The following is a 121,896-nucleotide window of genomic DNA, read 5'->3' as shown; positions in this document are numbered from 1 at the left end:
GGCACTTTCCCCAATTTCTTTCGCACTCCTTTTAAAGTGTAGACAGGGTGAGCAGGAATTTGGCAAAGAGCCTTGACCAAGACAGAGGTCAGACCCACACAGGTGCGGCAGCTGCGCGGGGAGGGAGGACCTGGCAGGTGTTGCTGCAGGCCTCCCTGTGCCAGACATGTGGGCTCGAAGGCTGCTCCCGGGATTTTCAGCGCGGCATCGGGGCGCGCTGTGATCCGGGAGGAGGCGGATGGAGTGGCCGGTTAGCGGCGGGCCAGCTCTGGGAGCTTCCTGTCCCCCTCCATAGACGGAGCGTCACGGATGCCTGGGAGTTGATGAGAACCGCGGCGGCTGGGAAGCCCCCAGGCGCCGGGGCGGGGCGGCCGCAGCCCGCTGACCAGCCGGAAGGAGGGGCGCTGAGGTCCCCGGTGGCGTGAGGGCGGGGCCGGGGGCTGGGACCCGCGGGAGGGAGCGGCGCGCCCGCCGCGCTGCCATTGGCCACGAAGCCCTGGAGCCGGGGAGGGGGAGGAGGCGGCGCTCCATTGGTCGGGCTCCCCGGCCAATCCCCGGAGGCCTGGGGGGACCAGGCTGGGGGCAGAGCGTGTGGAGCTGCGGAGCGGGCAGCGAGCCGGGCAGCCAGCCCCACTCTAGAGTGACCCTGAGCCTCCGCGGGACCCGAGTCCGACCGAACCCTCGAAGCATCGCCCGCGTGCCCCAGCCGCGCTCCGGAGTCTCTCGCGCCGCGCAGAGGAGCGAGCTCGAGCATCTCCCGCGCGGCCGCCGCTGGGACGAGGAGTAGGGACACCGAGGGCGACAGACCCCCCGAGCCCGAGCGCAGCCGCTTCCCGTCGTCGGAACCGCCATGACCCACTTCAACAAGGGCCCTTCCTACGGGCTCTCCGCCGAGGTCAAGAACAAGGTATGCGCGCGAGAGGTCTGGGGTCGGTCTGCCGCGGGGAGGGAGGGCTGCGAGCCGCCGCGGAGGGACGTCGGGGCTGCCCGAGAGGTGCGCGCACCCCAGCTCACGAAGCCGGCTCGCACGCGCTAGTCCTGGCTTTGTTCCCGCACCGCGGCCCTGGCGGCCGGTGGGTTCCCGGACGCCTGGAGTCCCGCAGCGCCGCGGGGCCCGCTCGAAGGCTGCAGGATGCGCCCCTCGGGGAAGAGGGCGCTCCAGAGTGGTCTTTGGCCCTTAGGCGGGGCCTGGCCTCGCGGCTGGGACTCCGGGAGTTGCCGCCCCCGCCATCCGCCTGGGTCGGGGCTGCCGTGGGACCCTGCGCCTCCTCCCATCCTGGCCCCCTCCTCCCACAAACGAAGTTGGGCGGTTACGTGGCCAAACCGGGCCCCTCATTGTTCCTCTCCTTCTCCAAGGGAGGGGATGCTGAGTGTCCCGCCGACCCCTGGGACCCGCGGGCGGAAAGGGAGCCCGTCGGTGGTGCCTCGGTGCCATTAGCTCTGGTGAGGGAAACCCAGACAAAAGCCTGAACGCGCAGCCTGAGAGCCGGCTCAGCTGTTGATGGGAGACTTAGAAATGCAATTCTGAGAAGTTTGCAGCTCGTTGAATTGTCACGATCTCTCGGCAGCGTCGCTTTTGTTCGGGGGTTTGTTTGCTGTGGCGGGTTGTATTTTTGGAGTGGTCGGAATCTGGCGACCCTGCTTTTCCGAGTACTCATCTCAAGAATGCATCGGGGTTTATCTCTCGGACTTTTGGTCTGGGAAAGAGATGAGAGGCATCCCCCTCCCCAAATCCTCTCTTTCCTTCCTCCCTGCCTGCATTCCAAGTCCATGACATCAGGGGTTTCGGGGGGGGGGGGTTCAGCCAATCCGCGTGGAACTGCGCACAGACCGCTCATTGTCTCCTTTTTGCTGTTCCGGCCAAAGCGCCACAAAGGAGGGCTGCTGTGGTTTAATTCCCATTAACCTCCCGGGAGCCGAAGCATGTCAGGATTGTCACAGCGCTGTCCCATCTCTGGTAGAAAGCATTGGCATTGTCAGGGCTGTTGACACCCCGAAGCTGCGGGTGTCTGCGGTGCGAAGGGAATTGCGTAGAAGTAATGAAACTCACCGTTGTCAGACTGCTAGCAAGAGCGTGGTTTATTCTCTCCCGCTGTTGTAGCTAATGCACCCCTTTGTAGTTCATCTAGAAGATTCTAAACAGTCTTTGGAGCAAGGGGCTAATTTTCGTCTGTATTCCAAAACTGAAATCTTCAGGGGCTTAACCTTCTTAAAAATGTTTTGTCTGTATTAAAGTTTCCCTAAAGAGGCCGAAAAGTTTGTTTGGAGGACAGCACTCACCAATTGAAAGACTCGTTGCAAAATAGCGGTCCTTCCAAGTTTATAGCCTAAGCTTTAGGAAGCCGAGGGCGTTGGCGTGTGAGAGCTGGGTAGCTTGTGCTCCTGCGCGGCTTGGCGGCGCACAATTTTAATTCCCTCTGGGATTCTGGCGCCCACTGAGTCTCTTTACCTTTGCATTGTAAATGAGGTCCTGGTGACGTTGGCAGCCCTTCAAGTGACTTGGCTTTTCCTGGTTCTTAGTATCCAAGCTGGTTTTCTTTTTGCTGACTGGCATAATAGCTTCTTCCCTTGTAGTTCTAACTGAGCCAATAACCCCAGGAAGTGCAGAGACTCAGGCTGGATCGCTATTACTGTAAGTGTTGGAAACAGTAAATCCTCAGGGGTTTTTCTTTTCTTTTCTTTTTTCTTTTTTTAGAACCCTTGGAAATTTATAAAGGCTGTTGGGATTAAACATCAAGCCCATTTGAAAAAAACAACCCCTTTATTTATGCAGGGCTGTCGTACAGGACCCTTTCATATAAATCCTTTTGATCTCAGCAGCAGAGGTGTTGGCTGAGGTGAGGAGGACCACTGGGATTCCAGCATCATTTTCTGATTGGGATGCTGGGCTCAGGAAGGGTGTGATTGGCCCAAGGTCACAGAAGAAACTCAGAGTATTCTAAGAATTCCAAGGATCGGTGTCTTAGTTTAGCTAAGTACTTAGATATGTTCAACCACAGGACACTGCTGTCTGCCCCTGCCCACCCCTATTTTGGTCATCCACCTGTTACTACTTGACATAGTAATTATTCCTGTCATGGTATTCATCATCTCTCCGGGCCTTGCAACGGAGTCTGCATGCCTGAACGAGGTGTTGGTTTTTGACTGGGAGAGTAGGGCTGTTGGATAAAGAGTGGACATATGGAAACCTGAACCTCTCACATAGCATCTTCATTCTCTCCCCCCCCATGTATTGTATAATTTACGTGTTGATTAAATATCAGAATTTTGTTTATTATTTTGTGTGTATGGGTGTTTAATCTGCAGGTCTGCCTTGCACCTTGTACCTCTGGAGGCCAGAGGAGGGTTTTGGATCCCTAAGAACTGGAGTTACAGATGACTGTGAGCTACCAAGTAGATCCTGGTGATTGAACCCAGCTTCTCTGCAAGAGCAACCAGTACTCTTAAGATTTAGCTAGAATTCCAGTTCATTTTCTTTTTTAAACTACCATTTCATGTCTTGGTAGGTAGTGTGGAGTGGAGTTTGAGTCCAGCAGACGTAGATTCTAGGTCCTCCCCCACTTTGGCTAGTTCTTGTTTGGATGATGTGGGCAGGTCCTTTGACATCTGTCTATTGGAGTCCTGGTTTATGACATAGAAGGTTGGGCTATTTTGTTTCTTGCCATTGTCTGTCTTGCTCTTCTAAGAACTCAGATTGTATCAGAAAGCACGGAGCTTATATTTTAGTGGTGAAAGCAGCCCACCAATGAATTGAAGGCATCTTTGATTTTAAATACTTCGAATTGGTAATATTCCAGGGCGGCATCTTTGAAACTAAACCTTTATTTTGTGAGATGCCCACACGTAGCAGAACATGCAAACTTATTTTAAAAAAAATAGGGCAAGAAAATGTGGAAGCCTGAATTTAAAAAAAAAAAATCCCTTTAGTCCACATTGTGGATCACGTGTTTCTTCTTTTTTGAGACAGGGTCTCATGGAGTTGAGGCTGATCTCGAAATCACTGTGTAGCCAAGAACGATCTTGAACCTCTCCCTCCTATTCCTGCCGACACCTCCCAGTTGAGTGCTGGGATTATAGATATGCACCCGGCATTTCTGGCCTGGCTTTAAATAACAATGAAAGAAAGGAACAACAAAAGGACCAGTAACTGTGATCTCCAGAATCCTCACTGGCCCTGGAAGTAGGACTGCTCTTAGGCCCTTGAGGAAAGGAGGGTTGAACAGGCTCTGTGAGACTAAAAGGGAAAAAAGAAAGCGAAAACAGTAAGACCAACAGACCCTCTAAGGAAGGACAACGTTTCCTGACAGTTGGGTCTAAACAAATATTGGAGCCAGTAAAAGCTGGCCCTTGGGGCAGATGTTGCAGGGCCCTTAGAGCTCTCAGGGTAGTGGAGGAAATGGGCAGGAGTGGAAAGGGTTGGTACCCCACCCCTAGTGCCTTACAACAGTGTTTTCTAGGCGGAGCCTGAGTGTTGAGAATGAGATGGGAACGTGTGATTGGAATGGGTGTTCTCACAGCCTCTGTTCCCATTGGAAAGTCTGGCTTGAGCAAACTAGCTTCTTGGAGAGTCTTTTTGGTCACTTAGTGGTAGTCCCAAACAGCTAAAAGCCACTTTGGAAGACATTACTAAAAGTTTAAGGCACTTAAAAGTAGATTAAACAGTCCTATCATAAAATGAGGGCCAGGACCCATGACATCCTGGCGTTCAGCTGTCTGCCCCATGCCCTCTGAGCAAACAGCTGCGTTTCGGAGTGGCCTGAGTCAGGGTATTTCCCAGGTGACTCCAGCGTAAATCACTGAAGCCAGACTTGGTGGTGCACTCTTTAATCCCAGGTCTTGGGAAGTAGAGGCAGGTAGATTTCTAGTGAGTTTGTGGCCAGCTATGGCTACATAGTGAGACCCTGCCTCCAAAATAAGTACATATATAAATAAAAATAATAAAATCACTTAAGGCAGCATACCAGAATCACTGAGGCAGGATTTATCCTTTTTTAAAGTACTGAAGTTGGACAATTTCTCATTAAATACTTGGTGTTGCCTATCTCTGCCCATTAGAGATAAAGATTCCAGGTCTTATTCAGGGATGCATCTCAAGGTCCTTATTAGGTTGTGGTTTGGAACAAAAGAGATGCTGTGTAACTATATACAATCCTTATTATAAGAAATGCAAACTTATCTTGGAAGTTGTAGTAAATATTTATCGATTTAATGAATTTGTCAATCAGGAATAGATTTTGCTATCTCTAACAGCTGAAAATCAATCTGCTATGTAGTCACCCCTGTAAGAGAATTCCGTTGGCGGGTCTGACGTTTTGGAAGGGCTTAGATGGTTTTGTTTAGTTGTGGTTGAGACAGAGTCTGACTATGTAGCCCTGGAACTGGCTGTTGTGTAGATTAGGATGGCCTCGAACTCTCAAAGACCAGTCTCACCTGCTTCTGCCTCTCAAGTGCTGGATCTTTATAAAGAAGTGTGTCCTAACACTGGCCTTGTGTTGTTTCGTAAAATAATTTGCTCTAGCATTAGTAGCACCTTGAAAACTTAACCCTACAATAATTCCATCTTGTTGCTGATTTGGGAAAAAACTCTTTCATGGACTTCCAGTTAGACTGAAATGGTAGCGATCCCCTCTGGAAAGCCTGTTCTGAAGTGAGACAGGGTGGCCCTCTATGCTGCTGGAAGGGACTAATTATTGAGGTTTGTCTGCTAGCTCACTTTTCTTTCCCTTACCCCTTCCCCTCATGTCAACCAAAACCAAGAAGATACACTTTGAAAGGACGAGGGGGCGGTTCCACACCTCTGGATCAAGGTCTTTTCACGCTTACTGTCCTGTGGCCTTTCACAGTCTGAGAGCGTTATATTGTTAGCCTGCAGCTTCAGATATCAGATACAGGTAAGCATTTCTGGAAAGGGGGTGTACGTCAGGTTGTTTGTGGGGACTCACATCTAGTCTTTATAGTAAGCAATATAAACATCTTTGGCAAAGTTTTCTAAACACACAACATTTTTGAACACTGAAAGGCCTCCTGGCAATGTCATCTCCGGTTCCTGGCAGTGAAGAATGGGTACCCTGGGTTTGAATCCAGTGTCTTTGAGATTCACTATGGACTTTGGGCAGGTGATTTAACTTGTTTATGTATCACCTGTGCAGAGAAGATGCAATACTCGGCTTTACAAGATTTCTGGGAGATATCTGACCTCGATCATTCACGTCAAGTGTTCAGAATTAGCCCAAAGCCCACACAGCATAGATGGAGTTGAGTTCACTGACTGGGCAAGTATTTTGTTGGCCGGTTTGGTTCATTTCTGGCTTCTGAGCTGTGTTTGTGGTGCAGATGTTGATACCGTCTCCAGAAGCTGAGCTTTCACTTGTACTCGAGGCTTCGGACAGGACAGGACCAGGTCACCAAGCATCCTTACTCTGTTTCCTTTCTCATAGGGAATGTGCTGGGATGTCTGCATCCTTGTCCAGAACTCCTGTAGCATCCTGGGTGATGCCTCTTTCTCCCCCCCGCCCCGCCCCCTCGAAGTCCTGGGTCCTCTGTGCCTTTCTGGCCTGGTTTCTCTGTATCTATCTGCCTTCTGAGCAGGAATTGGGAAGTGCAGGGAGTGGGTGTGCCCCCTGGGCGGAGCATCCGCTATGGCAAAGCCAGAGAACTGGGATCAAGAATGTGGCAGAAAGAGGCCCCCTTTTTTCCTCTTCCTCTCTGGTCTGTCTGTCTTTTCTCTGTAATCCCAGCTTCCCAGCCTTCCTTGCTACTTACAGGCTCAGCCCGTGGGTAGGGTATGAGCTTCGTCGTTTCGCTTTTCTCCCTCTTTTCTGCTTCATGTGGGAGGAAATCTGAGAAAAAATAATTAGTACCATGTGTAGCGAGTCTCTCTTACTGCTGGTTAATTCAGACATATGATTCTATTTAAAAAGCAGCAGCGAGCCAGAGGCTGCAGCTCAGCTGGTAGGCTGCTCGCGTAGCATCCACAAAGCCCCGGATTCAGTCATAGCACTCTATAAGCCCAGCACGGTCAGTAATCCTGGCACTTGGGAGGTGCAGGCAGGAAGATCAAGAGTTCAAAGCCATCCTTGGCTATATGGTTAGTTTGAAGAGAAGGCACATGAGAAAACTTGTCTTAAAAGGCGGGTAGGGAAATAATTCACTTGGTAAAGTGTTTGCCTTTGCATCTAAGTCTGATTTCCAAGAAGTCACGGGGGACAAAAAGAAACAGCTGGGTATGGTAGCGTGTGGTTGTAATCCCAGCACTGGGGAGGCCGAGACAGGCAGCCTACTCAGCAAGTCCCAGGACAGTAAGGGACCCTGTCTCCGGGGGTAGATGGTACTTGAGGAATGACACCCCTAGATGTCCCCTGTGTCCTACATATATATACACATATATTCACATTCCCCTAAAAGAAAAGCTACAGCGGTCATGTTATACTTTCCATCATTCATAGAAATTGTATGTACACGACCCTCGTCCTGGGAGCTTGCTGAAGTCCATGGCCCTTAGTAGCGAAACTGCATCGTCAGGCTGTTCTGAGCCTGGGCATTTGCTTCAGGTTTCTGCAGAGAACCTGAATGCTGAGTATTAGGAACCCCCATGACCTCACCCTGATCAGATATACCTAGACATTTTATCTTGCCAGTTAGATTTTCATCTCTAGTGTTCTTCCTCTCCTGGCTCCATCTCTTTGCCTTTTTTTCCCCCCTTCTTTTTAGTGACCAGTGATTCACTTTTAGATATTATCCTGGAGTTGATTTTCTAGTACCTTCCCAAACGCCTGTGGCAAGAGGCTACTTTCTGGAGAGGCCAGTAGAGTAGTCTTCTGTCTGAGCTATCTTTGCTGTGTATCTTCTTAGGAACTTTTGAACCGTGCTGGCCCTACTCCCCTGAGACTGCAGAGTCTCCTGGCTGTTGGGAGCAGAGTTCCGAGCTGGCAGCAGGTTCTAGTGTATCCGTGTGATAAGCTGATACAGGGGGACAGGGATAGTGGCTGCCTCCCCCCACCCTCCAGATGGAGGGGCTCTTCCAGTGTTGCCTAGGTTAATCTCTTAACTCCTGGGCCCAAGCAGTCCTCTTGGCTCTGCTCTTCTCAGTGCTCAGGAGTGCAGGCCGTCTCCACCGTCCTCTCTGGCTGCTTTGTGATGAACTAGCCACGAACTGACAGAGAAGATGAATGGAAGTAGAGATGGCTTAGACGCTGGGCAGGCCTGGGTCCAGATTCCTGCTTGACACTCGTCTTTGGATAGGTCATCTCTGCTTTCTTCCTTGCTAAGAGAGCCTCTCCAACTCTTTCATCTTTGTGTGGTGAATGACATAATTGTGAGGAACAGGAACCGTGCCAGAATGTCAGAGCAAAGCCCTGAAAGAACCCTGTATCCTCGCCCTCATCTCCGTGGCTCCAGTCACCCCGACTGTCACTCATACTCCACAAACTGAACTGTGGCCTTTGTATGGATTTCCATGATTTGCTTTCTACTTCCGTACTAGCAGATATTCCTTGAAGACGCTTGTGTGGGAAAGTACAGAGCTCTGGACCCAATATTTAAGTGGATATTACATATTCAGAAGTTGTTCATTCTTAAAATCAGTTTATGGCATGAAACAGGAAGAATGCCACTTTATTTATTTATTTTCATAAACTTGAAAGTCAATACTTGGAAGATAGAGAAGGGAGGATCAGGAATCCATGGCTATTTATAGCTACATAGTAAGTTCTAAGGCCAATCGGAGATTCGGGGCTTCACGAGACCCTGCCTCAAAAACACCAGGCAGCAGGGCCTGGAGAGATGGCTCCTCGGCTAAGAGTGCTTCCTGTACAATCATAAGAATTAGAGTTCAGCTCTTAGTTCCCATGTAACGATCCATTTCTGTAAACCTAGTTCTGGGGAGGGTGGGGACAGGAAGATCTCCAGGGCTTGCTGGCTTCTAGCCTGTTAAGAGAAAACATGAGCCCCGGGTTCAGAGAGAGACCCTGTCCCAGACGGATAGGTGGGGAGTGAGGGAAGAGGGCACATACACTCACCCAGACCCTCCACATCTAGATAAAGAAATCTCAACAGAAACGACAGCCAGACAAGCCCAGGACAACTATGTAAGTGGCCCTGCGGAGGCTTAGGCCACATGCTTTAGCTCTTTACTAGTGTGTGGCGAGTCACCAGCATCCCCACTCCCTGTTTCACTGCTCACCTTACCAGACACGGGGACCGGGCGGCCGGGAGGGGCGAGGACACTTCCAATAGACATTACTTGGTAAGTCATTCTTAAAGTAAGAAGCTTAGGCAGCATCAGAATGAGCCCGTCAAATGGTATCAAGTGCTATCAGCTAATTAATTGTGATGATGTGCAGTCGGCCCTCTGTGGCTGTGAGCCTCACACGTGTGGAGGCAGCCAACCATGGACTGAAACTGTTCATGTCTGTACTGAACCTGTCCACAGACCTTCCCATCCATTCTCTGCACAGTGTAGTATGGGAACTATTTACAGAGCATTTGCATTTCTGTTAGGTAATATCAGTGACCTAGAGATGATTTTAGTATGGAGGGGAGGCGGCTGGAGTTGTAACTTGGTGGTAGAGTGCCTGCTTAGTAGGCAGGAAGCCCCGGGCGCCATCTTCAGTGCTACACACATAAAAAGTCATGGGAGGATGTGCACAGGTTCTTTGCATGGACTACTTAAAATGCCGTTTTCATACAAGGGGCCTGAGTGTTGGGTGTTTTGGTATTTGTGGTGGGGAGGGAATGCCCTGGATCCAGTCCCCGAGGATACCAAGGGACAGGTGCTGAATGTGAACAGTCTTCATTATCAGAGTGGGAGTCGCCAGCAGAGCATAGGAGAAGAAGGGACACATTCAGGGAGTCCCTGCAATGTTTGTGAATGAACTTGGGGTGATTCTCAGCAGCCGTGAGCAGTGAGAGCCAGTAAGGACCTCAGGGTTGCAGTAGAGGAAGCGTTGTGTGTGGGGAGATTCCCCTGCAGTTTCCAGACCGTCTCCATTTCAGTCCCAGGCTGGAGCTCAGAAGAAAACAACATCGTTCAAGGGGCACAGAGGAAAGGTGCTGAGGCTGGTGAGGGCAGGCCAGGGCCAGGAGCCCCAGGATGGGCCTTTGCCAAGATGAAGGGGAGGAGAGTCGGAGGTCCAGGAAGGCTGGTCTCATGCAGGAGGAGGGCTGGAAACAGGCCCTGGATTGTGCTGCTGAGCCCTTAGTGCTAACCTTTTGAGAGACTGTCTTCAGTGGAGCGTTTTTTCCAGGAGGTGGGAGCACCAAGAGAGGAAATGGAGAGATCTGGCCGGACATGAAAGAGAAACAGGTCAGTGCTTGAGGCCAGCATCAGGTTTATTCAAAGGTTTGCTTGTTTCAGTCGAGATGGGAGCCTGTGCCCATTGAAGGGCCAGTGAGGGAAAGGCTGGGGGAAGATAGAGCTGAGGGTTGGCAGAGGTGGGAAGAGAGTGGAGGACCCTAAAAACAGATGATGTGGACATCTCTTGAGCCAGTTGTATTGCTCTTATGTAGAATGGGGTGTCACTTTGGCCCTGGCCTGGCCTGGAGCTCCTGAGCTGGTCGCATAGGCCACAGGGAGTGAAGGTGGCTTGGCCTGTGTGTGTGATGTACTGTGTTCCTCTGCTTGTCTCAGCTGAGTTCCGCTGGACCCTTTGCTGCCAGGGCACTTGTTCCCTCCACCCATTCCCTTGGCCCTTGGCCTGGAGCGGATGGGAAGTTGGGTTTCCGTTTTGGGTTTTGTGCGTGTGTGTCTGTCAGATCACCTCTGGGAGACCTTTGTGCTGCGGCAGAACAATGACCAACATCACAATTCACGAGGACCGACGTTGTTCCTCTTGGTGTATTCAAACTCTGTGACAGTCACCTACAGTGTGAGTTGTTGTTACTGTAATCGCTGTATCCTGGAGCCTCATAACCAGGTCCTAGCTGGAAAGAGGAAGCTGTGTTCAAGTTTTATTTATTTATTTATTTATTTATTTATTTATTTGTGTGTGTGTGTGTGTGTGTGAATGAAGAAACTGAGTCTTGTAACTAATTATCTCCTTTTTTGTCGTGGTGAATGAGAAGCTTGAACTTCAATGTGCGTCTAACCTGTCTTCAGTAACATTTGTGTAGGTTGTGGTGGTATGCAGGTATGTGACCCTAACCCCCAAGTTTATCATTTTTCATAATATCAAATTAAAAGAAAAATGAACTCAAGCTTGTTGAAGGAGAGACCACGTGTTTTGTTCCTGGCTGCTCAGCCCCAAAATAACCACTCAGAAACTGTATTAATTAAATTATTGCTTGGCCCATTAGCTTTAGCTTCTTATTGGCTAACTCTTACATTTTAATTTAACCCATCTCCATTAATCTGTGCATCACCATGAGGTCTTAGCCTACCAGCAAAGTTTCAGCATGACTGTCTCCAGCAGAGGCTCCATGGCTTCTCCCTGACTCTGCCCTTCTTTCTCCCAGCATTCAGTTTAGTTTTTCCCACCTAGCTAAGTTCTGCCCTGCTATAGGTTCAAAGCAGTTCCTTTATTAACCAATTGTATTCACAGCATACAGAGGGGAATCCCACATTACAAGCTTTTAACTTAGGGTCCTACCAAGTCCTTGGGTCTGGGGACTAGGGCAATGAGGGAATGAAGAAAGAATAGACACAAGTACAGGAAAGCTGGGATGGGACCTACTGGGCTCTCTGGAGAAACCACAGCATCCTCCTGGAAGTTCAGTGTGTTCATTATATGCAGTCAAATAGAGGTGGGGTTTTGCATACAGCTAAGCAGGAAAGCGGGGTTATTATATGAAGATTAAAAAGGGAGCCATGATTATTAAATATAGCTGAGCAAAGAGACAGATTTAGCTGATCTTGGTAGGAGTGCCTCTGCGGGGGACCTCCTGTCCTCAGGCTGTAAACGTGGCACAGGGGAGCCGTGGTGGGTATTCTCTGTAAACGCTATCAATATTTGCACTCCAGACCAGAAAAGGGCTTTTGCTCCTGAGCCTCACCTGGCCACGCTCACGTCAACAGCACATGCTCACTCAGGACTTCCCTCCCTCAGGTCACTTTCTATGCCATTTCATGAGGCACAGGGGAGCTTTTTGTTAAGGGGGAAATGGGAAGTTCCGTCCTGTTAGTCAGTGGAAACTTCATGTCCTCTAATTTTCGTGGTGGGAGAAGGCTGTGCTTTTCTGCCCATGTAAGACATTTGTGGGGTTCTGTAGCCAGCCTGCAGCCTGCCTTAATTGCTGATGGTTGCCTCCTACCTGTCCTAAGACATTTGTGGGGTTCCCTAGCCACCTGCAGCCTGCATTTATTGCTGACGGTTGCCTCCTACCTGTGCTGATCGTGCACCTCAGTAGTGGATAGGGAGCCACGTGGCTCATGATAACTCGTGGGTGATGGGATGCTCACCCGGGAGGAGGACTTCCGAGGTCAGTACCAAGGAGCTTTGGGTTGCTCTGCTCTGGGGATTCATGGTGAAGTGGGTTTTGTGTTGCATCCTTTGTGGCAAACTTGAAGTTATCCCGTGCGGAGTGAATATATACACACCCCAGAGCTGCAGAAGGCGCTGTAGCCAACACAGACCACATGGATTTCAGCGCCGCCCGTGTGTGGGCTCAAAGGTTTTGGAGGCAGCCACAGTCCCAAATCTAGGCAGCAGCAAAGAGCTGACTGCAGCGGGTGCTATTGTGGGGATGCATGTGTGCTCCAGTCATGGAAATGCAAACTTGAGAAGTAGGCTGGTTTTCATCCACTGTAGCTTCGGCTGGGACCCTGTGTCAGCAAGATCTCCTTAGGTCTCTCAAATTGACAAGGAAGTCCTTTATCAGAATCTTCTCCAGCTGCCTTTCTTGCAAGTAGGTTTCCTGCTTACATTTCGCTGGTACTAATAAGGTATTTTTCCATTTGGCTTCTAGGTCATTTCCTTGGGATTTCTGTGTATTTATCCTGGGTCTAACCTCCATGTACCTCAGAATAAATTGGCTCTCTCTCCTGTAAAACTTTCATTTAATGTTCAGATCATGGCTGTCCTCTCCCATAAACTTCCAGGCCTCTTCTAGGGTGTGTATAGTCATGTCTGGCTGCCCAGTTTTTCAGAATAGACTGTGTATGATTGATTGAACATTCATTCATTGAGACAGGCTAACTTTCAACCTGTAATCCTGCCTCTGTCTTCTAAATGCTGGGCCACTTGCTTGCCTGTATCTAAATTCTTTAATTTTTCACCACCCAATTTGATCTTTCTAGACCAGTGGTTCTCAGCGTTCCTGATGCTGCGACCCTTTAATTCCTCATGTTGTGACCGCCAACCAGAGAATTATTTTTGTTGCTACTTCATAACTGTGATCTTGCTACTGTTATAAATTGTAATTTAAATATTGGTGTTTTCTGATGGCCTTAGGCAATCCTTATGAAAGGGTCATTCACTCCCCCAAAGGGGTTGTGACCCACAGATTGAGCATCATTGGAGCCTGATGATCCGTTTGTCATATCCCCTTTTAGAATGTATCTGGATTGCAGTGTTGGCACGATGTGGTTTCGCCAAGGTACAGTTAAGTGATTGCCCAGTACCTGGTGACTGCTCCTGCTGACCTTCCAGAACTATGACACACAGCGACTGTGTCCCTAGCAGGCCATCTAAGATTACTAGATCGGCTGATGAAGTGACGCCTGTGGTGACCGCAGCAGCATTCAGATGCAGATGTCCTTCAAAACAAGATAGACCTTTGACTCTGAGCCTTAGGCTGGTGACATGATCCATAGATGAATGTCCACCGATGAAGTACTGGTCTTACCTCATGGAAGGAGACCTGGGCAGCAGTTCTTGCTGTGACTTTGACCCTTGCTGGCTGCTGGTGATGTCTACTCTCCCACCTGCCAAGTGCTTGCATACACTCACCAGAAGTCCCAAGTCCCCTCCAAGACAGCCATCCTCGCCTACCAGTAATAGAGACCCTTGTTAGTGGGGGGTGGAAGTCAGAAGTGGGCAGACCTGGCTCCAGGATTCTATTCACAATTGCTCACCAAGTGAGATGTTCCCATCCTTATTAACTGAAGTTTTTGAGTTTCAGCGTGTTTGGGGAAGCCAGCTTCCATACTTGTACCCCGCCCCCCTTGTGTGTGTGCATGTTCCCCTTCCCATTTAGGATTGTACTTGCAAAGCCTACTTTTACCTATGTATAGTCTACATCTGAGAATCTAATGATTGTTTTTCTAGACAGAGGGACCAAAGTTGACTTTGTTCTTTGCGTTTCCTTCTGTCTGTAGTACTGTTTATTGGATTAGGCACTAGACCTGTTTCTCTTGGTGTTTTTAAAGCTCTAACTTCTTGTCAGTTTCACAGTACCTGCATCATCAAGTCTTAGGGTCTTTGTGTGACTCTGACTGGTAGAATTGGAATCTGGCACGCCTTGTGTGTTGAAAGCTTGGTTGTCTACTTATGGCTGGAGGAATGTGGAGGGAGCAGGAGGTAGGGCTTAGTGAAAGTCAGTGACTTCATTGGGAGGCTTCCCCCTTAACGGTGTCTTAGATCATAGCCCTTTCCTCTGTCTCCTTTTCTTTACAGACACCATCAGCTGAGTACTTCCCTCTGTCTCATGTTTCCCACCATGCTGTTCTGCTCCATCATAGGCCCAAAGGCAACTGGGCCAAGTAGCCACGGACTGAAACTGAGCCAAAGGAAACCTGGCTTCAGACGTTTTGCCTCAACAGTAGGAAACTAGCATGGTCTATATCAGGGGATATAGTCTGTATCATGGTCTAAGGTCTGCCTTTGAGACGCTCTTCGATGCCACTGTGCTAACTTGCTCCAGATGTGATTGTCCTTGACTTTCAGACTTTCCTAGCAAGTTCACAACATAGAATGACTTTCAGATTCTGAACTACTAGAGTAAGATCTCTTGGGGCCAAGCCTGCCTCTGAACTGTGCTTCCTAGCCGTCTGAGAAGAGGACTATGAGAACAGAAGCTGAAAGAAGAATCCAGAAAATGTGACAGATGCTGATTTGGGCACGGTTCTATCTTTGAATAGACCCTGTGACCAAGGCAATTCATGAAAGGAAGCCGTTCACTGGGGGCCTGCTTTCAGCTTTCTAGGGCTGGACCATGATTGTTGTGATGGGAACCAGACAAGCATAGTGCTGGACCAGGACCTGAGAGCTTTACATCCTAATCCACAGGCAGCAGAGACAGGGCCTGGCATAAACTTTGGAATCTACCCCCAGGGATGCACTCCTCCAACAAGGCCACACCTCCTAATCCTTCCCAAACAGTTCCACTAACTGGGGGATAAGCATTCTGACAGAAGCCTTTGGGGGTACTGGCATGGGTGTAGTTTTTTAGGGAGCTAGATTGGGCTGAGTGGCTCAAAAGCAGTGCCAGGAGAATTCAGGCATGACTGAAAATTGGAAGACTGTTGTCAGCACCAGAAACAATAACCTGGAATATTGTTTTAACGGCCCCTGTGATGGTTTATTGTAGAAAGGAAAAGCGCTTGGTTCTCTGCATGCATGGACCAGGCATCTGCAGATTCAGTCAGCATCATCAAAAATACTAGGAGGAAAATTGTGTGTTCGCCGTCATTATGTGTTTTCGTCGTCATTATGCCCCGAACCTTATACCTTATATGCCTGAAATATATATATCATTTAGATTGTATCAGCTCTGGTAAGTCTGCAGTTGATATGCATGGGCTATGCGTATGTACTGTGCTCTTTTATGTAAAGCACTGTAGTAGGTAGGGATTTTGGTGTATGTAGGAGTCTTGAATCAGAGCCCTGTTGTTGATACAGGAATAAAAGCCAAGCGCTCTTCACTCTTCTGGGGACTCTGCAGTGTGCCTGGCAAGTGTGGCCATGGGCAGTTCTTTTCCCATGAGGTGCCCTAGTAGCTTCTTGTTGAATGCTTGCTGCTTACATCAACAACAGCACTACAGAATCACACTGGGTTTGCCTCTGGTCCATTGCTAAGATGCCTTTGAAGCCTTTTGTCTCCCCAGTTACCTTGTCTTCCCATTGAAGACTTGCAGGGAAACGTCTCTCCACAGTGCCAGGTCTTGGCTGCCTCTTACCCGGCTCTGGAAGGCTGTTATCTGATGCAGTGTCTCCTACCATTAGGAAGGACAGGCCCTTGGGGCTTGTGGTTTTGAAGAGAATCCTTCCTGTGTTGTTTTCTGTTTTATTTGACAGAGGATGACACTTTGAAGAAGGGAGTGGGATTGGGAGGGGTGATGGGAAGAGCCGTATACCCTGGTTCATCTGGCATTTCTTTCCCTTGCTGTCTGTCACTGTCTCTTTAACCTCCTGACCTTTTCGCTAGTGTCTCCCTTCTCTGCCAGATTGAGTACAAAGGAACGAAACTGTGTGGAGTGGGCTGGGCTTTGGAGGGTCCCGAGTTTGTCTAGGGTTCTCTTCACTGTCGCCTACAAGACTCTCAGTGTGCGCTCTGCATACTTTCATAATTTCATTTCTGTGAACAAATACTGCTCTGTCCATGCAGGACTGCCCGCGGTTGAGAGAAGGGCGACTCCAAATGGATTCTCTGAGCTACCCAGACTCAGACTGGAGTGTCCAGCAAGGCTGAGCAGATGGATGACTGAGGCTCCACAGAGGAGGAGGACCCAGCTGCGGTAGTTCAACCTAGTGCTCTTAGCGGGGTTAGCACCGAAGGGAAGGGAGAAAGGGAGGAAGGAAGGAGACCGTTGACATTCAAGGGGAGCAAGAGCAGAACAGGCAGTGTTGGCTGGCCGTAGAGGGTGGTCCACTCATTTGCAGAGGTTTGAATAAAAATGGCCCCCATAGGTAGTGGCTCTTAGGAGGTGTGGCCTTGTTGGAGGAAGTATGTTGCTGGGGGTTGGGATTTGAGGTCTCAGATGTTCAAGCCAAGCCTGGTGTAGCCCTCTCTTCCTGCTGCCTGTGGATCCAGATGTAGAACTCTCAAGTACCTCTCCAGAACGAGTCTACCTGCGCGCCACCGTGCTTCCTACCATGACAGTCATGGACTAAACCTGAACTGTGAGCCAGCTCCAATTAAACATTTTTTTTTATAAGAGTTGCTGTGGTCATGGTCTCTTCACAGTGATAGAAACTTCAGCTAAGACTCTGTCCAACAGCCTGGAAGACTTTTCCCTTGGTCTTCATCCCTACTGGTGTTTGCAGGAAGATGCTTGGGAGCCTCAGTGGGGAGTCTTCATCAGCTGTGCCCAGGCTCAGTTCTCAGCTCCATGATCTTCACTTGGATTTTGATATGGAAAGGATGATGGCGAGGGCAGGGGTGTTATTCAATGTCTGTCTGTCTGTCTCTCTCTTCTCTCTCCCTTTCCTTTTCTTTCTTCCTTTCTTTCTTCATTCCTTCCTTCCAGTATCGATTGGATAATTTTTGTCTTGATGTTTCATTATTTGAAATTCTGTATATATCTTTGATATGAATACCCTTATGTGTGATTGGTGCTTTGTTGTTTGGTGGTTGGCTTTTGAGACAGTGTTTCACTAGGTAGTCCCGAGTTCCTGGCCTAGAACTCACCAAGCTGTCCTTGAACTGAAAGGATGCACTGTTTCTGCTTCTCAAGTGCTGGGACTAAAGGCATGTGCCACCACACTTGACTAAGCAGAGCGTTGTTCTTCCTTCCTGTAGGCTGTATCTTTAGTCTAACATTAGGGCTATTGGATTTTGGTTTGGTTTGGTTTGGTTTTTGTTTTGTTACAAGGAAGAATGCTGTTTTAGCCCTAAGTTCAGAAGTTAAAGCTTTTAAGGTGAAAATAATGATTAAATTGTATTTTTAGTTTTAGTTTTGAGAATTCCATAATGCATGTGATGTGTTTTGATCAAACTCCTCACCCATTCTGCCCACCACTTCCCCTCCCGTCTCCGTGTGCTGCGTGTATGGGCACGGGTGCGGGATTCACCTCCTAGACAGAGCATCTGCACCCTCTCCAGGATCACATCCCTGGAGAACACTGTCATTCCACCAGTGTCTATCCTTTGCCAACAGCTCCTTAACTAGGAGTGAGGTGTCAGGAACCCGTCCGTGTTGGAATTTTGGCTGGCTTGATCTTGTGCGAGTCTTGAGCTGTGGTCACAGCTGTGAGTTAGTGTGTGCAACAGCCTTGTCAAGCCAGGCGGCTACTTTTACTGCAGGTGTCCACTGCCTCTGCTTCTGCAGCTTTTCCGCCGCGTCTTTCCACAATGACTCTGAACCTTGTCGCCAGGGCCTGGGATATAGAGGACCCATTTAGATTTGAACACTCCAGAGTCCCTTATTCTGTGCATGTTGACCAGTTGTGGGTCTCTGTATTAATCACCAGCCACTGCAAATCTACAGTTGTTGGGTAAGAACTTCAGATGCAGTTTGTTACTGTGTCCACTTAGCAAAATAAGAGTAGTAGGTTCTTATGGATGACTTAGGCAACCATGGGGTTTTAGTCCAGTTAACAGTGACAAGTCATGAGGAGTGAGCCTTATGTCCAATCAGAAAGCGATTGGTTATTCTTATAATCTCTATTCCTCTGTTTCACCAGTGGCCATATCATGCCAGGACAGTTGTAACTTCAAGGTTCACAACTGTTGTTTACTTTTCAGTCCCAGTAGGGAGACCAACTTCTAGGTCAGTACCGGCTGGATTTCTCTGTGTTCTCTGTGTTTATGGATGTGGTGTCTTTAGGGAGGTTAACAATTCTGGAGGGTAACAAAGAAGACTGGCAATCGTAGCCTATAATGTTTGTGGGGTCCTATACCTCTCAAAAAAGGTATCCTATACCTGGTACTGGGATTTTTAAATAGCTTGTGGTATCTAGTAGACGTGTTGTCCCTGTTATAGAGCAGCTCCATTTGAACTCTATGCTATCCATAGAAACAAGAGAGACCCTGCCTCAAAAACAAGGTGGAAGGAGAGAAGCAGTTCCTGAAAGTTTTTCTCTGATTCCCCTATCTCTCTTTCTCTCTACACACACACACACACACACACGCACACGCACACGCACACACACACACACACACGACTATTTTTAGAAACCATCACCACTGTCCTGCAAAGAAAAAAAAAAACTCTGCCGGGTGGTGGTGGCACACGCCTTTAATCCCAGCACTTGGGAGGCAGAGGCAGGCGGATCTCTGTGAGTTCGAGACCAGCCTGGTCTACAGAGCTAGTTCCAGGACAGGCTCCAAAGCCGCAGAGAAACCCTGTCTCAAAAAAAAAAAACCAAAAAAAAAAAGAAAAAAAAACCCTGTAACAATTTCATCTCTGTATTTGAAAAAGCAAGAGGATATTTTCCACCTACCCCCAAATATGGTCTCAGTATCCCCACTGGCTTTCCACTCCACCCGCCTGTCCTCTTATTTGTATGGGTGTTTTGCCTGCTTTTACGTCGGCACCATGTGTCACAGTTTTTGATGCTTGACCCAGTCTGTAGACAACTAGAAGGCACTTATCCATTGAAGTCAGTTTTGCCGCCGTGGAGACGGGAACTGGATCGGAAGATAGTTGAATTAACAGCGGGCCCTCGTGAAGACCGAAGGGCAGGTCAAGCGACATCAGAGGCTTCTTGTGGGTGCCACTCTTCAGGTGTGTTGAAATGCATCGCGCAGTTGGGCGTCCATCACTTAGAAAAATCAGCTCAGGTCCAATTTGCCTTCCAGAGCCGTGCCTACTGAGGACTGACTTCTGTTTCTGCCCCTTTCCTTCCTCGTCTCTCACCTTCCCTTGTGCATAGTTTATTCCACTTTGTATCCGGGCCGTATATAATGGAACCTGTTTTCTGTGTGGGAAGAGATAAATTACCATGCATGTTTATCTGGGGTAAGAGAGCGGTGGCTGCTTGCTGCTTGTCCCTCCCTCCCTGACAAGGTGGATCCCAGGCAGAATCTTCTACTGTCCATACCTCCTCCCTCAGGTATCCCCCAGTGTTGCCCAAGCTGGCAGGTGATAAAGTAGACCTTCTCAAGGCATGAGGGTACAAGGGAGGGAACCTCGCTGCCCACGAGACTCACTTTACACCATAGAACTGTCTTCTGTAAACTAACTAACAGGTGGGCGGGACTGGATCCGTGAAGCACCGGTGTGCTATATGAAACTTGCAGGATTTCCTTTTCTAATCTTGGTTAAGCAAACACGCAGTTAATGTAAATTATCCATTATCCAGCCCCCGTTTCTCTAATTATGGGTAATGGACTGTGAAGGGGCACAGCAATCCCTGAATCATCTGTTTACTTCAGCGGAGCCTCCCCTTGGTGATGGGGGAGGGGAGGCACCTGCCAGTCGGCTGCTCTCTGATGCTGTTACAAGGCTACCTGAAGCCTAATGAGCCTGCAAGAGGAGGATGTGTGTGACTCTTTCATTTGTTTGAAGTGAGAAATGACATTTTTTCCCCCCACTTTGTCACCTGAAGAGGAACTGCAGTCAAATGCAGTCAGTTGTGGCTGTTTGTTTTTAAGACTCGTTGCTGACTTTCATTGTTGGGTGTTCGCAGTAACCTAACCAGCTTCTTATATGTCCATTCTGACCCGCTGGCCCGTGGTTCTCTCCTGGGCAGGGCCCACAGGCAGCCTAGATAGAGTCCTACATGGTTGTGGTCTGCTCCGGCAGGGTTGGCTGACCTGAACTCTGGGCCTACTTTTGAGCAGTGTGGTGATCCACATCTCTCAGTCCTAAGCCTAATTATGTTTTATGGCCAGCAGACAGCCCTGCTGTTCATTTTCATTTCTGACAAGGCTCTAATTGATGCCCAAGGTCCTATCTCTAGCCGCTGGGCTCTGCCTAAGTGTGGCTAGCTGGCACATTCACTATGCTGAACGAGAGAGAAAGTGTGTGATTTTGCCTTGTCCCCAGCTGCAGCCACTGAAGCTACCACTGCCTCCTCCACCTCCTTTTTCTTTTTTGGGGGGGGGGCAGAGGCTCTTGAGATAGACTTTCTCTGTGTGGCCCTGACTGTCCTGGCACTTGCTCTGTAGACCAGAACCCACAGATCTGCCTGTCTCTCCCTGCTAAGTGCTGGGGTTAAAGGTGAGCACCACCACCACCCTACTTTATGTTTTTCATGGACCAGGCTCTTTAAGGAACTTTTAGGGCAAGGGAACTTGAACAACTTGAAGATTTTTTTTTTTTTTGAGACAGGGTCTCACTTTTTAGACCTGGCTGGCTTGAAACTTAAGCGGTTTGCCTGCCTCTGCCTCCTGAGGGCCGGGATTAAAGGTGTGGTGTGTGTCATTTTTAATACTGAAGTTTCATTTTTAAATAAGTTTCAGGAGCTGGAACAATGGTTCAGCTATTAAGTGCTGTTTGCTCTTCCAGAAGACCCAGGTTAGATTCCTAGCACCCACTCAGTGGCTGATATCTTCTATAACTTCAGTTCTGGGGGACCAATTGATCCCTTCTTCTGGTCTCCATGGACTCTGCATGTTGCATAGACACATGTACAAGCAAATACCCATACATGTAAAATAAAATAGTAATTCTCAAAAAGGAAAAAGTTGCTGCGTGGTAGTGGCGCATGCCTTTAATCCCAGACAGAGGCAGGTGGGTCTCTGTGAGTTTGAGGCCAGCTTGGTCTACCAGGACAGCTAGGACTACACAGAGAAACCCTGTCTCAAAAAACAAAAAAAAAAAAAAGAAAAAAAAAAAAGAAAAGAGAGAAAAAAGAAGGAAAAAAAGGAAGAGGCTTAGGGTTTTGGTCTTTCAAATGTAGTATTTTTCTAAGCCTAGAGAAATGTCTTTCAAATGTATTTTTTTAAGTGTGTTTATTATTGTGTGCGTGCAGTATCATTTGAATTTGATGGAATAGAAGGCAGGTACCAGAGCTTTCTGGACAAACTCCTGGAATGGTATGTCCTAGATGGTTGAAATAACCGTGTGTCACAATGCCACGTGCTGGAATCTCTCTCCATCTTTCTTAGGAACATGGTGACTAACAACTTCATCTTTAAAATTTAAGGTCCAGCTGATTGTGTTGCTCTGTGTTGCAACACCGCTAAATCGCGTTCCTCGTGCCATGCATGGCTCAGGCTTCGCCTTGCTTGTTGGATTCTCTTCTTGGCCCCAGCTTCTCTCTCCATGCTCCTAATGGACACTGTCTTCATGGAGAATTTGTGTGTAGTACTGAGGCTGTGACAGCTGGTTAAGGTCACCTGTGAGCTCTCCTGCCTGTCACTGCTGGGCTTAGTGGGTAATGACCAGAAGCTGAGGACCGTGTGAGGCACGGAGGGTGGAACCCTGTCTCCAAGCCCCTCTAAAGTTAGGGGACTTGTATTTCAGATCGCATCCAAGTATGACCAGCAAGCGGAGGAAGATCTGCGCAACTGGATAGAAGAGGTGACAGGCATGGGCATCGGCACCAACTTCCAGCTGGGCCTGAAGGACGGCATCATTCTCTGCGAGTAAGCTTCGGCCTTCCCGGACCCCGACAGGGGTGGTTTCTGCCCTTCCGTCCTTTCCACAGGCCTTTCCCTCAATAATCCTGGCTCCCCGGCTAGAGTGTCGGCCTTGATAGTCTACCACCGTGTTTAATTCTTTCCTTTACTGACTCCAGGGAATCAGCTTAACATCTAATCCTTGTTTTTGACCCATAAAATGTCCTTGTAATTTTGTTTTTAGACTCATAAACAAGCTACAGCCAGGCTCTGTGAAGAAAGTCAATGAATCCTCACTAAACTGGCCTCAGGTAATTGCCAAGTGAGCAACCTCCAATCCATCCTTGTTCTCCCTCTCCTCCCTCCTCTCCTCCCATTCTCTTTTCCTTCCCTTCCCTCCTATCTTCCCCTCCCACCCTCTCTACCTTTCCTCCTTCACGCCCCTCCCTCCCTCTCTCCCTCTTCTCTCCTCTCCCTCTGTTCTCTCTCATGTTCTTCTTTTCTCCTTTCCTTCTCTTGTTTGAGATAAGGGTTTCACTTCGTAGCCCAGGCTGGACAGAACTCAGAATATTCCTGCCTCGACCTCCCTAGGCCTAGAATTACAAGTGAGCTGTGCTATCCCAGTTGGCTTCTTTTTATTTGGTGAAAAAGGTCAAAATTTTTGTATTGATTGCAGGGCTGTGTGTGTGGGGGCGCATGCACCTAAATGTCCACATGATGCATATGTGTGTACCCCAACACACATTCAAACATGACCAGTTCTGTCCTTAGAGAGCTTTGAAAAGCAGGAAATGGGGGCCAGTCTGTGGAATGCTTGACTAGTATTTGGGAAGTCCTGGCTTGGATCCCCAGCACGGCATAAATAGGGGGTGATACGTCTCACCTCAGATTCCAGCACCAGGTCTGGTTCAGAAATTAAAGATCTTCCATTGTAACCAGTTTGAGGCCAGTTTAAGCTTCTTGAATTTTGTTTTGTTTTTGTTTGTTTGTTTTGTCTCAAAATTAGAACAGGAAAAAGTGTGGTTTTTACTTTGTTGTTGCTAGAGTTTGTTTTGTTTTAAGATCTTAAAGACTGTCCTATAAACCCTTTTCCAGAAAGAGCTGTGTACTAACTGTGTATATGATAGGGAATCTTACCCCAAACCCCTCTGTCTGGAGTCTTGTTACCAGTCTTGGTGTGTCCATAGTTAGCTTCAACCCTGATGTGACTCTTTCTGTTTATACAGTTGGAGAATATCGGCAACTTCATCAAAGCCATTCAGGCTTACGGTATGAAGCCCCATGACATTTTTGAAGCAAATGATCTTTTTGAGAATGGCAACATGACCCAGGTTCAGACTACACTGGTGGCCCTAGCAGGTCTGGTACGTACATGCTCTACAGTTTCCTGCACATAAGTGGCGAATTACATCATTGTTCTCTCAGGGATGCACAAATGGGGTGGGGGGGGGCACTGTGTCTTCCGTAATTGCTAGCTTCGTGAAAAGACTGCTGACCTCAGCTTGTGTCAGATAGGTTAATTAGAACCCTCCCGTTTCAAAGGGTACACTATTATCACTGAGTGGCCCTGAGTAGGTTTTCTCCCTCTGGTATGATATGATCTCACCCTTGAAGCGTGTCGGTGGACATCATTTCTTTGTCGTCTCCTCTTCAAAATGCTGGTGGCAGAATATCTGTGTTCCGACTCAGCTGGTGAATGTGTTTACGTCTAGGCAAAAACAAAAGGCTTCCACACAACCATCGACATCGGAGTCAAGTATGCAGAAAAACAAGCAAGACGTTTTGATGAAGGCAAATTAAAGGCCGGCCAAAGTGTAATTGGCTTACAGGTAAGCGGTGTGATATTATTTTTTTATCCATTAACACGGTGTCATTAATTATCGCTACACAAAATGTTATGCCTCTCATGAGGAAAGTGTTCACGAAAGTTTTGTAATGCAGATTGCTCACATATATGCATGGCTTATACGGTTTCAACCTATTTAAAACCAGTGGTGGGGCCTGGTGGTTTACACCTGTAATCCCAGCACTTAACAGGGTGGAGCAGGAGGGTTGCTCTGAGTTCGAAGTCCTCCTGGGCTACATACGAGTTTCAAGACCAGCCTGATCTCCAGAATGAGATCTTGTTTCAGAAAATGAAAATTAGCTGGGTGGTGGCGGCACAGGCCTTTAATCCCCAGCACTCAGGAGGCAAAAGCAGACAGATCTGAGTTCAAGGCCACACAGAGAAACCTTGTCTCAAGAAACCAGAAAAAGAAAAAGAATTAAATAACACAACAGCTATAAGAAAATGATGGTGGTGTCTGTCCCCCCACCCCCTCCTTCAGACAAGGTTTCTCTGTATGACAGTGCTGGCTGTCCTGGAACTCACTTTGCAGACCAGGTTGGCCTCGAACTCCTGGAGATCCACTTGCCTCTGCCTCCCGAGTGCTGGGATTAAAAATGTGTGCCTCCATGCCTGGCTAAAATGATGGCATTTAAAAAAAAAAAAAAAAACTTCAGGTATTCCGCTCAGCTTGCCCATTGTTTCTCTAGGAGATTGTTTTGTTGTTGTAGTTTTTTCTAATCATACTGTCTTAAAAAGAAAGAAAATGCACTTTATAAATTCTTAGCTGTTACTGACCAAGGGGAGCAATAATACAAAGCCCATAGTGCCAGAATCATCACACACGAGCAGTGTGCAGTATTGCGACCAAGCCTTGCTGATTGGGAAGTGTGTGGTTAGGGTGACTTTTACAGCCTCCCTAAAGAGTGTCACAAAACCACAAACAAGTGGTGTGAAAGCTGAGGACCTCCCTGGTGAACTGCCCCTTTGACTGAGTCTCTGTCAGGTGGCTTTCATTTTCAAATTGTTATAAATGGAGGGCACTTAAAGTGGACGAGCCCGAACACTGATCAGTGAGAGCCCCATGCGGTTGGAGCCTGCAGCCTAACAATTAACGCCAGTGTTTGAAAAGATAAGTTCATGGAAAAAAGTAAGGTTCTGAAATACTGTTAACTTCCAAAGGGATATATGTGTTTTTTTACAATGTGGGTTTCTATATGTGGCTGTAGATATACTCAGATGAACACATATGCAAATAAACCCCAGGGGGTATTCACAGATGTCTGTTGCAAACCCCAGCTGCATCTATACAGATGTTAATATTGCAGTAATTCCCCCTTCCTTTTTTTTGCTTATATGCGCGTGTAAATCTTTGCCCGTGCAGGGGTTTTGCTTTTGGTAATAAGACATTTTCTTTTGTAAGTGTTCTCTGAGCATGGTGGTGTGCACCCATGAAACCAGTACTTGGGAAGTGGACCATCAGGGGTTTAAGGTTATTCTTGCCTACCTAGTGGGTACAGTGCTAGCCTGGGTTTCTGAGAGACTCTCAGAAAAGCAAAGCCCCACCCACAGTCATAGGAACTGGTTTTCTCCTCTCGTGACACTGATGGTGCTGAGAAGTCCTGGGTCTTGTAGTTCTCAGCTGGGCAGAGAAATTAATTATTCCCCTGAAGCTGCCTCAGTTCACACTCCTCTGGCTGTCTCTTTCTGGTTCTGGCCAATATACAAGAATTGTGGGAAGAAAATGTATTTTTCCTGTCTGAAAATGTTGAGGATGGCTAAGAACGGGCCTTTGCTTTGCTGTTTTAACTCTAAGCACACAGGCTTTGCTTGCAGCAAAGATTGCTACGGACTTTAGCCCAGCATGACATTATAAAGTTACTGAAACATTACAAGCTGTTTTTGTAAGTGCCTCCCCCCTTCCTTGTGACTTGATTATGTGACTCTGGAGTGTGAACTTTGTAGATGGCAGCAGAAAGGTCGGGTGCACCTGGACCTGGAGTCAGAGGCTTGTTTTCTTTGTCCTCTGGTCTACACTTGCTGCTGGGTTCCCTGACTGAAGTGGGCGCACTTTGAACTGGTCCCTGTGCTGCATAGAGTATAGAAAAGAGGGGCGGGGATTTCTCCATGAACTGGTCCCTGTGCTGCATAGAGTATAGAAAAGAGGGGCGGGGATTTCTCCATGAACTGGTCCCTGTGCTGCGGAGTATAGAAAAGAGGGGCGGGGATTTCTCCATGAACTGGTCCCTGTGCTGCAGGGTATAGAAAAGAGGGGCGGGGATTTCTCCATGAACTGGTCCCTGTGCTGCAGGGTATAGAAAAGAGGGGCGGGGATTTCTCCATGAACTGGTCCCTGTGCTGCATAGAGTATAGAAAAGAGGGGCAGGGATTTCTCCATGAACTGGTCCCTGTGCTGCAGGGTATAGAAAAGAGGGGCGGGGATTTCTCCATGAACTGGTCCCTGTGCTGCATAGAGTATAGAAAAGAGGGGCGGGGATTTCTCCATGAACTGGTCCCTGTGCTGCAGGGTATAGAAAAGAGGGGCGGGGATTTCTCCATGAACTGGTCCCTGTGCTGCATAGAGTATAGAAAAGAGGGGCGGGGATTTCTCCATGAACTGGTCCCTGTGCTGCATAGAGTATAGAAAAGAGGGGCAGGGATTTCTCCATGAACTGGTCCCTGTGCTGCAGGGTATAGAAAAGAGGGGCGGGGATTTCTCCATGAACTGGTCCCTGTGCTGCAGGGTATAGAAAAGAGGGGCGGGGATTTCTCCATGAACTGGTCCCTGTGCTGCAGGGTATAGAAAAGAGGGGCGGGGATTTCTCCATGAACTGGTCCCTGTGCTGCAGGGTATAGAAAAGAGGGGCGGGGATTTCTCCATGAACTGGTCCCTGTGCTGCAGGGTATAGAAAAGAGGGGCGGGGATTTCTCCGCGGTTCTGCCAGCACAGTAGCTTCTTATTTAACAGTACGCACGCCTCTTTCTGCAAGTCTGTATGCAGCTGATTGTTCTGTGGGGTTCTGTGTATTGAAGAGCGTCTCGAGTTTTTCTTTTAGAGGTAGCCTTCCCATTTTGCTTTCAGAAGCACAGAGGGGAGTCCATACCTTGTTGCCTAGGGCCACCTTAGCCCGGGAACTCATAAGTCCCCTGCCCTAGTTTTTGGTGCTGGGTTCGATATCTTTGTACAGAGCAGATGAGGACTCTACAGTTGTATTGTGTATACGCTGCTGACTTTTGATAACCAATGCCGATCTTTTCACTTGAAAGATGGGAACCAACAAATGTGCCAGCCAGGCGGGTATGACAGCCTACGGGACCAGGCGGCATCTTTATGACCCCAAGATGCAGACCGACAAACCCTTTGACCAGACCACGATTAGTCTGCAGATGGGTACCAACAAAGGAGCCAGCCAGGTGAGCAAAGGGCACGGAGGCCACGCTAAGCGAGCACTGACCCCGTGTGTAGCTCGAGTCGCCGATGGTATTTTTCCTATAGTATTTTTAGTCTTCAGGAAAGTAGGCTTTGCTGGGAGAGCAGAAGAATCAAAGGGCCCTTTCTCCGGGCAGCAGAGTGGAGCGTGACTAATGGTTTTGGTTGGCAGCAAGAACAGTTGGCCTTTCTGCCTCAGCAGTAGAAAAAAGTGATGTTTATGTGTGTTCCTGCTCCTAGATCCAAGTAAAAGATGGTCGGTCCTCCCTTACCCTGGTTTGGTTTTGCTTTTGAAGGGGGCCCCGTGTTTAAATGGGTCTGTAAGATTATCTGGCATTTCTGCTAAGAGCTGTTTAGTCAGCATATTCTCACGGAACAGTGAGTGAATGAGGAAAAAAAAAACGAAGGAAGCACAGGGCTGCTGCTAGGTGAGGTGGAGGAGAAAGTTTACTGTAGACATGCAGAAGGGCACAGCCAAGAGGCAGGACATCTGGGAGCCTGCAGAGTGGCATGACCAGACTGAGCTGGGCCATGTGTGGAGAGGCGAACCAGGTTCAGCAGCCAGGAGGCCAAAGGTGCAAAAGGGGCGGGGAACCAAAATGTCTGGATTATAATAGGGAAGAGCCTCTGGGGGTCAAGTGTGCCAGCCATACCCTGTAGCAAGTAGGGACTGAGGGGTGCTGGGAGAACCTGGAGGCCAGCTCTTCTTTGGTGTGTTAAAATGGCACCTCAGCCATTTGTTCCTGGTTTGAAACTTAACATTGAGTTAGGGGAGAAATGAATTTGTACGAAAGGCTAGTTAAATAGTTCTGTAACTATTAGTGTTCTAACTCTTTCTATGGTGACAATAAAACAGTCTGACCAAAAGTAACTTGGGGAGGAAAGGCTTTGTTTGCCTTACTTTCCAGTCAAGCGAATGCAGGACCCTGGAGGCAGGAGCTGAAACAGACCCCATCCAGGAATGTCACCTCCTGGCTTCCCTGCCACCTTCCTTAGACAGCCGGGCCTCCCTGCCCAGGGGGCCCTCCCGCATTCATTAGCAGTCAGGAAAATACCCCTGAGATACACAGACACAGGCCAATCTGATAAAGGCAATTTCTTCATTAATGGATGAGGGTGTGGGCAAGATGGCCCTGGGCGAAGGCAGCCGTCTGGTGACCTTAGTTTGCTCCCTGGAGCCTCCGTGAAGATGGAAGGGGAGAACTGACTACAGAGCTGGCCTCTGGCCTTCTTGTGTGCACCCTGGCCCCATGTCTTCCTAGTGCTCCCCTGACCCCGCCAACCCCTGGTCCATCTCATTCGTATAATCAGGAACTTGTCAACAGGGAGTCATCTGCCCTCCTTTCTGTTACCCAATGGAAAGTCAGTCTCTCTCTCTCTCTCTCTCTCTCTCTCTCTCTCTCTCTCTCTCTCTCTCACACACACACACACACACACACACCAAAAACAAGGAGGTACCTACCCAATAAGTATTTGAGAGCAGCAGAATTTTACATCTAAAGATAATGGGAGTAAGTTTTGGTAACCTCATTATGTTTACGGTGACATCTGCTGTTTTCTCTTTCTGGACCCTGCCCTGTCACGAACAGCCGGTTCTCGCAGCTGCCACTCACGTTGGCCTTTTCACCCACTCTGTATCTGCGAGTGTGCTGGACAAGAGTGAGAAACTGAGCAAGCGGGGGACTGCGCGTGGCAGCCTCTTGAGAGGACTCAGTCCCTTTGATTGCTTCGGCATGCTTCTAGTTGAATGCTTATTTAATAAGATTGGCCTGAGTGGCCGCCAGTAGACATTCACGTGTAACGTTTAGGTCTGCCAGGGTGGAACTCTTTTAAATATAAAAAGTATTAGTGACTTGGTTTTTGTGTATGGCTATTTTTTGCCTGTATGTATGTGTATATATGTGTACCACGTACATGCCTGGTACCCTTGGAAGTCAGAAATATGCAATAGATGCCCTGAAATTAAGTTACAGATAGTTGTGAGCCACCATGTGGGTGCTGGGAACTGACCCTGGGTCCCCTGCATGACAGACAAGTGCTCTTTCAAGCCCTGGGCTTTGTTTTTATATTCTTTGTGTCTAATTCTTTACTTAGCAGTAGGTAGTATTGCTTCTGTATTACATATGGCGGGGGAGACTCAAAGTAAGCTGTTGGAGGCCACGTGGAGATGCTACAGTGGGCAGAGATGTGAAAGATGATGTGACTCAGTCAAGACTCGGTGACTCCCGTCATAAAGATGAGTAGTTTAAGAATATTTTGGTAAGTTAGGTCCACATCAAACCGATTGAAAGTTGCTCACAGTCACACGACTTTCACAGTGTAGACAGTATTAACAAGTATAGATCTTAGCTCCTGTCTTACCTTGTGCACTGTTATGTTCTCATACCAGGCTGGGATGTCAGCACCGGGTACCAGAAGAGACATCTACGACCAGAAGCTAACATTACAGCCCGTGGACAGCTCGACCATCTCGCTGCAGATGGGAACCAACAAAGTGGCTTCCCAGAAAGGAATGAGCGTGTACGGGCTTGGGCGGCAAGTGTACGACCCCAAGTACTGTGCCGCCCCTACAGAACCCGTCATTCACAACGGAAGCCAGGGCACAGGAACAAATGGGTCAGAAATCAGTGATAGTGATTACCAGGCGGAGTACCCTGACGAGTATCATGGCGAGTACCCCGATGACTACCCCCGAGAATACCAGTATGGCGATGACCAGGGCATTGACTATTAGAATCACACACACGGGAGCGCAGTATTTAGTCCGTTGTTTTTATCCAGTGAGACCCAGGCTAGCCTTGAGTAATTCTTCTCTCGTCTTCCTAAAACACTATTATTCTTATTGTACCTTAAGAAAAAGATGCCTTACATACATTCCTTTTTCCTTTCTCTGCCTCCTCCCCAAATAGTTGCCTTCTAGTGCTGTAACCGTTAAATCCTACAGCATAACCGATAACGCGTGTGAAGTGAAAAGGGATGCCGTGGAAGGGCAGCCAGTTCTTATATTGACGAGCTATGCATTTTTTTTTTTTACAATCTTACACTTAAACTGGTATTTTTCAAACAATAGGAACCTATTTTTCTTTTCTACAGTTTAGTGTGTATCCGGCTTATACATGGAAGACTAAAATGTTGATTTGCTAAATGTGGTCTTTGCCAACTAAATCCTAAGATGCAGCGTGTAGAACCTGACACACGGATGTTTTTTCTGCAGTCCTGCTTGCTGAGTTTTAAATAAAGTCATGATCAGTGTGCATTTGTGATTACACGTGTACTCATTCTCTTCTGACAAGGTCTTTTCCGAGTGGCGCTTCTCGAGGCGCGTCTACAAAGATGGCCGCGGACATGTAGGCTTGGGAGTGTGCCTGCAGACTTCATTTGTGCCAATGTATCGCTGTAGAGTCGCTGTTTCCTCCGACTGTATTTATTGCTGCGTTTCTCAGCATAAACTTATCCCATTGTATTTTTTATAAATAAATATTTTTTTTGAACATTCATATGAACCGTAGGCTGGTTATTTTCTCTGCTTCTGTGTAGGCAGAGTCAGGTCAGAAATCAGAGGCCTCATTCCTTGGACACTGAGAAGGTATTTCAACATTATTTAACTCATACAACGTGGCACGTGTGGAGACTGAGTCTAAACTGGGTGTGACTTAACCCCCCCAGTATTCCCAACACTAGAGAGGCTGAAGCAGGAGGATTTCTGCGAGTTTGAGGTCAGCTTGAGACACAGTGTCTGTTTAAGGCTACAAAAGCAAAACAATAACCAAAAGAAAAATTCCCAGTGCATTAAGTGACAGCCAAGAATGATCTGGTTCTTGTGTTATGACTTGGCTGCCCTGGTTCATCTTAAATTCAAATTGGAATACTCTTAAAAGCATTTCTGTCTGCAAGGGAGAGTTATTATGTGGGCATTGAGGGTATGACATGAATGCTGCCGAGCTGACGTGGGGGGTGCCCAGGAAAATCTAAGCCGTGCTTCTCGCCTAAGGGAAGGCTAAACAACAGCAGGGTGTGGGAAACTACAATGCCTCACCGAGGGAAGTTGGTCGCTCTCACACCTTCCGACCTCGTCTGATGGGGCTGGCGGTTGGGCTTCGGTGGTTTTTGTCAAGACAGATAAAGAGATGCTTGAACCCACAGAAATGACATCATCACTCAGGGATGACTCACTCATGCTTCTGGGAGTGCCCTGGAAATCACTGTTGAGACCTCAGGGCTGAAAGGTACCATTTAAGAAGAAATTTGCATTTAAAGTGGGCCTGAGCTGTCAGATTGTTTCCTGTCAAATGCAGAGGTGGCTAGGGAAGGGAAGGGAAGGGGACCTTGTATTACATTACAGGTGCTGGCCTGCTAAGTCAGGTCGGGCTTCCTCTTAGGATGGGAGTTCCACACAGCATCTCGACTGATGAGGTGCCCGTCCTCATCTTCAAAGTCTTGTTTAGGGCTTTAAGAAGGAAAAGCTATTCTATACGCCATCTACATTTTGGCTGTTGGTCAGGTGTGTTTAAAAAAATAATTAAAAAAGCTCCCAGGCAAGTCTCATTTTGGGCAGAGGTTGAGCATCGCTTTCTCGTAACGTTTGCTGATTTGTGAAAGAGCTGCCTGCTTGCGACCAGCTGAGTCGCATCCTGCTTAACTGCCTGACCTGGGTGTGACTGCTTAAGTAGAGTTCACGCCTGCCTTAAGTCAGTAAGTGTAAGAGCTGATAGCGTGTGCCCAGGGTTGGAAAAATCAGAACATCCTGCCCCGTGTAAAAATAGTATTCTAGAGACTTCTAACAAAATCCTTCGTAAAAAAAAAAAAAAGATAAGCTGATTGTGACCTCACAAATTCAGATAAGTTTTACGTAGTATGTGATTTACTTACATTTTAAATGTATTTGTGTGTGTGTGTGTCTGTGTGTGTGTTTGTGTGTGTCAGCATGTGCCATAGCACTTGTATGGAGGTCTTGAGGCAACTTGTGGGGATTGGTTCTCTCCTTCCACCATGCGGGTCTGGAGGGATCAGTTCCAGGCTTTAAGCTTGGCGGCGGTTGTCTCTATCCAGAGAGCCAATCTTATTTTTTATTTTAATTTATTTATGTTGAGATAAGGTCTCTACATAGCATTCAGGTTGTCTTTAAATGCCTGTGTAGCACAGGCTGGCCTTACACTGGTGGTCTTGGTACTTCAGCTGCCTAATTGCTGGGAATGGATTATAGATGCATGTCGCCGTGCCCAGGCACTTTTAAAGAGATGCAGTATAAACATAGTTTTACCATGCTTTTTCTTGCTCTGGTTCATGTGAAAATAGCTGTAGGCTTTGTGTCGGCATCACCATGAGGTCAGAGTGCGCTCAGGTTCTTCAGGTACAAAAGTCTCTGGGTCCCTATCTCACAATGGGCCTCAGCTCTGTGCCTTCTTCATTTGGTAATGAGTCCTTGTGTTCTTGAGACCTTGCGTTGTTTAAGTTGTTGGTCCGTTTTACAAAACTCTGAAAAACAAAAGAGTGACCAGCACCAGTGATGTGACAGCCCCTCGGGTAGCCATTTACTCCTGGCCCTAGAGTTTTTAGGAAATTGATTGTCAAAGGTCTCCAAGTAGCTGGGCGGTGCTCTCACAGGCCTTTAATCCCAGCACTCAGGAGGCAGAGCCAGGCGGATCTGTGAGTGCATAGTGAGGTAGATTTCAAAGTTGACTTTTAACTGGAAACATACAAGTCATGAAGAGTAGAGCAAATTAAAGTTAGCTTTAATGCAACCATCATAAAAACAGGTAAAAATTGTCTTGTTGCATGTCTGTGAATGGAGGGTGGTTCATATTAATATTCATGGATTCATAGGAGTGCTGAAATCCAGTGACTGTTGAACCGACAGTGCTTTGAATGTTGTTTTAAGGCCAAAGGAGCTTAAACTTTAATTTTTATGGCAACAAAATGAAAGAAAATTGCTAAAATACCATTTGACCCCCAGCAGCCAAATAGGAGACACAGCTGGGTGGTTGAAATGTGTTCTGTCTGAAGAGGATAAGACAAAAGATGAGCAGTTTATTGTGTTGCAAAAAAAAAAAAAAAAGCTGTTGGAAACCATTGCCTGCTAGTTCCAGATACAAGCAGCACGGGGCTTCTGGGAGGGTGTGCCCTGTTAGCAAGGGGCCTGAGGGCGGTGGATCTGTCAGTATTGGCATTAAAGGTGAGCAGTCTGTAGAACAACATGCTCTACCCAAAGTTCATGGGTATGAATAGTGCTTGGAACTGCAAAATGCTTTCCATAAACACCGATTGTTCAAACTCCCAGACTATCCAAGGGGCAAGACCAAGCTGTTAGTGCCGAAGATAACCACTACCGTATCCACTAGAGTCCCACGGAAGAGCCCACATACCCCGTGACATTCTCACTTCTCTTTGGAGAGGGCAGAGGCTTTTCTGTAAGGAAGTAGTTCTGCCTCAGAAAGCTGAGCTTCCGTACCCGTCTGGAACTTTGGGCCTGATGGAGGTAGCAACTCATGGAGCCCTCTGGACCAGAGTTGAGACTGGGTGTGTTGCCCCCCTCCCCCGTGTCAGTCTTCCATGCTTTGGGGAGGACGCGAGGATGGAGATGACAACGGGATGAAGTGTTTGCTTACCAAGAACTCGGGGTACATGAAGTACGGCTTCTCTGATGATCCGTCATTGGTTTCCAGGTCCACAGCGAAGCACAGGAAAAGTATATCGATCACAGTTTCAAACACAGACAAGAAACTGTGAGCCACTAGGTAGGCGAAAAAGGCCACTAGCAGCAGAGGGATAGCCCACACCTGGAGCGCGCGATTGTAGTTAAACGCCATTAGCCCGCCGAAAACAGTGAAGCACACCACCAGCACCTATGGGGGAGAGGGGGCTCATTGGAAACTTTCATGATCAAGGGTCAGTGGCTATTGGTCCCCCCCCACACACACACTACAAGTAACGCTATTGTGTATGTGTGTGTCCCAAAGAGAATTGGGCAGGGTGCAAAAGAAGGAACGGAAAACGGATGGAAGAAACGGAAGCCCGGCGGGTGGGAAGAAAGATACGAACTCTCATTTTCTCCGTATTTGCCTTTGCCTTCATGTAAGTAATGCAGAAAACTTTCAGTCTGCTTTCTCCCCACAGTAAGGCAAAGTCCTCAGGATCCTCACATTAGGATGTGCTTGGGGGGTATGTAATGATGTAGGTGTGTTCGTGTGGGAGGGGGTATGTAATGATGTAGGTGTGTTTGTGTGGGAGGGGGTATGTAATAATGTAGGTGTGTGGGGGGGGTGTAATGATGTAGGTGTGTGGGGGTGTAATGATGTAGGTGTGGGGGGTGTATAATGATGTAGGTGTGTGGGGGTGTGTAATGATGTAGGTGTGTGGGTGTGTGTAATGATGTAGGTGTGTGTGGGGTGTGTAATGATGTAGGTGTGTGGGTGTGTGTAATGATGTAGGTGTGTGGGTGTGTGTAATGATGTAGGTGTGTGTGGGGTGTGTAATGATGTAGGTGTGTGGGGTGTGTAATGATGGTAGGTGTGTGGGGTGTGTAATGATGTAGGTGTGTGGGTGTGTGTAATGATGTAGGTGTGTGTGGGGTGTGTAATGATGTAGGTGTGTGGGGTGTGTAATGATGTAGGTGTGTGGGGTGTGTAATGATGGTAGGTGTGTGGGGTGTGTAATGATGTAGGTGTGTGGGGTGTGTAATGATGTAGGTGTGTGGGGGTGTGTAATGATGGTAGGTGTGTGGGGTGTGTAATGATGTAGGTGTGTGGGGTGTGTAATGATGTAGGTGTGTGCGGGTGTGTAATGATGTAGGTGTGTGCGGGTGTGTAATGATGTAGGTGTGTGTGAGGTGTGTAATGATGTAGGTGTGTGGGTGTGTGTAATGATGCACATCTGTGGAAGCAGAGGTCCATGTCAGATGCCTTCCTTCATTGCTCTCCATCTTATTTCTTGAGTCAGAGTCTCATTGAACCTGGAGCTCATCCTTTCGGCTTCCAGAGATTCTTCCTTCTTTACCCACCCCACCCCCCAGCACTAGGGTTAGACATATAACATCACCCCATCTTTTATGGTGGTCCTCATGCTTATACTCCACAAACTGAACCAGCTGACTCTTGGCCCCTTGAAAGTCTTTTCCTTCCTTCCTTCCTTCCTTCCTTCCTTCCTTCCTTCCTTCCTTCCTTCCTTCCTTTCTTTGAGATGGGATTTCTCTGTTAGCCATGGCTGTCCTTGAACTCATTCTATAGACCAGGCTGGCCTCGAATGCAGAGATCCACCTGCCTCTGCTTCCCCAGTCCTGGGATTGAAGGTGTGTGCCTACATGCCCACTTCTTTTTTCTTTAAACTCCATTTTTTGTTTGTTTTTTGAGACAGGGTTTTTCTGTGTAGCCCTGGCTCTCCTGGAACTCCCTCTGTAGACCAGGCTGGCCTCAGACTCAGAGATCTGCCTGCCTCTGCCTCCTGAGTTCTGGGATAAAAGGCATGCACCTCCTGGCTTTAATCCCATTTTTCTATTACAAGCAATTGAGTAGGTGAATTATTAATTTCCTAAGTGATTGGCTTCGCCCTCCAGGCACCAAATTGGATAGACTTTCCAGTGCTAGTGTGCAGGATAATTGGATTCTCCCAGGCTTTTGTGACATGTAATTATGATTTCCAGGAACACACTCACAGGCCATGGTATACCCAGATTCTTAAAATAAGTGAGAGTCCACCAGGAAGCCCCATTACCCCTAGATGCCTGCAAAGACAAATATGCAATTCAGAATGCTATTTCCTTCAGAAGCCTCAAGTCACTAATTATCCCATATCTTTTGAATGCTCATTAGGCATGGTATGCTTCTTACAAGAAATCTTAAGAAAATGAATTTATATTTTATATTTAAAGTAAAAAAACCTAAATGCATTAAGAATTATGGAACTGCACCCCCAAAAAATTTTTGGAATTAGAAAATGTATCACCTGCAATCCGACTAAGGAGACAGTATTGCCAAATTGCATGCAGCTATACCTTATTTGGCTGTTTGGAAAGAAATAATTATATTGTGCTTCTGTTACTATTGTCACATGAAACATCTCTGGGGCCCAGGTGAGCCTTAAATGTATGTGTGATTAGCACACACCTGTGAGAGCCAAGCATGTCTTAACATGCTGGAAGCTAACTATGACAGTCATGCACCAAATATTATACCAGAAGCACAGAAGAATAGAGTCTTAAATGGGGCATGGTCCCCGTGTTTGGCATCACCCAGGTCACAGCTGGTGACTAAGATCTTGTCACTTGTGGGAGTTGCCACAACTGGTATTCCTATGAGACAGGGAGGAATAGTCTAAAGACGAGTGTTTGTTTAGCGTTGAATACAGAAGACACGGTGAGAAAGATCATGGTCAAGAATCAACAGCATCTACGAGGAAGTAGGAGAGCCAGAGAGATGGCTCAGCAGTTTAGAGTGCTTGCTTCTTTTGTAGGTTCTGATTCCAGTCCCCAATTAGGTTGCTCACAGCTGCCTATAACTCCAGTTCCTAGGGCTTGATACCTCTGTTCTCAGCTGTATGCACATAAACACAGATACATACATATGGTGGATGGATGGATGGATGGATGGATAGACAGATATGGTGGATGGATAGATAGATAGATAGATAGATAGATAGATAGATAGATAGATAGATAGATAGATAGATAGATAGATAGATAGACAGACAGACAGGTAGATTTGATGCATGGATGGATGGATGGATGGATGGATGGATGGATGGATGGATGGATGGATGGATGGATGGATAAGTGGATGGATAAGTGGATGGATGGATAGACAGACAGATAGGTCCTTAAGTGGAAGTGGGATCAAACAAAGTTATGCAGAATTACGCCTAGAAGATGAAAATTACAAGAAAAGAGTATAGTGTGTGGCATGGCAGAGAGAACTTGCGACATGACCGATTGGGCTGGTGTATCAGGGCTGGCATATCGCATTCATTGGCATTTCAGTTACCATCCCCACAACCTGGGAGATGCTCAGGTTAACATTTGTTCTGATTGCTGCACTGGACTGTGCTCCAAGCACCTCACACATTTGACACCAGTGTTCTGTCCCTGACCTACATCATGCCCAGCCCATTTTTAACTTTTTATCTTGGAGATAAAAATTAGGTCTCACTAATTGCCCAGGATAGCCTTGAGCTCACTCTATAGCCCAGGCTAGCCTTGTCTGTGATTGCTTCCTGCCTTAGCTTCCCGAGTAGCTGGAGGATTACGGACCTATATCACAAGACTCTGAGATTTAAAGTTTCCAAGTTATGGGCTCTGTCCTTTACACCACACCACACTGGAGCTTTACTGGCCCTCTTTACTGCACAAGACATTTTGTTTGGTTGTTTGTTGTTCAAGATAGGGTTTCTCTGTGTAGCTCTGGCTGTCTTGGAACTTGCTTTGTATACCAGGCTGGCCTCAAAGTCACTGAGATCTACCTGCCTCTGCCTCCCAAGTGCTGGGATTAAAGGATTCCACCACCACGTCCGGCCACACAAGACATTTTAAAAGGATAGTCAAGTGACATCAGAATCCAACTGGCTCCACTTTGATTGCTCGGATTCCTTTCTTTAGACAAGATCTCACTGTATGTCCCTGGCTGTCCTGAACCTCACTCTGTAGACCAGGCTGGCCTCAAACTCACAGAGATCCGCCTGCCTCTGCCTCCCGAACGCTGGGGTTAAAGGTGTGCACCACCACCACCACACGTGGCTTTCAGACTTCCTGCCCTTAAATAATGTACAAATTAATCAAATCAATGCTACTTTCTATGCTTTAGGACTGAAAAAAACCAATGCACAAGATATACCCATTTCTGACATTTTCATTTTAGACAAACAGAACCAGGGATCAAAATGGTGGACTTGGTCAGAGGCAAGAAAAGATAGACTAAGATTCAGACAGTAACTGTGGACCCTGGAAAGTGTGGAACAGGGAACCTCACAGGATTGGGGAACAAAGGAGGTAACGAGGCATGGCAGCCGCTCCAGAGCCACAAGCCCGAGTCCCCTCACAAGCTGTTCCCCCACATCATCTAATTTGTTGATTGTCAGGCTCTGTTATTTAATCAAGACATCTCACCTTTCCCAGGAAGATGACAAAGTTTCCAAAGCAGTTAGCAGACGTGAGATGACTTGAGTTCTTGGACAGGATTTTGTGTGCGTCTTTCGCTGATGTGCAGAAATCCGTCCCGTTAATGACAGCTGCGGTGTATGCGTTCTAGAACGACAGATGGCAGTTACGAGGATGGCGATTCCTGCCATTTCAAGACAGCAGAACGACAATACGGAGTCTATGGCTGTAAGTTTAGTGTCTCTACCGCAAATGTGGAAACAATGAGTAAACATAAGTTGTTTTTTAATAGACAACAGAGTTGGCGGGCAGGAAATGGAGTTTGGGTACCAGAAAGAGAGCAGACCCTAGGGACCAGTGAGCGGAACCCAAGGATACAGCTGCTCTGGTATTAGTGAGGGCTTCAGGGACCAGGATCCCTTAGGCCTGAGAGATAGCGTTGGTTCTTGGGTTTCCTGTACAAATTAGGAGTCATAGTTCAAAATCAACCAGCCACTCAGGAAAGGGCCTGGAAGATAACCTCCTATGTGTTCAAGATGGCTGAAATATCTGGAGTCTGAGCCAGAGCAGAGCAAAAGCCTTCCCCCAGGGCATGGTGGAGTCCCACAATTACTCTGACACAAGTGGGCCTCCAGGAACAAGACAGACCCAGGAATCTGTGCAACCAGCAGTACTTTACCCTGCGGATGGAGGAGTGGCAATCAGGAAAGAGGTTTGCTGAAGAAGCCCGGAGGAAATGGAACTCGGGTCAGAGGGAATAGCAGGATGGTGGGAAGAAGGAAGAGGTGGGGCAGAAAAACAATAAAAATCAAGCACATTTTGGAAATTATGTATTTATGTAAGCACTTTATGTTACTTGGCACCTAAAAATTCAATTTTTAGGAACCCCCTCTCTTCTATGGGGATGTGTGTGTGTGTATGTATGTGTGTATAGAGGCCAAGAAATGAGATGGGCCTACCGGCTATTTAAAATATTTTGCTGTTATAAATACAGGGTGAGCGTCTTAATTTCCTAATTTTAGATAATTTCAAAATACACGCGGGTGTGTGTGCATATGCGTGTGTGTTATGCTTATTTGCATGTGTGTGTGTGAGCATGTATGTGTATGTATGTGTGTTTGCGTGTGTGTATGTGCATTGTGTGTGTGTGTGTGTGTGTGTGTGTGTGTGTGTGTGTGTGTGTGTAATGGCAGATTTGTTTTAGTTTGCTTGAGACAAGCACACACGGGCCTCAAATTTACTATATCATCAAAGATGGGCTGAACCTCTGACCCTCTTGCATCTTCTCAAATGCTGAGGAAATTGGGGAATCACTCTCAGTTTGTGTGGTGTTGGGAACTGACTTCAGGCCTTCTTGTATGCTGGGCCAGCGCTCTGCCAGCTGAACTCTATCCCCAGCCCAGACTCTTTCTTTCATAGACTGGGAACCAAGATTGAGGGCATTTTCCAAAAGCCCTCTGATGAGTCAGTAAGACAAATAATGCTTTCTTTAAATTCCAACTATCTGGTTTTTACATTCACCAGTTTTCATTATGCCAAAACTCAATTTAAAAGCATGGTCAGTCCTGTAGAGCCCAGGATCTGGCAGCGACAAGTGGGAGGACTGCCACTCTCCTGTAGCTGGAGGTCTCCAAAGATGACATCATTTACCACCGGGAGCACTGACCAGCTCCTCGAGCCTCTGGGAGGCATAGGAAGGGCCTGTGTTGTCTTCATCCTCAGGTTTCACATCACGAAGATCCAGGAGTGGCCAGTCGTATGTCTCAGGCCATGTCCCAGGGCTCAGTGTGACTACCACGTGTCTCTCCATCTTTGCTTCCTCTCAGGTGCTAGCCCAGTGTGTTCCCTTTCTTAACTGATTCCTAATGGATCTCCCGAGTCATATGGGAAAGGGTAGTTTTGTTTTGTTTTTGAGAAAGGGAGGGTTGTTCCCTCCCCCAGAGACCCACTTTCTCACAGTCAACTTAGTGTTACCCATCACTCATAAGCAACAAAAATAGACTTTATTCCTCAGCTAAGATGATTAAAAGGTTAAACGATACATTTTCATGCATGGGTCAACTCCACAAATTTCGAGGGGAGCTCATAAAACCACTTATCTTTAGCATCTCATGGCCCACTGAAAGAGAACATTAAAACCACATTGACAGGGAAATTACATATGCCTTCCTGAAGAGACTACAGCACCGGCATTTTACCACGAGAGTGAACCCTGAGTGCCACATCAAGACCTAGATTAATGACTGGGTGAGAGCAGAAAAGCAGCGTCGCCCCAGACACGGGAAACGGGGCAGCATCGCCCCAGACACGGGGCACGGACTGAGCATTCTACTGCCTCAGGATTAGTGGGTCCATACTATGCGGAGCAGAAGCTGCTTCCTTGGCAGGCATCAGGAGGACGGGGTGTACCAGGCTGTCCACAGGGTGTGCGTGCGCCTGAGCTGACAGCTTCAGGGTCATGTACTAAGACAGCCACAGTACAGTGGACAGTGTGGCAAGAATGGCTTTTGATGAGGAATAGGAAGTAAGGACATCATGTCGATCATGAATGAGTAAGGGAGGACCCCCTCCCTGCCCCCTTTTGGCAAGGGAAAGAGAGGGTAATGGTTAAATCGCTTTGAGTTGATGACCACGTGCAATTCACAGGACAAGCTGCTTTGATTCCTTTTTGTGAAACTGGGCACGGGCCTGTTCTCAAACTTTGTAACTAGGATGGTTTTGAACTTGTGATTTCCTTTCTCTAGCTCCCGAGTGCTGGGATTGCAGCCTTTTCTGTGTGGGCAAGCACTCTGCCAACTGAGCTCCATCTCTAGTCCAGGTCAAATGATTTGAGGGTTGACCTTCTATGACCTTAAACCTTAGAGGGTTGACCTTCTATGACCTTAGACCTTAGAGGGTTGACCTTCTATGAGCAACCTTAAAAAGAAAAAGGGGGAGCAGGTGAAGTGAGAAGATCCAAGAGAGAGTTCCTTCAAAGGTTTCTAAGTCACGTAGGAAATAACTAAGGCTCGGGAAGGAATAAGCCACACAGTATGGCTGGAAGCCATCATATCACAATTTTGCAAGACGTTCTCACACAAGCCATAAAGCACACAGGGCGCCACGGCACTCAGGGGCACTGTGGTGTGACCACACATCCACCAAGCACACTGGCTCAGTGACAGTGACAAACCAGAGTCTGGCCCAAAGTCAAGAAACTCTCCCCTGGGCACAAATGCCCAGGACTAGGAACTGTAATTCTTCCCAGACGCTCTGACTACTGAACATCCTGAGCCCAGCAGATCTTTGCGTGCTATGTCCCCGAACAGCTGGGCACAAACCTGAAGGGAGTTTCTCGTCTCTTATCTGTGGCCTTTAAGTGTTTTCTTCTCTAAGTATGTGTGCAACTTTTATGTGAAATTAAATACTGTCGCAAATATTCATCCAGTACACAAAGGGTACCACATCCTAGGCTCTCTTTCTGAACATACTGACTCATTTAATCCTCCTAGCCCCAAGACAGCAAGGTAGCAGAGAGTACCCAAGCACAGCAAGGCTAGATGGCATGCCAAGTCACACACATGAGACTGATGTTACATCACTCCCGTGTGGAGAGGACCTCTGGCTCGCCAGGCCCATCTGTAGGAAAACATTTACTTCGAGGTGTGCATTGTTCGTTGCCATAGAAACAGCCGTGTGGTGTTCTCACGAGAGCTTCCACTAGGACATGGCAGGTTAGTCATTCTGTAGAAGGAGGCTGGGTTCTAAAAATGGTTGCCTCCCAAAGCCTGCAGAGGGATCTCCGCAAGGTCCTGCCTCCTCTCAGGAACCCCATTCTGGGCTCTGTAAAAGGATGCCTGCTTGCTTTAAAGTTTTGTATTAAAGACTATCATGCTTGTTTGGAGAGAGATTCAGTGGGTACGAGTGCTTGCTCTGCCAGCATGAGGACCTCAGTTCAAGTTCCCAGAGCCCACACTTAAAGCTGAGTGAAGGGGCTGGAAAGATGGCTCTGTGGTTAAGATCTTGTACTTGCTGCTCTTACGGAGGACCTGGGTTCGGCTCTTGGCACACACATGGCAGCTCCCAACCCTCTGTAACTCCAGTTTCAGGGATCTGATGCTCTCTTCTGGCCTCTGCAGGCACCAGACGTGCAGGCAAACATTCATGCACTTAAACAAAATAGATAAATCTTTTAAGAAAGAAAAGCTGAGGTGGTCACCCACTAGAGTGTGGGAGAGAGGCAAAGACAGGGAGCTCATGGGGCTTGCTGGCCCCCAGACAGCCCCAGATTGAGTAAGAGACCCTGTCCTGCGGGAGCACAGTGGAGAGAGCTAAAACAGGCTGCCTGATGTCCTTCCCAGGCTTCCATGAGTTTATATGTATGCTTGCACCCACACACACAAGCACACACATACACATACAGGCACATATATGTTTCCTAAGTGCTTCACAGTGGACCAGCAACTCTGATCACGTGACTTGGCCATAACTCAGTAAAATGGTCACTGTAGGCACAGTTATCCCCATTTAGTAGAAAATTCTAATCATTGTGCTTTTAGGTAACACAAAGGCTAGATCGCCTCTTTATTTTGAAAGTTCTCCAAGAATATTAACACACAGAAAGGGTCCCCTCCCCCTCCTAAAATCAAAACCGAAGCTTTCTCAGCCTGGCCCTCAGTCCCCCGAGAGCACCCATCTGTCCTCCCCCCAGACTGAAACGGCTCCTTCTTTTAATGTGGTGGAGCTCTGAACTTGAGTTGCTGTTGACTCTTCAAAAAGTAAATAGAATTTTCCTCCATAGAGAAGGGAAGGGGTTTGCCCCGCGGCCCTGCCATGAATAGCTGACTTGATTTCTGGAATGGCTTTTCTAACTAGAGTTCTGATTTTACTCACTTGACATAAAGCAAGAATGCCTAAAAGCAAACCTGAGCGGCTAAAACACCACCACTTCCCTCAGACCTCAGGGAAACACGGGGTAGCTGAGTCCACAGACCTTCAGAAGGCCTTCTGAGGCCCCTAGGAAAACCTGCAGGCACAAGCCCAAGCCAGTTTCAGCTCTGATTTTATCACAAACAAGTGGGGAGGAAGTCAAGGCAGCCGGCAAACACACTCCGGCCTTCCAGGGCCTGGCATTCACTGGCCCCTTCACTGTTACCAGGCTGCAAACCATTACCAAAGAGACTGCAGTGGGGAAGCCTGCCAACCCTGTCCCCTTCAGGGGTCCTGCCAGGAGGGAGGCGCTTAGGGGTGGGGTGGGGAATGGTGACCGGGAAAGCCAGAAGCAGAGCAACACAGTCTCCTTTGCTCTTCTGAACTGTGTTTCATTTAGGCATAAGTTTTAGGATGGTCTTATTCTGTCCAAGCTCATCATTAAAAAAATAAAGCAATACAGAGGCAAGAAGAAAGGAAACCACGGCTCGGTCTCAAGTAGCCCCTGGAAGGACCCTTCCTTCTCCTCCCAACAGTCCTTGGTAATTGCGCACAGTTGAAAAGACAGACAGACAGACCAGCCCAAGGGCACTGGACCTGCATTCTGTCTACAAGGTTTTCAATGAAAGTACACATGTTGTCGAGTAAAGAAAGTGACATTCAGACTACATGCAAGGAATATTTGAATTTGTCATAAATCATACTTCCACATACAAGAATTAGCTTTTTTTTCTCAGTTTTTTGAGACAGGGTTTCTCTGTGGCTTTGGAGCCTATCCTGGAACTAGCCCTTGTAGAACAGGCTGGCCTTGAACTCACAGAGATTCACCTACCTCTGCCTCCCAAGTACTAGGATTAAAGGCGTGTGCCACTACTGCCTGGCAAGAATCAGCTTTCTAAAAATCCTTTTCCATTCATTTTAACTTATTTAAATTTTATTTTATTTGTTCTTATTATTACTTGTGTGTGTGTGCGCGCGCGTGCGTGTGTGTGTGTGTGTGTGTGTGTGTGTGTGTGTGTGTGTGTGTGTACAAGTTTCACAGCACACTATGGGGTCCAAGGACAACACGTAAGTTCTCTGCTGGGAGATCCTGAAACGGAACTCAGGTTACCAGGCTTCTGTAGCATGCAGTCTCACCCACTAAACCATCTCACCAGTCCTAAAACCCTTTTGAAAAACAGTCATGGAAACCCGGGCCTAGAAAGACAGCTGAGCTGGTCAAGTGCTTGTCCTGGAGGCATGAAGAAAGACCTAAGCCAGATCCATAGAACCCATGTTAGACACAATGGGCCAGACCTACCTAGCAGCTCACGCCTTTAATCCTAGCGCTCTAGAGGCAGAGGTAGGCAGATCTCTGTGCGTCCAAAGCATGCCTGGTGTACATGGTGAGTTCAGGGCCAGCCAGGGGTGTATAGTGAGACCTCGTCACATAAAACAAAACAAACCAACAAACAAAAGGTTCATTGACGCTTGCTTGTGATCACAGCACTGGGAGGGCAGAGCCAGGAAGATCCCCTGGGTTCTCTGACCAGCCAGCCTGGCCTACCTGGTGAGTTCTAAGTCAGTGAGAGACCCTGTCTTACACAAGGGTAGACACTGACTGAGGGGATGACATGGGACACATGCTTCTGGCCTCACCTGCTGTGCACACATGTGTGCACACCCCTTCAACACACATGGATTAAACCAGCAAGAAAATGTTGCTTTAAAAATATTTGTAGATTAATTAATTTTAGGAGTTCAGAAGAGGTCATCAGATCCCCTGGACTTGGAATCAGAGACGGTTGTGAGTCGGCATGTGGGCGCTGGTGTTCGAACCTGGGTCCTCTGGGAGAGCAGCCAGTGCTCTTAAGTACTTAGCCATCTGTCCAGCCCCATGAAAACTGTCATGAGGGTTAAAAGACTTCTTTTCCTTAGCATTGTGTTTTAATTTCAGGGAATTCTGACTGTGGGTTCCTTTTCTCTTTGGCCTCTTGATTTCATGATTTTCACTATTACCCTGACTTTGTGAAGGTCACTTAGGACCTCTCTGATAAGACCTCCACTTCTGACCTGAACCAGCACGGCACCAGGCCTGCCACCTCAAACACCTGTTCTGTACCCCCAGCCCCCACTCTTGGAGTCCTTCAGAATCCCATAGTTCCTCTGTTGAGATGCCTTTTTGGAGCCCTATCCTGTATGCAGGGGCATTTATTGAATACATAAATGAAGATGTTTTTGGCAAAGGTTGTCTTCCAAATACTATTCCTTCATACTAAACCTGAATTTGACTGATTGGTATGTTTGTTTCTTTACAAGAATGTTAGCCTTACGACGCCCAGGGCTGGTGGAATGGCTCATTGGGCAAAAGTACTTCCCACCAGGCTTGACAACCTGAGTTTGATTCCTGGGACCCACATATGGAAGGAGAGAACCGGCTTTCACAGGTGAGTCCTCTGACCTCTAAACTTGTGCACCTCCCCAGTAAAGAAAAATAAGTAAACATGTAAATAAATAAATATGCTAAAATAAATGTAAAGGCACCTTTAGATGTCCCCCAGAAAAACCCTTCACCTTCTACTGAGGATAAAGCCTTGTCAATAGGCTGTGGCCAGGGAGAGGGGACCAACATGGAGTGTAATCCAGGAGCAGACAGCACATACACCATGAGAGAGCACTCATCTTCCCTCAGACCCAGGAAAAGCCCAAGCAGACAAGAGCATCTCGTTGAACTTGCCCCTTGACTGATGTAGGAACGCTCTGTGCCTGCAGTGGAGCTGTGTGGCTCTGAACGACTATGCAGGTCCAGGAATCAATGCCATGTAGACTGTTACATTCACCCCGCGACCTCCCCCGTATAGAATGATGGCAGCCCCCCATCTCTTTTGACCTGTAAATAGTCAGCAGAGAAAATGAGCAAGTCAGAAGGGAGGCCTGGCCTTTTGTGAAGACTAGTTAAACTGTGGGTGTGTGAGGCGGGAAGGGCTGGCACGGCTACTGACTTCAGACTTTGCCAGAAACGAAGACTAGATGCTTGCCCCTGGTGCCTGGAAGCTTCAGCTCCCTTCCTCACCCTCATCCCTGAATAGGAACTCAGCCAGTGCCGCCAAGCCGGTGATGCCGTGGCTTGTGGCTGTCTTGGAGATGACCTTCATAGAACCACTGTCATCCTGGTGAAGCTCCTTAGCCTCTGGGCTTCAGTTCCCTCATCTGCACAGGGTGACAGACAGCTACCTGACACTCAGAGTCCTTAAGAGGTTAAATCTTGATAGCATGCACAAAATGTTTAGCTCTGATGCAAATACAATACTCACATATGAAACTTCAAAAATATAAATATGAAAAAAAGCGATGTTTACCCTGGGGCCTGTTCCACTATGGAACCTCCACAAACACCATGGTGCCCACAGGTGTTAGTTGGTGTGCGCTTCGGTTAGCACCAAGCATCTCCAGTTTGGAGCTGAGCACTGGGGAAATGGTGCCAGTGAGATGAGGGTAGCAGTAGGAACGGGGTGTGTTCCCGGACACCACATGTTTAAGGGGAGATAGCTTTAAGTCAGGTGTCTACACATTGCTGATTGACAGGGGGCTGGCAAGGCAACAGCTGGCCTGCTAGGCTGAGGGACAAGGGCCAACAGCAGCCCTGGTTCGGCTCTGGACTGTGGCTTGGTAAACCTTGTATGAAACACTCTGAGAAGAAAAATGGATTGTCTGAAATATATATAATAGCCTATCTTTCCCCTTCTTTTTATTGTAATAAAAACATATGATGTTAAGTTTATCATCCCGAACAGTGTGGGAATATCAGAATAGTGGTACATAGAAATGGTTGTACACAGATCTCTAGAACTGTCTTATTTTATAGCACAGACACTCAATATCCACAAAACATGGATTCTCCCAGTCCTGGGTAACCACTTTTCTGTTTCTGCAAATTTTAACTTCTTTAGGCATTTCATATAGTGGTGTTATGATTAGGGTATCAGTTGCCCTCTCCACTCCCGCCCACCACAAAGACTCATGCATTGAAGGCTTGTATGAGAACATAACCTCATCATGGATTACCCATGGATGGGTCCATGGCTAAATGTTCTACTAGGAAGTGGGGTGTGTCTTTGAAGTGCTTTCCTTGTCTCTAGGCACTTTGTTTTTTTCCTGCCTTCTGCCCATCATAAAGCCAGCCATGTTCATATACTCTCCCCGTGAAAGTCTGCCTCACTGTGCTTGAACCCAGAAGGAACAGAGTCAAGTTAGCATGGACTGAAGACCATGAGCCAAACACAAAACCTTCCTCTTTAAGTTGTTTCTCTCTGGTGTTTTGTCACTGTGAGGAAGGTCTGATGAATACAAAGGAAAAGATAGGACATTTGTTCTTTTAAATAGGATTATTTAATGTTGGGAAATAATCTTTTTGTACACTGTAAAGATGTGTTCTTGCCAAGGCGCCTTTTGATTGGCTTAATAAAGAGCTGAATGGCCAATAGCAAAGGAGGGAGAAGTTTGGTGGACTTAAGGGAGAGAGAGAGAGGAGAGGAAGAGGAGATGAATGAAGGCATGGGAGAAATGTCAGAGGACATGGAGAGAAAGCAGGGCATGCAGAAGGAGAGATAAAAGCCTTGAGCTATGTGGCAGCTCATAGATTAATAGGCATGGGCTACTGTAAGTTATAAGACCTAGTTAGAAACAAGGCTAAGCTAAGGCCGAACTTTCATAATTAATAATAAGTCTCAGTGTTGTTATTTGGGAATTGGCGGTACAGCCAAAGACTTGCTACAAGTTAACTTAGTACAATCTTCTTAAAATTCATCCTGCTGCAGCGTGTGGGTGTTTCTTTTCTTTCAAGGGCTCTATAATATTCCTCTGTAGGTATGTAATCATTCCCTCTATCTGTTCATCCATGTACACATACATTGGTTTCTTTCACCATTGGCTATTATAAGTCATGCTGGGATGTGCTTGGCTGTACATACAACTCTTTGAGATTCTGCTTTGAATTCCTTTGCATGGACCCCAGAAGGTGGAGTGCTGGACAGTATGATAATTCTGTTATTAATGTTTTGGAGGAAACTTCATGTTGTTTTCCATGATTTTATATTCCCACCAATAGTATACACGGGCTCCAACTTCACATCCTTTGTAACACTCATAATTGTCTGATATATTGAAAGTCACCTACCCGAAGGGCATGAGGTGACATCTCATGACCTTGATTTACATTTCCCTAATGATTCGTGATGTTGAATATATTCTCATGCATTTATTGGCCATTTGTATAGATTATTTGGACATACGCCTTTTCAAATCTTTTGCTCATTAAAAAAATAAGTTCTTTGGTCTGTTGTAGTTGAGCTGAAGTTCTTTATCCATTGCTGATATTAACTCTTTATCACATGTGACTTGTCGTCATTTTGTCCCTTTCCAAAGATGGGCCTTTTGCTCTGTGGGTCACTCTGCAAATTGTTGCCTAGGGCGTGCAGTCAGTCCCTGGGTTTAAGGTAGACTTTTCTGTCTATTTTATTATTGCCCTGTGTTTTTGTGTCACATATGAACGACTGGTGCCAAATCCAATACCTTCCACTCGCTTCCTGTGTTTTCTTCCAGGAAGAAAAAAAATACTAAAGTTTTTTTTTTTTTTATTCTAATCTCCTTTAATGCGGTCGGGTGTTTGGCCTACATGTAAGTACTCTACGTGTGTGCACTGTCCCAAGAGGTCAGAAAGGATCTAGACCTGGAATTACTGGAGGTTATGAGCTGTGATGTCGGTGCTGGGAACAAATTCAGATGCCCGGGACGAGCAGCCAGTGCTTAAACACTGAGCCATCTCTCTAGCCCAGGGATTGTGTAGTTTTAGGTCTTTTGGGTTAAAGTTCATTCTGAGTTGGTTTTTGAATGCCACACAGTGAGAGTCTTCTGCTTCTAGATCGCCAGTTTTCTCAAGAACGTTTGTTGGAAAGACCGTCCTCTCCCTGTGATATAATTGGTGTCTCTAGCCATATATGAGACACTATTTTTAGCCTCTGTACTGTTGCCAAAGTCTACACATCTATCGAACATGTTTGTTTATGCCAGTCCTGGTAGCGTCCTAATTATGATGCCTCTTTGTATGACAAATGTCTTTCTGAGCCTCCAAAGCCTGGCTACTGGTCTTTCCATTCAGCACCCCCTCTCCACTGGTATTCTGCTCAGAAAGCCGGTCTCCTGACATGAAGTCCCGGGTAAGAGCAGCTCTTTGAACTAGTACTCCCCTCCCCTGTTTCAGATTCCCAGCTATTCTTTACAAATGAAAGAACTATATGAATTCAGCACGGACCCAGGGCTGGTGTGAAGACCACATGGGCCTCATGGTCGTCCGTTAGGTCGTAGGCATGTGTGGAAGGTCTGCTTTGGTCAAGCTCCCAGATGCAGACTAGAGTTGGGCACTTAATAAGAGCAGCTGTCTCTTGTTCCCTGGGCTTCCCCTGCTTTTCTTTGTTGTCCCTTTCATGGTGACTGGCGCGGCGTGGCAAACACCTCCAGACAACTTCCCCACTCACACCGGGATGCATCCTGATGAAGCCGGTTAGCGCAGCTGTCTCATTCCTCAGATAATGCAGTCTCACTAATGCTCTCTTTACCCCACCCCATGCCAACGGAAGCATCCTGTGGAGTGGGAAGATGAAACCGCAACTGCTGTCAGAGACTGGATCCAACTGCCGACGCTTTTAGACCCGTCCTAGCCACGCCTACTTAAGGAAGCTAATGGAATTCAATTATCGACACGGTTCCCTCGCCTACTTCGCAGAGAACTTGTTTCCTAGTGTCTAGAGAGATGAGCCTCTGAGCAGAAGGGCTGCCCACGGTCTCTGCCAGGCGCATGCGTGCTTCCTGCCCTCTTTCCTGTGAGTTCTTCCTTTCTCCCTGCAGGACTCAGGCTCTACTTCTCCTCCCAACGTGCTAAGTGCAGAGTGAGACCAAAAAGATAATAAACCCATCTACCACTTTTACCGCTTCCCCACCCCTTGCCCCAGCTTTTAACCTTTTGAGCCCTTCCCTGCAAGGGGGAAAAGCAAAGGCAGAGCTCCCCAATCTGATCTGAATGGCTTGCAGGTGTGTGCTCTGGTCTTTCTCCACCTGCAGAAGGGAATCTTACTGGGTGGAAGGGCAAAGGACCAGAGGTTGGTGGGTTCTAACCAGAGGTTTAAGTTGTTTTTGTCTTAGCAGAGCGAGCAAATGTTCCATGACTACCTCTAGGGACTTCATTTGTCTAGGAAAGAGGAAGTTGTAGAGCTGTGTTCTTCTAGATGACCAGGACAGATGGTAACCTCCTGCTCACATATCTGGGTACCTAAGACCATATGTCTTGACTTTCTAAAAGAATCCCATTTCCTAGAGAGGGCCCAAAGAGCCGTGAAGACAAGAAGATGGTTTCCCCAAGAGCATCCTGTGCCAACTGATGCCTGCGGACACCTGAAACCTTGCATAAGAGCCTAAGAATAGCAATTCACTTGTCTGTCCATCCAGTGGAATGGGAGCTCAGTGTAAGAACTTGGGTTATGAGACATGATACAGTGTTTCTCACACATCTGAGTTTTGATCTTTGATTCACAACCATGTGGCAACCGTTCAAATATGAAGCTCAGGTGGTGAGAGCCTTGTGGGATTCCAGTGTGGATTAGTGACTGCCAAATTGAGACTATTTTATTCCTAATCACCCTGACTCACACCTCCTCTCATTTGTTTTTCTTATGAGAGCATTCTCTAGCCTCCGACCAAGCACTTCCTGCTCAATGTCTAGGACAGAGACAACCAGGGAAGGCCAGCTGAGAAACGCACCCATAACTCCTGCCTTGCTTAGCAGGCAGGGAAGGGAGGAGAGGAGTCTCAAGGAGCCCCTGACAGTGGCTTTTTTCCAGAAGACCCAAAGAGAGATAGCACGAAGAAGCCTGCACCCTACCCTAAGGAAGATTAGATTTGTGGTCGGAGCTGCTTAACTGTTTAATTCCATTTCTCATGCTAAACCAGTTTGGGAAGCATCAGCAACAATCTATAGTCTTTACATTTCTTCAGCGCTGGGGGTAGTGTTGACCTGTCAGACATCCTTCTTGCATGCTGAGCATCCTCCTTCCTCCCCACCTTTGAACACAGCGGATGGTCTATCTTCAGATGCGGACAATCAGGGTACCTGCCTCAGACACAAAGCTGCTGAGGGGAAGAAGCACAGGATCTGCTGCTTCTTGGGCTGCTAGATCCTCCACAGTCAAACACTGTCACAGAATGTCCTTATTATGAGGAAAGTGGTTTCTGCTGATTTCAATGGTAGTTTCCATAGATCAAAGCTAAAAACCCAAGTGGTCCCGTCTGCTATTTCTGGCATATCTCAGACTGTCAAAACATTGACAGGAAGGTAAGAGCATAAATTGGTGGCCTTGTGCTTTAAGTGACGCTCAGAATCATACGAGGTGTCTCATAATTAAGAAATGATGCCCCTTGGGTAGGGTGACTTTTTAGACCTCTGTTTCTGGAAACAGTCTTAGTTACCCTTGCTAGACAATGTCACCAATGTTCCTGATGAAAAAAATGGGAATGATAGATAGCCAGGCATAGTTAATTCCAGCACTTAGGAGGCAGAGGCAGGTGGATTGCTATGAGTTTAAGGCCACTCTGGTCTACGTAGCAAGTTCCAGGAGAGCCAGAGCTACTTAGTGAGACCCTGTCTTGGAAATCAGAAAATGAGAGTGACAAGAAGCTGATGCAGTGACAAAGGCTTGATGCAGAAGGGACAGGGCCAGACGAGCCTGCCGCCTAGCACTGGTGGGCTGGGTGGCCTGATTTCTCCATCTCCAGCCACAGTCACAGATCTGTTTCCTGATCTAGGGTTTAGATGTAAGCGTTGGACCCTGGAGTTGGGGGGAACACCAGGCTGCTTCGGAATGTGAGAAGCGAAAGTGGTGCTCTGAACAGCTCTGCTTCCTCACTGAGTGATGAATACAGTTGTGGCGGCTGGGGTCGAGGAAGAGAAGACCATTGTAGGAGAACGGATACTGATTCCCCCCAACAGAGAAGATTCGATGAATAACCCTGTGAACTCTGCAGTCTTCAGAGCGCTACAGGATACAACCAGGCACTCCCACGCCCAGCGATGGGGTGCTGAGGGAATGTTAATGTCTTCGGTTTTATCTCTACATGCCAGCCAGGGAACTAAGAGCTTTGCAAAAGAGCTTTAGTTATCTGTCAAAACCTTGGGAAACAGACACTTTAACCATCAACTTTTTCCAGCACACAGACTTCCAGTATTTGGTGAATTGAGAAGTGAAAGTTACTAAATCTGTCTCCTCCCCTATTGAACAACAAAACCGGGAGAATTCGGGTGACTCCCAACTCCAGGATTCAAACTTAGATTTTTCACTAGTCCTCTGTGGGCCTTCCTTCCACAGACTAGGTTCTCAGAGCCCTAGCCCACTAGATATCAGAAGATACTGTCCCTCCATTATAGCAAATAACATTTAGAGACCACGTAAGGAAAGGCAGAAGGCACACTTAAATATTGGTGTGTTAGCTTCCTTAGTCCTCCCTTGTGTCCATGAGGTAGCCATTGAGACTTCTGCATTATATTTGAGGAAACAGAGGCTAATGGGGTGAAGGGAACCATTCCAGGTCCCACAGTTCTCAGGTCCAGCTCTATCTCCAACCGAATTCTTCTTATTCTAGCCCAGTCCTGGGAAAATGGAAATATGGCACAAGTCCTGAGAGAGGTAAGGAATGAGGAAGAGAGAACACTGGTGGACAGGGCAACTGGTTTTCAGAAGAAGGGAAGAAGGGAGATAGGAGAGGCTTGGAGGAGGAAGCTAAGAGTATGGTCCCATTATTACCAGGAAATTCAGGTCCTCCAAGGACCCAAGCATCCCTTCACCTTCTGCCCTCAGAGCAGAGGTCTATCTTCCATGTTGCCCCTGTGAAGGGTGCAAGCTGCATATAGTTCTTCTTTGACTACAGTGTATAAGAGAATACACTTGCCTGTCCTCAGCCTCTTAGTGGAAGGCAGGAGAAGACACAAGGATGGAGATGAGGGCTGAAAAAACTCTGCTCACCATGGAGCTTTGGATGAGTTAGCAAGTTCTCTGGTTTTGCTGTAATAAAGGGAAGGTTTCTCCTGATGTCTGAAGGGCTGTGGTTCTGAGGACCACACCTGAGAAAGAAGTGCTCCAGGCCAGGTGATAACCCAAGTATGGAGTCAAGGTTACCCAGACTCTCCTGGTTTTGTTGTTTAATGACCAAGAATGTCTTTTGGGAGAACAGAGCTCATTTCTCTGTGGGGAAGAGGCAGACTTCAGGACTAGTGTGTGTGGAATGGGAAGCAGAGCACATGCTTGCTCAACCCCCTCCTGACTCTTGGGGAGGGATTCCTGCTGTCACAGAACTGCACTCTCAACCCCAGTTCCCACCCTGGGTAAGGTCTGCAGGAGGGTGGCTAGGTCCCTTTGACTTAGGGTGAACTATTGACAAGCTGTTCATGAGATGCATTTTCCAGCCAGCTGATTTGGTGCTCAAGGTGATATTTTCAGGCTTGACTCTTGTGTCTTTCAACTGTTTTGAACCTTGATAAGGAAGAAGAGAGGCCTATTGTGTCTTTTGAACCCCAAGAGGCAACTCTCACTTCCCTTCTGTCTTAACGTCTTAGAGTCTAAGTGTTATCGTCTGTTTGAAAGCAAATAATAATGGTGCACCTCTCAAGGGCTGAGGGTGAGGCCAACTCTAGTTAATGCAGGTGAAGCAAGAGAGTCCAGCACAGCACCTGTAAGCACCCAACACACAGCAGGCATCCTCCTTTCTGGAGATAGCACACTGGGGAGGAAGTCAAAGCCATTTGTGCCACATACACTCACCTCCCAGCAGAGGTGCCTGCTTGCCCTAGTACCGGATATCACTCCCCTCCCTTCCTGTTAGTGATGCAATCCTTCATTTAATAACCCCCAATTATTTTACCCTTAAAATAGAATCTCAAATCGGGAAAGACTTCAGAGTCTTGTGGAAGATAGCAGCTGCTCCCTGAGGGTGTACCAAGGTCCACTTAGAGAAGAGCGCCCCAGGGCCTGGCCCTCTTAAGCTCTGACACTTGCAGCCTGCTCAGAGCAGGTGTGAGCTGGGCCTGGGGCAGGCACACAAAGCTCTTCTTACCCAGCAGCAGCTCCTGAGCTGCACACCAGGAAGCACAGGGATTCAGTTAGTTTTCTTCCAGACAGCCTGGGGCCACTGACAAAGAGGAGGCTTAATTCCTCTCTATCTAAAACAGGGGTAATAGCATTTGCTCTGAGACAGCTGGGAGTGGGGGTGGGGGACTGGAGGGGGATTATCACTGTCCATATACAAGCCTGCATACAAATGGTCAATATGGTCACACATGTGCACTTCCCTCTAAAACACACAAGCAGGAGGCACCTCTCTAGAGCTCCCGCAACAGCTGGCTGTCCAGGGATAGCTCCGAGCCAGCAAGCAGGAGAAGGAGGAGGTTGAGACATCTTTGCCATAGAAAGAGAAAGCCTTGATGCTCTAGGACCAGAGTTACTATTAGGGCCACATTGGGGACTAAAAGAACTTTCTCTTAGGCCTCTTTCCATCCTTCTCAGAATCTTGCTAGAGGAATTTCCCATAGTTCATTGCCTCCTCCCCCTGAGATGAACATGCTGCTCTGGGGGAGGGAAAGAAGTGTCATGATCTGTCACTCATGGCTTCTGATGAGCCAAAACCGGACATGGAAAAGTCATCGAGTACTGCTACTGTCCGTGGATGGAGAGACAGACTGGAGGCAGAGCTAACGGCAAGGACCTGGGGACAGGAGGCTTTGAGATCTTACAAAGTCAAGTTGACTACAGAACCTTGGAAGACAGACTGACTTTATGTTCACTAATAAAAATCACTGGTAGCCAGGCGGGTGAGGGTGGTGGTTAGGAGGAGGGAGGGGGAGATGAACCTGTTTTCCAGGAAGCAGAAAAGCTCCTCTCTGCACTCAAATGAGTGAGACCGTCTGAATCTTTCTGATGAATGTGTTTGTTGCTCAGAGAGACAGAGCTGCCTGCTGGTACTTCCATGCAAATGCCAGGAGGCAAACATCTTTGTACTGGCATAGCCTGCACCCAGAAAGATGCTAAAGTAAAGGAGGCTGCATGCACGACAGTCTGCTTCAAGGTAGTATACCCTGCGCCCTCTTCAGGGACACACACGGGTCTTCCCGTGTCATCACCTACAGGGAATGGGGGTAGGAACCATGCTGGGCACCATAATACTCGCCCACTTCTAGGGTTTCCCATGATGACCAGTGTCTGTCCTGAGTCCCACTGTCCGTCATACAAGCTGTTTCCTCCAGCCCAGCAGCACTCCTGACAGAATCTCTCTAGGTGGACCCAGAGAGATGGCTCTGCTTTGTTCTCGAGTATGCTTGAGAGCCATTCCCCAAGATTCCAAATGGCCAACACAATGATCTTTGTTATTCCAGGGTCAGGCCTTGTCATAGATTAAGAAGCATTTGGGACCAATGTGGTGGTGCACGCCTTTAATCCCAATATTCAGGAGTCAGAGGTAGGTGGATCTCTGCACATTCAAGGCCAGTCTGTTCTATGAAGAGAGTTCTAGGACAACCTGGGCTGTTACACAGATAAACCCTGTCTTGAAAAGCCAAAAATAAAAATAGAAAAGAAAAAAGGAAAAGGAAGAGAGAGAGAGAGAGAGAGAGAGAGAGAGAGAGAGAGAGAGAGAGAAAGAGAGAAGAAAAAAGAAGCATTGTTGTGGGGCAGATGGTGAAGATCATGTCAATCTGGAATACAGGAAAAAATTAAATTCTGCTGTAGAATAATCCTCTGTACACTATGTGAATATATGTTGCTATGACTGGTTTAATAAACAAACTGACCGGCCAATAGCTGAATAGGATAAAGTTAGGTGGGGAAGTCAAATTGAAAATGATGGGATGAGGAAGGGCGGAGTCAGAAAGTCACCAGCAGATGCAGCAAGATGAGCACGCATACTGAGAAAAGGTACCAAGCTTTTCTTGGTAAATATAGACAAGAAATAAATATGGGTTAATTTACGTGTAAGAGTTAGCTAGTATTAAGTCTGAGCTATTGGCCGAGTATTTATAATTAAGTCTCTGCTGGTTATTTGAGAGCAAGCAGTCATGACAGGAAAACTCTGACTATAAGATTCTAATCCCAATTCACAGGCACATACAGAGTGGGCAGGCATCTGCATGCCTCTACTCTGAGCTAGATAGTTCTCCAAGGGCAGAAGGCTCTATATGAAAATGGGAGTATTATTATTATTTTTATTTATTTATTTTTAATTTAATTTAATAATTAATATTATTTATTGTTTTTCGAGACAGGGTTTCTCTATGTAGCCTTGGTTGTCCTGGAACTCACTCTGTAGACCAGGCTGGCATAGAACTCACAGAGATCCACCTGCCTCTGTCTCCCAAGTGCTGGGGTTAAAGGTGTGCGCCACCACTGCCCGGTTTCAGGCTGTGGGAGTTATTCAACCCAGCTCTTTCCACCTGTAAAGGTCCTGAGATGGAGAGACCAGCTCGAGTTCCACACAGAAGGAGTAGACAGAGGCAAACAGCTGTGACAGTCAACTAGGAGCTGACATTTTCTGGGAGGTTCTCCCAGAAGACTGGTGGTTTTCAAATGGTATTGGTATCACCCTGTGGCTCACTCAATAGCTATTTCCACTTCTGCTGGAAGGAAAAAAATAGAAGAGGAAGCCAATGCTCAAAATGACAACAAGTAAAATTAAAACATAGGTTAGACCCAAACACTCGACAAAGTGTGCCTGAACAATACTGGTTAATTCGTACCATCCCAACTCGCCAACCTAGGATCTGGTAGTAGTTTTAATGTAATTGCCCCCCATAGTTCCAAAGGGAGTGACACTATTAGGAGGTGTGACTTTGTTGGAGTGGCTATGGCCTTGTTGGGGAATGTCACTAAGGAGGCGGGCTTGGAGGTTTCCTATGCTCAGGAGACCAGCCAGTCTGACAGTTGACTTCCTGTTGCCCGTAAGATGCAGCATTCTCAGCTCCAGCACTACATCGGCCTGGACACTGCCATGCTCCCCACCATGATGGTAATGGACTGAACCTCTGAAACTGTAAGTGAGCCACTCCCATTAAATGTTTTCTTTATAAGAGTTGCTGTGGTCATGGTGTCTTGTCACACCAATAAAAACCTAAGCTAAGACAGGTCCCAAACTCAGATAGTTCCCAGGCATTGCCCGGATAGTTAGATGTCATAACAGACAAGAGAATATGAGTCTAACAATACAGAGTAATGTACTTATTGGAGTTCATAAAACACACATTTCAATAGCTACAGGTTCTACTTTACTTATGGATAAAAAACCCAGTCAGCAAATCTTGTTTGTGTGCAAGAATAAAAACCTATAGGATTTTGTAATTTTCCTCTAAGATTGGAAAAAGGAAAAAAAATCTAGCATGTTTCAGATCAATGCAGATGCATCTGTGAGAGTGTTGGAGGTTCAGCGGTGAATTTTGTACTGAAAAGGGCTCTGCTGTAAAGTCACCAGTAGAGTGGGGACAGACAGATGCCCTGCATGTAGGTAAGAAAGCATTTTCATGAGGAACTGGGTGAGGACAGTAAGCAACACAGAACGCAGGCTTTCTGGTTGAGTGGTTAGCAGCATGGTCCCTTGGGAAGGTTTCAGTTGGGCCCCTCAAAGGTGTTGGTAGGGGGCAGGGAGAGTCCAGGCTTCCTCTCCAGCCAGGCTCATACAAACCAGCCTCCAGGGCCAGAAGCCTGGACTACTGATTCGCCTAGGGAGAGGAGAGATGTCCGACCACCCAGCTAAGGCTTCTCTGTCCTGAAACCACAGGATTTGTGGTCGCGGCTTCTGGTCCTCTCCAAGTCTGTCATTAGCAAACCTTCCCCTGCCAATAAGCTAGCCTGTCTGGATGAGAAATCTGCTGGGAACAGTCCTGGGGAGTGGGGGGTGCTGAGTCTGGGGCTAGAAAAGCTGCAAAAGGCTAAGACTTAATCATGGAGGGCAAATGGGCTTAGCCTGACTCCTCGTTCTGACATTGACTAGCAACCTTCTCCAAGCCTCGGTTTCCTGGCCTGTAAGTTGAAGATACTACTCCACCACAAGAGGATTGATTGGCAGTTGGTGCCAATAGCCTACAGCCAGCATTGTTACTGTTTTATTAGCTGGTGATATCCATAGATACTTCAATTACCAACGTTGTCCTTTGTTGAGTGTCTGCATTTTCTGAGTTTATTCCTGTTGTATACATGTCTCACGCATGTATTTCCTACTGCTACATACACATCCCAAATTCCCTTGGTTCCCTTCCTATTATGCCCAGGGGCAAATGGTTGTACACAGCATAAAATGAATAGATGATTTTTGGGGTAATGAATATGTGTGGTGACACCATTGCTTTACATTTGGTGTCTTTGAAGCAGAGAGAAGTGAAGGAGAAACGATGAGGCTTGGTGTTTTATTACCCCACTCTGCAAAGGAAGTATGCACGGCCTTAGACTGGGTGTCTACCAAGGCAGAAACATCTACCAGCCTGTGTCCTGGGTCTCAGTGAAGATGGACGAGGCTTTTAGGAAGCAGTGATAAACCATAGCAGGGTTTATCCTCTGAGGGTTGGTCCTCTTCCAGCTTCCCATCAAACAGAGTAAAGAAAACAGGGTTTGGCCCTCTCGTATCTGATTTCGAGGCACGGAGATGCCCATACTTTCCCCACCCCCGCAATAGCCTAGTCCAATGGGAAGCTGTTTCCTAGCCTTGTCTAAATCCATTCTTCCCTTTGGACTCCGTTTCCTTTGTTTATTGACAGATGAGATTGACAGCTGTGCTGACTACCCTTTTACCATCGTTATCCCCGCCCCCTTCCTCTCTTCTTTAAGTGTGTAACTCAGACTAACTAGCCTTGAACTTTCTACGTAGCTGAGTTTAGCCTCAAACTCCCGCATCCATCTCCCCGGGACTGGGATTGCCAGTGTACTACATAACTGGTGTGTGTGTGTTGCTGGAGGTGGGACATGCATAACCCCCTATCAGCTCATCTGTGCCCTGTTCCTCTTTTTAATACTTCATGATTTCTGTGTCGTATCTAGGAGCTCTGTGCAAACCCAGGGTTCCTAAGGGCTTCTCTCCTGGAAGTTCCACTGTTTGGATTGACATTTAGGTCTGTGTTCTATTTTGAATTATCACTATCATCATTATCATTATTATTTTGGCTTTCTGAGATAGGGTTTCTCTGAATTATATATATATTTTTAAATTTATGGTGGATTTGTCTTTTCATATAGAGCTCCCCTTTTTTTTCCCTCTGGGTTCCTTTGGCACTGTTTGTAAGAAAGCCTGGCCTTTCTCCATTAACTTCAGCCGTATCCGTGTTGTTCATGCAGTGTGTCAGGATTCTGCTTTCCTCCCCTGTAACTCTGTCCCCCCGACCGCCCCCACCATGATGGTCAATCTTCATTGTCTGTCTTCCTTCTTAAACATATACTTTACTTCAGGAAGTCATTTAGCCCAGACCCTTCCAGACCCTTCCAGAACCTCCTCTTCTTGTCAGCATGCTCGTCGGTCTTTCTTTCCCATGCCTCCCCCTTCAGCTCTTCTTTCCCAGCCTCCTACCCTCTGCAGTTCTCAGGTCAGATGGCATTGCCCAATCCTGTAGGAGTCACCCTAGTGTAACGAGGCCACGGCAGCCAGTGGAGGCCACGGCTTACAGCACAGACCCCCAAGGTCAGAATCTCAGAGAGCCACCCCGGCTTGCCCCACTGACTCATTCTTGGAGCTGGAGCAAGGCCAGCTTACTCTTACTGCCCAAGACAATCACCCAACTGCCTATCTGTTCCATATCTTTATACAGGACACAGCACCTGTATAAAGGTAATTACAGTGTGATTCATATGAACACGGCACCTGACCGCCATGATACTCTCAATTCCCTAGGTCTTAGTTAACATTAGTGGGTGAAATTTTAGACGGCAGAGACTATATGCCCTGGGGGTAACAGAGTGGAGGAAACAAATGTAAAAAAATCAGTGGTTTTCAAATGTGCTGAGTGGCAGAGTCCTGACATCCCCCAGCCTCCCCCACTACACCCCAACTTCCCTCCCACCTCTAACCCCCCCCTCCCCCGGCAAATGGTAGACTCCAAACCCAAGTCCCACCTGAGCGGAGCTGTCTTAGCGGAAGGCAGGGTGGGGTAGAAGGAATGAGCTAGAGCTCCTCCTACCTCTTCCCCACTGTTTTTTCTCCCTACTGATATGTGTCCTAGGTTCCCAGGAGCGCAAGATACCAAGAGTGAAATAGGGAAGGACTCAGAAAGAACCCGAATCCCATGAAGCCCAGAGTGGTTCCAGCCTGGAGCCATGGAGGACCATCTAGGTAATGGGTTTTTATTAGTGCTCCCAGGTTTTTGCCTGTCCAGTCTAGCTATATGGGTTTTTTTTTAGCTTTGAATTGTGACTCAACTATATCTTATCACATATCAAGGGACCAGGGCATCTCCAAACCCTTATACTAGCAGCTGGTGTCCAGACTCAGGTCTGAGAAAAGAAGCATAGCATTTTAGTCTATGAGCGTATCCACAAGGCGTGGCCTGGCTTGGTATCTGCCCCACCTTACCGAAACACGCCACATCGCCTTATTGTGTTTTATATATAGTGGCTTGTGGTATTTAGATCCAAATACATTCTAAAAGGTACACCCAGATTCCGACTTAAAAATAGAGCGGGGCTTAAAAAAAAATGCTACACCTTCCCTGAATAACGCGAGATATTCATCCTAAATACCCTTTATAAGACACCAAACGCGGACGGCCTAATCAGCCCCTTCCCTTGTGGTGGGGCATCTGCTAGGAAGACAGGCCAGAATAAGAACGGCTTTCCTAAGTGAGATCTCCGCGCACACTTAAATTACAAAACAGTTGCTGCCCCCTCTAGAAACACGGCTTGGTCTAATGTGACTAAGAGCTATTACACATTCCTAAACGGGCTACAGAAAACTAAAGCGTTTATTTACGTCTCTGTTGATTTGAAAGATTTTTTAAAAGAATATTTGTAGCTCAAAAGGGAAGGGCTGGTGAAATGCAGGAGAAAAAAATGGGAGAAAATTCTCCTAGGTTAGAATTACCCCTGTTACAGCATTGGCGTTTGCTCACAGTTGACAGCCATTCATTATACTCAGATAAGAAAAGGCTCGTGCCCCTTTTTAGTTTAGAAAGAGAAAAAAAACGAAACTCATTTCTGCAGAATTTGAAGAGCAGTTGTAACAGCCTACAGTTCCAAGGGAAGGTCTACAAACCACAGCCCTGGGGAGGAAGTGTGATCAGTCTGACAGACCCCGCCTTCCTCAGGCTGGAGCGAAGAACGGTGTTTGCATTAAAATGAGTGAGTGGAAAGGCAAAAGAAAATTGTTTCTTAGCATGTGAAATCACACGGAATTCAAATTTCAGAGTCCACCAGTAAAGTTTTATTGACACACAGCCATGTGTGTTTCTTCACATTTTGTCTGTGACTGCTTTCCTGGATTTGATGGTGGAGTTAACCGGACTTGACACATTACGTGGCTGAAAAGCCGACGGAATTACACAACCCGCCCTGAAGAATTTGCTGATCTAAGTGACTGGAAGCCACCCTCAGACTCCTGGGGCTCAGGGAAGGCACATACCTGGTTGAGATGGTGCAGGTGTCTGGTGAGACACGGAAGCCCACAGTAGTAGCTGCATCTGAACGCGCCTCTTGACCACGCGCCATGCTGCTGGGACCAGGTAGGTTCGGGGCACAAAGACAGAGTGGGAGACGACAGAGAAAAGGTAAGTAGCTTGTCTCTGATGGGAGGGCGGTTTCCATCTGCAGATCTACGTACTGGGGGAAACCCTGGAGCGATTCTTACTCATAAGCCAGAAACTCAACTAATTGCTATCCCCGCAGATGAACTAGCCTTCATTCATGGCCTTAGACGGCATGTTCAGTTAACCTCAGCAGAAAGAGAGATGGGTTAAGTGGTATCCAATCAGCAGAGGAAAAGCTGGCCTTCTACTTCTCTTCCCTCTTCATCTGTCTCTAAGTGTGTCAAATGGGATGCACGATTTTTGTTTGTTGTTGTTTAAAAGACAAGGTCTTTTATAGCCCATGCTAGTCTTAAACTTTCTATGTACCTGAGGCTAGCCTCGACCTCCTTCTGATTCTCCTGCTTCTGCCTCCCAAAGGAGGGTATTATAGGTATGAACCACAATGCCTGGCTGAATTATTTTATTCTTATTTTTGAGACAAGGTGTTGATACACAGCGCAGACTAGCCCCAAGCTCAACACCTCTGATTCAACCTCCAGATGCAGAGACAATAGGCAAACGCCACCATGCCTTGCAGATGCAGAGACAATAGGCAAACACCACCATGCCTTGCACACTTTGACTTTTGACTGTGAAGTTTGTGAGGTTTTGTCATCAGTTAGAAATCCAGCCATGTATGGTGGGTACTCGTTATGTGCCCACAGAAAGAATCAAGTTTAACGTTGGGGGAAAGAGATCCTTTCCTGAGGTTTTCAGACTAAGTTTCAAAGATTCGATCTTCTGAAGGAGAACTTGAGTGTGTAACTTGAGAATGAATTATCTGGGGTAAGGGTGGTCACCAAGTTCTACCACCACCTATTGTAAAAATAAAATAAATAAAAATCCCAGGCTAGAGGGCTCAGGAGGTAAAAGTGCTCAACACCATACCCGACCACCTGAGTTGGATTTCCAGCACCCACAGCTCCTTTCCCCAAATAATAAATAAATAAATAAATAAAATTTTAAGAATTTAAAAATGAATCTATTAACTAGCAGGGCAAGAGGTAGCTGTCACATCCTACCTACCTCCCAGAGAAAGCAAAACAAAACCCCCAACCAGCTAACAATTCTCCACTAGCCTACTCTGTGGACCCCGAACAACTCAGCCTTAGATAGGCATTTTCTTGTCCCAGGGTTAATTCAACTGGATGGAACTTGACCTGGACAGGTTTCAGCCTGGTGGTGACGGTGAATGAGACTATTCAGTGCAGGAGAGATCACACGCGGCTATGAGAGCTAGTGGTACTTCAGGCACAGGGCCGAGCCCCCAGGCTGCTGCAGAAGTCCTATGCGAGGTCGTAGTTGACCTCGGTGACCACTAGATGGGTGCTTGGTTTCCTGGCACATTGTGGAGTCTCGGGAGAGAGCAATAACCCCTTGGACCCAGGTCAGAGAGACCTCTGTCTTCCGCCAGTTTCTTTTTGGGTTTATAAAAGCTGTTTTCCCCAAGGGCTTAAGATACCTACTCAGAGGGGGACAGCAAGGTCTCAGCTGCTCCTTGATTTATGATTATCAATAACTAGTTCACACGTTAAATAAATACATGCATTGTTAAGTATATGTCCTAGTGGCCAATATATTAGTACATATACAGGTCTGTAAAATGCATATTAATAAAATCCATATTCAGATATGTGCAGCATATGTACAAGATACTCAACCTGACCTGAGTATATTTAAAGTAAAAAGTGATTCTGTGCTTCAAGAAACCCTGCACTGGGGTTGGAGTGATGGCTCAGTGGTTAAGAATACTGGCTGCTCTTGCAGGGGACCCATGTTTGATTCCCAGCACCTATAGGGCAGCTCACAACTCTCTGTAACTCCAGTTCCAGAGAATCCGATGCCCTCTTCTGGCCTGTATACTCATGCAGGCTCACACACATAAACAGATTAAATAATAATAATAAATGTTAGAAAGGAAGAAAGGAAAAAGGGAAGAAAGGAACCCTTCTTTAAGTTTCCTAAGACTGTAGTAGCTTAGATTTACCCTGGGCCAGGCAAAGCCACCTCTTTAAGTATTCAAAATTCAGCCAGGCAAGGAACCACAGAAAAGCGTTTTATAATCAACTGCTCCACGTGGCAAGATAAAAAAGCCAGATAATTCCACGTGCAGTTCAACTCCACTGATATGCCAAGCTGAAATCTTGATTGTGGATTTTAAAATAGCAACAATTTAGATTTCTGTTTTTAAGAACAAACACAATTAATCATGAACAACGTGAGCCAGGGCATACATCTTCCCCACTTACTAAGGTCATGCAACCATACCCAAAGGGCTGGAATCAGGTAGGTTTGTGAAACCCAGAGCATGCCCCAAACCCCCACGGTGGAAACCGAGGCGGGGAAGGATTAGCATTTTATGAGAACAGCAGAGCTGGGGAAAGTCCAAGCCTCCCTTGTGTGGCAGCTTAGAGACACCATGAGAACAGCTGTTTTCCTGGTGTTCTGGTTTCCACTGGCTTTCATAACTAAATGCGCATGGAAATAAAACCCGAGGAGGAGAAAACGCTCAGCACAAAAGCCCTACAGTTTTCTGTCCTTTGAGCTGAGATGTAGGTCAGCTTGCCCATTACTCACTCTGAAGTGCGTGTGAGCATGTACACAGCCACGTGCACGCGCGCAAGGGCACACACACACACACACACTGACTCTCTCCTCCTGACCCACACCAATCACTTCCCATGGCACCCACAGCAGGCAGGGAGTACATTGGCATCAAAACAAAACAACTATTATCCTTATTTATAATGTATCGTTCCTTACAAAGAGGCACGATAAAGAGGCACCGACACTAGCTGAAACTGCATTATCAGAACTTAAGCATTTGCTTTGCATTTTAATTAGAAGGATTCCAGTTAACATGGAAACTCCTTTCTCAGCTGGACACAAAGCAGAGCTTGGGGAGCCGGGTCTGAGCCCTGGCATGGGGGCCAGCATGGAACCTTAGGTTTCCGGTCCTTAACCTGTCAGCTTTAGGGTGTTGTCTTACCGGATCTTTCAGAGTACTATAAACGTGCGTGAGAATGACTCTTGGGATCCTCGTCACAGTGATTAAAATCGACCCTTTCGCCGCAGTTCCTTGGTGGTAGCAGAAAAGTATGGAGAGAGACGAAAGGATTGGATGGGCAGGAGGGTCGTTTTGATTCCTGGGAACAGGGGGAAAAGAACATTGAAAACTCACTATTAAGAAAGCAACAAGAAACTTCTCTCTGGTTCAGAGCTCACTGGCATTATGCCGTAAGCCCTTGGCAAGATTTTTATCCTCCTTGGTAGCCAAGGTTACCTTACATCTCTTGGGCTAGTTCACATTTTTTGGTGGCATTCATGTGTAAACAAATGCAAAACAGAAAAAAATATCAACGAGCCAAAATACACACCCTTCTTTCTTACCGTCCTCGGCCCTTCCACCCAGCCTTCCAGTTGCCTGTTGATAGTATTTTCGTTTGCAATAGACTGAGTCCTTCACAGTGTTCACCATTTAACTGGCAGGAAGATGTGTGTAATTTTTTTTTTTTGCCAGTATTAACCTGGTGATTAGAGCTCTCCTCAAGTCACATGATCAGGACTGGGGCCAGCAAAGGTAACCCAGAGCTTAGATTGGAAGGGAAGCTGTAACAGCACCGAGCCTTTTAGATTCTGCACAGTTTTGGGCTCCCTAAACCCGCTGATTTCTTCTGTGTTCCCTAAAGGTCACCTCAGCGTGAATCATTTACTGGACTTGTAATGACGCAGCTCCCAAGAATGTGTGTAAGTCAGCTTCACAGAGAGAAAGAGAGACCAGAACAGGAATGGTCCTCCCTCTCCCTCAGTCCTGAAAGCTGAAAGAAAGGAGAGCTGATGTCACCCTTCTAGTGACCTTCTGATTGACCCTGAGTTCTCAAGGATGCCATTCTAGAAAAGGAGGCCGACTTTCCCAGAAATAACTTCACGGGGCTCCAAGCGAGGCTTGCTTTCTTTAGAAAAGATTCCTCTACAACTGGCTTGGCCTGCTAAGTCACTATGAATTAAAGTTTTGACAATGGCCTGGGATCAGAGGGAGGAGAAGGCCCACGGCCAGCAAAGTCTCAAGAGTTGGCAACCGCCGCGTTTTCTTCTTACTTAAATTATCCGGGAAGAGAAAGGGAACATGGAAGCAAGACTGAGACAAAACTACAACCTGGCTGCCTACCCAAGGGGGCTGTGTGTGTCAGTGTGGCCCACCTGTGCTTGTCTAGCACCCGCAATGCCGCGGGTTCAATCCCCAGCGCTGTGTGAGTCCCGAGGGGTGATGCTGTCTGTAATTCCAGCACTCAAGAGGAGGTAGAGGCAAGAGGACTAAAAGTTCATTGTCATTCTTCCCTAGAAGGCGAATTTGAAGCCAGCCGAGGAGATCCTCCAGCAGATCCAGGGGGTGGAGCGTGGTATTGGAGTATGGACCTGGGCTTTCACAGATGGGAATGCATTTTGTCATGTTGATCGATACTGGAAGAGTAGACCAGGCCAGGAAATTCTGACACGTTTTCCTCACCTCCTCCTTTTTTCCCCCCTAAAAGAAGGATGTTTACTTTTCCATTGAGATTTATAAGCCTTAGAACTTACTCGACAGCTTAAGACAGAGATGCAGAGGGAACACCTGCTTCCCATCTGGTTGGGAAAGAAATGACTCACAGGCCATTGTGAAGGGGCCTCGGGATCTGGTCCTCCAGGTACTGAAGTCTGGTTTAGGCATCAGGTTTCTGAGCAGGTTTCACTACCATTTGGGACAGAGGAGTGCCTGCCCTGCCTCCCTCCCAAGTCACAATGCTTGGCTCTGCAGGGCTTGGCTAGAGGAAGGTGTGGAGGCTCCAGAAGCTAGGTTATCACATGATGGGAGAGGGAACTTAAAAAGGCCCTTTTAACCCAAGCCAAGAGTCACTGAATACCTGCTTTCAAACTAGAGACCATCCTGCAAAAGAAGAACCAAGTAGAGAGTGTCATTGAAGTCACCGTCCTTTCCTACGGTCACCAGGGACATCAATCAGCCTGCTATTCCTCCCACTGAGCAAGTGGCTAGGGCCATCAGCTCTGCTCCCTCACAGCCAGCACAACCTGCCTTTAGGGAGATCTGATTGTTTCTCCAGAAAACTGAAAATAATACTAATAAGCTCTGTACTTAACCATGGTTTGAGAACTGACATGCTGGGTAACCAGTGATAACTTGAATAGGAGTCAGGGGAAATTTTGTTGTTGTCGTTTTTTCCGACACAGGGTTTCTCTGTAGCTTTTGGATCCTGTCCTGGAACTAGCTCTGTAAATCAGACTGGCCTTGAACTCATAGGGGTCCTCCTGCCTTTGCCTCCTGAGTGCCGGGATTAAAGACAGTGACACCACCGCCCGGCGATTGAGAATGCCTTTAAGGTTTTCCAGCCACACCAGCAATGTCAGGGCCATAAGAACAACAGTTCGATTCAGCCTGCCACTCTCTAGAAACTCCTCCAACATTATGCAAAACCAATTTCGTGCTGCAGTGCCTGGATAAAGTCTGGGCTGCATGGGGCGCCTGGCTCCCAACAAATCCCTCAGTGAGTGGAAACCAGTGTGGCCCCTGCAGAGACCTCATCCCTCTTTGTGTTTCTCTAGCAAAGCCTGCAGGGTGGAATGAGAGGCTGTGAGGCAGCGGTAAAGGTCATCTGTTCAATTACACAAGAAATACAAACTGTCTTTATTTCGGGTGTGTGCGCGCGCATGTGTGAGCGTGTGTGAGCGTGTGTGTGCGTGTGTGTGTGTGTATGTGTGTGTGTGCATGTGTGTGTGTGCATGTGTGTGTGTGCATGTGTGTGCGTGTGCATGTGTGTGTATATGTGTGTGTGTATGTGTGTGCATGAGTGTGTGTATGTGTGTGTGTGCGTGCATGTGTGTGTGTATGTGTGTGCGTGTATGTGTGTGCGTGTGTGTATGTGTGTGTGTATGTGTGTGTGCATGAGTGTGTGTGTATGTGTGTGTGTATGTGTGTGTGCATGAGTGTGTGTGTATGTGTGTGTGTGCATGTGTGTGTATGTGTGTGTGTATGTGTGTGTGCATGAGTGTGTGTGTATGTGTGTGTGTATGTGTGTGTGCATGAGTGTGTGTGTATGTGTGTGTGTATGTGTGTGTGCGCGTGCATGTGTGTGTGTGCTTCTCCAGGTGGAATCCAGAGGTCAACCTGAGGAGACGGGGGTGGGACGTTGTTTCTTTGGTGTCTTCCAAACCTTGTTTTCTGACTCAGGACGATCAGAGGCTTGGCTGGTTGGCCATCAAGCCAAGGAAGAATCTGGCTCTCTGTACCTCCCGAGCACTGGGGTTACTAGTCTACACTACAGGACTAGAGAGAAGGTCAGTGGGTAAAGCCAAGCCTGATGACCTGAGTTCCACCCTTGGAACCCACAGTGAAAGAAGAAAACTATAGCAACTTGTCAACTGGCCTTCACACTCACGCATGCACCGCCCCCCCCCAACAAATGTAAACAACATGAAAATTAAGAACAAACGTGGCACACCATGTCTGGCTTTTTTATGTGAGTTCTGGGGCTCCAACTCAGGTCCTGGTGCTGACCTGGCAAGCACTTTATCAGCTGAGCCATCTCCCTCGCTCCCCACCACCCCCACCCACTGCCTTTGCTGAGAAAGGGTCTCCAGCGCTCAGGTTAGCCTCAAACTGAGTAGCCTCAAGCTCATTCTTTTCTAAGGGTGACCTTTAAATTCCTGACCCTCCCCAGCTGAGATTCCAGGCACGCGTTCTTGGCTTCCCAAAGAGAGTTTCTGTAGATGCCCTTTTCAAGTGAATGTTTGTATCTTATCTTATGTATGGGTGTTTGCCTGCCCGTCTGTGTGTGTATCAAATGTATGCTCAGAGGTCAGAAGAGCTCGTTGGATCCTCTGGAGCTGGAGTCACAATTGCGAACTGCTGTGTGGGTGCTGGGAACTGAACCTGGGTCCTCTGCAAGCCTAACAAGAGCTCTTAGCTGCTGACCCATTTCTACAGCTCCACAAAACGGTCTTTAAAGGTGAGCTTTTAGGTTGGTACATAGTGGTCTCTTTATAAACTCTTCAGGGTTCTAGAAGCTTAAAAAATGACAACAGTCAATGCGAGCAATTACGTCAGTCAAGATAAGGCCTGGAAGAACTGTAAACTGTAGATGAGGAAAACCTGGGGATTTCGCGGTGAAGCAGGCAGTCCAAAGCAAAGTCCATTCTTTCTGTTTCAAAACAGGCTTTCTCTGTGTTGTCCATGTTGGCCTAGAACTTGTGTAAACCAGGTTAGCCTCAGATGTGGTAATCCTTCTGCCTCCGCTTTCTGAGTATGCCACCATGTCTGGCTGAGAAGGCTCTCTCTCTCTCTCTCTCTCTCTCTCTCTCTCTCTCTCTCTCTCTCACTTTTGGTTTTTCGAGACAGGGTTTCTCTATAGCTTTGGAGCCTGTCCTGGAACTAGCTCTTGTAGACCAGGCTGGCCTCAAACTCACAGAGATCTGCCTGCCTCTGCCTCCCGAGTACAGGGATTAAAGGCATGCGCCACCACTGCCCAGCCAAGAAGACGCTATAATAATTAAATAACTGTTGTACAAAAAAATAAATCATTATTTTACGTTAGATTTAGATTTTTAATTCATGCACATGTCTACGTATGCCTGCCACACGCATGTAGTTGCCTCCTGGAGAACAAAAGAGGGGCTGGCTCCCTGGAGTTGGGGTAGAGGCTGTTGCGAGCTTCTTGACTTGAGTTTGGGGAACCAAACCTGGGTCCTCTGTAGGAGCAGCAAATGCTTGTAAGCACTGAGCCGTGCCTTTGGTTCCCTCATGTATTAGTGCTGGTAGGCCTAAGGGAAACGGCAGTTTGCTTTGCCTATCCTAAATTCTTCCTCTCTAGAGATGCTAGTTTGGCTGTTTCTTCTGGGACGTTCCTCCAGGCTTTAAAACTGTAGGTTCTTATGACTTGTTTTTGTCCTGTAGCATACTGTCCGTTTTCTTCTCTGGTATTGAGGCAGTGTGTTACCATCAAGCCCCTCTTAATTTCTCCACTTCGGGTGTTGCCTACTGATGGCCCATGCAGAAGATTCAGGTTGTTTGCTCCTGTTCATCTTCACCTCCCCGCACTAGGCCCTCATCTTCCCAATCTTTCTCAATCACACTAACTTTTTAGTTAATGTTTAGTGTCATATCATCAGTACATAAATAAAATAAATGTACTGTGAAGAATATTCTCAACTGATCCAAGTATAATATAGTCCAACTATATTTCTACTCTGTACTCTAGGGTTTCCCAGGCTTTCGTACTTGTACCACAATTTTTTATTTGCTCTGTTTCCCTTGGGCTTCTCTCAACACTGAGCCGAAGCGTAAATCTCCATGTGTTCAAGAACATCCGTTCCTCTCTCCTTTCTGTCTTTGCCTGGAGACAGCCTCTTGTTGGTCACTGTTCTCCCACTTAGCCTTAGGCTCGACATCTTGTTTTAACCCTTGCAACACAGCTTCCTTCCCGGGAGCTGCCCCCTCTTCTTTCCACAGGCTGCTTACGTCCTGAAACTCCTTATCCTCCCTAGCTTACTCATGGCATTCAGTGGAAACATCCCTCCTAACAAGGACGTGCCCCGGAAATCTTGGGGAATTTTCTGACCTTTGATTGATCGATGGTGGGAATGGGTACAGAACTCTCGGCCAGGGACCTGGGAGTCCTCACATTTGGACAGTTCTGCCCTGCTGTTTCCTGGGTTCAGAGTTGCTGCCGAAGGTCAGAATGTCAGATTTGTTCTGATGCTCAAGCCCGGTTGGATCTTTTTTTTTTTTTCATTTGAGAAGCTTCTGGAGACATCTAACTTGTCCTCAGCTCTCATGAAGTGTCTTTGAAAATTTCATTCTTTAATTTTCGTTGTTGTTGTTTTCTCTAGACAGGGTTTCTCTGTGTAACCCTGGCTGTCCTGGAACTTGCTCTGTAGACCAGGCTGGCCTTGAACTCAGAGATTTGCCTGCCTCTGCATCCTGAGTGCTGGGATTAAAGGAGTACACCACCACACCTGGCACACACTACCAGTTAGTGTGGTACCATACGCTACTGAGTGGTAGTGTATGCCTGAAAATCTCAGCCCTTCAGGGGAGGAGGCAAGAGGATCTGGAGATCCTGGCAACCCTCAGCAGCACAGTAAATTGGATGCTTGGGCTACATGAGACCATGCCTCAAAAAAAAAAAATTTTTTTTTTGTTTGCTCTTTCTAAAACGGTATCAGTCAGATGATGGGTTTCCTAAATAGCGCTGACATCTTATCCTCCTCCTGTCTTCCCGTTTGTCTTTTTGTTCAACTTTCTAGAAATGTTCTTCAGTGTCACGGTATAAGCATTCATCAGACAATTCCTACTTTTGAAGCAGCTGATTATTAAAGGGTCTTTCTCATTCTCTCAATACTCATTCTGCTGCATGGAGGCTTAGACAATGAGTTCAGAATTTCTTTGTTCTCTGGGATAGGATTATAGGTGCTCCCCTTCACTGTCACCAGCTTCCTCTGCAGCTGGCTTTGTGCCTGCTGACCCTCAGCTCCTTTTGTTTGGTCTCTAATCTCTCTCACTTTCTTCAGACGCACAGTGACAAACAGTTCAGACACACTTGGATGCTCTGTGCGAGAGAGACTGCTTGTGGCTGTGGCACCTGACCTGGATTAGATAGCTTCTCCAACCCTGCCTCTCTGTAGAGGGCCAGCCTGACTGCCAGCATCCTGGGAACTGAGCTATGGGACGTGGGGTGGGATGGTGATGGGGTCCTCACCAGTCAGTGATGAACCTTCCACTTGTTCTCCCTGCTTCAGCGCATGGCATTGCCTCAGCCTCAGCTGTGCCTGATACCCCACGAACAGACTCTCTCTGGGTTATAGTCATGGGCAGCAAAGGGGTCCATTCTTTATACAGAGGAAAGATCTAGGGGTTGAAGACTTAGTATCGTTGCAAACACATATTATTCTATATTTATTTGTTTTTAAATTTGTATTTATTATTGTGTGTCTATGTAAACGCTGTGTGTGTGTGTGTGTGTGTGTGTGAACAGGAGGGCACGGGAATGCCCTGGTGAAAGGTGGAAGACAGCACCTGGAAGTCAGGCGTCTCTTCTTAGCGTGGGATCTGGGGCCAAACTAAGGTCAGCAGGCTTTCATGGCCAGGACTTTCACCTGCTGAGCCATCTGGCCCGCCTAGAAGCACATTTCATACTTGAATTCCTGCCTCTGGCTTCTGTGTCCAGCCAGCATCTTCTTTGCATGTCTGCACACAGCTAACACTCACAAGCCGACCTTTCTAGCTTTTCCCACTGCGGCAGATCCTGTCTTCAGCTTTCATCATCTGGCTGAATTTTACTTTTTGACATTAGCATCCAAAGGCACTCGTTTCAAGGCTGATAGTTCTCATCTGCTGTCATTGTTTGTCTCTTTCTCACAGTTTGTGTAGTTTTTTAGTAATGAGTGTGGACAGAATGGAGGGCTGAGATGAATGCCATGAGCCACTGACCTGCCACATCCAAGCCTTTGCTGAAAATGCTTGGGTCTGGTTATGCTAAGATAACATGTTACCTCCTGGCCAATTTGGCTGGACAGATATGTGTTCCCTGCTGGAGACCAAGCAACTCCCACCTCCAGCTGCTGGAAAGCTCTCATTGACAACCAAGGCCTCCAGAGTCCCTAATGATGAGGTTCCCAAAGGGTACCACTCTATTAAAAGCCCACAGTGTTCTTTGTTGTCCAGAGGTAACCGTTCAGTGGCATGAATCATGGCTGCTTGGCTTTCTTACCCCAGAAAGGTCATGTTTATCTACTCATTTGGTCCCAGAGACTAGAGGAGGATCAGCTCTGCCAGGAGTAAACTTCCTCTCTCAGTTCCAACCCTGTCATTGTCCTGAGACTGCTCCTCTGGCTCCAATCCCTGGAGAGTCACACACGGAGAGATGCAAAGAGCTCAGGTGTATGGGAGTGGGGGTGGGGTGGGAGTGAGGGGGAACGGAAGCTCTCAGTTATTTTCATAAGGAAATGGGCGATCGATACAGAAGTAAGTAAGTAATTCACTGGTGCCCAACTCTAAGGAAATGGGTTATAGTTTACAGTTCTTGTAGGATGTAAAATTATTTTCCAAGTAAATATTCTTCTGACTTCACAGAGATAAAAATAGTTGATAGAGCTACTGGAGTGTATTTAAAATAGATCCGTGATGTTTAATGTCTGAAGTCAGTTAAGAATGGGCATTCGCAGGAGACTATAACCCTTCCTTTTAGGTAGTGGTTAATTCTAGGCAATAAGATGACCTCGATGTTTCTTTCCTTCTACATTTCTAGTTTAAGCAAAAGAGCCTGGAAATGTGTGAGATTTCAGGCCGACTGCTTCTTCTAGACCATACACGAGTTTTCAGGCCAAATTTTAGCTCTGTCTTCTTGTTGGTTTGCTTTTCTAATTCTTGCTACTCTCTTTTCAAGAGCTGAGTGAAAGCTCCCAAATATCTTCAGAGATGCGTAGACAGCCCAGAGCACACAGACACATCCCAGGAGTCAGGGCTGAACCCACCTGTTGAAGTAGCAAGCAGTCACTGCTCCTGCTACGGTCATCCGCTGGCATGCAAGGATGAACTCGCTAGTCCAGACGAGGCCGATTAAATGGTACCACCACATGAACCGAATGCCCGAAAGAGGCTTGTATTCCACTTGGCCACCTTCCAGCACCTGGGCAGTGCCTATAATTGAAAATACAAACATGCTTCGCACCAATATTTCCCTCACCTTGGAAGATGGTTCAACAGGTCACGTTTCTTCATGCCTGGTCTTTGACACTGTGCAAAACACAGACGTCAACGCAAAATTTAAATCCATACAGCCAACACTAAGATTTGAGAATTTGAAGAATACGAACAGCAATATCGGCAGTGACCATAGGGAAAGGCAGCTGACATAGTAGGTGGTCTGAGCACAGAGTGGTACAATCTGGCTGGCTTCTGAAATAAAGCCTGGGCCACAGAAATATCCCTCCGTGGATGAAAACAATTATCATTATCTTTATCATTACCATAGTATCATTATCTTGCCTTTCAGGAGCACAATACTGCATTAAATTAAGGTCAGTAAGGGTGTATTAATAATGTTCCACTGCTGTGTGCTCCACCGTCCTTTCTCTTCCAACCTAAAGATGGCTCAGAGGTTAAGAGCACTGACTGCTCTTCCAGAGGTCCTGAGTTCAATTCCCAGCAGCCACATGATGGCTTACAGCCATCTATAATGAGACCTGGCGCCCCCTTCTGGCTTGCAGGCACACGTGGAAGGAATGCTATACACATAATATAATAAACAAATAGATATTTAAAAAAAAGCAAAAAGAATCCTTTGGATTAGCTCTGTAGCTACCAGGGAATCAGCTGTGCTTGACTTCCGTATGTTCTCTCACGAGCTCTATAGGAAACTATAGGAAACTACTATATACTAAAGTACTGTAAGGAAGAGCACAGGCACTCTGAGCTCTGGTGACACCTACATCCTGCCTATGATTTAAACATGTGTTATATTTCTTGTCACAGCCACACATGGCCGTTCAGTTCATCCATTCATCTGCCTTTAGACATTCACAGTAGAGTTCATGCACAAAGGGAAAGGATGAAGATAATCACGTGTTAAGCAAAACAGATTCCACCGATGAAGGTTGATCCTCTTTCCTTCCTGTCTAAGTTCTGCCGAACAAGATTCCCATGGTGGGAGGTAGTCGGGTAGCTCGCTTTGCAACCTTGGTCTACTGAACGCTGAACCCGTTTTGGCTTGGAAGGAAATGTATTTCAGGTGAGGCACATATTCAGAAATCTGCCTGTGTTCTTCCTAAGCTGCTGCGCTTCGGAAAAGCATTCCCAAGCGTGAGCAAGTGGCCCCTCATGAGGACAACACCCTTTAGATAAGTCAGGCCAGCAGGCTTTGAGGAGAACACTCGGAACCATGTGAAGTACACAGGGCCTGAGAACAAGCGGGCCGTTCCTTTTGCAAGACCATTGAGTCCCAGCAGCAAATTATGTCTGGTGATATTTTGTTTGTGTTTTTAACAAATAAAGCTTGCCTGAAGATCAGAGTGCAGAACTAAGCCACTAGAGGCCAGGCAGTGGCGGCATACACCTTTAATCTTAGGACTCAGGAGACAGAGGCGGAGGGATCTCTGTTAGTTCAAGACCACCCTGGGCTACACGAAATTGACCCAGTCTAGAAGAAACAGAGCTCACACAAAGGGTGATGCCCCGCCTTTAATCCCAGCACTAGGGAGGTGGAGACAGGAGTGATGGGGCTGGGGGGAGAGAGGAATATAAGGCAGGAAGAGACAGGAGCTCAGAGCAGTCTGAGGATGCAGTCAGTCTGAGGATGTACAGGACACAGTCTGAGGACAGGACCACCCTTTTGGTCTGAGCATTGGTCTAGGTAAGAACTCTAGTGGCTGGCCGCTCTGCTTCTCTGATCTTCAGCATTAACCCCTATATCTGACTCTGGGTTCTTCTTATGAAGTAAACAACTAGAATTCATATTACAATTATGATTCAGAGGTGGAGACTATTTACAAACAGTGTTGGTGGCATCTCTTTTCTCACACAGACAGAGGCCGGTGTGGATGTTGAGAGGTCAATCTGCCCTCTTGGCTGCCCTCCATGGCCATGGCTACACATTTCCTAGCTTGTCACGCTGGTGACAATAGTCACCAAGCGGAGCCTCTCAAGTGATAACTCAAGATCCACTTGGTCCTCAAAGACTCGACATCCTCCAAAGAAGCAAAACCCAGAGACTATTTTTGACAGATTTCTATGGGTTGAAGTGCTGAATCTCCCCTACTCAACCCATGTGCCATGTGTGCAGGTAATTGGATGTGCTTATGTGTGTAGGTGGGGGGCACACATGCCACGCCATGAATGTGGCAGTCAGAGGGCAACCTTCAGGTCTTGGTCCTTGCCTTTCCATCTGGTTTGGTACGGACTCTTTACTGCTGCATAAACCAGGTTAGCTGGCTCACAAACTTCAGGAGCTTCGTCTGTCTCCTCCCTTTTCCTATAGCATGCTGGGATTATAGAGATTTGTACTACCATGTCCAGCTTTTATGTACATTCCGGGGATCCAAATGCAGGCTGTAAGCTCACACAGCAAGTGCTTTGACCCACGGAGCCATCTCTCCATCTCCCGAAACTTCCTTTTATTTGTTCCTCTGTATTGGCTTTTTTGAGCTGTTTACAGATGTTCACTGAGAGAGGATTATCTAGCACCTCAATGCACTTGTTGGCATTTTGGAGCAGATATTGTTGTGTAGAGTATAGTGATTCCTCGATCTGTTTGTGGGCGTTTAGGAGCATGCTTTGCTTCTACTCCACATTTATGATGATTCAAAATACCTCCACATGATGCCAAATGCCACCCGGGAGGAAATCACGGCAAGAGGACCACAGCTTTACGCACTTCTCTTAAAGGATCAGGCATTGTGGCTGGAGGGCAAAAGCCTGGGAGCAGAAGAAGGACCTTCACAGAGTTCCAGAGCCTGAGGGTGGGGCAAGCCCACTTATGCATGCAGGACTGCCCTCTGCTGGATGGGCCTTGTTGGTGCAGGCACGATCCCCTAGAGTAGCTGACCAAGAGTAAGCAAACCATAGAACCTTCTAAAAGGTTCTTATCTGAGGATGGTAATGACTACTTCTCACACTCCTGTGACTCCATCTCATCTCCACTCTAAATGCGACACAAGTAGCCACCACTGGCAAATGTAATCAATGGATACGGAGCTAGGGAAAACGCGTGACACGCGGTAAACTACACAACTTATAGGTTATATGGTTCCAAGGCTGAAACCAAACACTTACGGAACATCTACAGTACACTGGCATTTTGATGGATATTGGCTATTAGGAGCATAAATGGCAGCTGCACAAGACAACCAGAAGATCCCGTCTCTGAGAGTCCGAAGGACTTAAGGGGACCGTGCTGGATTGCGCATCTCGTCTTCTAGACAACTGCTTTATAATCTCTCCGCCAACCACAGAGCCAACAGCTTCACTTCCTGACACTCTAAGAAAAATGAGGCAATCGGAAGACCTCTCTGCGTGCCTGCCCCCACCCGTGCTTCTCGATGTGACCAGAATTTCACCTTGGCCCTTGAGAGGGTAAAGCTGCCCCTCCCTGAGGCTGAGGCCAACCCTGTCATTAGATCCCACACAGTTGAGAATGTGTCCTCGCAAGTCTGTTCTTCTCCATCAAAATACTCCCTTTCCTGAGCCATTCTTAGCTCTTCTCCATTAAAAACGATCTGTTCTGGACCACTTCCTTGGCTCTCTTTCACAGTCAGAGCCCTCCAGATTAGCCATCCACACCAGATCCTTCCAATTCCTTTCCTCTGACTTTTTCACTAAGAGTCTCCAGTCATGGCCCCCTCCCCGCTTATCTACAATCACGATACTCTGACCTCCAAGGTTCTGTAAGACACCCACTCTGAGTTCATAGTCCTTAGCTTAGCCGTGGAACCACTCCCGTGCCCTGAAAACCCTTTCCCAGAATGCCACTCTTGTCACCCACCCCCAGTCTTCACCGTCAGCCCCCTTTGCTCCCCTTCCTTATCTCCAGAGCCCACTTAGTTATTTTCCAGAGCAAATCTAGGCAAGTGTTCTACGACTAAGCTAACCCTTGGCCTTCTAGGGCATCTTCACATTGAAATGTTCCAGAGCACAATCCTTTATCTACTCCCAAATACTGTTTATATGTTCCTTCTGAACTTCAGACTCATTGCTTATTAGAAAGATACACTGAGTTGCTAAAACATAACGCTCCAAATTAATTTCTACTCAGGAAATGCCCCTCTCAACTTTCCGCCTTTTCTTAGTTAATGCCCATCTCTTCTTCCAACTGCTGAAGTTAGAGAAGACACAAAACACCCAAAGCCGTGGCCGACTCTTCTGCCCCCCCACCTTTCGTCTAGTACATCGGCAAATATCGCTCACTCTGGAGGAACTGCGGAACCCAGTGTGTGACTCTGCGCCACAAAGACCTGGTAGCCACGCACCCACTGTCTCTCCCCATCCTGCACTGAGATGAACACAGGGTCAGGTTTCTGTCCTCCAAACTTCCCATCTCACACCCCCAGGACTTGACTCCGTTCCTTCTCTGACTTCAGTCTGCTCTCTTAATGACACTATTCTAGCTGAATGTGCTTCCTTCCTGTGCCCCAGAACCCCCTTCTTTACCGTCCTCTACTTGGGACATTCTTCCTTCCCTAAATTAGCCTTGTGGCCCTGTCTACACCACTGTCGTGTCCTTGTTCAAGAATCTTTCACTCAACCCTAACCCTAACTTTAATCCTAAAGCCAAATTAAAAATTGAGTTCCTGTCTCCTCAGGCATTTGCTGTTCCCATCCTCTGATTTGATTTTCCCCACATCTCTTACCAATTATTATGGTCATTTGCTTACTTTACTTAATGCATGTTTTCCTCTATCTTCTGAAAACTTCATTGTCCACGTGTTATAAGAGGATTTTTTTTTTCATTTTTCAAGACAAGTTTTCTCTCTCTATAGTCCTGGATGTCCTGGAACCTACCATGTAGACTCAAAAATTTACATGTTGTGCCTCCCAAGCGCTGGGATTAAAGGAGTGTGCCACCACTGCTTGGCTCAGGATTTGTAGCTCATAGTAAATGTTGACTAAGTGGGTGGAGATAGAGATCAATGGATATTCTGCAAAGGACATATTCTAATTTTCAGTTTTAATTTTACAGGTATGGGTTCTTGTCTGCATTTATGTCTGAGCACTGGTGCCTACAGAGGCCCGAAGAAGGTGCCATATCCCCTGGAACTGGAATTATACATGGTTGTAAGTTGACCCCTGGGTGCTAGGAATTGAACCTGGGTCCTCTGGAAGAGCAGTGATATGGTTCCAGTCTCCAACATATTCTATTAAAGATGTTTGAGGCAACTTTCTAGATCCCTCTGGAATGCACTAGAATAACCTGGGTAGAATTCATTATACACCTAGCTGTAACCTTGATGTTACTGGCAACTTTTAAAGCATTTTGAGAGGCTATATTGGTACACTGATATTGTAAATGACAGATTTGTAAGGAAGACAGACCAGCCAGCTAGGACAATTCCTCAAAGGGAGCAGACACAACTGGAAAAAAAACTCGGTTTCCTAGAACGTTCTGTGTATTTTCTTGGAGCTTTTCTTTCTTTTTTTATTAAATATTTATTTATTTATTATGTATACAATGTTCTGTATATATTCTGTCTACATGTATGCCTGCAGGCCAGAAGAGGGCACCAGACCTCGTTACAGATGGTTGTAAGCCACTATGTGGTTGCTGGGAATTGAACTCAGGACCTTTGGAAGAGCAGGCAATGCTCTTAATTGCTGAGCTATCTCTCCAGCCCCCTTCTTGGAGCTTTTCTAGAAAAATGGCTCATCGGTCCTACTGAGTCTGTGGCCTTCTGACCCCCAACCTGGTTTCTGCCTCTGCTCTGGTTACAGGACAATTAGTGAAAACAAGAGGAAAATGTCATTGTCTTTAATGTTCAGCAGACAGCTACCCATTCAGCTGGAGCACCCTGAGCCAAGAGACAGAGAAAGAGCAAACACGTCCCTCTCCTCGGTGGGTAATAGCTGTGCTGGCTAGTTTAACAACAGTGTGGCACAAGCTAGACTCATCTTAATGGGGGAATCTTGCCATGGGCGGTCCAGAGGAGCAGCAGGTTGCTGTTGAAGTTCAGGTGTGAGCCCAGCAGTAGGGAATCTTCTGATGGACCAGTCTCATTTAGGCAAAGACCTCGGAACTACAGACCCTGGAATGTCTTTTGATTCTGCTGTGCCCTTACATGTTTGCTGCAGCTCTCTTTCTCTGGACTCTAGCATGGTGTGAGTGGACGTGGGGAGATCTCCACTGCCTTTAATATAGTGCATTTATCTCTTGGAAACAGCCCATTCTACTGGGCATTTTTACCTGTGGATTGTCAAGAAGATGACCCCTCCCTAAGCTTTACTGTCTAGTCTGATAATAATAATGAAAACTTATACAGAGTTTTGATGAATAAAAATAAATACGAGGATATTATTCACATCCAAGGTCTGTGAGTCTCATCTAAGGAGCCGCATAGATTGTAGCTCAAGTTAATGACTGACAGTTGAATCCCAATAGCTCAACTGGGTGCGATGGTGGTGCACGCCTTTAATCCCAACACTCGGGAGGCAGAGGCAGGCAGATCTCTGTGAGTTCGAGACCAGGCTGGTCTACAGAGCTAGTTCCAGGACAGGCTCCAAAGCCACAGAGAAACCCAGTCTCGAAAAACCAAAAAAAAAAAATCTTTTAACCTTAATGTCGGGAGATGTGTTCATAGGTCTCAGAGTGCATCAGAGCTGAAACAAAGCTCTGAAAACAAAGTTAGTCTAAGATGCTTTTGTCAAATAGCTTTGAGGTGAAAAACCCAAGAAGACAATCTAAAGGTTTAGAAAGGCACGTGGTGGAAAGTGGAACTCTTCAAGGTCAGGGAACAAGAACAAAGCAGCCAGGTTATTACTGGCTGATGCTCTCGCCCTGGTAGGTTTGGTTGGTGACCAAAGGTGACAATTAATTCCTTATACCCATTTATGTCCTCAATCTCCTGATGTAAAAAACTATTAACGAACAGGTATATACCCTAAAGTTTTAAAGTAGAGCTGACTGATTCTTTTTTTTACGAAAAAGTTTAGGTTTGTGATTTCTTTAAGATTTCTTACAAGAGTACCTTTCAAGATAAGTAATAAAGCAATTGACCCTTTCGCTGTAACTACAAAATGCAGCCTGCCCGTAAAAGATCTGACAAAAATACCTTGATTGCCACACGGTTAATCTATAACAAGTTGCTTGGGTATGAATGCATGTGGGTTCTTGGGATAATTGTTTTTCACCTGTAATCCATAAAATGTTTGATCACGTGAGGGAGATGAAAAACATGTTTTCACCTATAATCATTTGCTTGAGAAATGGAATGCAGCTGTTTTGACTCCTGGTCTGCCTGGGAGATTCTGTCGGGGTGGAAAAACTGTAAAACAACATGAGATAGAGATAGAGAATAAAGAAGGAAACCATCGAGAGAATTTGTGAGTGCCTTTTTCCCTAACCTCCCTCAGATAGAAAAGTTTAGCCTCCCCAACTCCATGGATTTCTGCCAAAGCCCTGTGCTGCTGGAGGCTGGTCCCCCAAGCAGCGGTAGAATCTCAACTGAGAAAAAATGCTCCCACCAAATTTGCCTGTGGGTGCATTTTCTTGATTGATGAATGATGTGTGAGATTCCACCTTACCATGGGAGGTACCACTCCTGGCCTGGTGCTCTAGGAAAGCAGGCCGAGCAAGCCAGTAAGCAACACTCCTCCATGGCTCCTGCATCAACTTCTGCCTCCAGGTTCCTGCCCTGTTTGAGTTCCTGCCCTGACTTCCTTCAACATTGGACTGTGGTGTGGAAGCATACACTAAATAAGCCCTTTCCCCCTTAAGTTGCTTTTGGTCATGGTGTTTTATCACAGCATGTAAAAATTCCTTAACTAAAATGGCAACACATTGTTTTTTCCTGCTGTACTGAGAACCTTGAGACATATGACATATTTATCCCTCTTGCTGGAGAACGGGAGGGACTACTGACTTGCTTCCTGCTATATTTCAAGTACCTGCTGAGGATACCCCCTCACAACACTCACACAACTTCACTCTAGGTCATAGAGATCCTATTCTCTTATATCACGGCCCCATAGGACATTAAATGACACCAAGAGTCACTGTGCACTGTCTATCTGCATCCTCTGGCAAACATCCGTTCCCAAGATGAGGAAGCTGCTCCCCCTTCTCACAGGCACAGCTGGGGCATCTTCCTAGAGTCAAGAATTGATGCAGTTGCTGGCCTGCTTGGCCCAGAGCCAAGCCACTGACACTGGATGAAGAGGTCTTGGGGAACAAAGGGGACTCTGTGCTCTTGGGCAGCCTGTGAGTGTGTGGAAAGGAGGCTCAGGCGGCCCGAGGGAGTCCATGACTCTGGAGGACAGCTGGGCGGGATGGGGCAGCTCTTTGTGGTACCTGCTCTGCTGTGAAGGCAAAGATCAGCTTACCTGGAGAGCTACATTCAGTTCTAGACACCCAGCTTTTTTTTCCTTCCCTGAGGTTCCTCTCATCCGTGCCCACTGGGCTCTTACACTAACAGAGAACGATCATACCCTGACACACGGTCCTACAAGGTGGCTGTGGAAAAACAGGCTACCTTCAACCTGCCTCCCTGTCTTAACCCTGGGTCCTTGTGGCTGAGGCCGTCAACATTCTGTTGCTGGGCCTATGGAGGAGAATGTCATGGGGTACCAAATTAGCAGTTTGATCCCAAGTTAGCTTTGGACCGTAACTCCATGATGTCACCTTCATTTTCTTCTTGCCCAAGACCAGGCCCTCTCCTGGTATTCTCTCAACCCGCACTGGTCTGTTTCTGATATTCTGGCAATTTCCAGCCTTTCTGCTCGCACAAGTGTGTACGTACCATTCGAGAGCGTGCCATTCGAGAGCGTGCCATTCGAGAGAGCTCCGCAGTCAGCAAGCCGTGGTTCATCGTTGCTGCATGATTATCAGCCGATGACTTACTGCATCTTTCATTTTCTGGCTTAACTCTTGAGAATGGTAGCCAAGGATGACCTTGAACTTCTGATTTTCCTGCCTCTACTTCTGGAATGCTTATTTTTACAAGCAAGTGCCACTTCGCTCAATTTGTGAGGTGCTGAGGGGTTGAAACCCAGGGTTTTGTGCCTGCTAGGGAAGCGCTCTACTCACTGAGCTATAGTCTCCAGCAGTAAACCTGAAGGCATCTAACAGTAGCCTTCCTATGGGCTTTGGTTCATATTAGTTTCACCTAGGTTTCCAACCCTGACTGACATTACTAACCCATGACACCCAGCTTCCCCAAAGCCAACATAAAAGAGACATGGCAGAGCCACTGGCTGCACCACTGTCATCCCCAGACACCCCTGGTCGCACAAGAGATTTGGCGCTCACAGGGACGGGCTGACAGTTCTAAAATGGTGACACCTACCAGCAGTCCCCAGGCTCAGCAGCACAGCCACCCAGAGGACCCAGAAGAAGACAAGGGCAGCAAACGTCCACAGTGGCTGGAACAGCAGGGACGGACAGCTGCTGATGGCTTGATTTGCGACGTGGAGAAGCTCGACTGTCAATTTCATTCTCTTTCTGAGGGTGAAAATCAAGACGAGGAGAACCGCCTGTGGAGGAAGAGGTCAGAGTGAACCACTGCAGGGCAGAGAGGCACTGGGTGGGGCTGGGAGCAAACTGTTGAGCTGGCGCCGAGCAGCTCTCTTTGAAGATATCCATTACTTCTCTTATAACTGAATAGATAAAGTCCCAATCACTAACTGAGCCCCTGCTCTGTACTGGCCCTTGTGTGAGATCCTGCTGTCACAATAGCGAACAAGGCCTAAACCCTTCCTAAAGGAGCCAGTCTGAGTTTGAACGTGAGAATAGGCTCTTCAAAGGTCAGGGGGAAAATCTTCTATTTTTCCCTCCTCCATGCCACGCACCCAGAGATGGGGTGCAAATAAGCAAGAGCATATGAATGTAACATAAAAGGAGTGTTACTTGATATGCCATCTTGACCGGGTTTCCCCTCTCTAGACAGAAATAGTTGTAAGTCTCCCAGATTAAGGAAACCTCCGCCCTTCACTCCTGCCTCATCCCGCCTTCTGTTCTATTCTCTTCCTGGTCAAGCTTCTTGGTTTTCTTCGTCATTGCCTGTCTCCCACCTCTAACCCCTATCTCTTTATCTACCACAAATTCCTTGACCTCAACACTCTCCTTAAACTGTTTTCCCTTAGGTCACAGGATGTGACCTCTGGAGTAGTAAGTCTTCTGGAATATCCAAGTTGTCATGGGCTGGAGTTCAGTAACCTGGATTCAGAGCTGATGGCGGTTACTCAATTAGCTTTTGGAAGGGCTTGTCTTACCGTCACGACTGTCGTAATGATGGCAAAGGCCAGCATGCACTTCATATTCTCCCTTTCTGTGTCCAATTCTGTGCTGAGGTCGTTGGTGTAGTCATAATACAACCACCACAAGACGCCGCAGACAACTGGAAAACAAAGTGAGCGCAGGCTTGGCATGTGTACTGAGATTACCCACTCTTCTACACACACACACACACACACACACACACACACAGTGATACCCACACCAAGTCCAGCCATTTCTGACCCAATGATCTTGTTCACACAGTAGGTCCTAATTCCCCAAATACTTTGGAACCCATCACTTCTCTCTGGATGATCCGGGGAAAGCCAGGTTAGCCTGCAGAGAACCTGTTAATTCCAGGTAGCTACTGGTCTTTAGCAGACACAGAGACCTAGTCCCAGGATGAGTCTGAGTATAATCAGGAAGGCGTGGTACCAAACAGAACGGTGAGAGGAAGAACATTAGAGTCTAAAGTCTATAGTATTCACGTAGGGTCTTCTGGTGAAAGCTCCTGGATGTGGGGGACTGGATGTTGGCTCCTTTCCCACAAAGGTGTGCCATTACACAGCCCATGGAAATCATGTTATCAGAGTTCCACTATGAAGATACACTCACACTATAAACACTCTGCCTCTAGATAAAAGCCTGACCTTAAATCATCACGATTGTAACTCTAGGGAGGTCAGAGTTGTCTACTGATCATAAGCGGGGAGATGGATGATATAGCCTTCTCTAGTCACAGTGGCCAGAACTTGCTGTGATTTAGAACTGAAATGTCCCCCAGAAGCTCATGTGTTGAAGTTTAGACCCCTGGCTGGATCTAGCCTTGGCGTTATCAGGAGGCAGAAGAAACGTTAGGTAGGATCTACTTGAAGGAAGTGGGTTATGTGAGTCGTGTTCTCCGAAGACATAGGGGACCCTAACTCTATGACTTAGTGACCATGAGGTAATAATCAGCTTTAGGCTGTCACACACCTCCATCAGGAGAATATTGCTATAGGCTTGGAACAAGGGAACCTAGTGACTGTGGATTGAAAGCTCCAAAACTGTGAGCCCAAGCCAATCTCTCTAAGTGATTTGCTCAGGTGTCTTGTCACAGAGTTGGAAAGGCTAACACAGGAATCCAGGGCCCTGTGTGGCTGCCTGAGAGCAGAATGAAATATTCAAAGGGATAAAACACCGTCGTCATATTGGTCATTCAAAATGAAAATGCCCTGTATCAGTTGGAATATAGGGCCTCTATGTTCTCCCTCAAAACTCCTGGAGACAGTTATAACCGCTTATAAGGAAAAGAGGGGTCAACATAGGGTCCCCTGGTCTCTGCTCCTTCTCAGCCTTGGTCTTCAGAAGGACCAGAGCCTTTGTGTGACAACCATGGGTTCTCATGGGCACACAGGGTAAGTGTAGCACAGAATAAATCCTTCAAAATGAGAGAAAAGAAAGATTGAGACAGCGTCTCTTTATGTAGCCCTAAACGCCATGGAACTTCCTCTGTGGACCAGGCTGGCCTCAAACTTGCAGATATTCATTCACCTGCCTCTGCCCCCCCAGTGGTAGGACTAACGGTGTGCACCAACATGCCAGCTGGAATTCTTCCTTACAATGTATATAAGTACTAATAAAATATTTTTTGTTTTGTTGTTTGTATATCTGCAGTGCAGGGGATTGAATATAGGCCCGTGAGCAAGACTCAAGCACTGAGCTCTGACCTCATCCCAGTATTATGGGCTCCAGGGTCACTCAGCTGGTAGGCTTGTCTCAGAACTACACAATAAGTAGAATCAAGAATAGATTGGGTATTAACACTCCTTGGGAGGCAGAAGCAACTTTGATTGTTCTCCCTGGGCCTGTTTTTTCTCATATTAAAATGATGGGACTAGACTGTATCCCCATCTAAGACTCTTGTTAGTTAAAAATCATAACAAAACAAACAAAACCCCCAAACTTTAAATTCTATACTTACTGGAAAGATGTTTTGTTTACTCAAAAAGAGTCGAAATACTTACACAGCAATCCCAAAATAACCAACGAAATGATAATATGGACCAGAAGCGTGGAGATGAATCGGAAAGTGAGCATCATGGCCAGAGACAAGGCTGGAAAGGGAAGCATAGCACATGAGTCTGGGGGCGGCAAGGCGACAGGGAAGAGAGGGGGGTAGGAAGGGCGTTAAATATAAAATTGTGATGGCCGAGCCCAGAAAAGTGAGAACTCACAGGCTCACCCAATAACCAAGTAGCTTGGGAAACCTACCAAATACAAACATGGCAAGCTAAAGCCAGGGTCCCCCCCCAGGCCTGTGACACAAGTCAGCTATGGTAAGTAGGGTCTGAAAACGCTTTCTTCTCAAGTTTAAATAAAGATAAGTAATGAATAAATAAATAAATGTGTTGTTCCACAATACCTGAAACATAGTTTTTTTCTTATAAGTCAAATTAACTATTTAAAATTTTACCATACGTCAGTCTTTTGTCCTTTATGCTGGGCTATGTAAAGTTCTAACTTTGTTTTTCCTTTTATTTGGGTTTTTTGAGATAGAGTTCCTTTGTGTAGCCCTGACTATCCCGGAAGCCACTCTATAGACCAGGCTGGCCTTGAACTCACAGAGATCCACCTGTCTCTGCCTCCTAAGAGCTGGGGTTAAAGGCTTGCACCACCCTTACCCAGCTACTAAGCAACTTTTTTAAACAGGCAGGAATACATTGATGACTGACCAAGAAGTCTCTTCAGCTTGGAAGGCCTGCTCCCGGAAAGGGTGGAGGTAGCGACCTACAACATTTGTCCCAGACTGCGTGACTTTAACCTCTTCAGACAGGAAATTGGCTCTTAGCCTCAGCAAGGTGAAACACAGCATGGAAGCCACAGGGTCAAGTGTGGGCAGCTGCTTCCCCAAACAAACAAGGGAGCAGGCCTTTGCTCAAAGCAGGTGGGGCTCCTGCTAGGCATCCCGGACATCGCATCTGACGCTATCATGGACACACACTCCTTCCTTTCCCCAGCCAGAGGACTTTGATCTCCTAGACTGACAAGTGGAAGGCACACTGGGCAGCAGAACTGGTGTCTGGCACCCCTGATGCTTGTACTTTACATGGCCAACGCAGAAAGTGGCCATGTTGTATTTGCTTATGTCTCATGCAGCTAACAAAAGGCAGGAGCCAGGCCAATATATTAACTACACAGGGCAGCTTCTTGGCTGACAGCCAACTAACTACTCTTCCTTCCTACTGCCCCCATCCACACTTGAATCTTCGAACAATTCTGTAAAAAAAACAAAAAACAAAAAACGAACAAGCTCTATATTTAAGTCAAAGACGCTGGTTCTCATTGCACACTGTACAGGAGTGCTAGAAAATTTGGTATTCCATATACAGTTAGTAAATAAGATGAACGGAGAGTTACCTAACGTGAAGACACACAGGCCGAGGATGGTGTCTCTTCCCGCCATTATTCCACTTAGAATTCGATGGAGAGCGTCAGCATCGTTTATCAAGACTGATGCAAATAAGGAATAGCACTCGGGGGTCTGAGGGATGCACCGGTTAAACAGGGGGAAGGGCTTGCTGGAAACAAAAGGTAGAACCAATGGAAAAGAGATCCATCATTTATCTTTAAAAATATTTCTATTCAAAATTTCCACGTCCCCAAACCAGAAGCTCAGCATTTATAAAAACGATTTTACGACTAATGAGATGGACCAGCAGGTCAAAGCACCTGCTCCTGAAGCCTGATGACCCGAGTTCAATCAGGATGCTCTCCCCTGACCTCCACATACGTGTGATAACATCTGCCCCTGACCCAGTGATGCACGCTTACATACAGACACACACACACACACACACACACACACACACATACACACACACACACACACACACACACACACACACTCGTGATATAAATAATAAAGTTTTGCATCCTGCTTGTAAAGCAGACCTAAGAAAGACAGGCAACCCTGCTCGCCATGGTGATTAGCTGGTACTCACATTAGGAAAATGACTAAGGGAAACACTAGACTCCTGAAACTGCTCTTTATTTTGGTTTTTTGGAGGCTGAATGACAGCCCATAGGATATTTACATATCACCTTTTCAAAAAAAAAATAAATGGAAACATTTGTCTTCTCATGTTTTGGTCCTTAAACTATCAACTCCAGCTCAAGAATAAAATCAATCCCCCCTCCCCCTCTCTGTGCTGTATGTAGATGGTTGTGTGTGTGTTTTTATAGCTGCAGCTGCAGTGAGTCCCCTTATTCTCCTGCAGATCTGACTGGTCATTTTCATTTGTTTGTTTATCTTGAGAGGCTGTTGTCAAACTCATTATGCAGCCCAGGTGATTTTGAGCTCTTGATTCTTCTGCTGCGTTAGTCATGCACCACCATGCTGCGTTCACACGGTGCTGGGGATTTGAACCCAGGGCTTTATGCAGGCTAAAGCAAGTACTCTACTAACTAAACTGCATTCTTAGCTGAAAAGATCTGATTTTTACAACTATTACAAGAGTTTGATCCTGGTATTATGGGACATGCACCTTTGTGTTCTACTCCTTCCATTTGGGTGTTGCACAGGTCAACATATTAACCCTTTGTGCCTAGCACTACACACTCATTGGACACAAAACTTGCCCTTCTGTCTTCCTGGTGATTGAGTTGTTTCCAAATACCAAACATAAGGATGCTATCAACATTCACATACGTATCTTATACTTTTGGTATGTATAATTTTCATTCTCTTGGGTAATGACTTAAAGGTGGAATTTAAGTTATGGGTTATGTAGTATCTATATGCTTATATATATAAGAAGCTATCTCATTTTCCCTGGAGACTGGCCTCACCATTCACACTCTTCCTGAACGCACACATATGTGTATATATGTTTATGTGTGTATGTGTGAGTAGATATATATTATGAATGTTCTGATTCCATGTCCTCAGCAGTTCTTAATTTTGCTTTCCGAATGACTAACTCTTCTAGTAAGGGTGCTGTCCCATTAGAGAGCATGTCTGCCTGCGTCTTTTTCGTGATTCCACTGAGCTGTTTGTCCTTTTGTTACTACTCGAAAGTGGGGTTCAGTTAGATGTGGCTCACTGCCATTTTTTTAATCCCTAAAGTTGAAACACATCTCAGTCCATTTGTTCATGTATTTAAAAATGTTTATTCTCTAGAAACTTTAGTGTGTGTGTGTGTGTGCACATGCATGTGATGTGTAGGGGCTAGGGGACAGTCTCAGGCTTTGATCCCTGCCTTCCCCCTTGTCTTAAACATGGTTTTTTAGTTTTATTCACCAAGTTATCTGGCCAAAAGCTCCTGGGGATTCTCCTCAGAGAAGCACTAGAATCACAGACGGATGCTCTGCTGCATCCAGATGTACTTAGATTCTTAAGATTCAAACTCAACTTCATGCTTGCGCAGCAAGCACTTTAACCACTGAGTCCTCCCCTCAGCCCTGGCATTTCCTATGACTGCATCTGCACTGATCCACAACACTAAACACATACACACCGCTCGAGGGAAGAATGTTTTATTCTGACGCATGATCTCGGGGGGTTCAGTCCATGTTTGCTTGGCCCCATGTACTTGAGATTATCATAGTGTTTGTGGTGGAGGACATTCTTCACCTTGTGATGGACAGGAAGCAGCGAGGGGAGAAGAGGATGCAGTGAGCAGGAGGCAGGAGGGGAGCAGAGGTAAGAGACCCTGTAAGATGCCACGTCTGGTGACCCACTTCCTCTGGCTAGGTCTTACCTGCTGAAGTTCCCATAACCTCCCAAAACATCCCTGTCACCTGAGAGCAAGTGCATCACACACGAGCCCATGGAAGACATTTCACAGTATGACTCCATAAACCATAGCACCGCTAACTTTATCTTCTCTATGTTTGTAGAATAATCTTATCAGTTTCTATAAAACTCATATTGGAATGTGCTGGACATATAAAACAATGTTAAGAGAGATGACATTCTAATGCTGTTTATTGTGTGAACAGAGCGTGTTCAACCATGGACACAGGCTCTTTCATTTCTCAGAGCAAGATCTTAAAATGTTCACCTAAGGTCAAGGATTTGTCTGCCAAGTTTATTTCTAAGCTTCTTTCTTTTTAAAAGTTCTGGTAAAGATGGACTTTGACGACTGTTGAACTGTTTGCTAGTAGAATCCAAAAGACTTTTTTTAAAAAAAGAAAAAATTTGAGACAGGGTCTCTGTGTGTAGACCTTACTGTTCTGGAACTTACTATGCCATAAGGATAAGTGAATGAACTGAAAGAGAGGAATAAAGTCTTTTCATGTTGAATTGTATGATTAATATAGAGCACCTTTTCATTTGTTTTTGCCTTTTTCATTGTACCCAAAATGGCGTTGATGTTTCTCCCCTATGGTTTCATATATTTCTTATTAAACTGATTTCTAGGCATTTTGGTGTCTTTGTATGTGATTGTTGTTCCTGCTGAAGTATATAAGCATTTTTCTTTTTTAAAAAAAATCACAAATGTGCAGATTTCAGTACACTAGTTGATCCCACGGCACCTACATGAGTTTCTTTATTGCACGCAGGGACTTTCCAGTTAGTTATCTGAGCTTCCGAGGTCTGTAATCATGCCCTCTGCAGACCAGCAATTTTCTCCTGATTTCCGATTTCTAAACCTCTAATTTCTTTTGCTTTTCTGACCCTGAATAGTTTCACAGCGCCAATAAATTGGAAGTGTTTTAAAAGCAAATATATTCTGAAGTTTCATCGGGGTTTCAAAAACCTAAGAGCAAACACAGACTTAATGCTATTTTATTCTTTTGATCTAAACATTATTCTTCATCAGGCCTTAATTTTATGCATGTAGCTTTGCTAATGTGTGTGTGAGAGTGTGTGTGAATGTGTGTATGTGAATGTGTGTGAGTGTGTGTGTGTGAGTGTGTGTGTGAGTGAATGTGTGTGAGTGTGTGTGTGTGAGTGTATGTGTGAATGTGTGTGTGAGAATGTGTGTGTGAGTGTGTGTGTGTGAGTGTGTGTGTGAGAATGTGTGTGTGTGTGTGAATGTGTGTGTATGATTCCCTAATCCTGTGCTAACAAAAAATGACAAGAAAGCTTCATTTTGCCCTGAAAGGGACACAGAGAAACGTGTACAATTTGAATGTCTTATGAGTGACCTACTTAGTCTCACACTGAGCTAGGAAGGGAAAATATGCCATATCATATGTCCTGAGGTCACCACCTCTTCTACCTCTGAAGCCAGCGCCAATCTTTCCACCCTCAAGTGCAGACCTTGCCAGTACTAACTCCCCAAGTGCAGACAGGCTGCCTAGCTGTCCGCTGAAAACGCCCATCACTGACTTGGCGGGAGATGCATTAGCTCACAGCCTGAGGTTTCTTCCACACGGCTGCCTTTCATCACCACTAGCAAAACCATTCCAACTTGCAGGAAGTAGTCCGGAGGGCCGCCCAGATAGATGTATGGACATCTGTATGCAGATTTCACCCAAGCGGACAACACACTGTCAAGCAGGAGGCCAGAAAAGAATTGAGTGGGAGGCAAGAGTGTGGGGGAGAACTCCAAACCTTAAATGCACAGGAGACTCAAAATAAAGTAGTATGTGAAGCACCAAGGGAAAAAAGGTTGTTTTTCTTTTGTTTGTTTTCTTCCATAGTCCCTTTTCATTGCCTGTCAAAGCTCATGCACGGGTGCCTATGCCTTCTCGAAATTCAGCCACTGCCCTAAAAGGGTGTGTTACACCTTACACGCTCGGCACAAGCAGAAGAAACAATTGATGTAGTCAGAAGAAGTGTTTAGAGAACGGTCTTTGGCTCTATAGCCACACTTCTCATGTTTTGCAGCTTTTAAGGCTTGGCACAGCTCTTCCACGATAAATATGATAATTTCTACCTTAAACAAATGCTTGCTTGTGCAGGAAAAGGAAACGGTGCCCTCAAGCCTATTTCTGTCTCCCCTGCTTTGTCCAAAAAAAGGCTAATCAATCAGTACTTCTGTCTGCACTCAGAAAGTTAGTACTGGCAAGGTCTGCACTTGAGAGTGGAAAGGCTGGGGTTGGCTTCAGAGGCAGAAGAGGTAGTGACACCAGGACATGGGATGTGGCATATTTTTCCTTCCTAGTTTGCTGTGAGCCTAAGGAAGTGTTCACAGGTTGTCCAGTCTAGCCTTGACTGCATATTCTGAGTAATGGAACCCAATATGGACGCTGCTTGGTTTTGAATGCCTGGTTTCCTCTCTGCTCATTGTATGGGCTCAACCTTCCTCTGATCAGTTTTCTCATCTATAAAATAATATCTACAGCAAGACACTCTGTGGGGCCCCTGTGGGCTAGTACTTGTCAGGAGCTTAGAAAAGGAACCAAGCAGGAGGAAGAGCTCCACAGACACGCAGTTGTTCGGTAGCTCCATGTAAGTTTCCCATGGAGTCATGGCTGTCGTCCCAGCCGAAGAAAGAGGACAGCAGATCGGACTCTGTTTAAGTGGAAACCTTAACAAATTTCATTGTCAGGGTTGATTGGGAGGAGGCGACTATAAAAGTAAGAGGGCTGGCTTCCCTGATATTTGTGCAAAAATGCTGGGAGTTTTGGTACACACTTGTAATCCCTGTATGGGAAAGATGAAGACAGTGCCTAACTGGTGAGCTCCAGGCCAGCAAGACCCTGTCTCTAAGAGGTGGATGGTGTTTCAGAGTACGACCCCTGAGGTGCGCTCTGGCCTCCCCACGCTCACGCGCACACACATGCATGCACACACACACACACTTCATTCTCGCATGCACACACACACGCACGCACACACACACACACTTCACGCACGCATGCACAAACATCACACACGATGCACACACACACATACACGTCACTCACACATGCACACACATATATCATGCATGATGCACACACACACACACACACACACACACACACACACACACACACTTCCTCCGATTCTTTATGCAGGTATGCTCACATTGCTCCTAACATCAATATCTTTCTGTCCAAGCATTACTTGATTTTAGTTCAGCCACTAAAATGTTCTAGTTGTTTTTTCTGGTTCAGTTATGTTTTATCAAGATAAGCAACAATAACCATAATAAAAAAAATAAGATACCGTGGGAAAATGGATTACATAAGCTCCTCTGCAGAATTTAGAAAAGAATCCTTCACTGGCGGATTCCATCCTGACCCCTACGCATTCCATCCCACTCGTCACCTTTAGGACTTACTTGCAAGATTGGTGGTTTTCAAATTGTTTTCATAACCTGTTAGAGGATTTGCTGATTGTCTTTTCCCCTGAGACAGGCTTTCTCTGTGTAGCCCTGGCTGTCCTGAAACTTGCTCTGTAGACCAGGATGGCCTTGAACTCAGATCTAGATCTTCCTGCCTCTGCCTTCAAATGCTGGGATTAAAAACATTTGCCACCGCAACCCAGCAGTGATTATTTTTAATACAATATTTTTATTAATTCTGTGAGGAATGTATTTTGGTCTTGTTTACCCCAACTCCTTTTTGTTTTTAAATCCATGGAGTCCAATTTGTGCTGACCACATATTTCTAGATGAGGGACCACCCTCTGAAGTGTGTAGTCCATCTATGGGGGAGCCACACCCTTAAAGCAAAATGACTCTCCCTCCTCCAGAAGCTGTCAGCTGACAATCCCTCCTCAGCGAGGAGTGGGAGCTTTTGTGTCCCTCACCTCCGCATGCTGGAATGTTTACTGGCTGTCCATACACATATACGTGTTTTTAAAACCTTCTCTGGAATAGGAACCATCCCATGACTCATATGCAATAAGAGGAAGTCTTTCTGTGACCTTTCTATTTGTTTCATACACCAACATATGAAGGTATGAGTGTGCCAAGCTGTGACAGAGTATACTGATTTTGTGGGTCCCCAGCCAAAGTTGCATCAACACTGTATGAGCTGGTCAAGGCAATGTCTTGTTTTACTTAAATTATTGTTCCTCAGGGACTTTTCCCAGAAGTACTTATTTATTGTAAACACGTTTATATTTTCCAAAAGAATGGCAGCGCCAACTCAACAAGCTTTCTTTAGCACACCAGAGCACCCTGCCCATGCCTTAGCCTTTGCCAAGGGGCAGATGGGAGCCACTCTCGCCAGCCCTACTCCCTTACAGTTCAGTCAGTACTTACTAGCCGCCTGCAGCATGCCGGGGGAGAGTAAGACCCTGGCGAGCAAGAGGAGTCCCCCAGGATGTTCAGAAGGACCTGTGCTTGTGTGTTCACTAAGACAAGCGTGGAGCCTGCTTGACCTTCCCCTTCCAGGACTATTTCTTGCTTTTAAAAATACATAATCAGCTCTTTAAACCTTAATGTACAACTTTATGTAAAATTCTGATAAATTTAACCTGAACACATTGAATTTTCTAAACAATTGTTTTCTGAGTGGTTTACTTGCATGTATGTATGTATGTATGTATGTGTGTGCACCACATGTGTGCCTGGTGTTAGTCCATGCCAGAAGGGCGTGTTGGATCTCCTGGGGCTGGAGTTACAGATGGTTATGAGACATGATATGAATCCTAGGAACAGAATTCAGGTCCTCTGCAAGAGGAACAAGTGCCCTTAACCTCTGAGCCATCTTGCCAAACCCCCAGGGCTATTTCTTATGGCATAGTCTTGAACAATAAAGACTAACAATTTTGGTTATAATGAAAAAGTGAATGTCAATGATTCTCCTTAATGATAACAAAGAACTGGAGGAGGAAAGATGTACACTAGCCCCTTCATAAAAACCATTCATTTGACAATAATGCATAATATCATTGATATTATAATATAAACACATATATTATAACACCGTACACATTTGTTTTTGCTGCCTCTAAAGAATTATTACATTTTATTGTGTGTAATGTGTATGCCCATGCACTATGATGTATGAATGTGTATATATATATATATATATATATATATATATATATATATATATATATATAGAAAGAGGGGGGGTTGGGGGATGATTTTCAGGAGTGGGGTCTCTCCTCATATCATGCGGGTCCTGGGCATGAAACTCGGGTCACCAGGCTTTGGGGCAATTGCCTTCACGTGAACCACCTCTCCAGTCCATCACTAGTGTGTGAAGACCACATGGACTTTTATTTTCTGCTGATTTTCCCCCTTATTTAGCTGTTATCTATTATATATATTACATAGTCCCTCTTTGTCTCTTCCTTATTATGAGCCACACCTTGCATCTCCCTTATATTTTTAATAGTGTTTAGAGGAGGAACAGACAGCACCAAATCCCGAATGCCTTGTGTACATAAGCCCTTACCTTGGAGGAACAGGGAGCCTGGGACACAGTGTACCTGCGTTTGGACTCTGAGTATAGTTGAAGGAGTTCAAGCTATAGACACACAGGAAAGACCCTGAAATCAGAACACACATACACTAGGCTATTGCATTGCATCCATTTTCCTTGGGAAGCCAGAAAAGAAGCCATGGCCACTTTACCAAATCAGGAAGGAACTGAAATGCATTACCCAGACTTGGAAAAGAGATAACCTGCACACTATTGGTGTATCATCTGAGGTGGTCTTGGCGTCTCTTTCCCTACAAACCCCCAAATTCAATACTCTAAATCATAGGTTTGGCATTAAAATTATCTGAAGGTTATTTGAAGATAATTTATTGTAGAAGGTTGATATTTTTAAGCCAGCTTTGAAAATATTTTTTTAAGATCTCACACTCCATTTTTTTCAGACAGATAAAATTCACAATCAGGTTGCCTCAGTTTTGTTTTTTTTTTTTTTTTCTTTTTGCTTTTCTTTTAAAAATTAACGGTAAGTCTGAATTGTCTGGCCCAAGTGGTTTTAGTTCAACTTCTGACTCCTTCTGTCAGTGAAAGCACTCAACGACTCTGACAACTTGAACAAAAAAACCTCCACGTAGGTGCTCTGAACAAGAGCCTCAGGGCCCTGCATCTGGTTGTCTCCTTCTAAGTCTCTAAGGTTGACCTTTTATTGCCGTGGGGCAGTGACCACACCCAGGGGGTTCAAATAAGTGCAGAAAGCCTCAGGTGATGTTGAACAAGTTCCTGAAGAAACACTTCTGGTCCTTTCCACCTGAGAGGCGCCTGCCTGCAGAGGGGCCTAATTCCTACCTTTTCAGAGAAAGTAGCTTCAGGGTAAACTACACTATCTATCTGGGACCCTACAGGTTGCTTCAGGGTAAATTACACTATCTATCTGGGACCCTACAGGACCCTACGGCTACACAGGGTGACACGGGGAAGAGTGGGCCCTCAGCACCTACCATTGATGTCGGCGAAGAGCTGGACCTCTTCCAGGGTGTCCAGCTGCTTCTCAGGACAGCTGGACACACAGAGGGCTGTGGGACCAAGCCACTGGTCTTTGACTTCCAGGTCACAGGCATTCATGAAGAACACGTGTCTACACATGGAGGAAACAAAGCATGCCTCAGACCACGGAGACCAGTTGGTTTAACGGCGGGCTTTGAAAATGTAGCCTGTACCATCGTAAGGGGAACGACCAAGGCAAACTTTTGTAGCCAAATGCTCCCAAATAACTGAACATTATCACACCAACTGGAGGCATCTTGCGAACCATATCCAAGCGTGACAAACCTCTCCTTCTCTAGGCTCTGCATCTGAGAAGCGGGGGAGATAGCAGGAGTCACCTGAGATGTCACCGAGGAAGAGAGGTCAAACTGCTCACGGTGTGTTAGAAACGGCCACATGAGCGACTTAACGGAAACCACTCGAAGAGTGGAGCTCAGGGAAGCGACGGTGGGAAGGAAGGAGCTGAGGCTAGGGAATTAAAGCAGCTCAAGGGCCAGCAGAGCCAGGCCACCTTCAGCTTCTGGGCCCAGAGCTGGCTGTGGCCATCAGTGGGTTACGTGCAGCCGGCGGCAGCAAACCAAGGCTGCTAAAGTCACAGAAATGCAGGGAAAGAGCTCCTGGGGTCTGACTGGGAGGGGGAACACCTAGCGAAGGGGTCTAGAAGTCACTCTCCCTCCACTGACCGTGGGTGGAAGGAAGATCGTACCAGAGAAACGGTGGGGCGGATTTCATGCGTGAACAACACGAAAGACTTTATTTTGTTTAAAAATCTAAAATAGTGTTAAAATATACGTCCAGTTTGCCTCCTTGATCATTTCCAGCACACAGTTGGGGGACACGAAGCGCACAGATGGGTCTGTGCGACCGTTCTCATCAGCAACCGGTGGAAACTGTTCAGAGAGACAAGCTCCTCATTCCCCCTCCTTTTCCAACCCAGGCAACCACTGGTTCACCTGCCCTCCCCCACCCCGAAGCAGAATGCAAAATGCACAGCTGCCTGTCTGCTGCGGAGACCCTTGGCGTGGGCACAGTGAACATCTGCTTTAGTTCATGCAGTCTCAGGGGAGCATTAACACAGCCTCGAAAGACAGGCGTCATTACCAATGTAAAAAGATTGGCCGTAGAGAGGCTAAGGACTCTGCCCCAGATCACAGAGCTGAGAAATAGTGGTGGCTGAACGTGAACCCCGAACTGGCTGATTCTACGACTGCTTGCTCCCTCGCTTGCACGAGCCGCCTCCTTTCCAAATCGGGAAAGTTTCCCATGCTCTTAAACGAATGCAAAGTTTTGGAATACAGCCCCTCTCTAGGTAAGAGACCTAACTAACTCACAAGACTTACTTTTTGAGAGTCATGTCCTGCCCTGAGAGGGGGGCCCCTTCCACTGGGGAGTTCCTCTTGCCACAGACATTGCCGAAGCTGTCATAGCCGAAGAGGAGTCTTCCCGCTGCTCCAGCCACCACCGAGTAGCCCATGATGAACACCTGGCAAAACCCAGGGGCATATGATGACTGCCTGGCCACAGGGAGGAAACCACAGCCCCTCACATCCCTGGAGAGGCTGGTGTGAAACCTAAGCAGACAAGGGAGGAACGACTACAGCTCCTCAGCCCTTCCTGCCCTTAGCAGCGATCCCATCCACGAAGGTAGGGTCCCAGCATGGCCAACGCTGGTGTAGCCGTGAGCAGGGAGGGCGCCCTGAAACACACAGACTTCGCCCTCTTTGGCTCTTTCTTCTCTCACCTCCTCTTTGGCTTCTTCAAGAGGTCATCACTCTGTGATTTTTTTTTCAACCAAAGTTGACTGGGATGGTTTCCATTTTACCCCTTGAGCCTGTCTGGGTTGTGGAAGGGCATCGAGACTGTGCTAATATTTTCCCGTGTATATATGTGTGGGGATGGGGATGGTTGCATGTGTGCATGCCCATGCATGCATGCATGCCTATGTGTGGAGGTCAGAGGACAACTTTGGCTGTTGCTCTGCATACGGCGTCCACTTTGGTTTTTTGAGACACAATTTGGCTGGCTTGAAACTCACCAAGTAGGTTAGGCTGGCTACCCAGTGAGCCCTAAGTGTCTGTCTTCATCTGTCTTCTCCCCTGATCAAATTCAGGTCCCCTAACTAGCAATGCCAACACTTACTGCCTGAGCTATCAGGCATCCACCTTTCCTTAAAAATGTTTTTTTTATCTTACTTTTTAAAAAGTTGTAGAGAACTCTGTCAAGTCTCTACAGTCAACACACATCAACTCACAAGGCTGAAGGCATATTTGGGTTATTTGCTTAAAATTCACCAAGTAAAGAACTTAGGAGATAAAAAGGAATTTCAGGATTCTGTTTGGCAAGGGCATCTTGCGATCAACAGGTGGTTTTTTTTTTTTTTGTTTGTTATTTTGTTGTCATTGTTACTGTTATTCTGTAAATCCACTTTTATAGGAAACGTGGAATATCTGAAACTTCAGTCCAAACCACTGCAACATCCGTACATGCCTGTTTGTCCACTGCCAAGGCTTCTTCTCACAATACAAACTCAGAGCAGGGATAAGTTTCCTGATAGAAAGCCACCTAAAAGTTCGTGATACTCGCAAGCTTATTGAGGACCAGAGGCTGTGGGAAGCTATCCACTAACATAAGGGATGGCCACAAGTTCCAAAGTGACACTGACTTACAGCCAACATACTTCAGGGGTTCTGCATTCATTGTCAGCTTTGAAATAAAATAATAACAGGTGAACAGGTGGTGTATGCCTGAAACCCCAGCTCTCAGGAGGCAGAGGGTGGAGGATGGGGAATTCAAGACCAGCAGTCTTGGTGACAGAATGAGTTCAAGGCCAACCCCAGGCTACGTGAGACCCTGTCTCACAACAACAACAACAACGACAACAACAAACAATAGTATTAAATATTCCTCAAGCGCTCAGGGATGCCAGAGACTGTTACAGAGGACACAAAGATAAACACAACCTGGTGCCTACCCCAAAATTCAGCCCCCAGGATTGTTATTGCTGATGGCACTGCCCTTGGGGAGGGTTGAGCAAAGAGGTTTAGGGGAAGTACTTTGCAGCCCCCAAAGGAACAGGACTTATCAACTGTACCCCACGTGAGGGAGGGGGACCCTTGTCCCTTCTTACTTCTCAAGTTCCTCCTCAGTTTAGCTAGTGAGATTTTTGGGATGTACAGGTCACCTCTGCTAAAAGTTAGGGTCACCGGGAAGTACACGAAAGTGTGGTTCGGTGTGCCTAAATGCACTTGGCATGTCCATCTTCTGTCCGCTTCCCTTCACCACTCCCGTGGCCTTATTTTCTTTGTTAAGGTGAGGCTGGTGAGCTCCCGGCCTCAGAGCCCAGACTCCAGCATCAGCATGTATGAAGTGTGTGTGTTAGCGTGCTGTGGCTTCAAATGAAGTCACTCTAAGCAGGGTCTGGGAAGTGGGAGTCTCGAAAGGGAACTAGGAAAGGGCGATGTGGGAGAGGACACTGGACAGTAAGTAGAGGCCAGGCTTGGTCAGAGCTTCCGGCTTGTTTTCTGGTTGTGTGTGTAAGACAAGCACAGGCTGGTGCTCTTTCTATCTGAGAGGACCAGCGCTGTTTGCAAGTCTGGCAACCCCTCCCCCCACTCCGCTTCTTTGACCAGCCCCGGCTGAGGGCAGTGCCATCAATAATGATCCTGTCCTACACTTGGTCAGCTGGTTTATCCATCACGGGGCCCAGAGGTGGAAGAGTGAATGAGCGCGCACACACACACACACACACACACACACACACACACACACACACACCTTGTTCCGCTTTAAATAGGTATCTGTAGCTAAAAACTTTGCAGAAGCTGGAAGCAGCCAGTCACCTAGGAAAGAACTCTTTACTAAATGCAGTAAAGAGAATCCGGGCACACAGAAACCTTTAGATTTATCCTGCGAATAGAGTGTACTTTCTCTGCAGTTTCCAGCTTAGGACATGGAATGTCTCAGTCAGCTCATAATTTTTGAGGCCGTGAAGGGCCATCTATGATCTTCTCCCTAGCAGCTGCCCGCCTGAGAGCCGGAGTCATAGAGGATCATTAAATAACATTAACAGTCCAAGGTCAAAGGCAGACACTGGAGAGACAGCTGCTCCCTGTATTTACATGAAGTGGGGGAGACCAGCAACCCTTGCTGGGGAAGGTAATAAGACTTGGTATACACAGCCTTTGTCAGGCTCCTCGAGGAGAGTTCAGTAAAACAGCAGCAGCAGCAACACCCCTAGGCCCAGCCTTTTACTGTGTGTCTAACCAAGTCGAGCTATGCAAAACCAGTTGGAAAATTAAAAACTGAATACATGCCTTCTTTACTCGGGAAGAACAAATGTGGCACTTCAGGGTAAACTCAGTCTTTTCAAAGTAGGCAATTGCTATTAGGTAGATAATATAGGGCACTGTGGGTTAATCATTTACTGGGCAGCATATAGCATGCTCCGACTTCATTAACACAGCCTTTGAAAAAGGTGACTGAGGCTCTAAGAGTGAGAGACTCAAGATTCAGCTCCAAGAGGCTCTCAGGATTGGCGTGACAGGGTCTGCCACCAATCACGTGTACCTGACAGGATGTGATGGTTTGCAGCATCAAATTGCTGAGCACAGTAGGCCAAGGACGTGCACATGTGGTCGTGTGTGTCTCTGTATGCACACAGTTAAAACATATCCCTTGGCTTTTCGAGATTTTCCCCTTTGTTAGAAAACAGTTGAGGAATATTTGACTGCGGGACATGGTGGGTGTTGATGGACTTCCACTCTGAGAGTTTGGAGAGCAAAGGAATTCATCTCACCCTCACCAAGAAAAAGACACCACTGTGAACCGATTCTCCATTTCCTACTGGAGACCCAAAACATCTCTGTCTACTGCAAGAAGACAGCCTCCTCAGACAGTTTAGGAGCTTGTGAAATCCCAGAATAATAATTTCCTAACTCCTGTTCATTCTGGGCACAAGTTTGTCCTTGCAGCATGAACATGTAAGAGATATTTGCGTCTGGACACACACAAGGGGGCCTTATGCCTGCCAGGCAGCCGTACTTACCAAACCAGTCCAAAAGAGAAAGAACAGGACCAGCCACGCCGTATCTGTGCATTTCCTATAAATCTGGGGTCGCCACTCGCGCTGCCCGGGTGTTTTCTCTGCGGAAACCTACCAGAAGAATGGAGAGTTGAGAAAAGGAAGAGAAACAGGTGGAATCAACCGAATCCAAACCTTTCCAAAGAAGGCTGCTTAAAGTAACTCAACTTTGTCACCTGACTCTTTCTCCTGGGGAGACCTGCAGGGTGGGTGTGAAGTCCTCTGGGTGCCAAATTCAACTGGAGGTAAGGGCACCCGTCTCCCCCCTAGTCCCTTGTGTCTTTCTGACCTCGGCCCGATATTTGTGAGTACTGGGTCCTCCGGGCCAGGTGTCCTTAAAGGAGCGGTGTCGCGGAGAAGAGACTTGATCCCCAAGGGACATGGGAGGCGGAAGCGTCCTGTCTGTGCAGGTGCCCGCAGAGGCCGTTTCCCTAGGGCCCAGGTTGTCGCCCTTACCAAGTACTCTGCGCCCAGGCACTGCATGGTACACTCGGTAGCTAGGTCGGGGATTGGCAGCCTTGGTGGCCGCGGTGCACACCGGACAGAGGTGCAACGGCCGGCCCAGGTGGCCCAGGCAGGGCGGGCAGGGCGCAGCGCCGCCTAGCGGCAGAGGGCGCTGATTACCCCCCACTCCCCACTCCGCCCCAGGCCCGCCCTCTCCTCTGTCGCTTTCCTGGGAGCTTGGGTGGCACCCGCGCAGTCCGAGCTCCCAGGAAGTGCACCTGACTACTGTGCGCCAGCCGCGGGCTGTCAGGGCCTGGAGTAGGAAGTGAGGCCTCTGGGATCAACCCCTGAGGGCGGGGAGCTTGCAGGGGTGTGTCACACACAGGTAACCGGTGCTTTCTGTGTGCAGAACCCTCACCAGCTATTTTGGGACAAGCCTCTAGTTGCAAGTTGTTATCCTTGAGCTACCGTTCGACGGAGGCTGGGGCAGGACCGGAGGTGGTGCTCAGGGAGACACGCTGTCAAGGGCTGTCAAGGGTGTCTACCTTTCCATCTGGTATTTCTCCAAGGCTGCAGTCTCTGCCCAGAGTCTTTCAGAAGCCTGAAACTCAACAAGTTCTCAGGAACTCAACAAGGACAAAGTCCCCAGAGACCAAGGACTGACTTAATCTGTGTGTGGGTGTGGGATGTGGGGTGGGGGAGTTCACTTCTCTCTTACTCTGCCTCATCACCTGACTTTACGGTGGGCATTCTTTGAAGTACCCCGGGTGTGTACGTCCCAGGGGACAAGAGTTTTTTACACTCGGGTGGGTACAAAAGCGCTGCCGAGGAGAGGAATTAAAAACAACTGCAGAGGACCTTCTCAATCTCTCTGCCTTTTCATCTCCAGCTCAGCTACTGGCCCCACGCCCTCAGGCTGCTGGCTCCCTGGTCTCCCCAAGGGCAGAAACTGGGTTGCAGTACTACAGTAAAGCAATAGAAAGGGAGCGAGTCCAGCTTGTACAGCTCGTGAGCTTCTGTATGTGAGGCCGTCCACAGCAGCAGGATCGACCCACTAGGGGCTATCCACACTCTTTAAGAAGACCGGCTCTCCCTCCAGTGCAGAAGCTATCAACTGTCGGCAGCTCAGCTAGTAGGCTAGCCAGTCAGTCTTCCATCCATATGGCAGCGTTGACTGGTTTGTTCTTGCGAAGGTTTGGAGCAGGCAACCGCAATGACTCCAAGTTCCTAACTGCCAAGGACCCGACGGTGTTTCAGGAGATATTATTTTGCCCTGGTCCTCCCTGGCCTCTGGCTCTTACAGTCTTCCCTGACTCCTCTTCCGGAATGTTCTCTGAGCCTTGTCGATGTAGTTAGGAGGAGGATTTGGGGGTGAATATCCTCAAAATATTTTTGCAAGGCCGGGCGGTAGTGCCGGCACACCTTTAATCCCCAACACTTAGGAGGCAGAGGCAGGCAGATCTCTGTGGGTTCGAGGCCAGCCTCGTCTACAAGAGCTACAAGTTCCAGGATAGGCTTCAAAGCTACAGAGAAACCCTGTTTCGAAAAACCAAAAATAAACAAATAAAATATTTTGCAAATATGTATAAAAATCTAAAACAGTAATACAAATATATAAAAAATAATCAAGGGGTGGGTAAAAGGGAACGACAGTTAACGGATCTCTGGTGTATGGGGTGGAAATCCTTCTAGGCTGCTCCTAACTGTCAGGACTTTCCTGAATGCAGGCGTCTCAGAGCGAGTAGCTGGAACCCACGGGCCCCTGAGTTCACCTGTCCCAGCACTCCCCACACAGACAGCGTACAGCCCCAGAAAGACCACAGTTGAATCACAGCATCGGAAACAAGTTCTCACTGGAACAGATGGACGGAGAGGTTGAAATGCACACTGCATGTATATTTATATTTGCAGAGCTGGGTATACTAGTCACAGCGAGGCATGAAAAACAATGACGAAACCAGAACCAAAAGTTCTATTAGGCACGGAGAACTTAACGATTAGAATGACTGCTTCCTGGTACCATTTAGTCACCGTGTGGAATAAGTGGGAGAGGAGGCGTAGCTGAAGGCGGCTGAGTGACTGGAGGAGAGGCAGTAGGTGCATTGTAACCGCTCTCTGGTCTCACACATTTGAATGGCCTGCGGATGTATGAATTACTGGGTGAAATTCTCTCCTTTCTCTCACCAAGTAAGTGCGCCTGTCTCTCAGACATCTCTTACTCAAGCTTTGGGTGGTACACACCGATCTTGAGAAACCATTTCGTCTTCTTAAGTGCACACTGAGAGTTCTAACAGAAAGCTTGAGAAAGTCTTGAGTCTTTGTTTGTGGTTCAGGAGCCTGGTCCTGAGGGGCGTTAGACCCAGAGATGATTACTGGAGAAAACACCTTGTGGCAGACATGTTTTGGTATATCTATACAGTTATTAGTGCTGGAAGGTGCTTTCTTATGAAATATGCCAAGTGTTAGAGAGGGAGAAATTATTTCCAAGGCACTTGGAAACCCTCCTTTCCTGTGTCTTCCCCACTAATCAATCCTACCTATAATTTCCTAAATAGACAAAAAAAAATCTTTGAATCTATATTGAAGGAAGACTTACGTTACAAATGACTCTGAAAGAGGACTCAGGACTAATAACGCCATCATTAGCTATGGATGTTCGCTACAGGATCCCATTCGAATCCACGGTCTTGGCGGAGAGGAAGCCCGGTTTGTGGGGATGCGGAAGTGGCACAGGGTTTGTGGGGATGCGGAAGCGGCACACGGTTTGCGGGGATGCGGAAGTGGCACACGGTTTGTGGGGGATGCGGAAGCGGCACACGGAGGGCAGGACTGCCACCTCCCAGTCACATGCCAGCTTCGTGCTGACCTCAGCCTTGTTCTTTCGTTGTCCAGTTGGATAAACATCATGGCTGGCGGAGTCCATTTGTTTACTCTGAAATGTGAGTCTGCATTGGCATCTCATGACTGTTGGAAAACAAAGATACCATCTGCTTTGGCTTCTTACAAGATATCTCATAGAGATCTCAGTAATTTTAGTTAATATATGAGGACGTTTCTATAAAAACAGCTTACATTTGATTCCCTAAAGTTTTATTGCATTTGTCTATGTATCAGTGAGCTTTCCATCGCTGAGATAAATACGCACACAAACATCAACTTAACAGAGGAAAGATTTGCTTTGTCTTATGGTTTTAGTCCATCACGGTTTTGAAGAGCCTGCTATGATGACCAGAAAGCAAAGAGAAAGAATCAGGGCTTTTCTCCTCTTCCCTCTTTGTTCCATCTGAGCTTCTGCCTGTGGTTCGAGAAGTTTATGTTCAAAGTGGGCTCTCCCCTCTTAGTTAGTCCTTTTTTGGAAGCACTCTCCCAGACATACCCAGAGGCATGCTTTTCCAACTTGGAGGCATCTTTCCCCTCCACCACGGTGGCAGGGTTAACTTGCAGGTCACCGGTGCCTGATTCTCCTCCGCATCCAACAGCAAGCCGTCCATTTGGAGGGAATGCATGGAGCTGCAGAGTCAGGGCAGCTGCTAACCACCCCACCACTTGGCTCTGCCTTAAAAATTCCTATATGGAAACCTTCTCAGGAGACATTCGCTGAATTATCTTGAAGTTCGCAATCCATCAACATTTTTCTGTTCTTTGTGAAGTGAAGCCAAGAAGAAAAGAAGGGGGGCAGAGGCCTGTGTTGGCGTTCACAGAGGAAGACTCATTGTTGTAGATATGAAAACCTAGGTCAGCTGGAGCTCATGAGGCCGGGTTCCCTTCTCTCTGGCCTTCTTTGTAAAATAAGAATGGACAGCCAGATTCTTCCTTTTCCCCAGCTCTGAAAACCTATGATTTAAAAACCCATGGTATTTGCATGAAAACTAAACTCCCAAATCAATTAAATTACAGGTAAAGGAGAAAAAAAGTGGGAGAGAGGGGACCAATTAAAGCTAAGGTTTATTCTTTGAAGAAAAAATTCTAGAAAATAAAAAAAAAGAGACAGGACTCTGGCGAGGTCAATGGAAAAGGGGTGAACTGCGCATAAACCCTTATCCAGAAGATCTGTGCAGGTTCTCACCACAGCGAGGACAGTGCCGTTCCTCTACAATGCTATCTTCCTATAGCTCTATAGTGATTATTTCCCCTTTTGTCCATATCTGTTTTTTACACGAGCTATATTATAGCATGAGTCAATTTTTTTTTTTTTTCATAGATTGGCATCCTCCACGAGACTTGAAAAATCCTGTGAGGGCTAATGTAATTACCACTTCCTAACAGCAGATGGCACTGTAAGCCAGTGGCTGTGTTGTTAAAAAAACTAGACCATCTACATTTTTTTTCATGGATTCTGAGCTAGATATGGTCTCTTATCTATATTTCTGTTATTTACATATTAAATACTAATATTACAAAAAAGTCGAGGCAGCTTTTATACTCTATAGATGTTTACTTCAATGCTGTATGTACTGTCAAAGGCTATTAAATAGATATAACTACATTCTTTAAATTGTCTAGTGTATTTAACATGTTACGAAACTCAGCACTATTTGTGATTAGTTAAACGATGCCTTACATCATTGTCTAGGAGAATGTGAGTTTAGGCAAACTCAGCCTTGAGTCCAGACTCCAACGCGCGCCAGCTGTGTGAGTAGGGCCAAATTTAACGTATCCTGTATCAGCTACAGTTTCCTTGTCCCTGCCACGGCCAACTTAGAGGAGTCTTGTTCTACCTCCACTACGTAAGTGGGCCCCAAGCAAACTCAGCAACTTCCTGCTGGCATTTGCTTTCTGGAAGATTTAGTTAACTAAGATATCAAACAGGCGCCTTTCATTTATAGTAAGTGGGTAGGTTTGTCTATGCTATTTAGTGAATTACTTTGTTCACTCAGGGGCAGCTGTGTGGGTCTTTTGGGGGGGGCATACAGACCCCAAAGAGTTTGCTCATCATCTTTAATGCTGTGGCTTCAGGGTAGAGCCTTCCGGAATGATGTTAACTTGGCATATTCCAGGGCTCCCCAAACATACCAGTGTGAAAACTCTGCTCTAAAACATGCGGCTGTTGAGGTCATATTAACTGGCTCAGTCCTGCCGTGCTTGCAATATGCTGAGAAGTTGATTTATCTGTTAACTGAGTTATGCCCCTCCCTAAAGTTCACACGTAGACATCCCAGTCCCCAGCACCTCAGCATTTGGAGATTTTTGTTCGTTTGTTTTTTGTTTTTGGTTTTTTGTTTGTTTTTGAGACAGGGTTTCTCTATTTAACAGCCCCTGGCTGTCCTTGAACTCACTCTGTAGACCAGGTTGGCCTCGAACTCACAGAGATCTGCTTCTCTCTGCCTTCCGAGTGCTGGGATTAAAGGCGTGTGCCACAATGCCTGGCTGAACCATTTCATTTTCTGAGTATTTATTTTTACTTCATGTATATGAGTATTTGCATGCCTGGTGTCCATGAAGGTCAGAAGAGGGGGGTCAGTTCCTCTGAAACTGAAGTTACAGATGACTGTGAGCCACCAAGTGGGTGCCAAGAAACGAACTTGGGTCCTCTGGAAGAGTAGCAAGTTCTTTTAACCACGTAACCATTTCTCTTCCCTCAGAATGTTTTCTAAACAAGGATACTCCTCCCCTTCTGTTAGCCGAGAGGATTAATGAAGGATTTCCCACCACAACCCTCTCTCCATATTTTGATGATTTATGATTTGTTTGCAAAAGCTTGCATCTAAAAATTGAAAAAAAAAACCCCACACCAAGATATTGAAAGCTCTACTAAATATAAACAACACAAAACCAGGGCAGTTCTCCTGCTTCTTAGTATTGCACGCAAAGATGTTAGAATTAAATCTCAAGTATGCACATGAATGATTTGCAATAAATTTTGGGGGCAGTTGCTTTCAGCTCATCTTGGAGACTGTAATGGCCCTCTGTGCTGAGGCTTTGGCGGGCACCTCTTAACTGATGGGGAACAATGGGCCGCAAGTCTGAACAGTGGACAATATCAGACGCTAGAGGGTCATGTTCTCACTGACTGATCCGATAGACAGAATATCCCTTCAGCCACGTCGAGTGGCTTTACTGACGCCGTAGGGGCATTCCACATGGCAACGCTGCGGAATGGCTCTAGCTTGCTGCTGGTCTGCAAATGCAAAAGCAACACCAAGAAGCAAGGAGAGGGCGGGTCTGTCAGGCCCCAGCTAAGCGCTCCAGGTTCTGAGGTGGAAGGATAGCTTCACACTCGGTGCTAGCTGGCACAGGCAGCCAGTCTCCTGAGGTGGGCTGGCTTCAGGAAAGACAGGAAAGGCAGCTGGAAATGCCGGAAGTCTGACCCCCAGCACCTGAAGTCCCAGCCCTGCTCCCTGGCTTTCACCCAGTTCTTCCGTCTCACAATTAAACCCAGAAGAGGGAGCCAGCTAACTTTAAGCAGAGCACATGGCCTCCCCTGTATTCTAAGGAGTTATTTACCAGATAAAGTGCATGGTTGGTGAACTTTACCCTGCTAGCCAGAACCCCAGGCCTCCTGGGTAAACCTGCTTCTAATTGTCTAATTAATGAAGCATGAGCCACAGTTTCTCAGCAACATGAGATAGAAGTCATCTTGTGTTATGTTTGAGTGTGTTTTTCTCTAGCAAAACGGGATCCAAAGTGAAACCCTCGTGGGAGCGAAAGAAGAGAGAATCAATGTGCTAGAAATGAAATTCCAGGTTATAACAAGTTATGAGGAAAGAAGCCCCCACCGGGCCCGGAAAGATGAGCCTTGCTAAAGTGTGACTACTTTCCAATTTAGCTGAGTAAAAATGGGTTAATTTAAGATATAAGAGTTAATTAATAAAAAGCCAAAGGTAATAGGCCAAAGAGTATGCAATTATTATTAAGCCTCAGAATGATTATTTTATAAGTGGCTTCGAGAACAGGAGGGCAGGAGAACCCGGTCCAGGGGCACCAACAGGCTGGAGACTGTTTGTAGCTACATCAATGAGGACAAGGTTCAGTTCTGGGGAGCCACTTCAGGACACTGGCAAGAATCCAGAATGTGTTATAAGGTGAAAGAATACACAAATAATAAATGAAATGAACTATCGTTAGAGCAAATTTCCACATAGACATAAGTAGATTAAATTAACAGCAAACAGCAAGTTAAATAAATTGTAAACAACAACGACAAACAGAGAACCACTGTGTGTTTCCAGTTCAAGTCTCAGTCCCCAAAGCGTGACTCATTCCTAGGAAACCTCGCGGATATAAATAGCAATGTTTGTTAAGTTCCTAGAAGATCCCGGCTGAGCTTCCCAATGATGCAAAAATTCAGAGGAAGCACACGACTATGGGACATAAATCCATCCGAATTCAAAATTCAGTAAGATACCATTATTTTCTGTAATATTTCCAAAATTCTTGTGTCTTTATTCCAAAGCATGATCACAAAAGCTGTGGGGGACAGAAACATGGGCAACAGACGCGACTACTTCACAAAAGACACACGAACCTGTGGAAGCTGTGAACACGGAAGTGTCCAACCCCAGGATTATTTGCTTGATTTTGGAGATGGGGTTTCGCTACGTTGCGCTGGTTGGCCCCAGTGAGAGATCTCCCTGCCTCCGTGGGCAGGCAGCTGGGACTGCAGGTGCTGGCCGCCGCTCCTTGGCTTCAACTCCAGATTTTAAATGCAGATAACAGGGGTATCACATTCGTTGACACTGACACTTTAGCCATGACATCTCAAACTAAGGTGATCCAAATGCTGGCGACAGTGTGGGGAGCAGGTGTGCTGAGATCCGGAAGGGACTGGATTGTGTGTCTCTTATGGACAATGCTCACCTCCCCCCCTTCCTCTCTTCCCTCATCGACCAGTAAGAAGAGAGATGGAATATCTGCTCTATTCTTTACTGGACCATTGACCAGCTCTCCAGGCCTCCGTTTTCTTATCTATAAATTGGCAGAACAGAACCTAATGCTTTGCTGAGGGAATTAAATGTAATTATCTGTGGCGGACTTGCGGCTGATACACACCAAGTGTTCAGTAATGCTAGCTGCTGTTGTTCTTACGTTCCCATTCTAACTGAATTTTTCTAATTTTAATTGTTTAACTTATAATTAATTTATAATTTAAATTGCAATTTTGCATATAAAGTTATGTTAAATATAAAATTACTTATACATAAAGCTATAAGTAAATTTAAAATACAATTTAGTTTATAATTTTTATAAACTGATTTAAATCATTTTTGGGATGTAACTATAGACAAATGAATACACACTGTGAGTGGGCACGAAGCCCACCCTTGGCTGAGGGGTTATTGGCACTGAATAGGTTAGGATAGAGGAAAGGTCAGTTCTCTTCAAGGGTGTGACCCCGGGAAGTTGACTGTACTACAGGACAGGACACACCAAAGAGGATTTGGGCAACACAGACTGGACCCAATGGGTTTAAAGAGAGACAGGATATGAAGTTAAAGTGGTTAGAGAGGCAGGAGTGGGTCTGGGAGGAACTAGGGGAGGGAGGAAAATATCATCAAAATGTATCTAAATTCTCAAAGAATTAATAAAATATTATTTTAAATAATTACATTAATTTATGATGCCCCAGTGGCTATAAGTAACTAGAAAACAGAGTCAGATGTACATACATATCAGCAACCACCTCACCACTAAACGGACTCATCAGGTTGTATTACACACACACACACACACACACACACACACACACACACACACGTAGCAATAATAATTAGAGAACAAGAGGTCGTGAACTTGAGAGGGAATTAGGAGGAGGAACAGGGAGATGGTGGAGTGGAAAGGTCTAAATATACTACTCATATACAAAAACCTAAAAATGGAACAAAATAAATGTCAAAAACCTCCACGTTCATTTCACGATCTTGGACACATTTCACTTTTTAAAAATTCTACACATGACCAAGCTGAAGTAATTTTATGCACACAAACATTCTGGGCTCGGGAGATTGCGCCATCAATGGAGCACCTTGCAGGCGTCGCGACCTGAGCTTGTTTTATTGATCACATGAGAAGCAGGCTCAGAGCATGTGCTTGCTGTCACGGCGCCAGAGAAGGGGAGGCAGAGAGTGTCTGGTGTGTCGGCCAGTCCATCAAGACCCCTAGAAAGCTTGAGCTTCCCCTCTGACCCCTGCAGGCACGCACACCCGTATGCGCTTGTGTGTATGTCAACCCCTTCAGACATACAGCACAATTTTATGCATAAAATGTTTAGAATGAAAAATGTCTATTCATGATAATTAAAACCTGAAAACCCTATGAATGTCTTCAGAAATGTATAAATTACCCACAAAGACGCTGTCTATGACTCACACATTTTTGAAGATATCATAGTACGATGCACGTTTATGAGCCAGGCCCAGTGAAAAAAACAATTTTCTCACTCGTGTCTACAGCATGACTACCATCACCTAAAATAACACCATAAGAAAAACCCTGGAAGGAAACTTAGTAACATGTTAATAATGGATTCCTAATGGAGAAACAATAGAAGATCCAAAATCCTTCTCCATCCACTTCTGTAATTCCCCATTGTCTTTAATAATGAGTCTCCCCACCCACACACGGCACCAGCTAAGGCCCCTGCTTGTACTGCGTGGATAAACGGAACAGCTCAGTTTGAACTGTTTTCTTTGGATAGAATGTCATCGTCAGATCAGGAGACCCGCAATTGAAAAGTCTCCTATAAGGACGCGGAATGCTCTGAGACTGTGCCAGAACACAGTTTAGTGGAGATGGGCCTAGGTGTGGGCGCAGATGATCAAGTGAGAGCAAACAGCATTTTAGAGAAGGAGGGGAAGCTGGGTCTTGGTAGGACTTGCAAAAGTGCCAGAAATTCCAAAATCAGGGCAAGGATTCCAAAGCAGAGGCCACTATTTATGTGGGCAAAAATCCCACAAACCTTATCTCTATAAAGAAGTGAGTGAGCTCTGGCTAGAACAGGCCGCCACTGTTATTCTTGAGTTTGTATTATTTGTTTCAACCCGGAACCATTTAATGATTGAATTCAAACAATGTCGGAACCGTAAGACAGAATCCTATACTTTGGAGTTGGATGCTGGCTTTATTGGTGTTAGTACTAGACTGTCTAAGGGAGGACATGAGAGGCTCAGTGCCCACTCCTGTTCTCTGTGACAGGAATCTTCTCATCTCTCTCTGGCGTTGCAGGAGCGCATTGCCGGAGCTGCGGTTTCCGAAGAGGAAGATTTTGCCTGGGTTAACTCGGCTCGCTTCAGAGAAATCATTTTCTGGAGAACTTATGTTTCTTTCTTTTTTAAAAAATATTTATTTATTTATTATGTATACAATATTCTTTCTGCGTGTATGCCTGAAGGCCAGAAGAGGGCACCAGACCTCATTACAGATGGTTGTGAGCCACCATGTGGTTGCTGGGAATTGAACTCAGCACCTTTGGTAGAGCACGCAATGCTCTTAACCGCTGAGCCATCTCTCCAGCCCCCAGAACTTATGTTACTTGACCAAGGCCACACAGCTGGAAAGCAGCAAAGTCTCGACGTGTGAGCCCAAGATGTAGGGTGTAACCCCCTTTCTCCCCAATGTCAAACATTTCACAGCTATGGCTTCACAGAGGCGAGCGAGGTTGCCCTGCACTGCTGTCTACTCCCAGCTTCTTCTCCTCAACTGAGCCAAGTCCTTCCACAGCAATAGCTATAAACCTAGCTCGCTTTTTAAATGGCTGCACTGCATTTTGTTACATGGAAATTTTGTTTACCTTTTTCTTTTCATTTCTTTTTATTTTTTTATTGTAGAAGTTTTGCCTGTATGCGTGCATGTATGTAGGTGCTCATCATATGTACCAAGAGCACACAGAGACCAGAAGGGGTGTCAGAGTTAAGAGCAGCCATGTGGACCCTGAGAACCGAATCCAGGTCCTGACTAGAGGAACAAGCGCTCTTAATTGATGAATAACCTCTTCAGCCCCCACTTTTTCATTTTATGTTTGTTTTTGTTTCTGTGGGTTTTTTTTAAAGTTTTTCCTTCCTTCCTTCCTTCCTTCCTTCCTTCCTTCCTTCCTTCCTTCCTTCCTTCCTTCCTTCCTCCCCTTCACACCCTTTCTTTTGAGATAGGTCTCGTTGTGTGTACCTCTAGCTGTCCAGTAACTCATAATGTAAACCAAAGTGACATTGAATTCACAGATCAGTCTGCCTGGCAAATCTCTGTGAGTTTGAGGCCAGCCTGGGTCTATAGAGTGAGTTCCGGGACAGCCAGAGGTACACAAGGAAACCCTGTCTCAAAAAACCAAAACCAACCAATCAAACAAACAACAAACAAACAAACAAAACCCTCTCAAATCAGTCTGCCCCTTCCTCCTGAGTGCTGGGATTAAAAAGACCCTTACTCCTGGATTATCCCCCACCCCTTTTAAAGACAGCATCTTGCAACAAAGCTCAGGTTAGCTTTGAACTCACTATGTTTCTCAGGTTAAACACATGCTACCGTTTGCCTCAGTGTTTCAAAGTTCTTGAGTTTCAATCATGAGTTGCATGCACGGCCAAAGGTGAGAAAAACCATTCTAGATAGTTATTGTAAATTAGAGATTTGTGTAATGCTTACATTACAAAAGAAATTCGATTTGATATGCTTTCAAATTTGATGGTTATTTTAAAATTTCCCCAAGAAGCATCTGAATAAACAAAGGAAGTGGATGCTCTGTGCATCTTTGTACAATTGTCAGAGTTCTGATTTTAAGCCCGTGTTACTTCCAGCAGTCACTCTGTTCAGCTTTAGGTCCTTTAATGTTTTCCAGAAGTCTACTGTGTGGAACGTGCAATCCTGACCTGTGGAACTGGAGAGGGGGCCAGCAGTTCACCCCACAGTCGGCACCGCAGTTCACATATGTATAGCAGCACACCAGGAACCCTGGTCAGCGCATGATCTCATGACTGGGAAGGCAGTCCACGTTCGTGCTGTTGTTTCTGGGTTCTCCAGCACATGCTTCTTTCATGACTATTTCTTGTTAGGAACATTTATTGTTTATACTAAAAATAACAAGAGAGTTTAGAAACTCCTAACTGGATTTTAATAGACTGTTTGCCTAAGCACCATGTTGTAAATGATCATAGTTATGTGAAGGTCAGTTTAGGGTCAAGTAATAAATTCTAGCCTATAAACTGTTAGCTTCACAAATCAAAGCTCCCGAAGTCCCTTGCTTGTTTCTGTCAATCTTTGTAATTGACATTACAGAGGCATCTTTCTATTACTGATGCTGGTTCCTCATAGAAAACCATTATTTGCTGTCCCAAAACCACTCTTGGGGAAGCTTAGGGAAAGTGGGAGGGGATAGGCCGTGGTCTGCCAGCTTGACCTGTGAGACTTCTGCCCCCAAAGCTCAAGAAGACCAAGCTGAAATAAAGCGTTTTCCCCCTCTCCTCTCTTTTGCTTCTCTGTCGTGTGTGTACAGGAGGGACAGTCCCCAGTGACTCTCCAGGTATTGCTGTTTGTCACAGGACTGTCCCGGAGAAGCAAAGCCAGCATCCAGGGGTTATCTCAAGCACCAGGAGAGCTGGCAGATGGAAATGAGTTCCAAGATGCAGAAAAATGGTGTGTGATGCAAGCCTCAGTGGGGTTAGCGCTGAGCAGAAGGGGGCTAGCCTAGCATTCCCATTGCACTTCTCTGGAGTCAGCCGTTGGCCATCCCTGGCTATTCCCTAGCTTGCAGGTTCCTCTGCTGCTGCTCTTTAGGATGTGTGATGAGGAAGACAAAGCTCTGACCCTAAGCCAGTGAATTAGCCCTTTACAGCTCTGCCAACTCTAGCGAAAACACCAGCATTATTGTAGACATGATCGTAGACACGGTGGGATCCTGACCAGGCTTTGTGTGCAAGACAGAGCTGTTAGAAAGAGATATCCTCATGCATCCGTGCAGACCAACACCCAAGACCTCAGGAGACCCAGCAGATAGGCTGTGAGGGCATGGGTCTGGGCTCCCTGCCACCTATACACTGTAAAGAGCTCATTTGGCAGAGACGTAAGACAGATCTGCTCTTAGGCTCCACTCCTCACTGGACCTACCTGTCAAAGGGAAGGACACTACCACGCACTTGAGAAAGCATGGGAAGCCTAGCCGACACAGAGGCTTTTTCGGCTCAAGTCACTGGATTTTCCTCTTGCCATTTGTGCTCACTAGACCAAGGTCAACGATCAAGTCATCAAACTCAGACATCAGTCTTTCAGAACAGAAAACAAGGGAGTTTTATATCCTGTTGGGTCACATCCTGTTCACAGTGGCAGGAAGTGAGGGCCAAAGCCCAAGAGAGTTGGGAAAACATGATGTTTGCACGAAATGTGTAGTGAGTTCTGGTGTACAGTTCAGAACAACGCTGTGGATAGGGAAGCCCTAAAATTCTTGTCCAATGAAACGCACTACAAGTTATTCGTCTGTGTTGGACCTAACATTATGCAAATCTTAGAAACAAGAGAGTCTTATTGGCCATCTGAAAATGTATCACGTAAGCCATGAGTGTTGTCCCTAAAAATAGAGGTGCAATGTTGGGAATTCCTGAGGGACAGACAGTCCTTGGGACCATGGCATTACAGACCTTGTTCAGAACTGAGGATGTTGTGGTTCTTCTTGATGGGAAGGGATGTGTGTCAGGAGTCATGATGTAGGCCAAAGAACACTGCCTAAAAGGCAGTAGGCTTGAGCAGAATTGGGGGCATGTCGAATTCCCCGCTCACGGTGTAACTTGTCTTTCCTTTGTTTGGTGGTTGTCTCCTGTGACAGAAGAGCTTTTGCAGCCTTGGCTTCACCTTCATTGCTCCCCTGCCTTCTCATTTTCAGTTTCCTGTAGCTGGGGCAAGATGATGACTCTGGGAATCTCCCACCTACTTCTCAAGGTGTGATACAAGGGAAAGCGACTACTATTTCTTGGGATTAGGTGAATAAATAGCATCCTCAGGACACACCTGAGTGGCCCCTCAAGTTCTGGGCTTTCAAGTAACTCAGAACTGCTGTGCTTCTGAGTCTAGCTAGTAGGACTCAGAGTTTTGGTTGCTGGCCCCAAGAATCACTCTTTGAGAACTATGTGCTCAGAAAATGTCACTCGATGGTCCTTTTGATTTTCCTCCAGCTTTTTTTCATCTATGTGAAGTAGATGTGCCAAACATGGACCGCAGCTGGTGGGGATTTATATCTTAGGATCATCCATGTGTTTTGGGTGGAAAGGAAGCTCACAGGTAAATGGGATAAAGGCTTCATCTGTCATTGGAGATTTTAGCCGATAATCATTTTAAAAAAGAGAGATATAAAGGAAAGATCTGAGATTGACATAGAAATAGGTTTTAAATTACAACCACTTTACTATTACAATGCCGTGGCATTTCAGCCTGTACGCTGAAAGAAATGAAGGTTATAGCTAGCTGCCTAATGAAGACCTTGGGTAGAAAACCAACTGATGCGTGAGTTCAGAATCACTCAGATGTGTTCTCAAGTGCGGTATACGTCTAAAAGGTCCTGCTATCTGGCCAGGTCAGCAGGCAAAACTATGTGCTTCTGTTGTGTATACATGGCCTCTTTTCTGTTTTCACCTCACTGTTCCATTCTTTGGGAAGTGTGGGAGCGAAGGTTCCCCCTTGCCGATCTCCATAGTGCTTGCTGTAGGGAAGACAACGCATTAAACTCTGGGCTTGCACCTCCTTGGATCCTGCTATCTGGAAGCAGGGGATATCATTGCTCTACTATGCTGGAGAAAGGCTGGAGCAGCTGCGCTTGTCTTGTCTTACTCCTGGCTGCACTTTCAGGACGTGAAACAGCTAGAGCTTCCTAGAGCATCTTGGCTCTTTCTTTCCTCTTGCAGCTCAAGTTCTCTGCTGCCCGTCACTGCTTTCCAACTCAGTTCCTCAGACAGATAGGAGTGTGACAAAACAATGTGTTCTAAAGTGGACCGTGTATTCGTCGGGCGGTGTGATCTCTGTCTTTATTTTTAGTCTGGCTTGGAAACTTCAGTTGATGATCACTGGTTTCTCCAAGCTGGGACACTCATTACTGGACACCCCTGGTTACAGAATATAGGTTTATGTAATAGGAAAAGGTCTTTCAAAAATGTAATCCAGAGGAAGAGAAACGTCAGCAATTTCCGGATGTTTGGGTTCCCCTTTTCCCCCCCATGAACTATTTGGTTTCATGTGGGACTAAAAAAAAACTGCCTAAGAGGACAAAAATAATTTCCTTTGTAGCTGCACCTCATAAAACGACGACGCATTGTGTTTTTTTTTTTTTCATGGAAAGTCTATTTCTAGAAAGAATGCGGGCTACCGTCAGGCTCATGAGTAATAACTATTTGGCAAGATGATGCTTGCCACAGACAATCACTCTGAGCCCTTCTTTAGAAGGTTTAGGCTTCTGTTTCATTTTCATCATTTGTACATGTTCATCTGCGGCACACAAAACCCAGTTTATTAGAAAACCCAAAAAGATACGTGTACAGGGTTATGGGATCTCCTTTTATTTCCTAGATAATGACTCAGCAATTTAGATGCACCAAGTGGAGTAGAGAGAGCATCCCTCCTGAATTTACAAAAACCCAAAGCACAGGGAACTACAGACCTTTGCATGCTCAGGCGTCTTCCCCCATGCGAAGGTCTGTAGTTCCCTGGGCTTTAGGAGACAGAAATTGGGGTTCAACCTGAAGGTCAGAAAGGCAAAACAATCAGCCACTGGCTCTTACTTCTACCTCAGCCCAAAATGGCGATCCTGCTTCCAGGAATCTCAGAATGAGACTGAGACTGAGAGCTGTCTCCTGTTGTTTTATAATCCTCTCTAGTTCTGGGATTAAGGGCGTGCACTGCTACCGCCTGGTTTCTATGGCAAGCTAATGTGGCTACTGGGATTAAAGGTGTGTCACCATTGCCTGGTCTGTAAGGCTGGCCAGTGTGGCTGTTTTACTCTGAACTTGAGGCAAGCTTTAATAAGATACAAATGCGAGGCCGCTGCAGGATTTGGCATCCAGTGCTTTTCGGAGCCGTGTGTGTTCTGCACAGAATTTCCTTGTGCAAACAAAGCATGGTTTGGCTCAGATTGCCTCCAGCTTATTCTCTCTCTCTCTCTCTCTCTCTGTATATATATATATATATATATATATATATATATATATATATATATATATATATATGTGTGTGTGTGTGTGTGTGTGTGTGTGTGTGTGTGTGTGTGTGTGTGTATCTGGAGTTTCAGACATTTGTGAAATAAGTTGGGACATGAGTTCCGTAAACAGAACTCAGAACCTCTGCAAAATCACTAAATGCTCTGCTTTTTCTTTTGAAAGACAGGGTTTCCATCCTGGAGCTCACTCTGTAGACCAGGCTGGCCTTGAACTCACAGAGATCCATCCACTTGCCTCTGCCTCCCCAGCGCTGAGATTAAAGGTGTGACTCTCAATAAATGCTCCCAATAGCCGAGTCATCTCTCTGGCCTGTTTGTTCCTTCGTGTTGGGTTATTCTTCTTATGTTGTAAAAATCCTAATGAGTTCTTTATCGAATACATGATTTACAAACACCTGCTTTTAGGTTGTGGCTTGTCTTTTAATTTTCTTTCTCAAAGTTTATTTTAAGTGACTTAAAAATTACACATGCCATTGGGGGAATCTTGTATTTGTTTTGATACACATATATATATATATAGTATAATGTTTATATATGTATATATAGTATGTACTATAACAGCATAGATACTATACACCATACACATATATGCAAACATAATATTATATAATATATACATTATATATAATACTATATAGAGAGTATAATGTTTACATCTGGCTAACCATATTTATCCTCTCAAACATTTACCATTTCTTTAAAGTGAATCTTTTTTTTGAAATGTGTAATGCATCTTTTAATTTTCTTTTTTTAAAAAAAACAGTTATCATGTATACAGTGTTCTGCCTGCATGTATACCTGCAGGCTAGAAGAGAGCATCAGATCTCCTTACAGATGACTGTGAGCCACTGTGTGGTTGCTGGGAATTGAACTCAGGACCTGCAGGCTAAAGAGCAGCCAGTGCTTTAACCACTGAGCCATCTCTCCAGCCCTCTTTTAATCTTCTTAATGACTCCTTTGGAAGAGTAAAACTTGATTTTGATGTAGCCCAACGTAACTCTTAGAAATTTATTGATTATGCCTTTTGTGTCACATCTAACAAATGTTTACATAACCCAAGGTGACAGAGTCTATTTATTTTCTAGAAGTTTTTTAGTTTTACAATTTAAATTTTGGTTATGATCCATCTTGAATTGTATATGGTGTGGGGCCAGGGCTTCCTCTTCCTTCTCCTCCTTCTCCACTTTCTCCTTCTCTTCTTCTTCCTCCTCCTTTTCTCTTGTGAATGTATAATTATTCCATTCATTGCACGATTGAGACAGAAGCAATTGCTGGATCAGGAGTCACATGACACAGTGGTCTAGGACATGTGCTGACTGGCAATGAAACCACATCTTGAGCATCAGCTACAACGGCGTCATAACCTGGCTAAAGTTATACAGTCCCCTGCCATTCTCTGAGAATTATGCCCTAGGCATCAGCTCAACAGGCAGGCTGAAGGCCGGGCGGGATCCATGGCCCTGCCTCTTCTTCCACAGCAGCACTGCTCTCTGCTGCCCCCTAGGGATGCAGTGTTACCTCCTCCTACAGGGAAATCACCGCGTTGCCTGGGCTGCGGAGTGACTTCAAGGTCATCCCAGAAAATACAATGAGACCATTGTTCTCAAATAAAAGTTTTAAAAGGCTGGAGGGGGTGGTTACAAAGTTTGCCTAGCACGTGGGGGGGCCAAAGGTTCTGAACAGTACTGAAACAGAAAAGAAAGAAAAAAAGAAAAGAAAGAAAAAAGTAAAGAAAAACAGAGTTCTGACATCAAAACTACCTTTCCTTTTTGGTGCACGTTTTTGCAGACCATCCTTCTAGAGCCTTTTCTGTCTCACCAAGCCATAGCACTAAATCCAGAATCTTGGCTTAGTGGACCCTGACAGAAAACAGGCCTGTCTAACTTCATTCCATAATCTTAATGTCTGTTCCCAAACACATTCCTAGAATCCTGTCTGTATAGGTTGGAAAAGTCATGTACTTCTTTTGGAGTATAAATTCACCTTTACACGGGTCACACTCTGTACCTCATCTTTGGGACTTGAATTTAGGAATTTAGCAGCAATGAAGGCACCAAGGAGGAACTTGAAGAGACTCAGAAGTGTCTAAGCCAGGTGACAACCTTAGGGTACTCCGTTATGATTTCCTCAGGCGACATAGGCCCGGGTTCTCTCTGTGGGAGTGAGAGGAGGGGCTGCTCTTACTGGTAAAGAACACTAATTTAGTCCCTGTTTTGTCTAGGAGGAAATTCCAGCTCAGCCATTTGAAGGACTGTCTTGCCCCGGAGTTGTATATACTATGTCATTGAGAGTCTCACTGAGTGCCGAGTTCTCTCTAAGAACTACCTAGGTAGCCTAATCACTGGTAGCAACCTTCCGTATTTCCTTAGGTCTCAGCTCTGGCTCCAGGGCTCCTGGGTGAGCACGGAGCCGGTTTCCAGAAGTCGCAGGTCCTAACTCACTGCTCCTGCCCACGCCTCTGGTTTCTGTTGCTCTAGGATTGACATCTGCTCTCCACTTTACCAAAGCTTCTGAGGAGAAATACAAAGATTGGTGTCCTGGGAAATAAGGGGTTGAAGAAGATGCAGGGAGCATCATAGAGTTAAGTTTCAGTCCCCAATCACACTGTTGTGGTGATGGGGTGATTATATGGCTGGAATGCCCTTTCTTCAAATGTGTAAACATACAAAGCATCTAGAATGTCCCCCAGTACCGGGCGATATTCCTCCCTCCACGTCCTTGCCAGCCGTGGATGCGAAGGCTGGTGTTTGGAAGTTCGTAAGTGTTACAGTCTATGTGACTCCGCTTCTGGCGCTAGACCTTGTGTGTGACTTGAGGAGATGGGCTGGCATCCAAAGGAAACAGGGATCGGTGGTGAAAAGCTGTATGGGCGGCTTGCTGGCTCTGCTCCCGCTGCTGGGCCACCTCAGCTAAGCTGCCAGACGACTTTGGGTTTCCCTGAAGCGTTTGGGAAGGCTGGGCCTGGTTTCCAAAAAGAGTTCTTTCTCACCATTTTCCTTGCTGGGCGATTAGCAATTCTGCCCTTCCCACGAGGGCTCATATGCATTGGATGACTGAGGGGTGCACGCCAGTCTGTGGTGCACGTGAGAGGAACGGCCGTGAGTCTGGGAGGATCCCACACACTCCATCTTTGAGAAGGATCTATCAGTCCAGCGCCCCGGGCTGTGTTTGCTAAGCCCAGAAGGAAGAAGAAAGCGATTCTCTGCAAGCTACTAGAGAAAAAAAGCGAAGCCTCACCCTGCAGCCAGTCACTCCATTCTTTCCTTTGATATCCTTCCTGGAATGTCTGTCTGGTCTACTCTGTCCTCCTGACGGAATCCCAGTGACTCACGGAAAGCCATCCCATCTTCTAGGAATCGATTCACCCTTTGTCCCCAAACCCTTGTTCCTACAGCTTTGTGGTCCTATCTTATCCTAGTGTGTCAGACTGAGCTGCTTAACTGCCTAAGTGCAGGAGTTAAAAATTAAGAAAACCAGCCTACAGTCCACAACCCCAGAGAATCTAGACAACCAAGAGGACCTTAAGAGAGACATACATGGATGTACACAGGAAGGAGAAAAGACAAGATCTCCTGAGTAAATTGGGAGTTGGGGGCACGAGAGAGGAGAGGGG

The 121,896-nt window shown here is 46.6% G+C and overlaps 2 protein-coding genes and 1 long non-coding RNA gene across 5 annotated transcripts; 2 read left to right on the top strand and 1 right to left on the bottom strand.

Moving 5' to 3' along the window:
• Positions 1 to 599: 599 nt before the first annotated feature.
• Cnn3 (calponin 3) lies at positions 600 to 31,072 on the top strand. Its single transcript, XM_075981486.1, has 7 exons — positions 600 to 907; positions 22,226 to 22,347; positions 22,565 to 22,631; positions 23,547 to 23,684; positions 24,033 to 24,149; positions 27,413 to 27,559; positions 29,965 to 31,072. The coding sequence occupies exons 1-7, from the start codon at positions 851 to 853 to the stop codon at positions 30,307 to 30,309; spliced, it is 993 nt and encodes a 330-aa protein (XP_075837601.1). The 5' UTR covers positions 600 to 850; the 3' UTR covers positions 30,310 to 31,072.
• Positions 31,073 to 32,624: 1,552 nt separating this feature from the next.
• Positions 32,625 to 102,407, bottom strand: Slc44a3 (solute carrier family 44 member 3). Of its 3 annotated transcripts, none has more exons than XM_075981493.1 (15): positions 102,182 to 102,298; positions 101,690 to 101,797; positions 97,986 to 98,128; positions 96,600 to 96,736; positions 95,620 to 95,713; positions 87,748 to 87,908; positions 86,355 to 86,444; positions 84,345 to 84,469; positions 83,420 to 83,606; positions 73,907 to 74,072; positions 65,373 to 65,529; positions 62,221 to 62,310; positions 38,665 to 38,802; positions 34,181 to 34,417; positions 32,625 to 33,050 (listed from the first exon to the last, which is right to left on the bottom strand). In XM_075981493.1, the coding sequence occupies exons 1-15, from the start codon at positions 102,206 to 102,208 to the stop codon at positions 32,946 to 32,948; spliced, it is 1,965 nt and encodes a 654-aa protein (XP_075837608.1). In that variant the 5' UTR covers positions 102,209 to 102,298; the 3' UTR covers positions 32,625 to 32,945. The 3 variants fall into 3 exon arrangements, with proteins under 3 accessions (XP_075837608.1, XP_075837609.1, XP_075837610.1); XM_075981494.1 differs by having other exon boundaries at positions 32,628 to 33,050; positions 62,221 to 62,307; positions 102,182 to 102,407; XM_075981495.1 differs by lacking the exons at positions 97,986 to 98,128; positions 102,182 to 102,298 and having other exon boundaries at positions 32,629 to 33,050.
• LOC142854971 (uncharacterized) lies at positions 73,025 to 81,437 on the top strand. Its single transcript, XR_012911391.1, has 3 exons — positions 73,025 to 73,311; positions 79,105 to 79,199; positions 79,854 to 81,437. It is a non-coding gene; the product is annotated as an uncharacterized LOC142854971 (long non-coding RNA).
• Positions 102,408 to 121,896: the final 19,489 nt, after the last annotated feature.

This window comes from Microtus pennsylvanicus, chromosome 7 (genome assembly GCF_037038515.1).
Source record: "Microtus pennsylvanicus isolate mMicPen1 chromosome 7, mMicPen1.hap1, whole genome shotgun sequence".
Classification (NCBI taxonomy): domain Eukaryota; kingdom Metazoa; phylum Chordata; class Mammalia; order Rodentia; family Cricetidae; genus Microtus; species Microtus pennsylvanicus.
Note: the sequence above shows the minus strand (reverse complement) of the source record. Positions and strands in the feature narration are given on the sequence as shown.

Coding starts and splice junctions, on each gene's coding strand:
- Cnn3 (XM_075981486.1), top strand. CDS start 851: ATGACCCACTTCAACAAGGGCCCTTCCTACGGGCTCTCCGCCGAGGTC. Junction 22,632..23,546: donor CCTCACTAAACTGGCCTCAG/GTAATTGCCAAG, acceptor CTGTTTATACAG/TTGGAGAATATCGGCAACTT. Junction 23,685..24,032: donor TGGTGGCCCTAGCAGGTCTG/GTACGTACATGC, acceptor GTTTACGTCTAG/GCAAAAACAAAAGGCTTCCA.
- Slc44a3 (XM_075981493.1), bottom strand. CDS start 102,208: ATGCAGTGCCTGGGCGCAGAGTACTTG. Junction 101,798..102,181: donor GCCTGGGCGCAGAGTACTTG/GTAAGGGCGACA, acceptor TTCTTCTGGTAG/GTTTCCGCAGAGAAAACACC. Junction 84,470..86,354: donor GGTTATTTTGGGATTGCTGT/GTAAGTATTTCG, acceptor TTTGTTTTCCAG/TTGTCTGCGGCGTCTTGTGG.